The following is a 141,754-nucleotide window of genomic DNA, read 5'->3' as shown; positions in this document are numbered from 1 at the left end:
GAAGTGGTGGCAAGGCTGGAAAGGTGAATTCGGTATTTACATATCACAGTAGCCCAGAGTTGACTGTCTCCCAGCCCTTCCTCCGGGAGACCCTTCAGAGACATCAGTGAAACCCAAAAGCACCTCAAGGATGCCAGGCACACACAGTAGGTGTGCAACAAAGTTTGTTGATGAAACAAACAAGTGAATTGGTTCCTTGATTGGTGTCTCCGTTTTCTCCTCTATGAGAAGAGGAACACTGACCTCCCCTTAGTGCTTTACCAATGTGGGGGGTGCCAGCTTTCCAGCAAGTGGGAGGGAAACGTTCCAGAACCTCAGGATGTTCCTGTGCACCTCTGAGGGGCGGTGGGCTGTCACTGTCATGCTCCCCAGCCCCAGCAAGAGCATGGAGCTTATGGGGGGGAGCTGTGTGGGCAGACACACCTGCTCTAGCTCTCCTGAGCCACGACTTGCTCCCCAGGGAGAAGCCTCAGAAGGGAAGTGTTTCTGGCCTTAGAGACAAGGAGACAGGAAAGGAGGGAGGAAGTTGCTTCTTCCAGACCCACCAGCCTCTGCAGGCCTCAGGACAGAGCCGGCTCTGAAACCACCACCCCCTCCACAACTGCCCTCTCCCCGCCCCCGCCCCCACCCTGCACTCCGAGGAGTGGGGCCTCTCGCTAGGTGTTCTGGAGCACTTGAAGGTTGAGAAGCTCTTTCCCCCTGGGAAAAGCTTTTCACCCCAAAAGGAGCCTGGTGTCTCTAACAGGTTGAGAAACCCTACCCCAGGTCAGCCTGATGTGCTCAGGATAGGGGGTCCTGCCCTCCTCTCTGGTCAGGCGGGGTGGGGGGCGCTCTCGGGGAGCCATCCCGTCTGCCCCTGCAGTGTCCCAGCTCCCACCCCAGATCAGGCCGCTCCCTAAATGCCCAGATCCAAACCTCCTCCTCAGGCTTCTCCAGATCAGCCATATCCTGCAGCTGGCGGCCCCTAGGGCCCACCCCACCGCCCCCGGTCCGTCCCGTCCGTCCCCCAGGCCCCCCGAGTCCCTCGTCCGGCCGCCCCCGCCGGCGCCCGCACCCAGCTGCCAGCGCCGCACGGGAACTCGCGCAGACACAAGCGCCTCAGGTGCTCCCGGACCGCGGCGCTCAGGGTCCCGCCCGGCTTCTGCATGGCCGCGCGGCGCCTCCCTCCCAGCCGGTTGCTGAGCAACCGCCGGGACACAAACGCGCGCGCGCGCGCCCCATTCGGGCCCGTGCTCGTCCCAACGGGGCCGCGCGGCGCCTCCCTCCCAGCCGGTTGCTGAGCAACCGCCAGGACACAAACGCGCGCGCGCGCGCGCCCCAGTCGGGCGCGTGCTCGTCCCAACGGGGCCGCGCGGCCCACAGACGCTCCCGAAACCCACGACTGGCGACTGCCCGTGTCTGCGGGCTTTTCCGAGACCCTGACTCAGGCGGGGACGACCTGGGTTTTCTCTTCTGACTCGTCCGTGCTCGCAGCTGTACAATGGGAAAAGAGTCCACTTCGCACCGCAACCAGGGGACTGTAACCTGTAACGGCTGTAGCTCCTAGCAGGTGCCGAGCGCTTCCCATATGAGAAAAGTGCTGTCGTTCTCATTTGACAGATCTAGAAAAGAGAAATGAGCCGAAGGTCAAACAATCTCAAGATTCTAACCAGTGGATTGCAATGTGGATCCCTTTAACCCCCGAGTCACGGGTTTTAATCACTGCCTGCATATATAACCATTCTAGTACCAAGATCCCCTTTTAGACTGAGGAGTCTCATTCATCTCTCCATTTTCAGAGCATCTAGCATCTAGCCTACTGCTGGCCACACAGTAAGGGCTCCCGGGCACAGCTTTGACAAATAAATGGGATAAGATGATTATGGTTCCTATAATTTGGAAATGCAATATCTTTATTGAGATACAATTTACAAACCCCCAAATTCACCCGTTTAAAACGGGCAATTTTGTGATTTTTAGCATATTCACAATGCAACTATATTCATAGTGCAACTAGCACTGTTATCTGATTTTTAACTTTTTCCTCACCCCAAAGGAAACCCCATTCCCACGAGGCAGTCAATCCCCATTCCCCCATCGGCCCATCCCCTAGGCTTCCTGTCTCTATGGATCTGCTTCGTCTAAGTGTTTCATAATAATGGAATCATACAATAGTTGTCCTTTTGCGTCTGGCATCACGTTTTCATCCATGTTATACCGTGTATCAGTACTTCATTCCTCCTCTGGCTGAGACCATAGTATAGTACAGTATGGGCAGACCACGTTTTGTTTACCCATTCACCTGCTGGCTGAAGGACATTGGGACTGTTTTTACTTTTTGGCTCTTATGAATAATGCTGCATTCAATCTTCCTGTGTATATCATTATGTCAACAGATGTTTTCATTCCTCTTTAATAGATACCTAGGAATTATATTGCTGGGTCACGTGGTCACTCTGTATTTAACACTTTGAGGAACTCCCAAACCCTTTGACACAGAAGCTGTGCCATCTTGCATTCCCATCAGTTCTATATGAAGATTCCAACTTTTTGTATCTTCACCAACACCTATTATTTTACTGTTCATTTTTTAAATGATAGCCATCTTAGTTGGTGTGATGTATCTTATTGTGGTTTCTATTTGCTTTTCCCTAATGCCTGACTCGTAATAATATGGAGCATCTTTTCATGTGCTTTTTGGCCATTTGTATATCTTTGGAGAAATGTCTATTCAAATCTTTTGGTCATATAAACATTTTTTTTGTCTTTCAATTGTTGAGTTGTAAAGGTCTTTTTAATATATATATCCTGGATATTAGGCCCCAATTGTACATATAATTTCCAAATATTTTCTCCTGTTCTGTGGTTGCCTTTTCAATTTCTTTTTTTTTTTTTAAGATTTTATTTATTTATTCAACAGACAGAGATCACAAGCAGGCAGAGAGGCAGGCAGAGAGAGGAGGAAGCAGGCTCCCTGCTGAGCAGAGAGCCCTCTGTGGGGCTCAAACCCAAGACCCTGAGATCATGACCTGAGCCGAAGGCAGAGGCTTTAACCCACTGAGCCACCCAGGCGCCCTGTCTGTTCAATTACTTGATAGTGTCCTTTTACCCACAAAAGTTTTTAATCTCAATGAAGTGTAATCTATCTATTTTTTCTTATATTGCTTGTGCTTTTGGTGTCATTTTAAAGAAACAATTGCCTAACTCTAATAAAACTGAGCTTGAGCGTCTTTCTATATTTCATCAAATATATTTCTTTCAGTCTACTCTTGTCTTTTCATCCTCTAAACAGTGTCTTTTAGAAGACCAAACATTTTTAACTTTGAGGAAGTCCAATTTATTGATGTGATCCTTCTGAAAACACCCACTAGGGTGGACATCTATCATCCTTTCTGTCTTCTGTCAGAACACCTTTACTATTACTACAAAAATTCTCCAAAACTGGACTATAAGACAAAAAAAAAAAGAGTCACATGTCCTTAAAGAATAAGATAAATATCCATGAGTAATATAAACAAATCAAAGAAATGAATCTGGGATGACTCCTAGGATTTTGATGAAACAACGGGTGGCTGCTGTGCGGTGAGGGAAAATAAGTCTGGGGAGGGGAAATCAAGAATCCTGTCTGGACTGAGTTAAGTTCAAGATGCCCACTGGCATCTCCATGTCAAGTCAACAGTTGGATAGGAGTCAGGAGCCCAGGGAAGAGGTCTGCCCTGAGTGGTCTGCAGATCCTAATGCCCAACAGAAAGAATAGCTGGGAACCCCCCTCCACCACAAGGGCCCCTCCAACCACTGCTCTTTCCTCTTCTTCCTTTTTTTAAATTTTTTTATTTATTTGACAGACAGAGATCACAAATAGGCAGAGAGGCAGGCAGAGATAGAGGCGGAAGCAGGCCCCCTGCTGAGCAGAGATTTTTTTTTTTTTCCCCCATGTGGAGCTCAATCCGAGGACCCTGGGATCATGACCTGAGCCGAAGGCAGAGGCTCAACCCACTGGGCCACCCAGATGCCCCTCTTTCCTCCTCTTATTCAAGGATTCTTGACAGAGCAGTCTGAGTGCACTTTTTCCCTTCCCAAACGGCCGCAATATAGCTCCTACTCCCAACTACTTACTCAAACTCCTCCAGCAAAGTTCCCAGTGACCTCATGTTGCCAAACCTAGTGCCTCTCTTCAGCCTTTATCTTACTTGACCTCTCCATGGCTCGTGATGGTGCTGATCGCATTCGCCTTCTTGAAAACCACTTTTCATCTTGCTCCATGACAGGTTTTTCTAGTACATTTCTCTCCCTCTCAAGAGTGCCTTCTCAGCATTTTAGACTGTCATCTTCCTCTCCCTATTCTGTGGCCAGAGGTGTACCACTGGCCTCCACACTTACCTCACATGTCTCTCACTGCTTATCTCTGGTAGGCTTACAGTTTTCTTAACCACAATGTGCAGATGGCACCCGAAGATGGCACAGTACGCAGATAGGACAGCCATGTCTACAGTTCCTTCAAGCTGCAGATCCAAATGCCTAGTGGCTCACTGTACATCTTCCCCTGAGAGTTCCCTGACGTTTCTAACTCACTATGTCAAAACTGAATTCCTCATTCACCTGAGCCCTGTGGTCCTCTCTGTAGCACCTCCGGTCAGTCTAGTTGCCCAAACCACAAACCCAGAAGCAGTCCTCATCTCTTCCCTCTCCACCAGCCCCATATATGGTCAACTACCATCTCCTGTGAATTTTGCCTCCTACAGATTTCCCCAGTCCCTTCACATCCATTCATCTCCAGCATCATTATTACCCTGGTTCAGATGCTTGGGTTTTGGACATGTCAAGGGTGGGGCATTCCGGTGGAGGTGTTCAGAGCTGTTGACCTTGTCCCTGTGCCCTTGATTCCTAGCCAATGGCTGACCTGACATTTAGATCTGGAGTTTGAGAGAGACATTAAAGTGTGAGGACCATGGATCAAGGGTGGGGCCCTTGGAGACACACCTACTAAAGGACCAGGCAGGAAGATGATTTGGCCCGAGGAGGCACCGTCAGAGGGCCACAACGTGTCAGGATAATATTGTCATGGAATAAGAGGAAAAAGAGGTTTTTAAGGAGGAAATGGCTGGCATTACTGAGAGTCATGGAGGGGTCAAGTAAAAGGAAGGCTGAGGAGAACCCAGTAATGCTGGCAACATGAGGCCACTGGAGATTATATCGGTTCTCAGTTGCTGCCGTAACAAATACCATAGACTCAGCAGTTTAAACCTACAAAGCTACCGTCCCATAGCTTCTGTGTGTTAGAGAGAAATTTTTTTTTTTAAGATTTTATTTATTTGACAGAGAGAGAGAGATCACAAGTAGGCAGAGAGGCAGGCAGAGAAAGAGGGGAGGAAGCAGGCTCCCTGCAGAGCAGAGAGCCCGAAGCAGGTCTCCATCCCAGGACCCTGGGATCATGACCTGAGCCGAAGGCAGAGGCTTTAACCCACTGAGTCACCCAGGCGCCCCCCGTGTGTTAGAAGTCCAGTGTGGAGTAACTGGATTCTCCGCGCAGGGTGTTACCAGCCTAAAGTCAGAGCCGTAGCTGGGGCTGTGGGTCTCAGCTGGGGCCCATTGTCCTCCTCCAACTCATGGTTCTTTACCAAATTCATCTTCTTCTCATGCTTTCCACCTGGCGCCTCCCTCTGTAGGCCAGCAATGCCAACTGAGTCTTTCTCCTGCTTCAAGTCTCTCTGCTTTCCTCTTTGTATCTAAGGGTTTGTGTAACTACACTGGATCCACCTGGCAAACAACCCATCTTCAGGTCAGCTGATTAATAACCTTAACTACATCTGCAAAATCCCTATAATGTCAGAAAATTAGGGGAGTTAACATCAGAGGGTGAAAGTCACGTGGGCAAAATTCTGCCTACGGTGGACTTGGCTAGAGGATTTTGAATAAGTTGTTAGGGTAGAGCCATATTGTGGTGGTTTGGGAAGTGAAGTAAAGTGTGTGTAGACCCTTCTGTCAAGAAGCTTAGAGAAGAAGATGAAAGAGACAGCAGGGGCTGGAAGGGGGTTTGGGTTTAAGGGTGGGAGGGGGGTTCCCAGCTCTCTCTTCCATTGTGAATCTTGAATTCTGTGGATGGTCCCGGCCTGACCTTGTCCCTGGGCTCTTGATTCCTAGTCAGCGGCTAACTTGACGTTGAGTAGATGCCCAGAGGGCATCCTGACCTTAACTCATTCCAGACAGGACTCTCAGCTTCCCTTCTCTAGACTTCTTTTCCCTCTCTGTGTATCAACCACCCAGCGGCTTCATCAAAACCCCAGGAGTCATCCCTGATTCCTCCCTTGGATTTACCTCCACGTAAGTCCATCAGCCAGTTCTGTGGACTCCACCCCCATCCACTCTACCCTGGTCCAAGCCACCATCATCTCTACTTGGACAGCCACACAGCCTCCCAATGGCTCCTCTGCTTCCATCCTGGGTTCACACAATCCATTCTCCACTTAGCAGCCGCTCTAATTCTCACTTCTGAAAGCACACCAGATTCTACATTCCCCTCCCTAGAGCCATTCGGCGGTGCCTTGTCACACTTGGGGTAAAACCCAAGTTCTTTAACACAGCCTCAGAAGGTCCTCTGTGACCTGGCCTCTGCCCACCTCCCTACCGCCCTCCCCAGCCCTCACTTTGCCCCAGTGGCCATTCTTGGCCACACCAATCTCACTTTTGCACTAGAGTCCCCCACTCTAGGAGCACGCTTTCCCCAGAGCTTCCCACAGCACACACCTCTCCAGAGACACTATTCCTTATCACCTGACTTAAAGTATCTCACCCACCGGTCTCGATCCCATCACCTTGCTTTATTTTCATAGTTCTTATCACTACCTTACACCTTCTTGTTATTCCTGTAGCTTACTGTCTGCCCGCTGTCTGCTAGAACGCCAGCTTTACCAGGGCATGGACCTTGTCTAACTTCTTTGCCACCTTCCCCAAGACCCTAGAGGAGTTCCTGGTCAACGCTGACATTCAAAATAGGAATAAGTGCCTTCAGCAAGTCACCCTGGAGCACGGATTCTGGTTCTAGACCTTGCTGCTTCCAAGGCACAGCTGAGAATCCAACGATGTTCAAGGCCAAAACAGTGGAGGCAAGGCCTTGACTCACCTCATTCATAGTGGTCATGGGGCCATCCCCACGCACTGGCAGGGGCATGCTTCAGAAATTTACAAAAGTAATACATTTTTGAAAACCTCACGCCAGCCTGACACCTACACACCCTCACTGTGACCTCCCCAGAAATTCCCTATGGGGCACTCGCCCTCAACTCCTGTAAATCACCTGTTCCTGGGCAGTTACGTCTATCAAATCTGGGCTTCAGAATTTCTTCTAGTCAAATCAATAAGCTTTTTCCCAGAAGAAATGGCAAAGATGCGTGTGCCTTCCTGTGTGTGTGTGTACTGAGTCAGGCATCTGCCCACCTTGAGGGTAACCTCAGCGCTTCCTTCCAGCCCTGATTTCGCCCAACCTTGGGCCGCAGAATTTTGAGTGTTTTCTGGAGAAAAACTGAGCAATGATTTTGCCATGGGCGGGACGTTGATTGTGCTTTTCCGCGCTGCGAGCGGCCCTTTATATATCTCCAGGGGACCATGGCGAGCACTTCTGACTGGAGGCTGCTGCAGAGGCAGGCTGCGCGCGCTCTCTCGCCATGCTCTCCCATGCAGGTATTGCCGGGTCCTGCTGCCCCATCTGTGGGCACGGCTTTGTCTCCTCAGAAAGAGGGGAAGACTCTGGAGGGGCTCAGCCAGCGGTGGTGGCAGCTGGGGCGGGCAGGCGGTGTCAGATCCTGCGTCTCACGGCATCGTTCTCTTTCTCCAGCACCCGCCAGGTTTGCCCTGTTCCTGCTCTGCTGCATGGAAACTTCGATGACCTCCCATGCAGCGCCCGCCCAAGGGCTACAACCACGCGATGTTCGGAAAATCATCTTGGAATTACAGCACTTGTCGAAGGGACTTTTGGAAGACTACGTGAGTGTCCTACAGAATTCTTCTCTGGGCCATTTCTTTAAAATGCCTTCTGTTGCCCCCAGAAGAAGCCTCCTCTTTTCAGACCCAAAGCTAGGGCTGTGGATACACCAGAAAGGGACGGGAACAACGAGCCAGGCTATGATGGACTTTCTATGAGGGTGGGAGGCAGAGATTAGCCCAGACAGCCTGAAATTCAAACACTTCTCATCTACTGTAGGTTCTGTTCATCCCCAGCATGTTTGGTTCACGGCAGGATGACTTGGATTTTCCTGCCTGAAGCCTGTCTTTAAAGATGGGCCATCTTGCTTGATCATTTAGGAACCCGCTAGGGAGGCTCGAACATCAACGGAAGCTATAAATATGAACTCAGTGAATTCAGGACGTTAAGCTCCTCACCTGGGTCGCAGAGAATCTCTCTTACCGCAGAGAAGGGCAGTTAACAAATTAGCATCTGCTTGTGTACTACTTTGTTGTTTAATTAAGACCCAGCCTGCTTTTGCCGGAGGCTCTTCTGAGCCCAACCCCACTGGCGGGAAAGTCTGAGGCTGAATCAATGTGAAAGCTCTCGTTTTCTCCTAGCCGTGATCAAGATAGAACCTCGCGGGCAGCTTTGATTAAACAAACAAATAAAAACCAAAACCTGGAAACGACTCATCAAATTGGCCTGGCTCTTCCCTTCCACCCTGACCTGTAAACCTTAGCCTTGGTTGTTACAGACGCCCAGCTACCCGCCAAGGTGACTAGGCAGTTCAGGTTGGGGAGGTGTTCTCAGCATTTCAGGTGAATCCAAAAGCTCTTAGTCCTTAGGAAGAGAGACAGGAGAGAGCCTGGTCTGGAGTCCATGGTATGTTTGGAAAAACCCTCCCTGGCATCTTGGAGGCCTTTCCAGACATGCATATCCCCCCCTCAGTGAGCTGGGGATACAAGGGCTCTAACACAGAGTCACTAAGAGCAAGAAGCAGGAAGGAAACCCAGATGCTCTCCTCTTCCCCAGCTCTCTGAGCCCCTGAGCAGCTCAGAGAAGATTCTAGGGGTCTGTGAAGGCCTTGGGCAGAGGGGCAGGGGAGGCAGGATGGAGCGGCGGTTATGGGCATCGTCTTTGGGATTGCTGCTGACATGGGTTAGAATTCCAGGCCTGCCACTTGACTGGGCCAGCTCTGCTAATGAATGGAGCTTCTGGGAAGGGAAATAGTGATGATCACAGCCTCACAGGTTCGTGGAACCTATTAGGAGAGATGGCAGGGGGACGCACTCCCCCATCCCAGCCCATCACAGAGGGAGCATTCAGCCGTTAGCATTGGGGCTTCTAGCTATTACTGCAAACCTAATGCTCACCCAGTTCTCCGCCTCATTCCACAGCTGAAGAGAGAGACAGGGGTGCCGGAATCCAACCATTTCCTGCTGCCGTGTCTCACCTCTGATTCCCAGCCACTATGGATCAACAGCTCAGCCATCCTGCCTTATTTCAGGGCGATCAAACCATTATCAGACAAGAACATGATCGATAAAATCACAGAACAGCTCGACAAACTCAAATTTCAACACGAGCCAGAAACAGAAGTTCCTGTGCCTGCAGATACCTTTGAAAGTAAAAGCTTCATCTTGACGATTTTACAACAGTTCTCGGCGTGCCTGAAACGTGTGTTTAAATCACTGAACCCCGGACCCCAGTAGGTCATGCAAGGCCATTGGGTTGAACCTCTTCCTTTTGGAACAGCGGACATGTATGAAGCCTTGAGACAATACGACTGAAGCCAAGTGCGACAGCTCTGCTTTGAGTTGTCAAGTAAATTATTCTAATAAATAATCTCAGCGAATCCCCAGATGAGCTAGTCTTGGGAGGACTGAGGTATAAATGTGTGAATTAACTTGAAAAGATTTCAGGTTAGGTCACTGTTATCGCTCTTGTATTTACAGAATGCCTTTCTTCTGCAGACTTAAATCTTATCCTCATTATGCTTCTGTGAAGGCAGGAGGGGGCACCTATGTTAATTTATTGGTTTTATTGTATTCAGAGTTGTTAATGTTCCTTGAAGGAACCCTCGGGAATTATTTAATAAATAATATTGAATTTTTCTCATAACCTGTTTTGGATTTTGTGAGGGGGTTAACATGAGCAGCTGGGAATCCAAGCTGGGTGGTGTTAGGGCTGAGGGAGCATGGGACACGCTGTGGAAGTAGAGACCACTGTTCTCACTGGTACTTCTCCCCACCGAAAAGGCTCAGTAGTAAAAAATAGTAATTCCAGCAGCGACGACCATTTTCTTTATGCTAGGTCACGTAAGTACCATTACTGTCCTATTTTTATAGGTGAGGACAACTGAGGCAAGGAGTCCTTTAGCCACTTGCCCAAGGCCACACAGGTGTTCAGGGCTGGGACCCGGACTCAAGCTTGCCCTTCACCACTCTGCCCGACATTTGTCCCTCTCTAGACTGGGTCTTAGAAGCACGTCATGGCATGACTAGTACCCAACAATCCCTCAAGGGTCCTCTGCATGTTTCCATGCTGGATTTCCAGTGCCTCTGCCCCTGCAAAGTGCTGTTCCACAATTGCATCCATAACTTTTTCAGAACCAAGCCCAAAGATTTTACCATTTGAAAAAATGTTGAGTCCAAAGTTGTGAATGGGTCTTTGAGAGCCTCTGGATTAATGGTTCTCAAAGCGTGGTCTCCGGACCAGTGGCATCAGCATCATCTGGCAACGTGTTACAAGGGCACAGCCACGAGTCCCACCCTCACACCTGCTGGATCAGACACTTTGGAGGTGCAGCCAGTGATCTGGGTTTTAACCAAACCTCCAGGTGATTGCTAAGCATGCTCAAGCCTGAGAAACCCTGATCCTGAGTTGACCAATACCTTCATCTTCATCTTATTTGGGGGGAGACTGAGGTCCAAAGAGACAGTATGATTTTCCCAAGTTCTTGTATCAGAGGGGATGAGGTTAGGACTCTGAGACATGCAACTCAGCCCTGGAATTCTCATTCTCAGTCTTATGGGGTTTTCTCTCCTTCAGTCCCACACAGGGCTCCTAAGCGTCCATACATTGTAGCCTTCGATAACAGTGTTTTGGTCAATCTTTCCAAAAACATCCACCGTGGTGGTCATTTATCATTCTTTTTGACTGTCCTATATCAGAACACATTTACTGTTATTAGAAAAATTATCCCAAAACTGGGAAACAAGGCAAAAAGATGACCATGTGTCCTTCTAAAGAGTAAAACTAATATCCACTATTCTGTAGTGATATAAATAAAGGGAGGAAAAAGGACATGTTGGGGTTGTAAGTTTGAGCCCCATGCTGGGTGTAAAGATTACTTAAAAGTAAAATCTAGAAGGAAGGAAGGAAGGAAGGAAGGAAGGAGACAACACCTCAGTCCTAATTGCTGCAGGCAGTTTCCACAGATGAAGGCTAATTTTTTTTTTAAGATTTTATTTATTTATTTGACAGAGAGAGATCACAAGTAGGCAGAGAGGCAGGCAGAATGAGAGAGGGGAAAGTAGGCTCCCCGCCGAGCAGAGAGCCTGATGCAGGACTCAATCCCAGGACCCTGAGATCATGACCTGAGCCGAAGGCAGCGGCTTAATCCACTGAGCCACCCAGGCGCCCCATGAAGGCTAAATTTAATGAGTGAGGGATACCTGGGTGGCTCAGTCGGTTAAGCGGCTGTCTTTGACTCTCTTTGACTCCCAGTGTCTTGCGATTGAGCCTGGCGGCAGGCTCCCTGCTCAGCGGAGGGTCTGCTTCTCCCTCTCCCTCTGTAATTGTGCTCACTCTCTCTCTCTTCCCCTCCAATAAATAAATAAAATCTTTAAAAAATAAAATAAAATAAATGAGTGAACTGAAAAGAAACAGGAAATTTGCATAACATCAAAGGATCTTCCCACAAATATTTACTAGTCATTTGGCAGGTTTTTTTTTTTTTTAAAGATTTTATTTATTTATTTGACAGAGATCACAAGTAGGCAGAGAGGCAGGCAGAGAGAGAGAGGAGGAAGCAGGCTCCCTGCTGAGCAGAGAGCCTGATGCGATGTGGGGCTTCATCCCAGGACCCTGAGATCATGACCTGAGCTGAAGGCAGAGGCTTTAACCCACTGAGCCACCCAGGCGCCCTCATTTGACAGTTTTAACTTATGTCTACAAATTCCTTGATATTCCCTCTCCAAGAGATGGACGGGAACTCCCTTCCCCGTGACAGCAGACTGGATCTGTGACTTGCTTCCAAAACACGGAGCACAGGAGAGCAGACAGCGGCGCATAGAGGTGACAGCAGCCCCGATGGGGAGGGTGGCTTCTCACCTCTGTGGGGCTCTTCCCCCAAATCCACGACTGGCCCCTTTGTGAGAAAGCACCAGGCAAATCCAAATCAAGGGATATTCTACCAAATTCCTGACCACAACTCTTCAAAAGTGTCACAGTCAGGAAAACCAAGGGAGGACACAAGGGTCTCCACCTGGGGACCAGGGAGACACAGGGGTCGAGTGTAATCTTGGACGGGATCCTAATAAAGGACATTAGTGGAAAAAAATGGGTGAAAATCCAAATTAAGCCTGTACTTGTGTTAATTTCATAGTTTTGATAAATGTACCACGGTTGTGTAAGATATTCCCACTTAGGAGAAGCTGGGAGAAGGGTATATGAGAGCTCTGTATTATCTATAACTTTTCTGCATAACTAAATCTATTCTAAAATAAAAGATTTTTAAAAATCCAGGGGCGCCTGGGTGGCTCAGGGGGTTAAGCCTCTGCCTTTGGCTTGGCTCATGATCTCAGGGCTCTCTGCTCAGCGGGGAGCCTGCTTCCCCCTCTCTCTCTGCCTGCCTCTCTGCCTGCTTGTGATCTCTGTCAAATAAATAAATAAAATCTTTAAAAACAAATCCAGTTCCTTGGTCCCACTAGCCACATTTTAAGTGCACAAGAGCCCCATGTGGTTAGTGGCTCCTATTTTGGGCCACACAGACCTAGAACACCTCCAGCGTCACAGAATGTTCCATTGGACAGCAGTGCTCTCAGGGGATGGGACTTTGGCATGATTTCTTTAGGAATGAGGTCTCAGAGTCTATGAGTTTGTAGGAATTGTAGAAAATCTGTAGGATATATAGAAATCTGTAGAAAATTGGTAAGGTGTAAATCATTCCTAGCTAGTAGAGAAGTAAGCCCAGGGGTGATGGTTTTACTGACCGTGAGGCCAGTTGAACATCTACCTTATCTTTTTGCTCCAGCGCTGATTTCCCTCACTGAGGATGGAGGGACAGATGAGAGAGAGATACGACCTTCTTGAATTGTCCTTTGAGCCAGTTGTGCTGGGCTGACTTATTCCTTCCCTGATGAGGTAAATAAAGCTTTGGCACCTAAGTTACCTGGATTTCAGCTAGCAAGAATTTCTTTCAGTGATAATCTGCCAAAACCTAGAAAGAGGCAAAAAGACAAGCAGATCTTGGCATTTTGTCACAAGTTTAATATCTCCTCCACCAAATCATTTCCTCAATATGTTTTATGATCAAAACACTCCAAAATAATGTCTTAAAAAATATCCCGGGGCACCTGGGTGGCTCAGTTGATGAAAGTCTGCCTTTGGCTCAGGTCATGATCGCTGAGTCCTGGGATCCAGTCCCACGTCAGGCTCCCTGCTCAGCGGGGAGTCTGCTTCTCCCTCTGCCACTACCCGCCCCCCGCGCTTGTGCTCGCTCTCTCTCTAATAAATAAAATCTTAAAAAAAAAAAAAAAAATCCAGTGCCATTGACTCACAGAGGAAAGGAAAGCAAATGGTCAAGAGTCACAGAGAAACAAAAACTAACATGATATGATTAACATGACTTCCTTGTTTCGGGGGAACTCTCTGTGGCTGCGCAAAGGCTTAAACGTGAGCAATTTATAAAGGAAGAACAGGCAATATAAAGCTCTAAGAAAAGCAGTTTTACGCAATGTCATCTTCTTGTTCTGGAGAATTAAGAGGTGAGAGGAAAAATAAAAAGGAAATAGAAGGGGCGATCAGATAGCGAGCGAGAGGAGGAGGAGAGAGAAGACAGCGCAGTGGTTAAATGTACAATAGGAAATCAAGTCACTGCTAGATGTGAAACTAGGCTGAACCTCACTAGTAACCAAGAAAGGCAAATAAACAGCAGGTCAAATCAGCAGAGGTTTTACACATGATAAGGCTTGCCTGCGAGGCGGCGAGGAGGAAGGCGTCCTCAGCCTTTCAGAAGTGGGTACCGCTCTCCTGAGAGGATTCCCTCCCTCACCGGGGAGCCTCTCCTGCTGTCCTATCCCGCGGTACTTCCCTAAGGAGCTGACCACAGACCGGGGTGGGACAAACACGCGTGCGCACGCGCACACACGCACGCGCGTGCGCACACACGCAGGTGCACACACGCGCACACGCATGCGCGCGGGGTCCAATAGCATCAGTGATCTTATCAGAAACGGGCTGGGAAATCTGGGTCAGTGCGGGTCCCCCGAGGAGCAGACGTGGTGCTGGGACTCCCCACACAAAGGCTCCACAGCAGCCAAGCCAGTGGGGGCCGGAGAGAGGGAGGAAGAGGGGCTGGCGGCAGCCTCTCAGAATCAAGTGCTTCTCTAAGAGACATGGGCGAGGCTGTCGGGAAATCTGCAGGGTCACTTGCCAGAGGAGCCTCGTGGCCCTTGGGAAGGAGCCCACCTCAGCATCGCTGCCATGGTCACTGGCTGGGAGAGGCAGGCGTGAGGCAGGCCCCCTGCCTGATGGGCGGATGGATTTCGGGGTCTATTACTGGGCAAGTCTCATAGATCGCCTATATGGACAGGGATCAGGCCTGGGAAAAGGTATCCTTAGGGACCGGGGTCATTTTCTTTCTATTTTTATGTACTTTACCAACTATTCTGAAACTGGTATGTATTATTTTAGGAACCAGTAAGATAAACACAATTTCAAATGTTGAAATAAAAGTGTGAGAAAAACGGGATGAAAACGGAACGTTTGAAGGCCACCCCAAGGCTGTTCACTGTGACAGTGGGTTGACTTCTGACCCCTGATCTCTGAAATTAGCCTAGCATCCACTGCTGACAGCTCTCCGTCTGCTCCTCAGACTCCCAGCTGAAAGGCACGGCCAGAGCAGCCCAACCAGGCACGGTTATTCCTTGTCCTGTACAACCGACTTCAGTGTAAACCCATGCGGTACTCCTACCTCCAGCCCTTCTGTGAACTATCCCAAACTATAGTACTTCGCAATGAGAAGGACTCTTCAGAATGACAATCCTGAGGCTCTTTCAGATCTTGGCTTTCTTAATTTGCTTACTCAAGGACCCCAGAAACCTTCTGCCTCCAACAGACACTGGTGCCATGAGCAGATGGTCTTGGGCTTCAGGTTCTGGTCCTCTACTTACTGTATGTGATGGGACCTTAGACGGATTATGTCATCTCTAAAGTATGCAGTTTGGTAGTGCGTGTGTATATACATCTTCACAGAGTTGTGCAACTATCCCTGTAACCTAATTCTAGAACATTCTCATCACCCCTGAAAGAAGCTCTGTACCCATTAGCAGTCATTCCCCATTCTTCCAGCCCCTGGAAACCACTAAGCTACTTTTCTTTTTTACAGTTTATCTATTCATTATTTTTAGTAATATTCACACCCAGCGTGGGGCTCTAACTCACAACCCTGAGATCAAGAGTCACATGCTCCACCGACTGAGCCAGCCAGGGGCCCCTCTACTAACCTACTTTCGGTCTCTAAGGATTTGCCTATTCTGGGCACTTCATATAAATGGAATTGTATAATATGTGGCCTTTTTTATTTGGCTTCTTCTACTTAGCATAACGTTTTCAATTCACCCATGTAGCAGGTGAGAGTACTTCATTCTTCTTTATGGTGGAGTAACATTCCATCGTATGGGTATGCCACATTTTATTTGTTCATCCGTTCAAGAACATTTGGGTTGTTTCGATATTTGGCTATTATGAATAATGCTGCTATGAATATTTAAATCAGCTTGTTCATTTCTGCAGAAGGGGTAATTATAATCTTGACCAGGATTGCCTTGGGTCTATAGATCACTTTGGGGAGTGCTGCCATCTGACAATGTTGTCTTCCAGTCCGTGAACACAGAATGACTTTCCATTTATTTAGGTCGTCTTTAATTTCCTTCAATATTTTTATTTATTTTTATTTTTTTATTATTTTTTTAAAGATTTTATTTATTTATTTGGCAGAGAGAGAGAGATCACAAGTAGGCAGAGGCAGGCAGAGAGAGAGGGGAAGCAGGCTCCCCACTGAGCAGAGAGCCCGATGCGGGGCTCGATCCCAGGACCCTGGGATCATGACCTGAGCTGAAGGCAGAAGCTTAACCCACCGAGCCACCCAGGTGCCCCTCCTTCAACATTTTTAAATTGAGGTGAAAATCGTGCAACATAAAATGAACCATCTTGAAGTGTAGGATTTCACTGGCATTTAGTACGTTCAGTGTCATGTAACCACCACCCATATTAAGTTCCAAAACATCATCACCACCCCAAAAAGGAAGCGCCATACCGGTGAAGCTTGAAGCCGTCACTGCTGCTCTCCTCCCCCTACCCTCACTGGCCCTGGCAACACCAGTCTGCTTTCTGTCCCCATGGATTTACGTATTCTGGGTATTCCATATATGGAATCATACCTCCTTCCACGTAGCATGGCATTTTTGAGGTCCGTCCACGTCGTAGCATGGGTCAGTGCCTCCCTCCTTTTTATGGCTAACACGCCTCAACTCTGTCCTGTAGTTTTCAGTGTAACAGTCTTGCACTTCCTTGGTTAAATTTATTCCTAAGTATTTTATTCTTTTTGATGCTACTGTACATGGAGTTGTTTTCTTAATTTCACTTTTGGGGTGTTTATTGCTCATGTCCAGAAATGCAGCTCATTTTTGTGTACTGATCTTTCCTCCTGCCTGGGACCTTGCTGAACTCATTTACTGGCTCTCCCAAGGTTCCCGTGGGCCCGTGTGTCCTTCGGGGTGTTCTACATATAGGATGGCATCTGCACATGGAGATAGTTTTACTCCTTTTTTTTTTTTTTCCCCAGTTGGAATGTGTTGTATTTCTATGCATTGCCTAACTGCTGACAAGGCCCTCCAGGACCGTGTTGAGTCTTGTGCCCATCTCAGATGGAAAGCTTTCAGCCTTCCACCACTCAGTGTGTTAGCTGTGGGGTCTTCACAGATGCCTTTATCAGGTTGAGGCTGTTCCCTTCTACTCCCGTTTATAGAGTGTTCTTATCATGAAAGGGAAGCCTTGGTTTTCTCCTGTGGAAAAGGAGGAGAGCAGTCTAGGGATCACATAGGGCCTCTTGAGGATACAAATAGGGATAATGTGAAACTCTCTGGCTGGGGGTGGGCGCCTGCTGCTGCTGTCAGACACACCCAGGCCTAGAGCACCAATCTGCACTTGGTGAGAAGCCGCTGGGCAAGTTGTGTGCTTCTCTACACCTCAACTTCCTTATCTCTAAAGTGGGGATGATAACAGTACCCATTTCATACAGTGTTGCATCGCCCCGGCAGGCAGTGGTAGATATGACTTAAACCATGAGCTGACTCGGTGCCCAGGACACAGAAACTGTGTGTGATGGTAGATGGCTGATAAATTGAGTTGTGGTCCCTGTCCTTAGGCGGGGTGTGTGTGTGTGTGTGTGTAATACTGACAGTTACATTACCAAGAGAAGGTGGCGTGTGGCAGAGGTGACACGTGGAACACTGGTGGTAGTTCAAAGACCAAAGTGGGGTGGGCCAGGGCAGGCCATAGAGAGGGACAGAGCACAAGGGGTTCCAGGGGCAGGGACTGTTGGCCAGGCACAGAGGGAGGCGGCTCAGGGCATAGCTAAATAACCATAGGGCAGGCATCTAGCCTGGGACCTGGTCTGTGAAATGGACGGGGATGTGACGTGGAGTGAGTGGGCCACTGAAGGCCACACTAAGGACTGGGGACTTGATTCTAGAACAGGAAGTTCTGAAGTGCTGGGAGGAGGGCAGGTTTTTGAAAAAGGGATGAGTGTTAGGAAACTGAATGCTATTTCCTGACTGTAGACCGGAGTGAGCTAGGAAGGTTCTATTGGGATATTTCTCAGCTCTGACCCATACCGCCTGTTCCGCGGCCAGGAATGGGACCCCAGTCGGTGACTGACGTTTCGCAGAAAGAATTCACAACATGAGATTCAGTGAATGAAAGGGAGCAGGCAGGATGCGGTGCGGCAGGGAGAATCAGAATGACCCCAGAGTACTAAAAAGGAGGATGGGCTTCATGGTAGCACAATTAAAATCCAGGAGAGTTGGGAGAGGGTGCAGTGTTGGGAATGGGGGAAGAATGTGGGGAAGAGAGACGAAGATTGGCAAAAGTAGCTCACGTTACAGGGGCTTACTGTACACCCGGGCTCGGGTGGGTGAGATTTTTATCCACGTTTTCTAGATGAGGACTTTCAGGCCCAGAACGGCTGTCATTCGCCCAAGGCAGTTAGGGGCCGGATGGTGAGGAGTTCAGACTTTATTCAAAATGCAACAGGAAACCACTGGAAGTCTGAGCAGGGGAAGGACACAGTGTGTCCTAAGTGTCTTTAATAAGGTCACTCTAAATCTGTGAAGGATTGGCGATGAGCAGCAGGAAGTGGCACGAGCAGGTTATGGTGGTCCCTCCAGGTAGTGGCAGTGGCAGCGGGGAGACGAGTGGACCTGTGATTATCCTGGAGGGGTCACTGACAGGACTCAGCCACAGATTAGAGGTCGGATGTGACAGGATGGAAGAACCCGGGCGGGGAAGAGAGATGAGGGAGGGATATCAGAAGTCTCGGCTGGCCCCTGGGGGCTGGCAACAGCACGTAGCCAGATGCAGAATATTGGGAGATGAACAGGCCACAGGCAGGGGAAATTGAAAGTTAAAGAAATGGTGGTTAAAAGCAGAGAGACCTGAGGACGAGCAACCGGTGCCTAGAGAGTGAGTCAATTGGAAAAGAAGAAAACGGCGGCGGCGGCGGCGGCGGCAAGGCAGGAGAGATAAGGAGAAAAAGCCCCAGCGGGGAAGGTGGGGGGGAGGCTCCCTCAATGGAGGTGTCAGCCTGGGCGGAGCTTGCCTCCAGTGGAGCCTGTTCTCTTTCCGAGGGCTCTGCCCCTTTGCCCAGTGACCTCTGCTTGTCCCGGCTCCTGGCTCAGGCACCACCTACCTCTGGGACATTTTCTAGCCCCTCCCAGGATGGGTTCCTGGCGTGCCTTCATGACCTCATGGCACCCCGTGCCTACCCCCATCACTCAGTATCAAGACAGTGATACTGTCTCCAATAAAGTCATTGCAGTGTTCCCCGAGCTGAGTTCGAATTGAGCCTTCCACACATACGTGTTGATCAAAGACTGGGGCAAAGAAGGCACAGCTGGGCAACCCCCCGGCGGGTGCTGGCTAAGAGGCACGGAACCGGAGCTGCTTGAACGTATCCCCGTGGAGGTCATTCAGTGACACCGATGGGTGGGCTGGGGACGCAGGAGACACCCAGGCTGGGATCTGGGCTGCCAGACAGGTGAGGGGGCAGGTGGGAAGGACTCTACCTCCTGCTCACGCAGGCCCCACTCTCACCACTAGTCTGTAATGGAACCCAGCCGGCACAGCTTGGTCTCGTCCCCCAGGAAAGTAAATCAGTCAGACTAGATCAAGAGATTAGATTGTTTGCTGCACCATACCCATTAAGGCAGGAAAGTAGACTCTTATCTTAGAAAGCTTTTGCCTCTTTAAACAATAAGCATTTTCTAGCTAATGATTCAGTGAAACAGAAAATCTGATCAATAAGAACTCCCCAGTCCTCAGATTTCTTATTAACTGTGACTTTGTAGCTTTTGACAAAGCCTTCAGGAACCTTTAAATGACCACAACGCAGGCATATATGCGCTTCTGTAAATGGTACTAAGAAGTGCATTTACTATTAACAAATGAAACCCACATGGTGTCTGGGACTTGCTTCCAAACAATGGGGGCGGGGGTGAGGTACGTAGGAAACAAAACTGGCCCCGAGTTGGCAGTTGTTAACGTGGACGATGAGTAAGTGGGGGCTCCTTGTACTAGCCCCTCTACTCCCCTATGCGGGAGATTTTCTGAAATAAAAACGTAAAAGGCATGCTTACTGAAATTTAGGACATGCGCACTCACATCGTCTTACACGAGGCTAAATTCAGGTCTTGACATATGAAAAGAAAGTAAACGGGTCCTGGAGAATAATCATGTCCACATGCAAGATGAAAGGCTTTTAAATGCCAGTTAGAAGTTGTTCTTATACCTACTACCTCAATTGCCGGAGTTCATGTTTTATGTTAAAAATGGACTCTCAGGGGCGCGGGGGTGGCTCAGTGGATTAAGCCACTGCCTTTGGCTCAGGTCATGATCTCAGGGTCCTGGGATGAAGCCCCACATCGGGCTCTCTGCTCAGCAGGGAGCCTGCTTCCTCCTCTTTCTCTGCCTGCCTCTCTGCCTGCTTGTGATCTCTGTCAAATAAATAAATAAAATCTTTAAAAAAAAAAATGGACTCTCAGGGGTCAACCTCTTAACCTGGTCAACATCTACACCAGCTTGACCTCTGCACCTGCTAGTTGCCCCTTCCCTTCTTCCGAATTCTCACAGGTTCTGGGCTGGGCGTGGCAGTGAACATGGGCACCACATCCTTGTCCTGACGGGCCTCGGTACCTGGTGGGGAAGACAAATGACAATGATAAACACGACAGGCGTCCTGAGCAACACGGGGGTGCTCTGAGGCCTGACTCCACGTGCGTGTGGGCATCTGTACATCGGGGAAGGGGGCCGTGAGGGCTGGTTTCTGAAGAACCGAGGTCCACAGATTGGGACTAGAAGAAAGAATGGGAGTGAGCCGGGAGATGGCGAGAGGCTTGGGCAGAGGAGAGAGGCCTTGGAAAAGCCTAAGACTGGAACGGCACACAAAACATGGTAGTTCAGAGAACAGAAAAGAGCAAAAATGATGTTGGGAAGGCAAGTAAGGGGCCAGGTGGGCAAAGAGATGGCGGGGGGTGGGAAGGGTGGGAGAAAGCCACTAGGGCTTGGCCCTCATCTGGAAGGCCGTGGATGGACTGAGCACGGGGGTGACACCACTGGACCTGGGCTTTTCCAAGCTCCCAGTGACTGTGACAGACACTGCAAGACAGAGTGAGGGGGACACTGTTACGTGAACTGGTTGAGAAGTAATGGAGACTCGGCTTTGATGACAGCAGTGGTGATGGAGAGAAGTGGATCACATATCCACATCTGGAAGAGAGCTAGAAGACAAACGAGCAGACTTGCTATGGGGAGTGGTGGTGGCAGGGGAGGAGGACAGGTCAAGGATAATCCTCCCATTATGGTGGGTGGAGACACCATTTACAAGGTTAAAAAACAAAAACAAAAACCCCAATCCTTTAGCCTTTTCTGAGGCGTGTGGCCTTGACACTTCGGAACTACTTTGACTTCTTCCTCTATGAAAAGGGAAGAGCCACCCTGCCAGGTTGAGAACTACCCAGGGGATCCCTGAGGAGCCCGGAGCCTGACGCCTGGGGACAGTCTCCAGCACATTTGTCTTGCTCCCTCTGCTCTGTCTCCCCATTCCCGGCCTATCCAAACTCAACCCTCTTCTCCGAATTATGAATTATGCCCCGAGCATCTTTGAAGATTCCATACATAACATGGAGCTGGGTTCGAAAACTTAAAAAGAGCAAAGCCGACATCTGTTGCTCGATGGAAATCAAGTCTCTCCCAGGGGAGTCCGTGAATCACTCACTTCTTTGTAGGGCCTCCTGTTCTTAGGGCCCAAAATCTTGCTTTGTGTCATGGAGACGTTTTTCTTTGGGGGAGGCATCGGGTTTGATCAGACAAGAGCCTGTGTACCAACCCACGGCATTTCAGTCAGATCTGGATCTGCCAGGCCGCCTGCAGGAGGTAGTGTGACTCAGCTCACTGGGTCACCTCCCAAGCACCAGGAGCTGCGGTGGGGGAGACGGGGGATAGTGGGTGCAGGAAGATGGTCTGGAAAAGAGAGAAGCTTCTAAATTAAACAGAGATCATCAGAATCTTCTCAACACAACAAAGGGCATCTTTGTTGGTCAACTTCCCTTCCTTTTCCTACAGCTCTGGGTCCACAGTTAGCAGGGAGACCACTGCCTCCAGGGGCTATCACCTTGACTTAGTCCTGGGGCCGGTGTTAGCCAGGCTGACGAGAACCTACGCTTTCTAAGCACAGTGCTGCATGGGTTACTGAGCACTCTGACAGGATTTTATGGGAACCTCATAGCCACCCTGTTCACGTGTGCAGGGCAGGTGCTGGCTGCCCGGGTTCCAATGGGGTCATGGGCAGTTTGTACAAGCACCACTGAACTCCATCCACCCAGGAAAGGCCCGGAGCACCAGGCCCTGGTGAATTCACAGGGAGCATCGGTGATGTGGGGCTTTTGTCATGGGTTCTTCCAGCAGCCTCTCTTCAGGAACCCCTGCTCACTGGGGCCTCTCTCCTCACCAACCCCCCACCCCCGGCCTTCAAGGTTGGACTGAGTAAGCCAGTCTGTCCCGGTATCCTCATTTCCACAGCCCAACAGGAAGCATTTAAGAAAAACCATCACAGGCTTTTCAAAAAAATACAGCTTTTTATTGTTTTGGATGCAAATATAGTTTTAAAACTGCATTGTAGTGTTGAATACAGCTGGTGGAAACGTGCTTCTCGACTGTGGAGCATGAAGGGTCGTGTCTGGATGGCGCAGCCTGAGGGAGCCTCCGAGGGACTAGGCGCCTCGGCTTGCGCTGTTGGGGCCACGAGGGGAGACCGTCTCCGAGGGGAGACCGTCTCCTAGCGGAGCCCCGGCACAATCACCGAAGCGCACAGCAGAAAATAGGAACCATTTACACAATGAACCGGAAGCGGGAAAACGAGGAGAACGTGGTGGCTCGGCCGTGATGTTACAACGTAAGTAGATGAACAAAGTCTCCTTTCCTGGGCCTCCTGAGAAGACTGGGAGAGAACCAGCGGGGCGCTGTGGCGTTGTCGGGGGGAGGCTGCCTTCGAGCCGCCTGTGAGAAACACCATCTGGGGCTGTGTCTCCCGGGCCGAGCCCTTCGGATTCTTCGACTGCGGGACAAACTCTGCGGCAAGGGGTCTGCTCCCCCAACCCTCCACAGTCTCAAGCCTCGGGAGGGCACCCCTCTGTCCAGAAACCCAGAAGAGAGTTCTTCAAATCAGCGGCGCCCACGGTTGACTGTGAAACCAAAAGTTTGACTGGGAAACGGAGGGGAATTCTGCTACATAACTGGGAAGGAATTTCGCAAAAATAAAATTCCATTAAGTGCACACACACAGGTGGGCTTGCGCAAGCACGTGCACGTGCGTACACACACACACACACACACCCAACATGAAAATTCCCTTTTCTTTCTCAAAGGCTGATTTTCACAAACTCCAACAAGGAAACAGCCCCGTGCCTCATTAGCCAAGCAAAGCCAACTCCTCGGAAGGGAATGAAAATGGTGCAGTTGTCGGAGGTACACAGTAGGCCCGAAGTCTTCTCCCTGCTCCTGCAGCTCCTCAGATCCAGGAGGGTCAAGGCCACGGAGACGACCGAATGTTACAAACAGGTGTTGAGCTTCCAAGCTCTTCCACCGTCTAACCCTCTTCTCCCCTCGTCCATGTTCAGACGTGGTGAAGACCCATTCGCAGTATCGGGGCACTGAGGCATCGACCCTGGCCTATGGCTGCCATGTTGCTCCTGCCAGGGTATCCCAGCTCTCTCCCCCAATGAGACCACAACCGAGGGAACACTTGGCAAGGCTGAGTTCCCATGAGCGGTGGGTGGGTTATCATCACTGCCAAAGTGCATAATCGGAGGCAGGAGGTCTCCAGGGAAAGGCAACCTTACACCAGAGAGAGGAGAGAGAGCAGGCCAGCCTGTCCACGGCATGAGGGGTCCTGGGCATGGGGCAGAGGGCACTGAGGACAGCCCAGCACCCCACCGACCGACCGGCGCTTCAGCTAGACGGACAGCTTGTAATCCTAGAAACAACGAACCTGATCCTCCTCCCTCTCTGGTCACTTGCCACCACACCCCTTCACCTGGGGTCACACAAAGAGGGTTGGCACCACCATGGGGGTCCATGCTTGCTCAGAGTCTAAGTTTCCATTTCTATCGCCAGAGCAGGAAAACCTTCAGGCCCAACCGTCAGGTCACAAGGGCAGGAAGCAGATGAAGCTGGGAGCCCAAGGACACATGGACAACCACGGGCCACCCCTCCTCCTGCAGAGGCTCCAGGAACAGGGCGGTGCTGGGGGTTCCCTGCCCTCCAGCCCTTCCTCCTGACAAGAGCCAGTGATGCCTGTTAGCACCTCATTAACTCTAACTTCCGATGCTGGGACTGCTGCTCTCATGTGAGAAAATCTGGCTGGACAGCAGCCAGGATGCATGGGCTGGGGCCCTCCTGGGGGTGGGGGGGGGTGACTGCTGCTGTGCAACCCGCCTGAGATGGGAGGGACGGGCCCACCAACTTTCAGAAAGCCCCATGGTGGCACCTGCCCTGTCCCTCTGTTTCCCACTCATCGTGAAAGAGCAGGCAGCAGTGTGACGGGAGCTGATGGCACAGAAAGATTTCACAGAAATGCTTTTCAAAGATTTATGTGCCAGGCAAGCTTTTTTTTTTTTTCCTTTTCAAATTGATTCTTTTTATTCTCCAAAGTGTCAGCATTTAAAAATTTCTCTTATGGGAGCAGAGGCAGGGGCAGGGGCGAAAACGAGTGTAAACAAAGCACAGCCCTGTGGTCAGCAGGCCCTGGAGGCCTCTGGCAGGGTGGTCTCGCTGTCCCTGTGCCCCCGCTGGGCCCCTCTGTCTGGCCAGATTCATCAGGCAAGATTCCAAAATAAATGATTCTGGGACATGAAACGATCACGTCTGTGGGAAGAGATACAGCTTTGCAGCCCTATAGCCAGGGTAACCGTGAGCACCAAGAGAAATGGATTTAAGTAAATGTCTCAAAACAAAAATATGCATCTAGTTAACAATCTGCCAGGACACACACACGAACACACACACACCCTTCAAAGTCTCACGTGAACTAACAGCCTTAAATATTTAACAAAACAGAATCATGAACATTAATTCAGCAAAAGGAAGAGGAGAGGTAGGCCGAAGAAGCCAAGAGGCCAATTTTATACCCCATAGAGTTAAAACAACAACAACAACAACAACAACAAACAACAACTCCCAGCACAGGGTGGGGAGAAGGCTACTAATTTAGGAGAGGTCTTGGTGGGCCAAGCATTACGGCCATCCGCGTGGTTTACAAAGGCACAGGAACTGGGGAAGGGATGGCGCTCATGACCCCCCACAAGCCCTCACAGCTAGGGAGATCTTGTGTTTTTCCTTCTGACCCTAGTGAGTTCTTACCACGGTGGTCTTCCCCTTTTGAAGGGCGACTTCATGTTTATCCTGGGGTAAAGGAGGAGTTCTCTTACCACTTCCCAGTGGACAGTAAGGATCAGCCCAGACTCGTCTTGTGCTCGCCCCTCAGGGGAGTGAACTGGGAGGCTTGTAAACACGTCTTCTGGAGAGGCTGAGGGGTGCCACCAAGCTGCTCTTGTACGGAGCTGAAGCACAGATGGGAGTGGGTGACGGATTGGTGACGTACAGAGAGACGGTGGCACAGCTGGCAGGTGGTAGGGGGAAGACACCCCTTCCATCCTCCATCAACTGAGGCTGAGGCATGGATGGCTGCCCCCCGAGCACCTTCAGCAGGCCTCCAGGAACCCGCGGGAGCCTCCGAGTAGGTCTAAGTTGCAGGAGGTGGCCCTTGGTAGCCCCCACGGAGCCTACCCCAGAATTTCTGGCCTGCCTGGCACTGCCCAGGCTCCATCTCTGGCAGGGGGGACAGAGGTTGAATGGAAAGACCGCAGACCCTCTGAATTTCACAGCAGGACGTTTAAAAGCACATTCTTTCGACGAGGAGGTACCCCTGGCTGGGCTTCCTGAGTGTTAGAGAGAGCGCCCGCCCTTCCATCTGCACCCCCTCTTGCAGACACGGCAAGAGGTTGGGCCTGGCCACTCCAAGTGCAAGTCCCACGTTCAGAAGCAGCCTGCTGCCCTCAGCTATCCTTCTGCCTTGATCAAAAAGGAGTGTAATTCTTCACCGTCTGATATGGGAGATGCTAGACAGCCCTGAGGCCGGCTGCCTCAGAGCGCTGCCCAGCAACATTCCATTTCTTCCTCCAAACACAACATGGGACAGACTTTGGGTGTGGTGACATCTTTGGTCCGAGAACTGTTATGGTTTGGGACTCCTGGCTCAACAATCCAGACAAAATGACAGCCCACTGACGGCACCAGGGAGTCTGGCCTCTCGGATGCTACACCCTGAGGGCTGTAAGCGTCCCCCAAACGCCGCTGGCTCGTCCGAGGCTGCAGCTTGAAGGAAGGTGGAGAACAAGGGCCACGTGGTGAGGTGGTGCCCAGTGAGTCCCCGCCTGAGTCCCTGCCACGGTTCTCAAGACACTGACGTGTGGCTGCCGCCCGCAGCGCAGCCCGAGGGGTTCCAGGTCGGAGCCACGGCTTTGCACTGCTTGTGCTCTCCTCGCCACGTGTGCACCCACGTCCACTGCTTCCGCCGACGGGGCCTGGGGTTCCCTGGCGGCCCACACAGTGGGAGCAGCCTCCCATGCACGAGCCTGAGCTGCTGTCCAAACCTACTTACAAGGCCAGAGTCTGAGGGAAGAAGGAAGGGGCCTTCCACCTGCCCCCCCAGGAGAGTCAGAGCAGCTCAGGGAATCGCTCAGAGTCATCCGAGGGCCCAGGGCTGACAGGAGCCAGCATCCTACGTCTGAGGACAGAACCAAAGAGGAACCCTTATGCTTCCTAGCTCCCGGGAGCAGGCCGTGACTGTCTGTCCCATCTACTCCCTGCTTAGGCCACCAGTAGGACAGGACACTGTCTGGGTTGCCTGAGGGCAGGGGAGGTCACGACTGAGGTCGCTGAGTAAGAGTTCACAGCAAGGGGTTCCCAAAGACGAGCTATTGCTGTCGGTAGGACCCGAACCTGCTTCAGACCTGAGCGCAGTGTTCTGAGGGGCCCGGTGGGCCGGTAGAGCTGGAGCGGGGCCCTGAGCTCGGCGTCAGGAGAGGCCTGGGGTGCAGCGTCCTCTCTGTGGGCAGGGAAGAGCCTCCATGGCATCTTGTGCAGCCGCGTGCCCGCGAGGCACTGCTAAGACTCCCCCGGTGTCTTGCCGATTCTGGTGACAGCCTGTGCCGCCTGCTCCGGCAGCTGGGATGGGTCCGTCAGTACGGAGGTGGTGGTGCTCAGGTGCCGGAGGGTGCCCAGCACCGCTGCAAGGAAGGGGCAGGTTAGGCCAGGGCCACCGGCACCCACAGCCGCTTTAAGTCCCGCAGTGGACAGCATGCGCGGTCTCCCGCACAAACCCGTGTGGTCATTCTCATGCCACCGGAGGAGATGCACTGAGCACCGCTGAGAGACCAACGCCAGCAAAGCCTCTCGGCTCCAGGATAACTGTGAACCCTGTCTCCTCTCCCAGAGACAAGCAGGGAATCCCAAGCTCCTCCTGTCTGTCCACCTCCATCTCCTCAATATACGCACGCAGCCTTGTCCGTTGTAAGAATTAAATCAGAAAACATACGTGAAAACACCGGAGACGGGGCCTGGTGAACAGCCAGTGCTCAGTCAGCACAAGGGGCCCTGAGCACCTGGATGCACAGGGACGACAGGAAGCAAAGGAGCGGCGTGGGGGGCCAGGCCCCTGTCCTGCAGCTGGCATCTCTGGCTCGGGCCTCCCACACAGCGTCACCTTGTGCCGACGCGGCTGCCCGCGGGGCGCCTGGATCTGCACTATCCACACAGGCCCTCCTCCCCCCGGGACTATCCTCGAGGGTCCCGGCGAGCCCCGGACTCACTCGGCCTTAGGACGGGCAGGGAGCAGTGCTGGTCCAGCCAGGACAGCGCCGTCCGGTGCAGCTCCTCCAGGCTGCTGGTGGACACCATCCCCTTGAAGGACTCAAACAGCGGCTTGATGATGATACTGAACTGCACGGCATGTGGGTTAAAGAAAAGGTAAGCGAGGAGGAGCCGGCGAACACGTAACTGGGGGTGGGAGAATCAAGTCCGGCTACTGGCCGGCCCGTGACCAGCTTCCCCTGGGAGCGGCAAGTAACTGCAGACACTTGGCGAGGGAGTGTGATCCGGGGGAGATGCACCCTCACGTTCCCCTGAGATCTTTCCATCTAACTCTGAGCATCAGCTTAATGACCACAAGAGGCAGGGACAGAGAAGTTTCCTCGGTGTGGGACACGTCCTAGCACTCCGGCATGAAAGCCAGCAGTCTGTGGATGGTGGCAAGAATAGCAGAGGCGGGGGCACCTGGGTGGCTCAGTGGGTTAAAGCCTCTGCCTTTCGGCTCGGATCATGATCTCAGGGTCCTGGGATCGAGCCCTGCATCCGGCTCTCTGCTCCGCAGGGAGTCTGCTTCCCCACCTCTCTCTGCCTGCCTCTCTGCCTGCTTGTGATCTCTGTCAAATAAATAAATAAATAAATTAAAAAAAAAAAAAAAAAGAATAGCAGAGGCGTGGGGTGCCTGAGTGGCTCCGTGGGTTAAGCCTCTGCCTTCAGCTCAAGTCATGATCTCAGGGTCCTGGGATTGAGTCCCGCATCGGGCTCTCTGCTCAGCGGGGAGCCTGCTTCCCCCTCTCTCTCTGCCTGCCGCTCTGTCTACTTGTGATCTCTCTCTGTCAAATAAATGAATAAAATCTTAAAAAAAAAAAAAAAAAAAAGAATAGCAGAGGAGCATCGTAGACCGCAGGGTGGACCGTCTGTTTCTCGTGATGAACACACGTGCTGGCTCTCAGTCACGTTCTGTGTGGGTCTCCCAAACCATCCTGGGCAATCAACTCTGCAAAGGCATGAGGCCCACTGTCCCCCTGATCTGAACCAGTGGACCAGTGGTTGCCCTGGTCCCCCAAGCTGAGGCTGACGATGAGGAACATGCCATTTTACCAAAGAGGCCCTGTCTCACCCCAGCTGCCACCTCGCTCCATCAACGATAAGGGCCAGAGCCAGGCTGAGTGAGCCGGGCAGAGCAGAGGAAACAGAGCTCGAGCGTGCTGTCGGCTCTGCTCCCAAACGGCCGTCTCCTCAGTCTGTCAGCAACAAGGTGAAGACACACAGCCAACCTACCATGCGTGCACATGAGGCACAGAGGTGACTGGAAGGGCACTGACAGGGCAGGAGCTGTCCCCCAGAAGGGCCCTGCTGACATCCGGAAGGCTGAGGGCACACAGGCCTTGGCCCCAGGGACAGACCCCAGCACGCTGGTGAACGTACCTCACGAAAGCATCTAAGACCATGTGGCCCAAGCGAGACAACAGCCTGCAGGGAGCTGGTTTCAAATCCTGACTCTGCCATTCGGTCATTTACGAGCCCCGGTTTCCCGTCTATCCCCCTGGCAGTACTCGAGCCCCTGTTGTTCCAAGGACCGAGATGGCTGCCAGGATGTGCGATCAGATCCTACCTCTTTCCTACGGGATGGCCTCAGCTGGTGGCTCTGGCACCTTGCAATAAAGCATCTTTATTTTCCAAGCAGGCAGAGAGCAGAGCTGGGCTGCTCAACCTCCCCAGCAAGCCCCAAGCCTGGACAGTCACCAATGACAGCCTCACTTCATAGCGTGGGCCAGGCCAGGCCCCTGTACAGTGCCTGTTGGGTGAACTCCACGAAGACCATCTATATGGAATTTCTCGAAAGGAACTGTGGGTAGGGGCTGCTGTTTCAGTGCACAGGGTGGGGGTGGGAGAAGCAAAGAAAACGCAAAGATACAATCCAGAACTTCCAATTCTGCAGGGTCCGGCTCTTCACATACTCATCAAACATGTCCCTCATGTGATCGAACTGGTGCCGGGGGACGGGGACTCCGGTGGCAGGGAGCAGCTGCTGGCAGGAGCTGCAACAACGGAGGGAGCAGAGGATGCTCAGAGCGGCCGGCAGTGAAGCTGGACCCCGGCGCTCCACGTGGGCAGGGCCAGCCGCTGCTGGCCACTGTGGGCCCAGGAGAAAGGCCTCAGGAGGAGGAGGTCAAGAGCCCAAAGCACGACAACAGAGAGACAGCTATGGGTGACAAGGCCACAAACGACCCTCCTGTCTCTGTGACATGCACGCGAGAGGATGAGGTACCAACCCCGGGCCCCACGCCCCCAGGCTCACATGATGGTGGCGTTGAGCTCCTCGATCTCCTCCCGCAGCCGCCGGGCTTCCTCCTGCATCTGGCTCCGCTCCTGCTGCAGCTTGGTGATGTACTCCACGGTCTTCTGCAGCGTGATGGCGTGGCTGGTCTGGGAGAGGGGCGGCAGGGTCACAGCACAGCAGCCACCCTGCCTGTCCAGCTGGCGCCGAGGCCAATACAGGGGCTCCCCGCCCACCTGACACCACTCACCAGCTTGGAATTATTAGAGATCAAACTGTTGAGTGTGTCAAAGCCCATCTTGATGTTGAAGCGTCTTTTCTGCTCAGCTGAAATATGCTTCATCTGCCGGTTCTGTTGGAGAATCAGGCCATCGCTGTGGCACATGGTGCCCCGCAGGGCCGCTGCCCCTCCCTCCCACCTGCGACTCAGGGAGGCAACAGTGAGCAGGACAGGGTGCTAGAAAACCCCACCTGCAGAATGGAGGCCCTCGGCAAGGGCCATGACTGCTGCTGATGAGCACTCCCCAGCCACCCTCGGCCCACTCCTCGCTGACCCAGTTCTTAGAGCCGCCACCTCCCGCATGCTACAGGGTTCGGGGCTGGTTCCAGGGCTCAGGGCCACCTAGCAGGTGGGGCAACGGGAGGAGCCGCCAACCTATCTCCAGATTAAGTAGCAAACATCCAGGTTCCTGATGCTACCTTAGCCTGCTGGAACATCGGCGAGGTCTGTGCTGCTCCTTTCCTGTGTGTCCCTAGTAAGGGACACAGCAGCCCCAGTGGTCCCTTGATATTCTCCTTGCCCCTACCCCCATCCCTCCAAGGAAATCAAGCCCCAAGAGAGACCTGTGATACCTTTAAAGCAGCCACATTTTTGGGGTCTGCAGATTTCCCTGAGCAGTTGTTCTGGGGAGACTGGGGACTGGGGCTCTGCTCTGAAGCACATGGAGAGGCCTGCCCTGAGTTTGGGCCATCTCGACCTGAGAAGAACAGAGACTCCTCTTAGGACACGGCTGGCCACAGCAGTTGAAGCAGTGCCCACCAAGGAAGGGAATCCCAAGTCCCAAACCTGGAAACCCATCTGAAACCTCCCCCAGTGACCCCAGAGCAAAAACTGGAGAAATCCTTGCCAACCTCCCAAGGAATGTTCTGTTAGGTGTGGACAAGGCCTGATGAAGGCTGGCTGGACGTGGGGTGGCAATACGGCCTGAGCTTGGCCAGCCATAGCTCTTGGGGCATGGAGAGTTCCGAGAGGAGGCCTGACTGCTAATGCAACCTGTTAACAGGCCACCTGGAGGCCTCTGTGAGCCTCTTACCCTGTGTGTCCAGTACACAAAGCTGTTCATTCTTGCTCTTTCAACTCTACATTTTCAATCTTGGTCCACTCCCATGCCAGCCGTGCCCTGGTCACTGGCAACTCGCAGGAGGCCCCTGGAGTCGCCTAGGGCTGCCCCGCCCGCCTGCCCAGAGAGCCTCCGTGCACTCCTTTCTGCGGCGCTGACCACCTCCCTGCCTTGCTGCTCAGTTTCCCATCATGGCTCCAGTGCCCCGTGTTCTGCGTCCCGGCAGTCAGGGTACTGCTACGCTTCCTGAGCCCTGACGCCACCGTACGGGCCTGACCTGTAACCAACCAGTCTTCGTCTTTAGCTTTCCAGGCTGGAGGCCCTTATTCATCCAGCCTCCCTGGACAAGTCCCTCCACGGTCTCATCTGTGTAGACAGAGACCAGCCCTGCTCGTCTCCTGGACTGTTCAGCGTGGAGCTCCAGCAGTGGCCATGCCCAGCTTTTACTTGAGACAAGGCACCTTTGGTCTCCCTCCCCAGTGGGCATCTGAGAGGAGGAGGCCTAGGTTCTGGTTCTACCCCACCACCAGGGGCACAGCCTCGGGCAACTCCTTTATCCCGGGCTCCACGGCTCTTCACTGGGCACAATCAGTTCTCCCCCGACCCTCCTGCCGATGGAAGATCCACGGTGTGGAAATGGGCTCAACAGATGTGAGGGGCTTGAAAACTAAGGGATGACCACATTGATGTGGAGACAAGCCTAGGTGGTTCCCGTTTTCTGGAAAGCGTTGACAGCCTCAATCCCTTTTCTCAATCAGAACCGGCAGCTCAGAGCCAGGCCTTTCTGAGGGGGGTCAGAGTGGTGTTCCCCAAGTGCATCGGTCGCCTGCCCTGCACACGCTTGCCCCTTTCCTGCTCCTGGGGTGAGCTGCCACTGGCTGAGCACTCCCCAGCGTGGGCCACGGGCAGGCTTCTAAGACCTCACTGCACAGTCCAGCCCTAATCCTGGGGAACCCCATGGGCGGTCTCCCTGACCACGCGGGCGTGCTCATTTCACTCACGAAGTCCCAACCGTTCCGACTGCAGCGCACACTCACTGGAACCCGTGGCCGGGACCTGCTCGCCCTTCACCAGGGCGTCTTGCACTGTGCTTGGAGAGAAGAGCCGAGAGACAGGGGCCGGCTGGCTGCTCGTGGTGTGGCCAAGGTCTGTCACCAGGATGCCACTGTGGAACTCCGTGACTCCAGGAGCCTGAGGTGACACAGGAGAGGGAGGTCACCCCCAACCACAGTCGTGTCAGATGAGAACCACCCAAAAGCAGGGCCATGTTGGGGTGATAAGGATACGGAGGGTCTGCCTAGGGCCTCCTCACCCGGGCAATAGCAGCGGGCGTGAGGACCACATTGGACTGGGACACGGTAGAAGCCAACATCCCTTCTCTCTTCAGAGGGCCTGATGTCATAATCACTGCTTGTGGTTGTCCTGAAAAGGCAGCTGCCAGAACAAGAAGTGACAGTGAGGCCTGGAGTTGCGGGGCTCTGCTTCCAACACGACTGCTGCAGAGCCCAGGCCTGTGGGGCCCCCAGGAGCAGCACAGACCCCTCCCCTGCTGCTCAGACGTCACCTCTCTCACCATAGGCCACAGAGAGACAAAACCACTCGTTTTGTATCTGACATCTGTTTTGCAGCTTCTCCTCAAAGAGGACAAATTACAGGCCCAGGAAAGAGATCACCTGGACCGCGCTTTTTCAAATTGGGTTGAGACTAACTTGAAAAGACCACCACAGAGTAGACAACAGACTAGATCACACACATGTGGTAGATTGGAACACTTTCGTTTCACAAGTGTGTGTGTGTGTGTGTCACAAGTTTGTAAGCCTTGGAGACAGGGACATATCCTCCGGGAAGGGGAGATCAGACGTTGGCTTCCTTCCACCTGACTCACCTGGGGCGATGCAAGCATTCTTCAATACCACGGACACAGACTCTGGTTTGGGAGCAGGCACTATTTTGGGGGGCTGCTTGGGCCTTCCCCCAGTCAGAGAGACAGGTTTGGGGTGCACAAATGTTAAACAGGGTTGGGGAGGCCCAGCGGTTGGCGGCCGGGTGACCGGAGGAAGCGCCAGGCCACAGGGGGACACCGAGGGCGTGGGATGGTGGGTTGTGATGACAAGGCCCTGGCTCTGGCTGAAGGTGGTGGCGGATGCATCATGGGTGAGGGTGGCAGAGGCCGTGTGTGTGATGACGGAGGGCGACTTGCTGGCTCCAGCAAACTTCGGCTGCAGGAAGGTAGGTGGAGCTGAGGGGCTCAAGGCAGGGGCAGGGGGCGGGGCTAAAGGGAGGGCAGGAGAAGCAGGTGCTGGGGCAGGGCTGGGAGATAGCAAGGGCATGGTGAACACGGGCAGGAAAGGCTGAGGGACATTCAGTGGTGGTGCAGGGGGACCGAAGTCTGTGGGCTGGATAAAGGGGTCTCCAGGCCGGGGAGCTCGTTCGCAGCCCTCCCCATCCGTGGCATCCAGGGCAGTGGCTGCAGGAGGTGCTATGAGGCCATCAGGGAGGCTCACGGTGGGGAGCGCTGTGGTTGACAGGACGTTCTCCTAGGAAAGGAGGACAAATGCTGGATCACACAAGTCGCTGCTCACTTCCTGGTACAACACACCCACAAAGTCCAACAACGGATGTTGGGCACCTGAGCAGAACCTTCCAACAGAGGGACAGGGCGATGGCTCCTGTCCCCATTCCTGCCAATCTGGGGGGAACGGAGCTCTGTCTCTCCAGGCGTCCATAGGGGTCTTGTTTCCATTAAGGACTAAATGATAACACGGAGCTCAGACAAAGTGTCTGTCTGCACACAGTTGGCTCTGGGCCTGGGAATATCCTATTTCTAGAGTACAGCAGGGGTCCCCCCAAAGTCCCGGCCATCTTCTGTTACAGAGCACAGGCAGCCTGGAGCACAGCTGCTCATGGGGTTCCCTCAGGACAGTTTCATGTATCAACTTCTAGAGGTCACCTCTTCCTAAAAGGGAAATGCTATAAGGAATCAATTGTCAAGATCTCAGTCTCTATAGAAGAAATTCTTCCCAGAGCCAGATGGAAGAAGATGGGGCCAGGTTTCTGTGTCTAACCGGATACGGGTACCAGCCTCAGAGCCCCTGCAGGCAAAGAGCCGTGCCTCACTCGGCTCTGCAGCCCCAGCGGCTGATAACCAGCCTGTGTTCATTGTTAAGTAGAAAGTAAAAGAGGAACTTCTTTTTACAGAACTTCTGTTTATTAGCGATCCATGTTTTCCTTTGCTAATTCTTTCTTAACTGGTTAAACAGAGCTCACTGCACACCGGTTATGGGGAGCTTCAGGCAGGAGCCAATGTTTATAGATAGCTCCTACCTTGTGGAGATCTATGGCTGCTTTCAAGGAGGGCTAGAATAACTTTTTTACACTTCGTGTGTGTTTGTTCAGCACTAGAGCTAGCAAGCTGTAGCACTCTGCTTATGACTTTCTCACAGTTACTCATTAGTCTAGCCCTGGCCACCTCTCCCCAGTTCCCTCTACCTGAGCAGGTGGACTGTTGGGATCTGGTGCAGGTGCTGAGACAGGAGCAGGCAGCATGGAACCAAAAATGGAGCGGCTGGAAGAGAAGAGGTCTGAAAGACAACATTGGGTGCTTTTAAGCTCTATGTGCCCATCATATCCTTGAATTAAGATCCAAATAAATCGAGCACTGAACCCCATCTTACCCAGAGGAATGCCATGGCCAGAGAGCATCCCCCGCCTGAGGTAACTCTGCAGAAAGAGGCCCTCTAATTGGAACCGCTCATGCTGGCAACTAGTGTGGGGTCTGAAATACTCCCAGGCCGGGCGTTTGGCAGCTCTTATGAACCCAGTTCTAACCGCAGGACCCTGCTGGGAGGCGGCTGTGTTGCCAGCGCCCTCTGCTGCCTATAGGGAGAACTGCTTACGGTCCTGGGCAAACCTGAGGATCTGAGTCCACAGGAGAATGGTGATTCTCTTTAAGAGAGAACCCTGCTGCAGAAAAGCTTCCCAGACCTCGCAACTACTACCAATATACATATACATATACATATACATATACACATACATATACATATACTTCTGAAAAATTCTAAGTACTCCCTCTTGCCCATTCTAACAGTTCCCTCTATGAAAAGGAAACACCAGTGTGCTTTATCCTGGGCAAAGGGAGATCAGGTGGCCATGCTCTCTTCCTGCCCCATGTCCTCACCCTGGAAGGGTTCGAAAGTGTCCATGAAGTCCAGGTTGGGCTGCAGGGGAATCAGCCCCGGCTGGATCATGTCTGCATTTCCCAGATGTGCTGTAAGAATCAGAAAGGAGACAAAGGAATCATTCTGCCTTCTCAGACAATGTTGCGGAAACACATACAAGGCCTGACTGGATCCTCCTGGCCCTGTTCGGATTCTTCCAAGGAGATGTGCAGGCGGCTGGCAGGAATTTCTACCTTCTTGTGGGTTTGAGGCTATTCTCCACCCACAGAAGGCAGGAAAGAAAGAGAATTTTTTAAGAAAGATAAAGTGTCAGGGAACAGATACTGCCGGGATGCAGAGATCCCCAGTTCTAACTGGTAGTCTGTGGGCTCTTCCCTGAGGGGTTAACTGGATGCCTGACTTCAGCCAGGCAAAAGGTCGTGCCCAGGAATGCTTCTGATTTTCTTCCCTGTCAGTCAAGGGCCCTGTCAGTTGGCCTAAGCACAAAACCTCTGCTAAGGGGACAGTGTCAGAAATGTGAAATTGATTCAGACCAAATCCCAGTCTTCTTGCAGGGGTACCATGGACCTGACAGCTGCCCAGGAAGGCCCATTTGCAGTCTCCACCCACTCAGTGCATGTGGCCCTCAGATGCCAGCAAGGTTGGCCAATCCTGCCCTGGGGGGCCAGGTTACGGGGGCGATGCCAGAGAAGGAAGCCTGCTGTGTGTTCAGGGTCAAGGATTTAGAGATGGCTTACCTATTTCCCGGGGGTTGGGCCACGCCACCGGCTGGTGTGAGGAAAGTGTTGAGAAGAGGGTGTCACTGAATTCCGACATGAGCATGTCTGTGTCCAGCAGTGGGTCTTCCTCCATGGGGACTGGGGTCTTCCATCCATCCCCACGTTTGTGCCAATAAAGCATGTCATCATCCTACCACCAACAGGGACAGGGGGAGGGACAAAAAATCAGAGGGGCACTAGTGAACTCAGAATTCCTGATCACATCATGTTACCCTATCGGAGAGAGCTGCAAGGGCTGCTGTAAAACATGAGGGGAGCATGTGGAGCAGGGAGAACTGGCCTGTTTCCTTAGCCTGCATGTCCTCCGTGTGAGAAGGGAGGTGGCCCCTCCTGGAGCTGCAGGGACAGTCTTTGTCCCCACAACCTCCTACTGCAGGCTTCACTGTCGGGCCACCCACATCATTCCTGTTTCTTGTCAAAGGAGGGCTCTCGTGAGGGTCCTCATGGCCCCTAAGCTCACTCACCTGGGCCAGGCTGGAAAGGTCCTCATCCTTGTGCTGCTGTAGCTGTGGAGAAAAGGGGAGACAAGGTGGTCACCCAGGGTCCTGGGAGAGGATGAGGCCCTCAGCCTCTCCTCCAGGAAGCATCTAGGGCTCATCTCCCTGAGAGGCACATGAGAGATCCTGCTCTCTGCCGTTCCCAGGCCCATGCTGGGCACAGAAGAGATTCTCAACCAGTGTTTGTGAGGTAACTAACAGCCGGAGAAACTGAGACCACAGATAACTTAGCCAAAGCAGGCCCATCACTTGGGCTGGGTTCCCCGGGGCCAGCGACGGAGCCACAGCCTTGGGGAACAGTGTTAGAACATAGACTTAGATCCTCCCTCCCCTATGGTGCTTCCTGAACATGCTGTTCTTGGAGTCCAAGCCAGATACCCTTTTCTTGAAGTAGGTTCTCCACTTGTGATACTCCCGGATCACTATCTCGATGCGGCTTTTCCAGTACTTCCCTTCCGTGGTGATGGCCTGTGAAGAGATATGGGTCGGAATCAAAAGAGGGCAATCTAGGTTGATTGGCAGAACTTGACCTGAAAATAAAGGCTAGCAGTCAGCCCTGGGCAATCCAATTCAGAGAACCCTACCACATGCACATAACTTCATTCACAAAGTGTGTCCCACCCCAAAGACGGGCTTTTATTTCATGACCTCAGATAATGAAGTGCGTCTTCGGGAGTACGGCTCCTAAGGGTCTAGACTGGACCATGGGTCAGAGAGTGCTTGGGCGGGAAGAGGGAAAGGGCGCTCCACCCAGGCACTGAAAAAGCCCTACAAAGAGCCAGGGGTAGCACTAAATGCCCTTATCCAGGAGACTCTGCCACATTTTCAAAGGGTGAAAACAAATGGCCAATCACAGAAGTTTTAGATGGAAAGTGACTTCCAAGAGCAGCTACTTCAAACTTTCCATCACGCAGGGGAGCCCCTTCCACGATATGCCTGAAGAGCTCTGGTGTCAAAGAAGCTACAACCTCCTCAGAGAGCCCACCTCACTTTCAGGCTCCTTTTTGTTTATGGCTGGAGTATATATATATATATATATTTTTTTTTTTTTTTAAGATTTTATTTATTCATTTGACAGACAGAGATCACAAGTAGGCAGAGAGAGGCAGGCAGAGAGAGAGAGGAGGAAGCAAAGCAGGCTCCCCACCGAGCAGAGAGCCCGATGCGGGGCTCGATCCCAGGACACTGGGATCATGACCTGAGCCGAAGGCAGAGGCTTTAACCCACTGAGCCACCCAGGCATGGCTGGAGTATATTAAAGCAAGTCCCACACATCATAAGGCCCATATAATTTCACCTAACAATACTTCATTATGTGTCCGACAGTAAAGAATCTTCACAGTGAACAATACAATATTATCACCAGAACCAACAAAATGATATTCCTTAATATTGTCCAATACCAGATCATATCCCACCACCAAAAGGGTCTTTCACTGAGTCTTTTACTTTCTAATTGTTCCCCCTTTTATCCTAACAGTAAGACAGGCTAGGATAACATTAAAACAACACAGGAGGGTATAAAGGGTATCCGCTTCACTCTAATCACCCTCCCCAGAAGCAGCACCCAATAAAGGATTTCAGTGTATCCTTCTAGACTTTTCCTACACACACATAATCACGCAGATACACGCTTTAAAAAAATTAACATAAAGTTACTAAAATACTGTTGTACAACTTTTTTTTTTTCATTTACTATTTCTTCAGCATCTTTCCATCTCCACATAGAAAGATCTTGAGGTCATTCTTTAACTATTAAAGATAACTGCCTTGTAAGGAGCCCAGATCTCTCCCTTGACTTCCAGAGAAAGGCCAGTGTTAAGGGACAGTGGAGAGTAAGTCCCAGCGGGAGAACCCCTGAGTGCTGTGGGTCAGCCCAGCCTAAGAAGAGGGGAGCCTCTGTGGGCTGTCACAACATCAACATGGTTGCGGGGCGGCGCAGCCAGACCTTCTCCCCACACCACCCCGACTGCTGCAGAATCCAACCCCTGCTCCGAGCCCTGGGAGAGTGGCTTCCTCCTGATGAGGACAGATCCTTTCCAGCTACTGATGGCCACAAGCCAAGTACCTCCGGCCTGCGATGCTCATCTACTTCAACAGAGCCATCTAGTGGAGTGACAAAGTGGCACACAGGATTCTTGCGCTTCTCCAAATCTAGGCAGAGAAAGGATGAGACATCATCACTATGACCAAGACCCCTGAAGGAGCCCTTGCCTCCTCTGTCCACATCCCCCTTAGAGCGGGACCCTCCTAAGTGTTCTTTCCTTCTCCTTCTCTTGAAAATGAGATTTCAGAGTATAAAGGAAAAGAATCTGTCAGTAACTCATGGGTAAGAACCCAAGGGTTCAGTACTCATGGGTCAGTAACCCAAGCATGCCCCAACCCAAAGATCATTGGATCTTCTGGCATGAAGCCAGGTGGAGAATGAACATGGCCTGGGTCTGTATCTTCTTCGACCTGCTGAAACAGGAACTGTTCCCTGACTCTTCAAATGTCCCCTCTGCTACAACATCCTTAATTCCCCTGGAGAGAACTAAGCCCTCCCACCTCTGCCTTTACAACCTGGACCCAAGCGTCTAACCTAATAGTGAGCACGTTATGCTGTGAGCACTGGGCTAACACATCTGTCTCCTGCAGATTATGGGCAACTACACGACACAGACCACGTGACGGGCCCCTGGGGCCTGACACCTGAGAAGTACCTAGTTCATTAGGATTTGGCTTGGTTTTCCAATTGCTGCAGACTCCCCAAGAGAGGCTTCCCTTTGAGGCATCGTGTTTGAAAAGTGGGCTCTGGGCCCCAACGTGAACCTGGAAGTCCCACCCACCACAAGGCCTCTGGCCCCAGCAGGCCCCTCCTGCCAGAAGCCTGCGTAGCACTCACACTGCATGTACCACGCCCGCCAGATGGCATTATTGAGCCGGATCTTGTCTCTCCACTGGAGCTTCAGGCCCTTGAAATTCTTCCACTTGGGGGATACCAGCTTCCCACTGAAAGATAAGACAAAGAAGGGAAACTTAGTGGTTCCTCTGAAAATGAAATGAAATCGAGAAGTGCCACCCACTCACTCCAGGCTTCAACATTCTGGATTAAGCCATCATAAGAGACAGGCTAGGCTTCACAGAAGATACCAGTCACTTTGGGATTTCTTCAAAGTGATCAGCAGTAGGGAAAGGGGAGGTGGGAGTGGGGGTGGTGACAGTGTCAGTGCACAGAGGGGAAAGGACTGGCCACGCATTGGTAGGTGCTGGAATGGGACGATGGCACATGGGTTCACGGTCTTAGTCTGCCGATGTTCACCTGTCTTTTAAATTTTCCTAATTAAAAGTTAAAAAAATCTTTTGATTTTTCAATATATCAGATCTCCATGTTGTACACCTTACCTCAGCTTATGCAATGTTGTAGGTCAATTACAACCCAATAAAGCAGGGGGTGGGAGGAAGAAAGAAAGAAATCTGCCAGCAAATAAGTAAAAGCCAAGCTCCTTTACCCTGGTCCACCTCCTTTGTCACCAGTCCCCAAAAGGCATTTACAATGCAGGCACACAAACCATCCCATTGGCCTTTGAGCCTGTGGGACTCTCTCCTGCCTCCAGTCCTGTGCACCCATGGTCCTAACTCCTCACGGACCTCCTTCTGCCCCCTCCTCCAACACCATCTCCTCCGTGCTGGCAATGGCCTCCCCCCTAGGCTGCTGATGACTCCTTCGGGGTTCCCTGAGCACCGCTCAAACTCAAAGGCGGCACTCAGCCACCCTCCACAGGGCAGTATCCACACCCACAGCTGCATGTAGTACCTGCAGCTCACCGAGGAGAGGACCTGTTAGGTGTCACCCCCCTAAGCACCTAGCAGAGACCATGGCACACAGCAGGATCTGGAAATAATTCTTCTCTGGATGAGCTAAGGAGCCCTTGAACCCAGCCACCCACAGGCGAGTCACTCCCCAGTGGCATGGGCTTCTCAGTCTAGTTTGCCAAGCGCTGTGTCAGAAGCCACCTTCGGGCAGGGCAGCTGACACAGGGCTCCTTTTTTCAGAAGGCTTGAGAGGGACAAGGCAAGATCTTCAGTCCGTGCCCTAGTGGGTTCTGGTGGTTCTACCCGGCTGTGAGCCACAGCCCTGCCTCTTCTGCAAACCCACTCAGAAAGACCTCGTGAGGAACAGCAACTGGTCTCCAAAGACAGCACCCAAGCCGTAAGCCCTGTGTGAACCTGCGAACCTGGCTTAAAAGCAAAGCCCCTGGCTGGGCACCTGGCAAAGACCTCGTGCCTCTCCCACCTATCCCAGTGAGCCGGGGTTTGGATCACACGGAGCAGAAGGCTGGGAGTCCCAGAGAGAAAAACGCCTCAGGATGCCCTCACAGAGTCTGAGGGACAGACAGAGCAACAGTCTCAGCTCAAAGGGTTGGATATTTCCAACCCGTCAGACACCTCCTTTGCCACTTCTGCTCCGTCTGAAGGTACTCCTAAGCCACCTCCAAGCAGTCTGCTCGCCCTCAGCCTCAGCAGCCAGTGGCTAGGCCTCAAGCCTCTGCAGCATCGCATGTGCACGAGGCAGCTTTGCAGTCAGGTAACTTGTCTGACACCCAGTTACCTGGGTAAACTCAGGATAATGCCATTTCCTCCTGAGCGTTTTGATAAGGATCGTGTACATATACATATACACTTAGACACATATAACTGGCAAACCCTACCGCAAAATACGTTCTACGTAACCATCTCAACTATCTGGACTTAAGTTACTACTGAAAGGCCTGAGTTTTAACATCATCTGACTTGAAAAGTTCTTTGTGTTTGCCTCCACTGACATGTGGCTCTTCCTCCCCCAGGGGAGGAGAAAGGTGACATCCGCAGGCCCACCCTCGATACCAGTGAACAAAGACCAGGACAGAGGGCAGCCTTGTCTCAGAGCTTGGAAGGCAGAGACCCTCACTCATGCATTCGACAAGGGACAAGCGCTACAAATGGAGGAAAGGAACAGATGGGGCACATGAGGCCCCGCCCCTGTGCTGAGGGTCAACAAAGAGCAGAGGGCTGTGGGAGCACAGAGTTGCATAACCAACCCAGCCTGAATAGTCAGGGGAGGCTTTCTGGAGGATGTGACATCTCAGCTACCACCTAGAAGATAAGGAAAAGGGCTTAACCTTAGCCAGGGAGTGACCCCTGCTGCTCTTCTGCAAGCCGGTGGTGGCCCTGAGGTGAGCAACCACACACCCGGTCTAGAGCTCCTGCGGCGGCGGGGGGGGGGGGGGGGGGGGGTGCGGCACTGGACCCCAGGGGGGAGAGCAGAGCGCACGGCAGAGTAGATTAGGTCCCACAGCTTGGCAAAACCAACCCTCTCTCCCCTCTTCTGTAAGACCTTCCAGCAATTTGGTATCTAGCTAGGCAGGTGGTTCCCAGAAACAAAACAAAACGGAAAACTGTCCCTGTTTTTTAATTTCCTTAAAGGGAGAAAAGACACTTTTTCCGTAATTGACAGCTTTCTCATGCTGAAGCCAGCATTCAAAGGTCACTCTCTCTGTGGAATCCTTCAGGGTGTTTGCTGCTACACAGATGACCGCGGAGGACAGAAGCAGAAGGGACGCCATGCGAATGAGGACTCCAGGGAAGAGAAAAACCTTTGGTGTCCTGCAGTGCTCTGTAAGAACCAACCATTGTGCTTAACTACAGACCAACTCTCACCCCTGCTTTGTTAAGAAAAAGTGGCTGATGTGGATGTAAGACCATCTCCTCAAAGATGTCAGATCATGCCAGCAGCTTCGATTTTATAAAATGAAGAAGGGAAGATACAAAGGGAGCTAAACTCTGCGAGCTAGAAACCAAACTGGACAGGGGGCAGTTTGGGGTTCTCCTCTTCTTCCTCCTTGCCTGCTCAAATGGTTTACTTTTCCTTGATGTTTACATCAAATTTGGTCAAACCTCAGCACAAATATGTAGGAATCCAGAACGTACAACTGCTGTCCCATTGTTGTCCCAGGTTTCTGTAATATCTGAACAGTCAACAGGTGGTGCTCAACCAGCACGAAGAAGTGAGTCCAAAACCCAAACCCAACCTGCCCACAGAACTAGAGACAGTGAAAGAGCACTGTCTAGGATGTTTTTTATGGTGACTGACCACTCCTGGTCCATAGAAATTTCAAGACAAGGTCTGAAAAAGCAGCACAAAGAGTTCTATATATCAAAGTACTACAGAGAAAAAAAGGGTTCCATAGACACATTTTTAGGAAAACGGGGGGATAAATTTCTTTAAGTCTCCTCACTGATGGGCCTCTCAGAGCCTTTGGTCCGCTGATGTCACCATAATCTTCAAGGAGGGAAGAGGGGACATTCCTTACGCAGACATCCACAGACCAAACCTGGACTGGGACCCTTATCATGGGGGGCACCCAAAGTCTAGTTTCCCAGGGAACACACTGGGGATGGGTTGCTCTACACACTTGTAAAAGGGACTCGCAGCTCCCTTGGCAGAGCTCTCCAGAGCAGGGGCCCCAGAAAGCGTTTGTAGTCAGGCTTCTGCTCCCCCAACCCTGCCCCAGCTTCACTCATCCTCCAGAAATGGCTGGTGGGGTCCTTCTTGGTCTAACTCAAGAGTATGCTACTTTCCTTCCTTTTGGAGGGGAGGGGGCAGATGGGGACGGGGAGAGAGAGAATCTTAAGCAGGTGCCCAGCACGGAGCCCAACACCAGGGCTTGATCTCATAACCCTGAGAGCACGACATGAGCCAAAATCGAGCCAGATGCTCAACTGACTGAGCGACCCAGATGCCCCACCACATTCCTTCTTTAAAGAGTAACCAGAGGGGCGCCTGGGTGGCTCAGGGGTTTAAGCCTCTGCCTTCGGCTTGGGTTGTGATTTCAGGGTCCTGGGATCGAGCCCCGCATCGGGCTCTCTGCTCAGCGGGAAGCCTGCTTCCCCCTCTCTCTCTGCCTGCCTGTCTGCCTACTTGTGATCTCTTGTCTGTCAAATAAATAAATAAAATCTTAAAAAAAAAAAAAAGAGTAACCAGAAACACATGACAAAAATTTTTAAGACCACTGGCTTCGCCTCAATAAACAAAGCCCTCTTCCGGCCTCACCTCCCCAAACTGCCCTCCTACATACCCCATGGGCTTCCCTGTCAGAATAATGATCCCGGATTCTCCCCAAACTTCGGGAAGGCCAAGGTCTAGGGCTGACTCATCCCAGCACAGTGCCTGGCACATGGGAGGCGCTTTTAAATACGGAGCTACTAAGTGACTGTTAGCCTTCTCCATAATGACAGATCTTCACACTGCCCTGTCACGGACACTCTCCCAGAAGACAGGCTCACCGCCTGACACAGGTAATTCAGAGTACAACAAGGGTCTCTCAGAACTGTTGGGGAGGGGGGCGCCTGGGGGGGCCCAGTTGATTGAGGAGCTGACTCTTGGTTTCGGCTCAGGGTCATGGATGGAGCCCGGCATGGGGCTGGCTCCATGCTCAGCAGGGAGTTTGCTTGAGATCCTCTCTCTCCCCCTCTGCCCCTCCCCACCTCAAATACATAAATATATCTTAAAAAAAAAAAAAGACTGTTGTTGGATGGACTAGCAAACTGAACTCTTCAGAGGTCTGGCAAGAGACTGCTTTGGAATGGAAATTAAAGTGCAAGCTTTACACAGACAGGAGCTGAAATTAAGAAGAACTGGGGGTAGGTGGGTCCAAGAGGGGACTTTTGTATTCTGTCCGTACCAGGTAGGATTAGCTCCTAACTCCCAGTTGGATCATTCTCTCCAAAAGAAAGCAGGCAGAGGGCTCTAGGATCTGTCGCTACAGGTCCCAGAAGAGTTGGGGGGGGGCCCCATTCATTTGTTCACTGAACTATCCTTGCTTGTTATGGGGCCATATTTCTTCCCCATTCCTCAAAATGCTTCCTGGACACCCAATAGCAAGTTATCCCTAGCCCTGCCTCTCCTTTATTCCCACCCAGCTAAGCAGCGTGGGTTATGTCAGCTGTGAGTGTAGGAGGAGGAACCAGAGTGGGTGGTCCAGGCCCTTCCCCGCCTCTCCTCTTGGGAGCAAGCTGCCATTTGTCCTGCTCTGCTCCTGCAGAGCCTGGGGCGGGGGATGGGGCCTGTCCTAGTCCAGGACTGCCTGAGACGCCTGGAAAGGCAGTCTGGGTTCACCTATAAGCCATACCCTCAGCCTGATTGACAATAAAGATAAGATTCTGGCTACCATTTATTGACTCTTTTTTATTGTGATCAAGTATATATAACATAAAACTTACCATCTGAACCATTTTAAAGCATACGATTCAGTGGCTTTAAGCGATCTGCAATGCTATGTGCCCATCGGGGCTACCTAGGTTCACAACAGTTTTCATCATCCCAAAAGGAAGCCTGTACCCATGGAGCAGTCACTCCCCATCTCCTCCTCCCCATGCCCTGGCAGCCACTAATCTACTTTGTCTCTCTGGTTTGTTTCTTCTGGACACTTCATATAAACAGAATGATTAAATACGTGGTTTGCATGTGGCTTTTTTCACGAGGCACACTAGTTTCAAGGGCCATCCACGTTGTAACAAGGGCTAGTCCTTCGTTGCTTTCCACGGCGGAATTCCATCCCGCTGGAGGGACAGACCACGTGCTTATCCTTGCACTCGTGAGTGGACATTTGTCGTTTCACCTTTTGGCTGTTACCAATAGTGCTGCTGCCCTGGGGATACAATGATGGGCAAAAACAACTTTGTTGGGGGGGCAAGCAGACAACTGTTTGTCAACATCTTCAATGCACCTCCCTTTGACTCACAATCCCACTGTTAGGAACTGATTCACGTGCACATGTGCACAAGGACACACGTGGAGGGGCGCCTGGGTGGCTCAGTGGGTTAAGCCTCTGCCTTCAGCTCTGGTCATGGTCTTAGGGTCCAGGGATCGAGCCCCGAGTCGGGCTCTCTGCTAGGCAGGAAGCCTGCTTCCCCCCCACCTCTGCCTGCCTCTCTGCCTACTTGTGATCTCTGTCAAATAAACAAACAAACAAACAAACAAGGACACATGTGGAAAGATATCAAACAGCAGCACTGAAGTGGCAGCCAAAGGCTGGAAACGACTCACACACTCATCAAAGGGAACTGGTTTGAAAACTGTGTTGTACCCACAGAGAGGGACACCATGGGGCAACTGCACAACAGCACACATTTTATGCGCTGAGACGCAGGCAGAGCCACAAGCTATATAGCGAGGAGGACACTGAGGGGCAAGAAGGACGGTGTGGCCGCCGTGTGTATTTGTAACAGGGAGCTACACACACAAGACACACGGGCTGGGCCGAGAGGGAGAAGAGACAACCTGTAGGCAATCTCAGATGCAGGAGAAACGGGAACAGGAAAACAGTGATTTCCCTTTAGAGAGCTGAATTGGAGAATGAAGGGGTTCAGTTGGAGACTTAGTTTTCGCTGTTAACTGTTTCATACTGCTGAAATATAATACAAGAATAGGTTTTTTGGTTTGTTTTTCTTTTTTCCAAAATAAATAAGGCAAAAAGACCAGGTACAGTTCAAGACCTTATAAGAGAGCTTCGGGTTAACTGGGGAAGGCAATTAATCACATGAACAGATATAAAGTTCATGTGCAAGTCAATTTTGTGAATTAGACCCAAATATGAGGATAATGCTTATTAAGTGGTTTCTTTAATGAGTGAGTAGATTAATAATGCTCAGACTGGTCTCTCTTCCAGGATTCTCTTTTTCTCCAAAAGAGCGGTCTCTATTGGCTTTCCTGGGATCTGGGCCTGGTTCCACACGCAGCTAGGAGCCAAAACTAACAGGCTCCAGACGGACAAAGGTTCATTGAGGAGCCAAGATGTGGGGAGCAGGCACAGCGAGAGGCATGGCAGGAGGAGGGCAGTGTGTTTAACGGAATCGCCTGAGCTGTGGGCCTCCGCCTTGGGCCTCCTGCCCGAGCAGAGCCTCCTCCCAGAGGAAACTCCCGAGGTTGTCAGGCCCTGCTCCCACGCCTAAACATGGGTCCTCCCTCCTGCACCCGCAACTCATCCTCCTCAGGGGGTGCTTGGTGTCTATTTTACTTTCTTATATTCAAAGAAAGTCCTGTTGGAGAAGCAGATTCTGAGGGCAATGACAGCAAGGCAAGAACATACCCTCCTGAGGTCCTTGTCCCTGGGTCTGTCCTACTGACAAGATGAGCGAGTATGTGTTGTGTTCATGTGCGTACGTGTGCTGATGTATGTGGTGTGTGGGTGTGTGATGTATATGGGTGTGTATGTGTACAGGTGTGTGGTCTGCATGTGTGACTATGTGTGTGAGAGAGCACACTTGTGTACATGTGTGTGCTAGTGTCTAGGTGTGCATCTGCCCTCATGTGTGAGCATATTTGTGAGGGCCTGTCTGTTTTGTGTAAAAAACAGGGAGTAATCATTTCTTTTTTTTAAAGATTTTATTTATTTATTTGACAAAGAGTACAAGCAGGGGGAGCAGCAGGCAGAGGGAGAAGCAGACTCCCCGCTGAACAGGGAGCCCGATGTGGGGCTCAATCCCAAGACCCTGGGATCATGACCTGAGCCCAAGGCAGACGCTTAACCGACTGAGCCACCCAGGCACCCAAGGAGGAATCATTTCTATAACTTTCAAAAATTAAAGCAACTTGAAGGAGTTGACACCAGGCAAAATCAGAGAAACTGCAGTGGTGACCTCTCATTCACCCTGTGAATGCTGGTGACCTGTATCCTTGCTGAGAGCAATCCCTCCTGTGTCCTGGCCTTCCATAAGGGGACAGACACCGCCAAGCTTGTACCACTTCTAAGACAACAGGAAAAGGAGAATGGTTTCCATTTCCGAACAAGGGACATGAGCTGTCCAAGCCCCACCTTCTATATAAAATGGTGTCGATGTCCACCGCCCTGGGAGAATTACAGGTGACGTATAAAAGGACAGAGGGAGCACCAGCCAATGCTGGGGCACGCAGCTGAACAGCAGTCAGTTCTGGGGCACGTTGCTGAGTTTGAAAGCCTAGAGTTTCCAAATTCTAGCCATAACTGGACTTTCAGGCAGGAGCAGGGATGCTGGGCAGGGAACCATTTAAAGCCAGATTCATCTGTTTATTTGTCAAGGTGTTCAGACTCCTCTGGACCGGGAATGGGACCAGACTTAAAACAGGAAAAAGTGCCATGACACTTCAGTTTGCATCATTTGTTAATAAATTTTAATACTTAAAAAAAAATCTGTGCATTGGCCATATGTATCTCTTACTGTATTGAGCTGTCTGTGCCCTTTGCCTTTTAAAAAACTTTTTTTTTTTTTAAAGATTTTACTTATTTATTTGACAGACAGAGATCACAAGCAGGCAGAGAGGCAGGCGGCAGTCGAGGGGGAAGCAGGCTCCCTGCCGATCAGAGAGCCTGATGTGGGGCTCAATCCCAGGACCCTGAGATCATGACTTGAGCCAAAGGCAGAGGCTTAACCCATTGAGCCAGCCAGGTGCCCCCTAAAAAACTTTTTGTTTTGAAGTAATTATAGACACACGGGAAGTTACAAAAATAGCACAAGGAGTCCCCAGTCCTTTTCCAGGGCGGCATTCTCTGCAGCTGTAAGCACAATCTTGCCACTGGAACAACAACCCTGCATATGATCGTTAACTAGAATACAAATCTTCAGTTTTCACTATCCATTAAAACGTTGACTGTTTTTCTCTTGCGATTTTATGTTAGTAATGCCATAATATTAATTTGTGATGTTTCTACAAATGTTTCCCTTAAGTTTTGGAGTTTTACTTCTTGATATAGCATATCTTCGAATAAGTAGATTATACATGTGTGTAGTCATGTCTACTGGTCTTCCTTTATCATTTCTTTTATTGCTTCACCGCCCGCCCATCTACCCCATGAGATTGTTTCCATTAATCTCCTTTTTAGCTTTTTAGTCTTATTGATTTTAAATTATACACCCGCACTGAAAGAAAATTCAAACGACACAACATAGTACAAACAAAAGCAAAGCCCCCTGTAATTCCACTACCTAGAAATAACCATTATCTGAATTTTGGTGACAATATTGTGAGTGAAGAAATGAAATAACCTTATCCAGAGTCTGGCCTTTGCCCTTGGCTCCTGGGAGGTGACCTCTTTGCCCCTGGAATGTTCTGCCTGACCGGAGTATCTTTGTTTGCCTGGGGGCTTTGGTCTCAGGAGACTCTAACAATCTGATTCACTATAGGGGTTTTGGACCACACGGTATCAGTTCCAATCTCCAGAGGAACTGATAACTAAAGGTATTAGCCAGATCTCCAGGAGGCGCTGGGGACCAGAAGGTGGCCACACAGGCAGTATGTGATCAAGTCCCATAAAAACTGCGAACACCAAAGACTCAGGTGAGCTTCCCTGGCTGACAAGGCTCCATGTGCGCTGTCACACACTGTGGTGGGAAGGAGGTAATGCCAGCAGAAGGACGGCACTGAATGCGTCTTCAACTCTGCCCTATGCACCCCTTCCCTTGCTGATTCAATTAGAAGCTTTTTCCTGTAATAAACCCATCATGAAGACTTTAAGTTTTCAGTGAGTTCCCTGAGTCCTAGAGAATTGTTCAACATGAGGATGGTTTTGGGAATTCCTCTAATTTACAAGCTGGTGTGAGAAGTGAGGACAGTCTTGTGGACTATTATCCCTAAATTTGTAGTTGGTCTTTAAATCCTTGTAATATACATATATTCGTACATATATATATATATACTTACACATATGAACAAACAAAATATTTAAATATGTTGGATCATTAATTCTACTTTATAATCCATTTTCATTTATGTTACAGGTATCTTATTATGCCAATAAATATAGTTTCATATAATTTTTATTGGCTGTATATATTTATCACAATCTAAACTTTTTCTTCATAAATAAACACTCATTTATACTAACGGACACATGTTGTTTCTGTTTTTTACTATTATAAACAATGCTGTGATGAAGATCCTGATACTTATATTTTTGTGCAATTACATGACTGTTTCTGTGAGATAAATACCTAGAAACTCAAAAGCTAAGTTGGAGGGTATACATATATTTATAATTTTATTACAAAGAATCAAAGCTTATACTAATTTACAGTTCCAACAGCAGTGATTAGTGCCTATTTCCCCAAACCAGTACTTAAATTAGTTATTATTAATGTTTGTGAAGCCAACAAGCAAAAAAATCATTTGATTTTTTGGTTCCCACTTACTACTATCTTTTTATGCTTATTAGCCGTTGGAACTTGTATATTAGTTATCCACCTATCTTCTCTTTGTTCTGTGTTGCGAGAGAGCTCTTAATGTGCTAGGAATGTCTGCAACACATACGACAGAGTTACTGGCCGTATCTTTGATGGTCTAACTCGGCCTTGACCATTTATGACGTGCCTTGCTTTGGTTTTTGCTCTACTCTATTTTTTGTATGTATCGTGAGCTTTTGTTGTTATTTTTAGCAGGAACTTTTCATTAATGTAGTCAAAAATTTTAACGTCTTTTCTTTAATGTTTTTATTTTTTTGTCCATACTTTAAAAAGGCTTTTCCTATGCCCAAACTGTGAAAATTGTTCCAGTTTTCACAGCTCCAGTGCTCTCACAGCTCCACATTTTACAGTCAAGTCTTAGGTCCACTGGAATTTATTTTGCTGTAATATGTGTTAAGGGGATCCTGCTTTAGTCAATGGTTCCTATTTATTAAATAACCCAACGAAAATTTCCCCTGCTGGGATTAAAATACCATCTTTATCCTACACTACGTTCTCATATATCTATTTGGGACTATTCCTGAACATCCTATTTCTTTTGGTATTTTGTGCATGTGGTTTGTTGTTTTTTTTTTTAAAGATTTTATTTATTTATTTGACAGAGAGAGATCACAAGTAGACAGAGAGGCAGGCAGAGAGAGAGAGAGAGAGAGGGAAGCAGGCTCCCTGCTGAGCAGAGAGCCCGATGCGGGACTCGATCCCAGGACCCTAAGACCATGACCTGAGCCGAAGGCAGTGGCTTAACCGACTGAACCACCCAGGCGCCCTGTGTATGTGTTTTTAATGGTTTCACTTTTTACATTTAACTCTAATTCATCTAGGGGGAAAAAATCAATGTACTTCTTTACACAGCTCACCCCAATTAGCTATCTGATTGTCTCACCTTGCTCAACTATTTTATGAAACTTCCATTAACATATATTAAATTATAATATACACTAGGGTCTGTTCTGGGGCCTCGTGACACTGATTCATGTCTAATCCTATGCTAGCATAACACTGATTTAATAATTATACATTTGTAATATACTTTACGATCTAGTTTAGGTTGGTCCCCATCATTTTTTAAAAATGTTAGAATCCTTGCCTTTTTTTTTTTTTTAAGATTTTATTTATTTGTCAGAGCGAGCGAGCACAGGCAGACAGAGAGGCAGGCAGAGGCAGAGGGAGAAGCAAGCTCCCTGCTGAGCAAGGAGCCCAATGCGGGACTCGATCCCAAGACACTGGGATCCTGACCTGAGTCAAAGGCAGCCGCTTACCGACTGAGCCACCCAGGCGTTCCAGAATCCTCGCCTATTTACTCTTCCGTGTTCCAACTTTACAATCACTTTGTCAAATCTCAAAAGACAACTATTCTGGTATCTGATTAGAGTGGTACTTAATAAATAAATTAACGTGGGCAGGGCTGACCATTCCATCTGGGTCATCTCCATCCTAGATCAGTGTACGTTTGCTTCTTATTCAAGCCACTTACCCTACTTAAAATATCAGAGGAATCTGAAGCTGTCTAGTATTCTATAATTTACTTCATCTACGTCTTTCACATTTCTAATCATATACTTCTTTTAAAAAAGGATTTTATTTATTTTTGGGGAGAGAGAGCACAAGCAGGGTGGGAAGGGCAGAGGGAAAGGGAGAAGCAGGCTCCCCACTGAGCAGGGAGCCCTGGGATCATGACCCGAGCCAAAGGCAGTTTACCTGACTGAGCCACCCGGCACCCCTAATCATATATTTCTATGAATGGTTTAAAATAATGTAAGAAGAAAATTTAGAAAGCTAAACCAGCAAAATTAGTTACACACCCGAACACAAACTCTGTCTACATTTTACTGTATTTAACTTAGCATACTCGGGCCCTGCAAGTAGCTAGTATGGTAACCGACACCCTCACCCTGATCAAAGCTGCCAAGCCACAGACACTCTGACACAAGTCAGAAGCTTCTACCGTATCAGTATTAGGAGTAACTACCCTCAAAGAATTCAGCCATTCCCTAGCAGTTTTTTTAAAAAGATTGATTGATTAATTGACTGATTTGACACACACAGAGAGAGAGAGAGAGAGAGAGAGAGAGAGAGAACGCACACAGGCAAGGGGAGAAGCAGCGGGAGAGGGAGAAGCAGACTTCCCACTGAGCAGGGAGCCTCACGGGGCTCGATCAGAGGACCCTGAGATCATGACCTGAGCTCAAGGCAGATGCTTCATTGACTGAGCCACCCAGGCGGCCCTTCCTTAGCACTTTTATCCACCTACGCAAAAAGGTAATTACTAGGTTCAAATATTCACCACGGTTAAGATTTTTATGTAAAAGATGAAGACTCCACCCTGTTACAGATATCTGGCCTAAAGGGAAAGTAAATTAACAAAGGCCTCCAGCCAGAGGACACACCTGGAGTCAGGACTCTAAAAACTATCCACCAGAGAGGTAATAGAAATAGATCAGCAGGGGCGCCTGGGTGGCTCAGTGGGTTAAGGCCTCTGCCATTGGCTCTGGTCGTGGTCCTGGGATCCTGGGATTGAGCCAGGCGTTGGGCTCTCTGCTTGATGGGGGGCCTGCTTCCTCTTCTCTCTCTCTCTGGCTGCCTCTCTGCCTGCTTGTGATCTCTGTCAAGTAAACAAATAAAATCTTAAAAAAAAAAAAAAGAAAAAAAAGAAATAGATCACAGATGTTTCTGAGTTCCTATGAAGTGTTCCTACGAAGACTGGCAAGAAACAAATTTGTTATTATTATCATTACCAGTTGTTTTCAAGGCACTGCCAGCTACCTAACCCACTTAAAAGGCAGAGATATCTGAAGCTGTCTGATGCATTTCAAAGGATAAGGTAACACTCTTCAGGTAGCCAAGACCTATAAATAGGCTTTAAAAACACTGGCTCCTTTTCTAAAAGTCAGCTTTGACAATTAAAGAAAACCACTGCAATCTGCTCTCCACTGAATTTGAAACCCAAACCTTGACTTTTGACAGGACAAGGGTCACAGTGACGGTATAGGTACCTCTATCAAATCCCCACTTCTCTGGGGGCAGGAGCGAGCTAGCAGGTTAATTCTATGTAGCACCTACTCTAATGCCCGTGTAAAATGGTGCTTAACAAAAGAAAAGAGTTGATGATGAGAAGGAGAATGTTTTCAGGTTGCATGTGGGCTATACCAGATTAATTTGGCGGAGACACCACTTTCTTCCTGACACTATCCTGATTTACTTACTTAACACTGTTCTAGCTGCTAATGATACAGCAGCAAACAATACAACATTCCTCGTCCACAGAGCTTATATTCACGGGGAAAGACAGACAACCAAGTATGTGCTATGTCGGGAGCCCTTGTGGTGTGGAACAAAAGCACGGTGGAGGGAGCGGAGGTGCTGTTTCTACAGGGTGAGGTGTGAAAGCAGAAGGTGGATCCTGTGGACACTGATGGATCCCGGCTTCTGCCTCAATAAGCCAACAAAACCGCTTTTGCCAAGGACGCCGACGGCCTCTACACTATCAAATCAGTCACTGTCAGAACTCACCTGACAGAGTTTCCTCCAACATTTGCCCCTACCCCATCCCCAAGGCCTCACCCACTGCCCAGCCTACTCCTATGCCGGGCTGCTCTCCCCTTCACTAGCTTTTCCTCCCCCTTCCCACAGTCCAGGGGCTTGACCTGAACCCTCCACACCCCACACTCTCTCCCTCGCCTCCCCTCAACCCGCATGCCAGGATGACCTCAACAACTCTCTCACACCTCTCCCCTGCTGAAACTCCTGCAGGAGTTCTCACAGCTTAAAAGGTAGAACAGAGGAGCGCCTGGGTGGCTCAGTGGGTTAAGCCTCAGGTCATGATCTCAGGTCCTGGGATCGAGCCTTGCATCGGGCTTCCTGCATTAGCAGAGCCTGCTTCCCCCTCTCTCTTGCCTGCTTCTCTGCCTACTTGTGATCTCTCTCCGTGTCAGATAAATAAATTTTTCAAAATTTTGTTTTTTTTAAGGTAGAACAGAGTCCCTAAATACTCAGGAAGGTAGAGCCCCCCCAGCTGCACACACCTGGCAAATAAGCACTTCACTCACGCGGCTAACTCCATCATTTTGCAGATCTTAGCCTCCCGAAGGATCCCTCTTGGACCACTCTCGGTGTAAATTACTAGCTAAGCCCTCTCCCAACACGCTGTACCCGCCGCAATCTGCCATTACCTACTTGTGTGTATGCTGAGTGTCTGTACAACAGACTGAGATTTCCATGAGGAAGGAGCTGTGTCTATCCCATTCACCGACACCTGACTTGTCCCAGCACAGTGCCACCACATAACAGGCTCTTGAGTATATGCTGAGTGACCTCCAGAGTGAAAACACCAGTGTGCTCCTACTGCCCACAGAACCCCCCTGCAGACTAGGGCAGCTGCTGGCCTTGCCCCATTGGTCCTGCACTCTGTACTCCGCTGGGCTCTGTACGGGACCCCAACTGCAACGAGTCTTCTGTTTCAGTCTCATTCTCTCTCCTTGCTGGGAACTCCAGGTATTCACACAGATGTGTTATTATCCATTTGTTCTTGGTTTGTGGGTCCCCCCCATCCTACCTCCCTTCTCCCCCGCCCATTTACAGTTGTATAAATGAACAATTATAGCCTTTTCTAGATCTGCTTCATTTTAAAGACCTCACCTAGGGCACCTGGGTGGCTCAGTGGGTTAAAGCCTCTGCCTTCAGCTCTGGCCATGATCCCAGAGTCCTGGGATCAAGGCCCGCATCGGGCTCTCTGCTTAGCAAGGAGCCTGCTTCCCTTCCTCTCTCTCTGCCTGCCTCTCTGCCTACTTGTGATCTCTGTCAAATAAATAAATGAAATCTTAAAAAAAAAAAAAAAGACCTCACCTAGATGAAAAGGAACAGTATGTCACCAACTGAACAAAACTAAATCAGGAGTGGGACCCAGCAAGGCTGTCAGTTCTGTTGCTAAACAGCATGTGATTTTCACTGGGATATCATCTCCATCCAATTCAGTTCTCCTGGCCTCGGTTTCCCTTTCTGTAATGAGAGAGAACTTAATCAGCTTATCCCAATTTCCTGTCAGTTCTCCAATCTGGAACTGTACCCCTCCTCAGAAAGGGAGATGCTGCCCCTGGGGCGCATAAATGAGAGGTACCCAGAGTAGGGGTGTACCGGGGAAACAGTGGCTACTCTTAAGCAAAAGAAAGAACAGAAGGATCTGTAACACCCCACCACAACCACACCACTCTGCCGTAACTCAGAGGAGGAGGCTTTTACAAAGCACGGACGTGGGGGTGGGGGGACGGGTGGCTAGGCGACGGGGATTAAAGATTGTGCTTGTGATGAGCCCTGGGTGCCGTACGAAGTGCGGCATCACCGTCCTGTACACCTGAAACTAGTACCACACTGAATGTTAAATGGAATTTAAACAAAAACTTAAACAAACAAAAAACCCTAAAAACAAAATAAAAAGCAGAAACACCACAAGAAACCATAGGTGTTGGCGAGCATGTGGAGTAAAAGGAACCCCGGTGCGTGGCTGGCGCCAATGCACACTGGTACAGCCACAGTGCACTACAGTGTGGACGCGCTTCAGAAAGCTGAAAACAGAACCAGCCTCCGATCCAGCAGTTACACCGCTGGGTACTTACCCGAAGATAATACAAGAACACTAATTCAAAAAGGTACATTCCCCTGTATGTTTACAGCAGCAATATTTACAGCAGCCAAGACACAGAAGCAGCCCAGGTGTCCCCGGCTAGATGACTGCAGAAAGACGTGGAATACATACACAATGGACTACTATTCAGCCCCGAGAAAGAATGAAATCTTGTCATGTGCAACGACAGGATTGGAGCTGGAGAGGAGAATGCTAAGTGAAGTAAGTCGGTCAGAAGGACAATATGTACAATTTCACTATGTGGAATTTAAGAAACAAAACAAACAAGCAAAGGGAAATGAGAGAGAGAGATAAAACCAAGAAACAGACTCTTAACCGTAGAGAACAAACTGACCGTCACGAGGGGGGAGGGCATGGGCAAATAGGGGACCAAGGTGACAGGGAATGAGGGAGGGCACCTGTCCCGATGAGCACCAGGCAATGCACGGAGGTGCTGAATCACTGTGTCATACACCTGAAAGTAACACAACACTCTGTTAACTATACCAGAATTAAAATAAAAACTTAATTAAAAAAATAAAAACCAAACAAAAGAACTTTGTATGGCCCTCCTCACATAACAGAAATTCCCAAAATGAAAGGTTTTACCTTTGCCTGCTAAAGACAATCTCCCTTCCATCTGCTACTGAGAATCAGCTGTCACCCTAAATCTCTCTCTAATTCCCCTCCCATGCATGCATTTTAATCAACTTGTCAGGCACCCAAGTAAGAAGTTTGGGGTGGGCTTCAGAGCTGGGGCTCACTCACTGAAGGCAAACGAGATAATCTCAGGCTGGTGTCTATTTCAGAAACACTGTAAATCTGCACCACCCCAAAGGCGCCACCCAGCCCTCCTGCTGACCGTCCCCTGAGATGTGTGTAAATATTTCGTCTTTACTGGCACTCAAAATACCTACATTTTTATCTTCACGATATTTTCACTCTGATCTTTCTGTCAAAAGCAACAATTTGCTATTCATGAAATCAAACTGGAAAGCAGTGGTAGAAGATGAGGTTTTGGTTCATTAGCAAATCCCAGTTTTAACCTCAGACCTTTATACATATGAACCCTGCTGCACCAGTATTTCCCATCTTAACTGCCGCTGCAAATGCTTAAGAAGGAAAGTGTGTCTTTATAGCTCCACGGGAGAAGAAACACACCTTAGTTACTACAGTGCTATAAAAATCAAGGTCAGGGTAATTTATCTCTCTTTCATTTACTCCTGCTTTGAGCCTCCTGGGAAAACACACAAAAACAAAAGGCACATATCCAAGGAACAAATTATTTAACAAACTACCCAGCAGGAAAAAAAGTCAAAAGAAAAAGTGATGGACATGTGTTTTCTCAAAACCAAAGTCCTTAAAATGCTGATATTTTTCACCCCCCATATTCACAAACGAAACCGACAAATGAGGTGGGCAGGAGGAGCTTGTGATATGCAAGACTGAACCAAATGGCAAGGAGACGCCATTTTTTCTTCCTGCAGGTCTCTAGGAACTGGTGTGCATTTGGGAGGAGGAGAAGGAAAAGAGTAGAGAGAGAAGCTCCTGTGAACGAAACGTGAAGCCAACCATTTAAACTGATTTTTTATCTGTAAAATTTCAGAATCTTCGTATCATTGTAAGAGCCCAATCCACTTCCCTGATATAAGGAAGAGAGTACCACCTGATTCTTAAGTCAAAATCCCAGATTGTCCACTGGGCCGCAGTGATGGATCATAAAAATCCATCTACCAAGAGACTCTGAGGCCAGGCCACCCTCTTCGGGGGGAGACACACTGTGGCTCCCACTACGGGCTGACTCTCAGAACAAGAGCAGCCCTTCTTTCATTACCACCTGTTACCTGCCGGCCACGGGAGTGGAGAGACACTGTGTCCCCACCTTCCTGCCCACTGTGTAGCCTTGGGTGAACATCTGGTCTTCCTGAACTTCACTATCTTGGCGGTGGGGCGGGGGGGCAACCTACTTTACAGAACTCTGGTAAGAATTAAATGAAGTAAGGTGTTTAGATGGACCTACAGCATCTGGAACACAACAGGCTGCCACTACAATGGGTTTCTGAGTTCAGCTGACACTCCCCATGACGTTCAGAGCTGCTCTGCCTCTGTGCTGTGATAAAGCAGTTGAAGGCTTCCCGGCCACCGCAGCCAAGCCTCCCAGCAGACGGATTCAGGGGACAAAGAGAGAGCGAGACTGTTAGGGTGGGTGTTGAGCAAAGGTCTTGAGAGCAGGAGGGAGCTGCCATTTAGAGATTAGATACGCGGCTCTTCAATGAAACACCATCAAATCCCACCAGTGCCCGCACGCAGACACAGCTGTCTTCTTTATTAGCACTGGTTCACTCTCCAACACAAACGAGTCTACATAGTAGCAAGATCTAATAGCCCTTCAACAAGAACTGCAGTTGGGGCCCTCCACAGCCTCCCGTTACTGGCACACCACCCCCCCAGGAGCTCCCTCAGCAAGGAAGTACCCCCTGGGGGCTGATGCCCCGCCTTGAACATCCGCTCTGGGGCATAGTTCACAGCAGTATCCCCTACCGGACCACACTCAGGCTAGAGAGCGGAATGCTGTTCTGAGCACTGCAGGAGAAATGAAAGCAGGCAGCCTGTGGTCTGTCTACTTGGTGGTGTAGCTTAATGCTAAGCCTGTTTCAGCTCCAAGTCCACAATTCTATAGGCCTACAAGAATAAAGAATAAGAAACGTACTGAGTGGGGGCGCCTGGGTGGCTCAGTGGGTCAAGCCTCTGCCTTCGGCTCAGGTCATGATCTCAGGATCCTGGGATCAAGCCCCGCATCAGGCTCCCCTCTCAGCGGGGAGCCTGCTTCCCCCTCTATCTCTGTCTGCTGCTCTGCCTACTTGTGACTTCTCTCTCTGTGTCAAATAAATTAAATAAAATCTTAAAAAAAAAAAAAAAGAAAGAAAAAGAAACGTACTGAGTGAGAAACAACTACCCTAGAATGCAGAGAAGCCAGCTTTAAGGCTATTGGCACAATTAAAGAGGGGATGGCCAAGGAGTGTTAATTCCTCAATTATTTATAAGGTACAGATAAATGTGTCTTTTGATCAAAAAGAGCCTGCGAGGGACGCCTGGGTGGCTCAGTCAGTTAAGCCACTGCCTTGGGCTCAGGTCATGATCCTAGGGTCCTAGGATCAAATCCCGCATTGGGCTCCTTGCTTGGCAGGGAGCCTGCTTCTCTCTCCACCTCTGCCTGCCACTCTGCCTGCTTGTGCACACTCTCTCTCTCTCTCTCTGACAAATAAATAAATAAATAAAATCTTAAAGGAAAAAAAAAAAAAAAAAAGCCTGCAATTCCATCTTGCTTTCATGTCCAGGAAGCAGACACATCCAGCCCGTGCAGCAGAGGTCATCTGCAGGCCAGGAAAGGAAACATCCCAGCGACATGTACCAAGAACCTGTGATGTGACAGGCTCTGCACTGAGAACTGGGTGACAGTAACATCAGGACGTCACAAGCTAATGGGAAAGACAGCTCTGAGGGGCTTAAGGCACATGTGCAGTGTATGGAAACACAAACACAAGAGCATTCAATGTCGTCGGCGGGTCCAGAAAGCCTTTCTCAGGTAGGATGCCAGAGCTGAGGCCCCCAAGGATGGGCAGGAATGAACCAGGGAAAGAGGATGTAGAGAAAAGGGTTGCAAGCAGAAGGAATAAAGAGCTCTTTCTCAAAGTATTAGCAGTCTGGCTTCTGGTCCCCTCTCTCTTCCATCCTTCGCTTTGATGAACAAAGAAGTGAAGGTAAGAACATATTATCTGGAGCCCTCAGGATCCAAGTCTCCCCCTTGCCAGTGAGATGGGGTTGGGCACAGCAGTGACATCCTGGGATAAAGGAGAAAGAGGTATGGAAAATTTAGTCTGTATCTACATTGAGGACCAGTGCAATTTCCTGAATCTGTCATTCAAAAAAGATGACAGAATGGGAGGAAGAGCTAGTTTGTCACACGCATTTCTGAACTAGAGCAGAAGAGAAAGAGGGGAGAAAAAGAGAGGAAGAGGAAGGGGAGAGCATGATTGAGAAAAGGAAAGTTTGGTAAAGATATGTCTTCTATTATTGGTTTGACTTTAAAAAAGGGATAAGTCTCTCTTAAATCAAAAAATCAATAAGCAAGTTAGAAGATAAGTGCCAAATGGAGGGACAGGTTATGGAAGAACATTACTAAGTAGTTCTACAAGATTGGTTAAGCTCCCCAACTACTTACTAACTGCAGAGAGAAAAACATATCTTTACAGTGAAAAGACCTGGCTGTTATCCTAACCAAACGATCAAATCTAGCATCATTAATGTGGGACATTATGTTCCTTTGATGTGAGTGTCTGTGAAGCACATCCACCAAAAATCCTGAACTGAAATGTAATCAAGTCTTTTGGGCTCAACATGGTTTACAGAGTGTCCAGGGGACGGAGGAACATGTTAATTAACCACCGCAACAAGAAAACAAATACAGAACGTGGGATGTTCTTCCGTACAACTAGACCCATTACTTAAAAAGTCAATGCCAAGGGGAAAAGGTAGGATTATTCTCTTTGGCATGAAAATGACATAATGATCATGAAAGGGAATGTCTTTATTTGTAGGAATACAAGGTCATGATGTCTCCAACTTTTTCTCTGAACCGTATGAAAGTAAGAGAGGCAGGAATGTAAAACAAGTATGGCCAAAGTTAAACAAACATCTACTGCAGGTAGTGGCTATGGAGGGGACGGCTGCACCATTTTTCAAATTTTCTCTGTTAATGATTTTTATAATAAAAATGTTGGGGGAAAAAAAAAAGCCTGGAAAAAGAAAGACCTGGAGCACCTGGGTGCCTGATCAGTTAAGCATCTGCTTTTGGCTCAGGTCAGGATCCCGGACTCCCTGGATTGAGCCCCACATCAGGCACTCTGCTCAGTGGGAAGTCTGCTTCTTCCTCTGCCCACCTCCTCCCACTCCTGTTCTCTCTAATAAATAAAATCTTAAAAAAAAAAAAAAAAGCAAAAGAGAAGATCTAAAAGGAAATTCACAAATATAAAACAAATGGTCAAATTCAGGGAACAATACAACCACTAGAGATCAAAGAAATGAAAATTAAAACACCGGAGATACTGTTTTTTGCCTATCGGATTAATGAAGATTTTTAAAAGCACAGTAATAATGGTACATGATTTTTTTAAGACGTACAGCCATTATGGAAAACAATTTGGCAGTTTCTTATGACATGAAACATCTTACCTACGACCCAGCATTTAACACAAGAAAAATGAAAACATGTCCACATCAAGACTTGTATACGAACAGTCATAGCAGCTTCATTCATAATGGAGCTGAAAACAATAGAAAGACATGCCAAATGTCCATCAACAGGGGAGCGGATAGAGCCAACTGTGGTATATCTGAGCAGTCGCATATTAACTACTGAGATATGTAGCAACACAGGTAAGTCTTAAAAACACGCTGAGCAAAAAGCAAAAGAGTACGTACTGTATGATTCCATTTATACACAACACAAGGAATGATCAGTCTAATCTACAGAGAGAGAGCAGATGGGGGACGGGAAGAATGCCTGGAAAGAGTACAAAGGAACCTTCTGAGATGCTGGAAATGTTCTATATCTTGGCTATAGTGGTTACACATGTGTATATATTTGTCAAAACTTGAAATGTACATTTAAAAGGGTGAATTTTATTGTCTCCATATTAAACCCCAATAGAGCTGAATTAAATTTTCAAATTATAGAAATGACACCCAGAGTTGGAGAGAATGTGGGATAATGGGGTCTTTTATATACTGACTGGTGCAATTTTTTTTTTTTTTTTACTAACAGCTTTATTGGAATGCAATTCACATACGACATAACTCATGCACTTAAAGTGTACAATTCAATAGTTTTTAGCCTAATAACAAAGTTGCACAGCTATCACCACAATTATTTTACAACATTTCCATTCCTATTACCTCAAAAAGACATGCCATACCCCTCAGTCTTCACCTCCCAACCCTAAGTAACTACTAATCTACTTTCTATCTCCATATGTGTGTCCACTTCAGACATTTCATATAAGTGGAATCACGTAGTCTGCGGTTTTGTGACTGGTTTCAACTTAGCATAATGTTCTCGAGGTTCATCCGTGTGACACCAAATATTTAGTTCCTTTTCATGGCTGAACAATATTCTATTATATGGATGCAACACATTTTGTCTATTTGTTTATTCGTTGATGGCCATTTGGGTTGTTTCTACCTTTGGGCTATTCTAAATAATGCTGCTATGAACGTTTGTGAACAAATTTTGTCCACACATATGCTTTCATTTCTCTTGTGTAGATACCTAGGAATGCCAACTTCTGAGGCAAGTGGTACATCTATGTTTAACTTTTTAAGGCACTACTAGAGCAGTTTCCACAGTGGCGGCACCATTTTCCATTCCCACCTGCAGTGCAGAGGCTTCTAGTCCCCTTCACATCCTCACCAGCACTTGTCACATCCTAGTGGGTGTAAAGCAGCATCTCTGTGGTTTCGATTTTCATTTCCCTCATGATTAATGGTATTGAATATTTTTTCATGTGTTAATTGGTCATCCACGTATCTTTGAAGAAATATCTATTCAAGTCCTTTGCCCACAATTTAATTAGGTTGTCTTTTTCTTTCTGAGTTGTAGTTTTTTATATATTCTATATAATACATCCATTATTAAATACATGATTTGCAGGGTGCCTGGGTGGCTCCGTGGGTTAAGCCTCTGCCTTCAGCTCAGGTCGTGATCCCAGGGGCCTGGGATCGAGCCCCACATCGGGCTCTCTGCTCAGCAGGGAGCCTACTTCCCCCTCTCTCTGCCTGCCTCTCTGCCTACTTGTGATCTCTCTCTCTCTCTCTGTCAAATAAATAAATAAAATCTTTAAAAAATAAATAAGTAAATAAATACATGATTTGCAAATATTTTCTCCCATTGTAGGAGCTGTCTTTTCTAAGTGGTACAACTTTTAAAATGAAGTCTGACAACATATATCAAAGATTTCAGTGTGAATACCCTTTTATCTTTTAGTTTTACTTCTAATAATTTATCCTGAAAAATAATTAAAGAAGTGGAAATGAGAAGAGCGAATAATAAGAACATTCATTACAATACTATTTAAACTGGATCTCAATCCTTTCCTCATACATAGATAAAAATTAACTCCAAATGGATCACTGCCCTACATTTAAGAACCAAAACTATAAAACTTCATGAAGAAGAAAATATAGGAAAACTTTAGAGACCTTGGGTCTGGGATTTCTTTCTTACTTTTTCTTTTCTTTCTTTCTTTCTTTTGTGGTAGATAATTTCTATCATACACACAAGTTAATATATCAACAAATTTCAGTGATAATATGGATAATAATGGCTTAAGATTATTCTGTAAAAGAAGTTTGTATGTACAGCATTATCTCACAACTCTCTGCAGCTTAGTTACACAGAAGTAAAAATAATTCAAGATAGATAATGTCTGTGCACTTGACTCAGAGGAGACTCTCTAAGCCCTCACTAAGTGAACTGCTCTAATTTTACACTCAATTTAACAAGCTATGCAAACCAACAGAAAACGGGAGGCACTAGACCAACAGGGAGGGTAAGTGGCAAACTCACACACAACAAGTGGCAGCCAAGAGCCCGGAGGAGACAATCACTAGAGATAGGAAAACCCACACACAAGAGAGCCTGTGAAGGCTGAGCAGAGAAGCAGATATACACACATACTTGATGGTGCAAGAACATCAAGAAGGGGCTATAAGGATATAATAAATAATATTCAGAAATGAGTGGCTAGACAAGTTATACTCAATACATTCAAGAAAGCAGTGAAGACGACTATGTATTTGAGAGAGATTTCCACTTTTCATTAAAAATGGCTAATTTGGGGGCGCCTGGGTGGCTCAGTGGATTAAAGCCTCTGCCTTTGGCTCAGGTCATGATCCCAGGATCCTGGGATTGAGCCCCACATCGGGCTCTATGCTCAACAGGGAGCCTGCTTCCCTCTCTCTCTCTGCCTGCCTCTCTGCCTACTTGTGATCTCTCTCTCTCTCTCTCTCTCTGTCAAATAAATAAATAAATAAATTTTTTAAATGGCTAATTTTATTAAAGAGATGATTAACAAAATAAGCCATGGAGATCTGGAAAACCAGCTTATTCCAAAGAAAGCTCTCTATTCTTTAAGAGAGGCAAACAATCGGGGCGCCTGGGTGGCTCAGTGGGTTGGGGCCTCTGCCTTCAGTTCAGGTCATGATTCCAGGGTCCTGGGATCAAGCCCCGCATCTGGCTCTCTGCTCAACAGGGAGCCTGCTTCCTCCCCTCTCTCTTCCTGTCTCTCTGCCTACTTATGATCTCTGTCTGTCAAATAAATAAATAAATAAATCTTAAAAAAAAAAAAAGGCAAATAATGAAGGTATTTTTGTCAGCATATTTCAATAGCTACCCAACATTAATGCCACTCAAAGGACTTAAGAAATAATTAAGATCCACTGACAGATTCTTCTATGCTCCTCAGATCTCACCATGTAGGTAGGTGGTTCCCAAGACCAGTACTGAGTAAGAACTAACCCTGTGGACCAGATCACTTTATTTTTTTGTGGGCAGCAAAGCAAGGCTTATCGAGTGACGGCAAAGTGATAGTACAAAGCTCCAGAGGAGCAGGGACCCAAGAGTGTTGCCGCACGATCACTTTTGAATGCTCCTCCATCTGGCTCTGTCCACCACATCTAATCCCCTGCCTTTGCACCTCTGCAAAAAAGCACTTCAACTTGGCTGTGTGGGGCCCAGGTCTGCATTTTTCCCAAGCTCTTCCAATGCCACTCTGCAACCGCACCGATTTGGATAGCTACCAGTTCATATGCAGAGAAACTAAGCTCCTGACACGTAAGGAAATGGAGTCCCATCTTCTCGCTGCTTACGTGAGCTACCTCCACCCCGACCTGAGTTCCTGCTGTCCGCACCCATGAGGCTGGCATTTCCACAAAGACAGCTGGATGTGACTAATCTGACCACACAGATACGAAATTAAACGAGGGGTGGAAGCCAGTGCCACTTAAGTAAGCAGCAGAAAGAACCCAAACACCGAGTTCCTGCTCCCAGGCTGGAGGGACTGTGTTTGGGACGTCAGCCAGAGGAATCATTCACTCTTCAGATTAACTTGGTAGCTTGATAGGGGCAGCGTGATAGAGGCAGATGCCAGGCCAAAAGGTCGGCATGAAGGTCAGCTGGGCTGCAGCCACACCAGGTGGGGAACCTGGCCAGAGAAGGTGGTCTCCTGTATGAGGCAGGGGAGTGCCAAGTGAGGCTGAGGCCACGGGCAAGCAGCGTGATTCCTGGAGGCTCCACGCCAGGAGGCCATGATGTCTGTGACCCAGCTGAGGTCCAGGAGTGGCCTGGGATGGCCAGGGACCAGGTGGCAGCTGTACTATTCTGGAATGGTTAACTAATCGCCTAAGATGCTACTGAGCCAAGAGGGCAAAGGAAAGCAGGTTCTTTCCTCTGGACTGGCCAGTTCTCCTCCTACCTCCCCCCGGGGAGTGTGGCTGAGGTGGAAGGAAAGCAGCCAGTTTCAGAGCACTGAACTGATTCAAACTGAACCAACTGGTGCTTTATTCAAAACAATGACAGCTTTGTCAGGAGACTGCAGCAGGCCAACAAGGACCAGTTGAAAAACCTGCCCTCCCCTCCTAACTTCTGCCCCCGAGTCCCCATGACTTTAAGACATCACACAAAAAAGAAGGGGGAAAAAGTACACATTTAAACCAACATCAGCCAACCCATGTGACGCGAGAGAGGCAGGCCAGTTGCCATGCAGCGATGACACATCACTGGAGCTGGCTGTTTCGCTGCCATGGGATCTCCCACCCAGGAGCTGGAACTCCCAGGACATATTTGAGTCTCACTTACTGATATATTTCCAGTGATCCCAGCCAACAGAGAACAAAGGGCTGAAACGTCAGGTTTTTCTGTAGTGCTGCTGGGTCAATGTTCCAATCAGTTTGGGAGGGCAGCACACCCAAGACCTCAATTAGAGCTACCAAGCGGGGGTGGCTGCCCCTAGCTTTACAAGAGCCTGAAAGCGGCTACCCGAGGACCCTCTAGTTGGAAACAGAAAGAAATTCTCTCTGCTGGAAAGAACCTGGAGGGAGCTAGGGTGGGGGAACCAGCAGATTACAGTATTTCTCATACCACACCCATGCCTGCTCCCTTCATCCATGTTTACCAATCAGCAGCAATCATCTCAAGCACTGTTCAAACACACCCATAACTCCAAGGAGCCAGCAACAAGCACAAAACCAGAGATAAGTAAACAAAGTTATGGGGCAAAAAGCAGCTGGCTACCTACTGGCCAGTCCAGCTCAACTATAATCAAAAGGTCTCTGGTAGGCTGCTTGGAGAAGCAACGGTGGGAGACCATGTTGTGCCTCGTGCCACAGGTGAGTTTCCCCAGCACCTGCCTGCTGGCTCTCGGGAACAGCACAGGGACAATGCCAAGGACAAGCCAGAAGCTGATGACTGGGTTCTTTGCTTTTGTCAGAGGCTTTTATTCCATGGGAAAAAGCCTTCTGACAAGGTCTCTCATGTTGGGGCGGGGATGGGGACGCATCATGAATTCCAAAGCTAAAGAGAAACAGAAATAGGGACTTGTCTAATGAATAGAAGACCAGCCTGAGAAAGAGCTAGGAGGCTGGGGGGCCAGTCTGGACCCCTGAGCCGTAGTGTGGTGGGTGGCTGTAGATTCTGCTGTAGATGCCGCAAGGGGCAGCCCAGCCTCTCCACTGAGCCAAGGAGTCCTACGACCAATGCCGTTCTTCAAACATAACCAAGGTCCTCATGTCTCCAACCAGCCCCTCCACTACACACCACACATTCTGCCAGCAGTGCAGGGGTGTGCTAGATGGAACCACAGAAACCCCACAACTGATCAGACTGACAAGCAAGGCTGCCAAAGCCAGAGGTCAGCATCTCCGGACTTGATGTGACAGATCAATTAAATTGTTTTCCAGCAAACTGAATTAGCTCTTCCTTCCACAAACCAAGTCATACCAGCATTTTGTTTTATAATTCAAAGGAAATGCATCCACACAGCTCGCCATCACATGTGGTGTGGATTTACGCAACTGGAATTACCACCTTTCATGACACTCAATGCTCTCCTGCCTCTGGAACAACAAGAATCCAAGGGACCTCATTCACCCGTTCACATCATTACAAAACCCTTGGCCTGAGGGGTCTGTCCACCAGCAGGACACAGCAGAGACATCCAAGCTCAGGCCTCAGTTCAGGCGTGCAAGCTGTGACCCGTGTGTCAAACACCACCCATCGTGTTCCCTGCCCTTCTGCAGCCTGTAGGGACGCACATAAAAATGCGGGGAGCTTTCCTATCAGCAGCAGAGGACAGAGAACAAAGGGTGTTTTTCTGCTGTGTACCTGCTCACCTCCTCCCTCCACACACAACCTTATCGATGAGGGTTGGGAGGGTGTGACAAGGCAGGTGGGTGCCTTATGTGGCAATCCTGATTGCCGCCTGTTTCCAAGAGTCTGCAGAAAGATTCTCAGGGTCGAGGGTTATTTCTGTTATGGAGAAGGAGGCAGCAGAGGGACATTTCCAGAGTAAGTAGCCACCTTACAGTATGGTAAGAGAGATGAACAGAACAAGGGCCCAGAAACACCTTAAAGTTATACAAAAATAACATGAAATATTCTCAATAACCAAGAGATTAAATAAATAATACATCCACACAGCGAAATACCATGCAGTCAATAAAAAATATTGCAGATGAGTATTTTAGGGCTTAGAAAGGCATTCGTAATCTATTCAATGGAAAAAAAAATACACCCATCATGACCAAAACAAAAACAAAAACAAAAACAAAAACAAAAAAAGAAAGAAAAACAAACAAAATCCCCACAAGGCCTGGAAGGATAAACACTAGGGAACTGACAGTAGTTATCTCTGGGTGTGGGATTTTTTTTCCTGGAAGGAGGCCTGGAAATACAGTCAAATTTCAAAAACTACGGTGTTTAGCCTAAAAGAATAACTCCCCAACTTTTCAGAGACCATATGTCAGCAGAGGCACTGCACCTCTAGAAATACAAATTCTATTTCACTCTGGCTTAGAAGCAGAAGTTACTGGCATTTAAGACCCATAAAGCTAATTTGCCCACACCCTTACAGATCAGATCAAATACAGATAGAAATCGGAGAGCAGGAACATGCCCATGGTGGCTGCACAGGCCGTACTTTTATGTGAGAATATGTGTGTTAGGTAAAGCCTTCTAAAGTGGCACATCTATTCTTTTCTTAACTGCCTCAAACACATACACACACACACAACACACATACACTAAAATTGAGGCGGAAAACACAGAGGCATGTAATATGTTAAATGTGTAGGTTAGAAACCTTAAAACAAGAGCCCAGAGACAGGCCTCCTCAGTCTAACTTAGAGTTATAATTTTGTTTCAACTATAACCAAATCAACTGTTTGTGGAGTTCAATCAAATTATTATCCCTTTCCTCAGAATCCCCCTATGAAAACAGCCCCACCCCAGTCAAGTATGGTGAAGTTAAGGGGTGTAGTCTGAGACAGACTATATAGCTAAGAGTAACTTCTAGTCCAAGAAATTCATAAAATGGAAGTTCGACCCTCCATCTCCCAAGATAAGATCATTTAAAATAATTGCCCAAGCCCCTCCTAACTCAGAGTTAACTGTCTACTAGGTGCATATATATCTCTGGGATTTACCAGGCAATCTTAGATTTTATATTCAGAAGATTACGGTCCTGTGACTTTAAACACAGCACAAGGTAGAAGGTACACATTAAGAGTTCGTACACCTAAAAATACTTTCCTTGTGCCAGAAGCTGACCTGTGGCAAACAGCACAACACATTCCTTAATCTCTTTGGCCAAGACTCATTTCTAAACTAGATTTAACCTAGCCCAAACTCATTTCCCCAGAATAACTAATACTTGGACTCAGATATTAAAATGTAAATTGAAGCAAAATATAAAAGTACAGTTCACATATTAATTCAGATTTCTCCCAACTTTTCAAATATGCCAAATCTTCTAATAGTGGGATCACATTCCCAAATAGCAAGAATCACCTGAAGCTGAGTGATGGCTGCCCCCTTTAGACCAGACAAACATCCTTTAATTCGCCACACACCCCACCACTCCCTATTGCCTTTCCATCTGTCACTGAGGCCAAGTTCAACTACAGTTTATGCTTACAAGGGTTTTCACAATAACAATTTTCTCTGTAACCATGACTATATCATAAGAAGATAAACACACAGTAGAAAAGGTCCTCTTTGCCTCACAGACGGCTCATGTCACTTCCTGGCCCTTGTGGGCATTTATATTTGTAACCCCTGACTCATACATTAAGAGGAAAAAAGAGCTTAATAGGATAACCTCAGAGAGGGTGATTTGGCAAGCTATCAGGCAAGTTGGAGAGACAGGTCAATTTCCCAACCAGTCTCTCATTTATGATACACAGAAGAGATGGGGAGATACCAAATTATGAAATTTCTAGACACTGACATATTTAAGATCTTCAAGATCATGTAGTCCAGAGTTTCCCAAGTCAAGACTTCCTAAAGATAATGTTGAAAACCTGAAGTGTTTTAAGTATTTTTTAAGTAACAGTTCTATTGGAACATAATTTCCATGCCACAAAATTTTCCCTTTAAAAGTGTTCATTGGGGGCGCCTGGGTGGCTCAGTGGGTTAAGCCGCTGCCTTCGGCTCAGGTCATGATCTCAGGGTTCTGGGATCGAGTCCCGCATCGGGCTCTCTGCTCAGCAGGGAGCCTGCTTCCCTCTCTCTCTCTCTCTCTGCTTGCCTCTCTGTCTACTTGTGATCTCTCTCTGTCAAATAAATAAATAAAATATTTTTTAAAAAATTAAAAATAAATAATAAAAAAAAGTGTTCATTGGTGGGGCACCTGGGTGGCTCAACTGGTTAAGCAACTGCCTTTGGCCCAGGTCATGACCCCAGAGTCCCAGGATCCAGTCCTTCGTCAGGCTCCCAGCTCCATGGAGAGTCTGCTTTTCCCTCTGACCTTCCCCCCTCTCATGCTTTCTCACTCTCTCTCTCCCAAATAAAGAAAATCTTTTTTTTTTTTTAAGATTTTATTTATTTACTTGACAGAGAGAGAGATCACAAGTAGGTAGAGAGGAAGGCAGAGAGAAAGGGGGGAAGCAGGCTCCCCACCAAGCAGAGAGCCCAATGTGGGGCTCGATCCCAGGACCCTGAGATCATGACTTAAGCCGAAGGCAGAGGCTTAACCCACTGAGCCACCCAGGCGCCCCTGAAATAAAGAAAATCTTAAAAAAAAAAAAAAAAAAGTGTTCGTTGGTATTTAGTACATTTCACAGGGTTGCATAATCTTTACCATTCTCTGATTTTAGAACATGTTCATCACTCCTTTAGAAACCTCACACCCGTTAGCTGGGCCCATCCATTCTTCTATCCCAATGGCAACCGCTACTCCACTTTCTGTTTTATGAGTTGCCTAATCTGGACATTTCATATAAATTAGATCACGACAGGTGGGCCTTTGTGTCTGGCTTCTTAGCATAATGTTTCAAGGCTCCTCCTGGTTGTAGCATAGATTAGTACTTCATTCCAAAGGTTGTCTTCAATATTGTTCAAAATACCTATTTTTCCGTGATAAAGCCATGGGGGTCATTCTTTAAATAAATGCATTTTTCTCATTTTGCTAACAATGTGAAGATTTTCAAATATACAGAAAAACTGAAAAAAAAATATGCTGCACACCTGTGTACCCACAACTTGGATGCTACAATTAACACTTGGATATATTTACTTTATCACGAGTTAATCTATCCAACTATCCATCTTATTTATTTTTGAGCAGTGGTTCTCAAAGTGATCTGGAGACCCCTGGGAGTCTGTGAGGCCCTTCTGGGGGTCCATGATATCAAAACTATTTTCAAAATAATACTAAGAGGTTCTTTCCTTTTTCACTCTCATTCTCTCAAGAGGATACAGTGAAGTTTTCCAGGCATGTAATACTGCAACAGATGAATATAGATATGAGCATCCAACTGTCTTCCAACTAAACATTAGCTAAACATTAAAGAGAAGGGCTCGTTTTTTTCAGAGAACAGTTCTTTTCTTTTCTTTTTTTTTTTTTAAAGACCTTATTTATTTATTTGACAGACAGAGATCGCAAGTTGGCAGAAAGGCAGAGGGCGGGGCAGGCTCCCTGCTGAGCATAGAGCCCGATGTGGGGCTCGATCCCAGGACCCTGGGGCCATGACCTGAGCCAAAAGCAGAGGCTTTAACCCACTGAGCCACCCAGGCACCCCTTGAGAACTGTTATTTTCTATAAAACCATTAACCGTTAGGTTGACCCAAATGTGTTTATTATTTTTTTTAATGCTTACCAAATATTTTTACATGTTCTCAGTTTTCATTTCTAATATGGTAAACATTAACAGATATAATCCACACAAACAAAAGCTCTTTGGGGTTTTCAATATTTAAGAGCATGAAGGGGTCCTGAGGCCAGAAGGCTCGAGCACCACTATCTTAAAGCACTTTGGAGTAAGACACAGACATCTGTACACTTTGTTCTTAGCAGACCAGCATGCATAACATCAACCAGGGTTCCATATTTGTCAATGATTCCTGTTGTTTTTGGTTAGATTTACAGGAAAAAAAAATGTACAAATTCTAAGCGTACTGTTCTTATTCAAAGAGTTCTGACAAATATATACACGATCCCCTACCAAGATTACCACCATCCTAGGAAGTTCTCTTGTGCCTCTTTGCAGTCAGTCCCCTCTCCAACCTCCCTCAGAGGCAAGTACTGGTGTGATTTTTCTTCACCTTAGTTTCACCTATTCTAGAACCTCATATAAATGAAATCGTATATACTCTTCAGAGTAAGGCTTATTTCACTCAGCACAGTGTTTCTGAGGTTCATCATGTTGCACATACCGGCTCTTCCCCAACCCTGGCCTTTTTTTCCCCCAGTTAGAGACACAGTGACTTAGAGGGGCTGTGGTATGTTACCAACCAGTGACACCACTGTCCACTAGCATCCAAACCAAGTATCTTCCCACCACATGCACTGCCAGTTCCTATTCTCACCTTAGAAGAAAGTTCCCATCTCTATCTGCATGAGAATTTTATTATAGGGAATGGAAAATCAAGACCCAAATGATGGAGGTACTAGGCTTCCTTCAAAAACATGTCTGTCATGAATGGATAAATAAATGTGGTATGTTAAAACCAAGAATACTATTCAGCAATCACAAAGAATAAAATATATTGTAAGTAAAATACACACCATGGATGAACCTTGAAAACAGGATGCTAAGTGACAAAAGTCAGATGTAAATGTTTCCATTTATATGAAACTGTCCAGAAAACGCAAATCTAGAGACACAGAAAGCAGATCAGAGTGCATCTGGGGCTAACGTGGGAACTGGGATTAAACATCAAGGGGCAGGATTTCAGTGGGGTGATGGAATCCAGTTCTAGAACTGGACTGGGATAATGACAACACAACAACAAATCAATGAATGGTATACTTAAGATGAGTGTGTTTTGGGGCACCTGGGTGGCTCAGCCAGCTAGGCGTTGGGACTCTTGATATCAGCTCAGGCCAAGATCTCAACCTTATGATTCCTGCCTAGCAGAGAGCCTGCCTGTCCCTCTCCCTTTGTTCCTCCCCCCACCTCGAACTCTCTCTCTCCTCTTTTTCTAATAAATAAACAAAAATAAAAATCTTAAAAAAAAAAAAGATGAGTGAATTTTATTGTACATAAATTATACTTCAGTAACGTTGCTAAAAAACAACAAAAACTTGTCTGTGCAAGTGGCTAAAAGAGACCTGCTTCAAGGCAGAGAAAGACCTGTTTGATAATTTAAAGAGCAAAGAAGGCATTTTAAAAGACCCTGCTTGCAGGGCGCCTGGGTGGCTCAGTGGGTTAAAGCCGCTGCCTTCGGCTCAGGTCATGATCTCAGGGTTCTGGGATCGAGCCCCGCATCGGGCTCTCTGCTCAGCGGGGAGCCTGCTTCCTCCTCTCTCTCTGCCTGCCTCTCTGCCTACTTGTGATCTCTGTCTGTCAAATAAATAAATAAAATATTTAAAAAAAAATAAGTAAATAAATAAATAAAAGACCCTGCTTGCTACTCAACTAGAAAAGAGTTGTTCACAATAGCAAACCAATACAATCATATGTTGTTTGAAGCTTTCAAAGTGTTTCAGTTTATTTTTTTTTCAAAGTGTTTCATTTTAATAAATAAAAGGGATTTATAAATTACCTTCCTCTAAAAAGCTCAGTATCAAGCTATCAGGGCAGGTCCCCGCTGCCCATCAGGAGACGAGGTAGCCACTGGCACACGGGCCGGTTGCCATGTGAGCACAGGACGAAGTTCCTCAGGGTGTTCTTTCAGAAACTCGGTCACTGGGTAAATATCTAGAAACTAAGTTAATCCCCCTACTTTTTATATAAGAAGCTTTTTTTGTTTTGATGCCCGAGTTTATCTCATGGTGACAAACCAAAAGAGGCCACCTTCCTTCCTAGGCCCACAAGCCACGGAGGGAAGGAACTGTAACTAGCGTTCCAAACAGATCCTCCTACCCCCAGACTATTCCTCAACAGCAAAGCTACGCTACCTAAATGCTCACGGTTTCTCGCTCACTGCGCCCAAAACCCGAACCTGTTTCCAGTTCTCATTGCCGTCTCCTTATGAGCTCTTACTGCTTAGCTTTATTCCTCGCTGTTAGATTCTTTTTCTTCACTCCTGAGACTCAAAAGCGAAGGGCAAGAAATCCTGTTTCTGGAATTGTTTTTCCAGATCTTGGACGCCTTCCTAGAACTCCCCTTTTACACTGCCTCCTTCCAGACGATTTTTCTGAAATGCTAGATTCAGAGAAGTTTCGTTAGAGCATTTAAGATCGGGCAGTGTTCCTCTACCACAACCAGACCCAGCTGAGCAAAAATATCTTGGGATATACGATAACATATACTTCGCAGGAAAAAAACATTACCTTCCGAATGCCAGCTCTAACATCCAAAACCTCCCATCTGCAGCTGCCCCCTCGAGAGGCAGTGGAGGTCTGGGAGACAAGATGGAACAGCACGGACTGGAGGCTGGCCAAGGCTCTGCGAGGACTTCTTCAGCAGTAGTGAGCACCTTGCCGAACCCAAGGGCCACCCACATTGACAGCCCCTCAAAGCCTCCTCTTCGGGAAGCTGCCCCTCCCACAGCTCTGGCCACAGGGCACCCACGGCAGACAAGTTCAGTGCACAGCACACCAGTGTCCTGCCACCGCAGGCGACTGGGCCTTCCTCAGCCAAAACCTCCCAGTCATGCCGATGCTGGCCTTTCTTTAATCCTCCATGTCCAATCCCTTGGCAAGTTCAAAACCCTCCTTGAATCCATCCAGTTCTCCTCACCTCCAAGGCTACCATGCCAGTCTGAGAGCGGCTCCACAGCCTCCCAAGTGGTACTCTTGCCTATCAACCTTTCTCCACAGAGCAGACTCAACAAATCGTATCCCCCAGGACAGCGAGCACAAGACCCTAATGTCCCCCCATGGCCATCAAGGCCCCTTGCCTCTTGAGTCTTATCTCCTACCACTCTTCCTGCCCTCAACATTCTAGCCACGCTGGCCTCCCTTCTAGCCCCGCAGTGTGCCAAGTTCATCCCACCTTGGGCCTTCGCCTCCGGCTCTTCTACTGCGTGGGAGGCCTATCCATGGCTGGTGCCTACTCACAACTCAGGTTTCAGCTCAACCTAAAATGTCACCTCCTCAGAAGACTCCTCTGACCAGGGAGACAGAGTGTCTGCCCACCCTCCCCCAGCCCCGCAGCACTCTCCTTCCTTCATCTTGTTTTATGTTTTCCACGGCACTAACAACATACATCACTTTGCTTACCGATCTGCCTTACTAGAATACAAACTTCATGAGGGAGGATGACTGATTTTCCTCATCTACTACTGGATCACCAAGGCTAGAGCTGTGCCTAGCACCCAAAAGAGGCATGATTAATAACTTCTAGAAGGAAGGAGGAGCCAGCCCAAAGACCACAGCCAGACTCGTGCTCTGGGGCCGGTGAGGTTCTGCTCAGAGAGGGAGGGGACAGCTAATCTCCCCCTCAAACAGTTTAATTAGAGGCCATGGGGCTTAGTTAGGCGACTGGCAAGGGGCAGTGGTGGTAACAGGAAGCTCTAAGCAAGGGCTCTATCTGAAACACAGGCCACGGGCAAGCGCCAATCAGGCAGATGCCAAAGCTCCGCTAAGCAGAAGCTTAGACGCGGAGAAGAAACAGGCTGCAGGTGAGCCAGCCAGCTGGCAGGGGGCTACGCAAGACTGCAAAGGAAAGCAGAGCCTGAGAAGAGCCGAGTCACTCCAGCGGGTGAAACAGGAAAGGACAAGCTCCCTGTGCCGAGGACCCAGAGCCGCCTGGAACTTGGCTCCAGCCTGCACTGAAGTCAGGCGGTCCTAAGAATCCTGGAATCATCACAAGATTCCCAGCACCTTTCCTGATCCTTATGGGGTAATCAGCCCCCATTACCCAGGTGAGCACAAAAAGGTCCCTGATCCATGATCCTGATCCCAAGAGATCTGTCTAAATAAAATGCAAGTCCTGTGGCCTGGATTTCTAACTATAAACAGAATTTCAACAAAAGATGGAAAACATCACCCAAGATATTTGCTGTCTGAACTGCACATATTGTATCCAAGAGAATGGGAGCTCACGCTGAATTTTTCATCATCGTATGAATTCTTAAAAATAAGTAAAGTTACTCTCTATAATACCCTGTTCTCGGATTGTACTGGGGACTAAGGGTAAGACCCATTTTACAGGCTTTTCCTGATATTACTGGGCCCTCCTATCACTGGATCCCCTGCACTGGTGCCTACTATAGCCTGTATAACTCGATAGAATTCCAGGGTGGACTGCTATGCTCTCCTGCAGTTGAAGAGCTGAAAATGCCTTTATAGAAGCTGGGTTACTTAAAAACATGACCTCAAGGAACATTTCAAACCAGGCTGTATTAGTTTCCTAAGGCTGCTATAATAAATGACCCCAAAATGAGCGCTAGAACACCACCTATTTCTTATCTTATAGTTCGGGGGATCAGAAGTCTGACATGGGTCTCACTGGGCTAAAAATCAAGGTATCGGCAGGGCTGGGTTCCCTCTAAAGTACTAGGGGAGAATATGTTTTCCTGCCTTTTATAGCATTTGGAGGCACCAACATTCCTTAGTACACAGCCCCGCCTCTGTCTTCAGGGCCAGCAAGTAATCAGGCCAGGGCTTCTGCTGCTCTCTCTGCTTCTCTCTGATTTCCTCTCTTATTTTTTTTTTTTTAAGATTATTTATTTATTTATTTGACAGAGAGAGATCACAAGTAGGCAGAGAGGCAGGCACAGAGAGAGAGAGGGAGAAGCAGGCTCCCCACTGAGCAGAGAGCCCAATGTGAGGCTTGATCCCAGGACCCCGAGATCACGACCTGAGCCGAAGGCAGAGGTTTAACCCACTGAGCCACCTAGGCGCCCCTCCTCTCCTATTTTTAAGGACCTTTGTGATTACAGTGGGCCCACCCAGTTAATCCAAAATAACCTCTTCATTTTGTTTTTTTAAAGACTTTATTTATTTATTTGTCAGAGAGAGAACAAAAGCAGAGAGGGAAAAGCAGGCAGAGGGAGAAGCAGACTCCCTGCTGAGCAAGAAGCCTCATGCAGAACTTGATCCCAGGACCCTGAGATCATGACCTGAGTCGAAGGCAGACATTTAACGTACAGAGCCACCCAGGCAACCCTAATCTCTCCATTTTAAAGGTACCTGATTAGCAACCTTGATTCATAGTCACAGGTTCTGGGGATTACCACATGATTATTGGGGGAGAGGGGGTGTCATTAATCTGCTCCAACAGTCCATGTGGGCCACGATACAAATACCAGCCAACAGAAGCACTCAGCCTGTTGTCCCACTGCACGCCAATGTCCTCTGAAGCACCACCCCGCAGAGTTTGTGTTTATCTTTGCACAGGTGAAGATAAACCAGACTGCCAAGAGCAAGTTTATGATGTTGGCTTCCAGGTCCCTGAGCTTCCCTTTTCAATGCCACAAGTATTTCTTAATCACCTAGTATGTGCCAGACACTGTCAGGCCCTGTGGGAAAGTCAAAGGTGAAGACAGCATGAATGGTGCCAAGTCAGGTCTATAGAACAAGAGCGGGCAGAATCCACGGGGTCACGAATTTACGGAGCAATGTGGCACACGCGCCCTTTGCAAAGTCTTAGTAGGACAAGAGTGCTTGAGCTGAGTCTGGAAGGATGGGTGGGAGTCCATCAGTGGGGAAGGGGAGCACCTGGAAGGGCTCCGAGCAGCCTAAAACCATCTCGGTTTCCCCGTGCCTTGCTTTAGAGGGACTGGCACTCTCGCCTCCTAACAGGGCCGCAGGCTTTTGTGGAACAGATGAGAGAGGCAACTTTTCAGCTCCACAGACATTGCCTTGGACAAGCTGTTTCACCTCAGCAACAGGGCAAATTACCTTCTAAATTTGGGGAGGGGGATATTTGTTTAATATGAAAAATGAGGACTCAACCACCACCCACCTGAGAAGGCTATTGTGAGAGTTGCTTAGGATCACATAAAGAGAGGGGCGCCCGGGGGGCTTAGCTCAGTGTCTGCCTTCGGCTCAGGTCATGATCCCAGGACCCTGGGCTGGAGCCTCATGCCGTTGTCCTGAGGCTCACTGCTCAGAGGGGAATGGGCTTCTGCCTCTGCCCCTCCCCACCACTTGAGCACACTCTCTCTCTCAAAAAAAAAAAAAAAAAATCTTAAAAAAAAACAAAGACCACGTCAAGAAAATCCAGGACACAGGAGAGCTCAGTTAGTGTGAGTCCCTTCTTCCACCCTTGCAAATAAACTCCCTCCACCTTCTCCTCTAACCTCTTTTCCCAGGCTCTTCCCAATATGATCAACTTTTTCTGCCCTTCCATCAGGATGGCAATTAGCAAATCAGCCTCTCTGTGAAAAGGAAATCTGCTTCCAGTCTACTCAAGGGAAGAAGACAGAGAAAAGGAACACTGGGGCTTCCTGCTGGGGAATATGGTCCATAATTGTGGACAGTTAACATGGGGAAGGGGAGGTAAGTATTAAACCCTGATGTCAGGGCAAACTGTCCACACTGATAGCAATTACGTAAACACACACTCACTCACACACACACACACACACACTCAATCTCAGTATGGCCCTAAGAGCTGGCTCACATTTTTTATCACAGCCCTTGCTAATTATTCTACCACCGTCTGTTTATCTGTCCCCTACTCCCTAGTTCGAGAGCTCCTCAAGGACAGAGACGGTCTTTCTCATCTCTGTAGCCCTCATTCCCACCTCAGTGCATGCCCCTCAGTGCATACTATATAATGATCAAATACTGAAAAGAGTGAAAGAAAACCTGCTTATCCTTGGCATGCCGCAGAAGAGTAAATTTAGTCATTTGTGTGCACGGTTCCCATTTACAAACAGTTACCATGCCTAACATTAGAAAGTACCTCTACTGGTAACCTAAAATTTGGAGGATACCGTGTTCCAAACCTTTAATCCTGGCAATTCCTTGAGTGTGGCAAGAGACTCCCACCATGGGACAGGAGCACAGGTTACTATACAGAGCATACGTGTATAGGAGTAGATTTTGCAAATCCGTATCCCAACGCTATCTTACAGGTACGAATTAAAAGGTCTCCTCAGATATCCATTTCAGCCGAAACCCACTGTCCAGAAAGAACTGCTTATCCCTAAATACATAGAAAGACCATCTCTTGCCCTCCAGAGACATTCATACCTAGGATTCTTATTAGGTTCTTATTAGGAACTACATAAAAAGATGGAGAAATGAAACCAAAACCAACCACAAAAAAACTATCTATTAGATGCGATCAGAATCTGTGTGGGTGAGTTACCTGTGTGACATTTCTTAAAATGCTAAGAGGGCAAGAACCATGAGCTGTGTTCTAGAGTACACAGCTCCATTGTGGAGCTTGGGAAGCATGGGCAAAGCAAGAATGCATCTATTTAGTATTTGTCAAGCAGGCATTTGAAAGCCACACTAAAGGACCCCAGTCAGACCCGTTACTTCCTTCAGCTTATACATGAGGACTCTTGGTCCTCCTAAACATCAGCGGGGTCAGGACAGAAAACTGGACTCTGCCTGTGAGTCCCTCCTGCCTGCCAGGTATTAGGCTCATTCACGACATTCTATCAGTTAATCCTCACATCCACCCTGCCGGGCAGGGCAGTTTTATTCTCCCCGTTTTACAGGGGCAGACAGGAAGGCTTTGAAAAGGTAAACCCTGGGCTCTTCCCCCATCCTCTATCACCTAACGTCGCCTTGGAGAAAGGCAACTTTTTCCCCTCCAGAACGTCCCAGTAACTGAGCACACATTGTAGGTCCAAATCAAGAAGTTCTGTTGTGGGGCTACTTAGCGTCCCAGAGCAGGAAGGACGTGGATGCTGATATGGAGCTGGAATCCCCCTGGCACTGTCACCCAGGCGGGCCACTGGGTGCGCTCACACACATAGTCTCCATTTCTCAAACACCCTATTCCCTCATCCAAAGTCTGTCTTGCCAAAGACCCTTTAGGAGTTCAAGACTTTGCTGTTCAAGAACAGATCATACTCAGAATCCCTGGACCACTTCACAGGACTAGGGAAAAAATAGCCACAACTTCCCTTGCACTTAGTTCCTCTCCCAAAGAGCTGTTGAACCTCATCTGGAAACAGCTGGGAGACAGCAGTTCAACAGGAAACCAAACCAAAAAAAAAAAAAAAAAAAAAAAAGGCACAGAGTGTACCAGGGAGAGTTAGGCAGCTAGAACCAAGAGACAGGAAGCTGAGGTTAGAAAGAGCCTAGGCCAGAAACAGTCACGCAGAAGAGGAGGCCCTGATGGCCTTCCTCTAGGCCCAAGGAGAAAGAGAAAACCTGGAAAACAGCAGTGAAGGCTCAAACCCCACAGAAAAGGAAGTCAGACCACCAAGATCAAATCTGCTTCCCTCCCTGCCCCCACCTCAACCCTCCTTCTCAGGGAGAGCCAGCTAGTGGTCATGATAGGACAGCTGAGGTCAGAAACTCACTTCTGTTCTCCTGCTGCTTTCCGTGCCAGAGGCGACAGCCCAGACAACTGGTTTTGAGTCATTCCTCTGTCAATCTGTACCACAGCTCCACACTGCCAACTAAATTCAGGGACATTCAGATCAGCCTCACACAGAGAGACAAAGAGCGTCTTCATGAGCAATTACTAGGCAGATACCCACTGGAGACCTGCAGAGTGGCAGGACTTGTGCACAAGGAACTACAGCAAAGCAAAAGAGCCAGTGGGGCTGGAGGTCTTGAAGAGCAAGGTAAGGGTGCGTTTTGCAACCAAGAAACTTAATTGAGCAATGGCCAGTTGCCAAGATATTTTTGAAAGAAGTGGGGGAAAAAATGCCATTACTAAAATTCTTTGGTGTTATTTAATAATAAGCCTTTAGGTTATCCAAACCTAAAAGGGCAAAGGGAAGACTGGCTTATTTTTCCTTTAGCAGAGCTCAGGTAAGAGCTTTCTACTCATGCCTCCTGCGCCTTAATCATCTTTCTCTCCCAGTACATGAAGAAGTTTATATTAAAAGAAAGAAAAGGATTCAGTCCTCTTAATAAAACACATTCCTGTCTTTCACCTATAGTTTTGTTGGAAAAAGCTCTTGCGGCATATGCTACAATCTAGGTGGGTTTGATTCCAATGAAGCGCTCAAAATTCAAGACTGAGTAAGCAGAGCTAAAACAGGGCAAAAGGCTGCAATCTCAATACCATTAAAAGAGAGAGAGAACATCTTCACAGGCTCAGTGCCAGCTCAAACTGGCAAGACCAGAGAAACAGAGCAGAGCCTAACCAATGTGCCACGCAAGGGGGATGGGAAGAGAGCTCTGGGTAATCCACTGCAGCCATGTGGCAAACAAACCACCAGGGAAACCTTCAAGGGAGGAAATGGGGTGGGGGTGGGAGGGTTGTTTCAGGAACATAACAAAGGAACAAGTTGACTAATCATTTATTCCAGAGAGGGAGAATGCTATCCTGAGCCATGTTTTAACTTCAGGTGAATGTGTAATGTTTTTAACTTGGGACGTATCAGGGTTTAAAGGCTCTCCAAAAAAAAAAAAAAAAAAAAAAGAGGGCGGGGAATGGGGGGAACGTACCTACTTTTCTTTATGCTGTTTCTGGAGTCTCCTAGGAAACGTTCCCTGTGCCGCCTGCAGACCTGAGACAGCCAGAGCCAGTCCAGTTACCAATGCAATAACCCCCACTCAGCAGAGATCCTATCGAGAGCTTCATGCAGGACTGGACTGCTCTGCACTGCAGCTAGCCCAGAGAAGTTCTGTTGCTGAGGCAGAAGTCACCTGGCACAAATACCTAACATGCACACGGAAGGAGGAGAGGGCGGAAAGACACTTAACTCATGAGGGCCAGGCATATCTGTGACTTACAGGGGGAAAAAAAAAAAAGGATTTCTGCCCAGAGCTGGATCCACGTGTCAGAGTGGTGTCTGGGGAGCCTGCCCTCAACAATGCCATCTCCATATAGTGTTTCACGGCTGACCAGAGAATCTTCCAACTTGTCAGCGGGGGCAGACTGCACCTCCAACAGCTGTGGCTCTGAAAGTCTACCTAGGAGGCACCCAGGGTGGCCACGAAGGTGGGAGAGGGTCTCCCAATAACGTTGATGTGAGAAGACCCAGCCTCCCTCTGCTGGGACAATCAGAAAAGTAGCCAACATTTAAGGAGCATCTAACCATGTGTCAGGCACCGAAATAAGCACTACCTCTCTCGTTCCATTCCCCAAAATAGCCAATGGAGGCTGATACTACTGTCATCCCCCCCTTCATAAAGGAGGAAACAGGCTCTGAGATTGGACACAGCCATTAACTACTGGAACCAGCACTGAAGCCTGCCCTGGACAGGTGCTCTTACCTACTATCCGATATTGCTGGAAACACACAAAGCGTTTGGGGGAAGGGGTGGAGAGTCGAGTAACACAAGGGGCTGCCTGTATTTACACCCTTTTCGTGCCCCAAATCGGCGGCCTCGGGACCTTGGAAGGGAGGGCCTGGATGGAGAACGAGAACCGGAAGAACCCAAGCACTGCTAGCACGGGAAGAGGCCAGGACAAGGACCCCTCTGGCTTCCACGTAGGATCCCAGACCCAAAGGGGCAAGAACCAATGGGAACACGTGCAGCCCCGGGGTCCTCAGGCGCTCGAGCCCTCGGCGCCGGTTTTGTCAAAGTAGAAAGCTCCTCTCGAGAGGTGGGGCCGGCCCGGGGTCGCCAGGTCCCTACCTGTAGGCCAGGGTCATGCACTCGAAGAGTTTGGTGAGCGAAGCGTCGATGGACAGGTGGCAGGAGCTGGTCTTGCCGAAGCTATAGGTCTGGCACGTCTGCTTGTTGACCGTGTCGAAATCGTAGCCCTTCTTGGGCGGGTGCTCGCGGTGTGGCGACGACACCATGAAGTGGCCGCTGTGGATGATCTGCTGGCGGCGCGGAGGCTCCTCGCGGCCCGGCCCAGCCCTCGGAGGCGGCGGCGCGGCGCTCGCGTGGGCCCGGGCCGGGGTGGCCGAAGCGCAGGCGGGCGGCGGGGACGGTTCATCGGTGTCCGAGTCGTCGTCGTCCTCAGGCACCTGAGGCTTGAGCAGCACCGGGCGGCCCCGACTGCGGGGCCGCCGCGGGGAGCACATGAAGACGTCGGCGGCCATAGGGGGTGCCGTCTGGGGGCATCCCCCGGGGCTCCGGGCGACGCTGGCGAGCGAAGCTGACTGGGCGCCGGCCCGACACGGCCCGCGCGCGGACTGTCCGCGAGCGCGCCGCGGGGCGGGAGGGGGAGGGCGCGCGCCGACGGGGCCGCCTCGGCGCCGGCCCCGGTGTGACGTCACCGGCGCGTTTCGGCCAATCGGCTGCCCGCGTCGGCCTCTTAAAGGTGCAGGGGAGGCTTTCCGTATCTAGGCGGACAAAAAAAGCGCGGGGGTGGGGCGGGGAGGAAGGTCGCCGGAGGCCACGCCTGGAGGCCCCGCCCCTCGCTGCCCCTCGCCGCCCCCTCCGCTCGCGGGTGCGGGGGATGCTACGGGCCGCGGTGGCCAGGTGGTGCGGCTCGCAAGTGTCGCGGCCTTGGAGAGGCGTTGGCCAAGCGGTGCCGGGCCCGCCCCTCCCCGCTCTCCCCGGAATCGCGCTGCGGGCGGGGCGGGCGCTCCACGTGGTGGGTGGAGGTGGGGCTCCTTCCCCCTCTCAGACTCCGCTTTCTCTGGCTGGGCCTGGAACTGTGTCCTCGCAGCTGGTCCCCGGTGTTTCTGAGCACAGTGGTTATGATCTCCATCTTATTGATGAGAAGACTGAGTCTCTGAATATCAAAGGGATTTTTCTAACGCGGAAACAGGATCAAGAACGCTTCTCACTGAGACGTCATATCCACAGGGGTGGAAACTGGCTCTGCCGAGTTAAGGCACTCTGCGAGGGGCATCGCAATTAGTACGCGGTAGAGCCTCCAGCTCCTTTAACCCCAGCTACTGTCTTTTCAGACTGTTCAAATCTTAAATTTGGTGGGTGAACCAGCCCCCAGGCAATTCTGAAAGGGGAAATTCTGAGCCATAGTTTACTTCCCTTCCTAACGGAGCAATTCTATGTCTCAGAAAGTTGCGACAGTTAAAAATGATGATAAAGTGCCTCGCTTGGAATGAATGCTAAAGAATTGTTACACAGGGCGCCTGGGTGGTTCAGTGGGTTAAAGCCTCTGCCTTCGACTGGAGTCATGATTCCAGGGTCAAGGGATCGAGCCCCATATCAGGCTCTCTGCTCAGCAGGGAGCCTGCTTCCTCCTCTCTCTCTCTGTCTGCCTGCCTCTCTGCCTACTTGTGATCTCTATCTGTCAAATAAATAAATAAAATCTTAAAAAAAAAAAAAAAAGTTGTTCTACAGACCGAAGCAATGGAACCAACCAGACCAGAGGTACCTAGAAATTGCCAATACTCAACCATTTTGGACCTACAGAAACAGCAATTTCATATGGTTCAACCTAATAGTCAACACTTCGAGAAAGCTGTCAAGGTTTCGGGGACTCGAAGCCAGCCTGGGGTTGGGGGCTGTGTTGGGAAGATAGGGGATGACAGGGCATCAATAGGCCGAAAGAGGCACTTGGCCAAGAGGCCCCACTAATCCGTTTAAAGTCCTCCTCAGCTTCTGTGCTCTGCTTTGAAACCAGTTTCACTTCCAGATTTGGGTGGACGCTGAGCACCCTGCCCCGGCCTCCTCCTGACAAGGGCCTCCAGAAGGGCAGAGTGCTCAGAGTGAAAGTGAAAAAAGGGCTCTTAGTGGCCACACACCCTCCTTCCCCAGATGTCTCCAAGAAGGGATAGGCCAAAGGGACTGGCTGCTTCAAGTGGAAGTTTGAGGTCTTACCCCTTGCCCAAAGCAGCGCCCCCAACGCTGGTTGCAGATGTCTAAAAGGCCACCATTTGACTTGCCATCCTTCATCTGAAGGCTTTTCTCCTTGAGAAACTCTTTTTTTAAAGATTTATTTATTTATTTGTTTATTTATTTATTTGACAGAGAGCACAAGTAGGCAGAGTGGCAGGCAGAGGGAGAGGGAGAAGCAGGCTCTCTGCTGAGCAGGGAGCGAGATGCAGGGCTCCATCCCAGGAGCCTGAGATCGTGACCTGAGCCAAAGACATCCACTTAATCAACTGAGCCACCCACGTGCCCCAACTCCTTGGGAAACTCTTAAATGCCCAGCTGCATTTGATGACAATCCCACTTTAGAATTTGATCCTAAGATTGTAGCATCACTTATCAAGAGTGGAAATTAGAAACAATATAATGGGGGCACCTGGGTGGCTCAGTGGGTTAAGCCTCTGCCTTTGGCTCGGGTCATGATCTCAGGGTCCTGGGATCGAGCCCACATCGGGCTCTCTGCTCAGCGGGGAGCCTTCTTCCGCGCCCCCCACCCCCCGCCGCCTGCCTGGCTCTCTGCCTACTTGTGATCTCTGTCAAACAAATAAATAAAATCTTAAAAAAAAAAAAAGTACATAATGTCTGACAAGAGGGAATTCATTGAATATACTGTGGCCCCAAATGGAATAAAATGCTACATTTGGGGGGCGGGGCGCAGAGAGAGAAGGAGAGAGAGAATCTCAAGCAGACACCCTGCTAAGCACAGAGCTCCGAAAGAAGACTTGATCTCACAACCCTGACATCACGACCTGAGCTGAAATCAAGAATGGCAACTGGCTGAGCCACCCAGGCGCCCCGGAAACACGACATATTAAATGAAGCAAATACTACTGACATGGAAAAATGCCCATGATATGATGTTGGGTGGAAAACCAACTTTTAAAAAGTTATCAGTAGTTTGATATCAATTTCAAACAAATACTAACAAAGCATATATTTCTGTGTGTGTGTCAGAAAATGCACCATAATGTTCACACCGGTTATCTCTGGGTAGAGTGATTCTTATTTTCTTCTTTATGCTTATCTGTATTTTCTAATTTCCAAAAGAAATCTTTCTTACTTGTATACCTTTTTTTTTTTCAGTATAGTCTTTATTTCTCTTTGGTCTCTTAGCACAAAAGACATCCTTGTGGGAGGATGTATACTTTATTATTTTTTTTAATTTAAAAAAGCAAACATCAATTCCCTAGGAGGACAGAGCTTCTCTAAAGGCTGATGTTGCAAACTGGCAACCCATGGGCCATATGTGGTGCACAGACCTGCTTTGTTTAATCCACACCATCACTTAAAGACTATATTAGAGAGGAAAAAAAAAAAAGACTGGAGGAAAACACAGTTTAAAAGGCAGGAAGCAGTGAATTACAAGAGTGAGATCTGGAGGGCATAACAAGCAATCAATGGCTAGAGGGAGAAGGCCTTGGGGGCAGTTAACCAGGATATGGGGAAATGATTGCAGAGAATCTAGCCTGAGAGGCCCCCACCTTCCTTCCTGCAGAGTAATGAGCAGCAACAGCCACGTGCACAGAGGGACAGGCAGGGCAGTTCTCCAGGGGAGCTGACAACTCCCATGAAGGACAAGGGAGCTCCTAGACCCAGCAAACCACAAGAATACAGAACCTCATAAGGACAGCCATCTCTTCTCGAAAAATCAGAAGCATGCCGTTATAATCAAATCAACAATCATGCAAATAGGAATTCCCCAATACAGAGTATTACAGACCAGCAAAAGTCAGTCAGCAAGCACTTAAGGAAAGCCAGCACTCTGGAAGAAAGCTAGCTGAGAACTGACAAGTAAGGGGGAAGTCAACAGGACAAACAGAAGACTTTAGAAATAATTAATAGCCCTAGAAAAAAATGTGGAAGATTCTGTGCCCATCAAGCAAAAAACTCATTTTAGCTCATTTGTTAAAAAAAGCAAATAGAGGGTCCCTGGGTGGATCGGCGGGCTAAGCCTCTGCCTTCAGCTCAGGTCATGATCTCAGGATCCTGGGACTGAGTACCGCATTGGGCTCTCTGCTCAGCAGGGAGCCTGCTTCCCCCTCTCTCTCTACCTGCCTCTCCACCTACTTGTGATCTCTCTGTCAAATAAATAAATAAAATCTTAAAAAAAAAAAGGAAGCAAATAGAGATCTTGGAAAATAAATAAATATATGATTTTGAAGAGCTGAGTTGATAGCAAAATGAATATGGCTGGACAGCACAGTAGTAAACTAAAAAATTAAAACAGAATTTCTCCTAGAAATTCTAAAAGGACAAAGAGAAGGTACATGACATGGAGGATATATTCAAAAGCTCCAGCACCTGCCTAATAGTTCCAGAAAGAAAGAAGAGAGTGAGAGAGAGAGAGGGAAGAATAGAGGAAATGATTACAGCCCCAATAAAAGAAAAAGTTCCAGTGCTTAATGCACAGGCCTTCTCTATGGATCAGTATGGGCTGATTGTGGTGTGATAACAAACCACACCCAAATCTCAATGACTGAAAACCACCACGGTGTGTTTTTTGGCTCTAGCTACCTATCTATTGGCTACGCGTCCATCACACATCTCTCTGCTGGTTGCAGTCACTCAAAGGCTCGGACTATCAGAGCAGCCACCGTCCAAAATGTTGCCCATCGCTGCCGTGGCAGAAAGGAAGAGAAAACTAGGTGGGTCTCACATGAACAGTTCAATGGTCCAACCTGGGAGTGATACGTACATAATCACACGACTCATTGCCTGGAATGAATCACATGGCCTCACCCAAACACGAAGGAGCCAGGAGGCACAATCCCAGCGTATGACTGGAACTATGTAGTGCATGGCACTGATGAGTAATGATCAATTATATTTTTGGTTTCCATTAACGCGACACCATGGGTGGCTCTCAGAAGCATTATGCTAGGTGAAAGAATTCAGACTTAGAAGGCCAAATACTGTTTGATTCCGTTTATTTATATGACATCTGTAAAAGGCAAAATGATAGGGACAGAAAAACCAGATCAGTGGTTGCCAGGAGCTTGTGGGGAGGAAACTAACTGCAAAAAGGAACAAGAAAACTATTTTTGGTGTTGAAATACTCTCTCTTGTTTATGGTGGTGCTTATGTGACTGTGTAAGTTTCTCAAAAGTCATAGAAATGTATGCCTGACAAGAGTGAATTTTACTGTATGCAGTTTTACTTTAGTAAGTCTTGGAGTATAAGAGGTTAAATGAATGGTTTTTCGTCCACAGGATATTTGAAAGAATTACTGGAGGCTGTTCTTCAGCAACAGAAATTAAATTCAAGTAAATAGAGTATGCAAGAAACAGAGTAGAGCAAAAAATAGAACTTAAACTTAGAATTTTAAAATTATGACTTTAAAAGACTTTTATAAAAATAAGGTGTAAAAAAAAATAGAACTTTTAAGAACAAATCATGTTAGAAGGCTTATAATTAAAATAGCAGTCCCCTATCTGACCCCCACACCCATGACATGCCCCTTATTAACTGACAGTGCTACCCACCTCCTCCCAGAGGTAATCCTTTTCAATTCTTTATCTCAAGTATTTATCTTCAAGTATTTATCTTCAAGTATTTATCTCCAAATTTTTTTAATTTTTTTTCATTTTTAAAAAAATATTTAATTTATTTATTTGACAGAGAGAGAGATCACAAGTAGGCAGAGAGGCAGACAGAGAGAGGGGGAAGCAGGCTTCCCTCTGAGCAGAGAGCCTGATGCGGGGGTGGGGGGGTTGGGGGGGTGTGAAGGGTGTGGGGGGTGGGGGGTGGGGGAGGGTTCGATCCCAGTACCCTGAGATCATGACCTGAGTGGAAGGCAGAGGCTTTAACCCACTGAGCCACCCAGTCGCCCCCTAATTTTTTTTAAAAGCCTCTCTTGCTATATATATATACACACACACATATATATATTCTAAAATCACCAACTTCAGACTTCATCTATTGACTTATTATGTTAGAATGATTTGACTTTGAAACACCTGGGTGGCTCAGTCAGTTAAGCAACTGCCTTCAGCTCAGGTTGTGACCCCAGGGTCCTGGGATTGAGCCTTGGAGTTGGGCTGCCCGTTCAGAGGAGAATCTGTTTCTCCCTGTCTCTCCTCTTCCCTCTCACTCATGGTTGCACACATGCTCTCAATCTGTCTCAATTAATTAATTAACTAATTTAACTAATTTAATTAACTAATGTAATTAAAGTATTAAAAAAAGAATGATTTTACTTTATTTTGTTATACACCTCTTTCCTCCCCCTTTTTACTAATATAGTTAAATTGTTATTTTGTTAAATTCATATTCAATGTTTTTATAATTTTGGCCACAAAATCATTTTATTTATTTTATTCTATTTTATTTTGTTATTTTATTTTATTTTTAAGAGGGAGGGAGAGGGCAAATGTGCACATGTACGTGCAAGTAGGGGGAGAGGGGCAAAGGGAGATGGAGACAGAGAATCTTTTTTTTTTTTAAGATTTTATTTATTTATTTGACAAACAGAGATTACAAGTAGGCAAGAGAGGCAGGCAGAGAGAGAGAGAGGAGGAAGCAGGCTCTCCAGAGAGCCCGATTCGGGGCTAGAGCCCGATTCGGGGCTTGATCCCAGGACCCTGGGATCGTGACCTGAGCCAAAAGCAGAGGCTTTAACCCACTGAGCCACCCAGGCGCCCCGAGACAGAGAATCTTAAGCAGGCTCTACACCCAGTGCAGAGCCCTACTTGGGGCTTGATCTTGTGACCCTGGGATCATGATCTGAGCCAAAACGAAGAGTTAAACGCTTAACCGACTGAGCCACCCATGCGCCCCGGCCACAAAATTATTATGCACTATAATTTCTTTTCCTTATTTCTTTGAATAAAAAATTGTTCAAATTTTTGTTTTTCCTGGAGTTAACAATTGCCTTACTTTTCCCCCATTTGTTTAGCTTTCTTAGAACCAATGGTTTAAGTCTCCCCATACCATCCAATAGTTTTGTTAAATATATCTCAATACAATTTTGACAGAGTCAACCCTGTCAGATCTTATCAGCCTCAATTTTTCCCACTAAAGTCCTTTGTACTAACAATATGGATCAATTTTGTCTAGGCTTACTGCATAGTTATTGTCCTGGGACCTCAAAAGCTTTATCATCCTGGAAATTTCCTTCATTGATCCTGTGTCAAATATACTATTTCCTAAGCTCTGTCTGATGTTTTGGATCCCCTTTCACTGGTTTTTACAATTGTTTGTCAGACCCCAACCACCAAAATGATGAAGCAGATTGAGAGCAAGTATGCTTTTCAGGACGCCTTGAACAGTGCAAGAGATAAACTTGTTGCTGTTGACTTCTCATTCACATGTAGTGGACCTGGCAAAATGATCAAGCCTTTCTTCATTCCTTCTCTCAAAAATATTCCAACATGATGTTCCTTGAAGCAGATAGGAATGACTGTCAGGATGTTGCTTTAGAATGTGGAGTCAAATGCATGCCAACTTTCCAGTTTTGTTTTTTTCGAAAGGACAAAAGATGGTTGGATTTTCTGGAGTTAATAAAGAAACTCTTAAAGAATGAATTAATCTAACCAGGTTTGCTGAAGCATAACCAGCCATTGCCTGTTTAAAACTTATAATTTTGGTGCGGGGAGAGCCTGGGTGGCTCAGTCAGTTAAGTGTTTGCCTTTGGCGTGGGTCATGATCCCAGAGTCCTGAGATCGAGCCCCATATTGGTCTCTCTGCTCAGTGGGGTATCTGCTTCTCTCTCTGCCCCTCCCCTCCACTCATGCTCTCTCTGACTCTCTTGCTCCCTCAAAGAAATAAAATCTTTTTTTAAAAAACCTTATAATTGTTTTATGAAAAGGAAAGATCAAGCATTAAGACTATATACCCAACTACCCTCTGATTATAAGTAACAATAAAATATTAATTCTACCTTTATTTATTTATTTATTTTTAAAAATATTTTATTTATTTATTTGACAGAGATAGATCACAAGTAGGCAGAGAGGCAGGCAGAGAGAGAGAGGGAGAAGCAGGCTCCCTGCTGAGCAGAGAGCCTGATGCGGGGCTCGATCCCAGGACCCTGAGATCATGACCCGAGCCGAAGGCAGAGGCTTAACCCTCTGAGCCACCCAGGTGCCCCTAATTCTACCTTTTAAAAAAGAAACACACAAATGTAGTATTTCCTGGACTCCTTGTCTTTATCTTTCCTGGTGTACCTTCTTGTTTCACAGGAGTATATCCTCTAGTAGCCTCTGCAGAAAGGTCATAAGAAGCAGAATTTGGTGGGTTTTGCACATCTAAACGTGATTTTATTTTACCTAATAATAGTTTGTCTGGGTAGAAAAATGTAGATTGAAAATCATTTGTCCTCTGAATTTGAAAGATATTGCTCCACTATCTTATAGCTTCTGATATTGGTTTTGAGACATCCAATGTCATTCTTTTTTGTTTGATTAAGATTTATCTATTTACTTGAAAGAGAGAAAAAGATGAAAGGAGTTGGGGGAGGCAGAGGGGGAAGGAGAGAGAAAATCTCAAGCAGACTCCCCACTGAGCATGGAGCTCAACACAGGACTCAATCTCACAACACTGAGATCATGGCCTGAGCTGAAATCAAGAGTGGGACGCTTAACTGACTGAGCCACAGGCACCCCTCCAATGCCATTCCCATACTGTGTTTTGTTTTTGTTTTTTTTTCCCATGACCTGTTTTTCTCTTTGGGAGCCCTTCTGTTTTTAGTGTTCTGAATTTTATGATCAGGGTCCATTTAAAGTTAATGAGGTTGGGCACTCTGTGGGCTCTTTTATTTATTTTATTTATTTAAAAAAATTTTTTTTCAGTCCAAAACTCATTGTTTATGCACCACACTCAGTTCTTTTATTTTTGTAAGATTTTACTTATTCATTTTAGAGAGAGAGAGACAGAGCATGAGAGCAGGGGAGGAGCAGAGGGAGAGGGGAAAAGAATCTGACACAGGTTCTGCACTAAGTGTGGACCCTGACTCTGTTCATTCTCACACCCATGAGGTCATGACCTGAGCTGAAACCAAGAGCTGGATGCTCAACCAGTGGAGCCACCCAGGTGCCCCTCTGTGGGCACATTTAACCTGAGGTTCATGTCCTCATATGAGGAATATTGTTTTATATTATGTAATTGATTATTTTCTCCATTTCATTTTGTCCTGTTCTCTCTTTCTGGAACTTCTATTAGATATTGGACCCATTGGATCCATTCTCTAATTTTATTATATTTTCTGACTTCTGTCTCTCTGACCTACTTTTTGGGGAATTTTACCAAAATTTTAACTTATGCCACATTAAAACTTTTTTCTTAGGGGTCTTTCTTAATTTTGGCGTGTTCTTTCTTGATAGAGAGAGCATTGGTTCCTGTTTCATAGATGCAATCCCATCTCATCTCTCCAAGAATAGTACTTCGAGTTTATTTGAAATTATCTTTTGCTCACCGAATTATTTATGTTTCTTTTTCTTCTTCTTCTTCTTTTTTTTTTTTCCCCATTAGTTTGTTTTGAACTCTCTTTTCATGCGGGAAGCTTTCCACAAAGGTCTGGGCTCCCATTAGAATGTCCGCCAGGATCTGTGCATGTGGCTGGAACTTTGCTCATAAGCGGCGAGTCCGTGGGTGGCCAGGGAGCTTTTAGGTTAGAGACTCCAGAATGTCACAATCTGGTGGTCTTTGCTCTGAGCTCTAGTAGCTTTCTGGGAAAGGATAAGCCTGTCTACTAACTCTCTGGGACAAGGCCAGGGGAGGGGGAAGGGGTCTTGCTGTTCATCTGTCCACTACCGCCGAACTCTCTGCCTGCAGCTTCTGGCTTCTTCCCTGCCCTCCTCCATGCTACTGTCCAGGAGCCTGGAGCCTCTCTGATGTAATTTCTCCAGATGTTAAACCCCCTGTCTCCAGAGGAAGGGAGAGAGGGCGGACAGCTGAGACTGAGCAGGATGCAGGAGGCAACCTAGAGGTCTGTTTCATATACAGAATTTTTTTTTAGATTTTATTTATTTATTTGACAGACAGAGATCACAAGTAGGCAGAGAGGCAGGCAGAGAGAGAGAGAGGAGGAAGCAGACCCCCTGCTGAGCAGAGAGCCCGATTCGGGGCTCGATCCCAGGACCCTGGGATCATGACCTGAGCCAAAGGCAGAGGCTTTAACCCACTGAGCCACCCAGGCACCCCTCATACTCAAACGTTCAACATGCCCCGTTTTAGTCCCCTGCTTTCTGCAGTAGCTAGAGACATCCAATTCCTGAGACTTTCCGGGGTTGCGGAGAGGAATGGCTTGCCTCTCACTAGATTCTACCTCTCCAGCACTGGGGTCTGATCTTTCCCACCTTGCAGAGCCCACTCACGTCCCTCCTCCTCCTTTCCACTTTGTATATTGCAGCCTGGGGCTCCCGATGTCGCCTTCTTTCCCTAAACTTGGATTTGCCGCTCCCGCTTCTTGTTTTCTTGTACTGTGGGGGCGATTTTGGCAGAAAACAGGGGGTGAATGTGCCATTAATATACAATAATAAAAACATTATCTAAACAGTTTTTTGTTCTTAATTTGGCTGATTTGCTGACATTTAAAAAATCATGATATTTCATATAAGCGTGAGAATGTTAGAATTTTCTTGAACTATCAGAAGGTCTGACAACATGGGGCCCTTATCATTTCCACCTGGTAGCAGCTGGAGCTCCGGAGCAACTGTCCCCTTTAGATGCAGCATGGGCGCTCCCATTTCCTGCAGTCCCCACCACTCCCTATTGTCCCGGTGGGTTTTTGCTTCTTTCCATTACCTGCCTGGCTCCTGTAGGCATTTGAGTTTGCATTTCCTGCCATGCCTCTTCATCAGCTGTATGCCTCTCACGGGAGCAAGTTAGTGGGATCTCTTCCTACTACAGCTGTGGGAAGAAAACAGCCCCGGGAGAGGTGAGGTTTGCAGAAGGAAGTACGTGCTCGGGGTCAGACCAAGGTGGGGAGGAAATTGAAGGTGAGAGAGCTCTGGGCACAAAGCTTTCACAATTTAGGATAATTAATGCCCACTCCCTGGGGTTGTTGTGAGGATGGAGTAAGTCAGTGTGTGTGAGGTACTTCCAACAGTGCCTGGAACCTAGTATGTGGTGCCATGTTGGTTTATTATGATTATTTGTTTGGTTTGGGTGGGGTATAATTTATATGCAGGAAACCTCTCTCTTTACAGTACAGTTCCATGAATTTTGACAAAAATATGCTATCACATAATCACCACCGTAGTCGATATGTGGCAGATTTCTGGTACCCTCCTCCCCGCCCCCAACACACAGAGGCTTCCCTCAGACCCCTTTCTTCTTCCCCAGTCCCTGGCAACCACAGACATGCTTCTTGTCCCCGCTGTTTTGCTCTTTCCAGAATGCCATAGAAATGGAATCTTTCAGTACATAGCCTTGAGTCTGGTTTCTTTCATTCAGCATAATGTATCTGAGATTCTTCCCTATTCTTTAGTGTCTCTAGTCATGCCTCTTTATTTCTTTTATTTTTGAAAAAAAAAAAGATTTTATATATTTATTTGAGAGAGAGTACAAGAGTGAGGAAGGTCAGAGGGAGAAGCAGACTCCCCGCTGAGTGGGGATTCTGATGCAGGGCTCCATCCTGGGACTCCAGGATCATGACCCCAGCCGAAGGCAGATGCTGAATGACTGAACCACCCAGGCACCCCTGTTTAAAAGAAAAAAAAAAAAAAAAGATTTATTTAGGGGCACCTGGGTGGCTCAGTTTGTTAAGCATCTGCCTTCAACTGGGATCATGGCACAATTATGGTCCTGGGATCGAGCCCCACTTTGGGCTCCCTTCTCAGTGGGGAGTCTGCTTCTCTCTCTACCTCTGCCCCTTCTCATGTGCTCTCTCTCTTGCTCACTCTCTCTCTCAAACTAAACCATTTTTTAAAGATTTATTTATTTATTTCAGAGACAGAGAGTTTGAGTGGGGGGAGGGGCAGAGGAAGAGAGAGAATCCTCAAGAGCTTTCCCACCCGGGGCAGAACCCAACACGGGGATCAGTCCGAGAGTCCTGAGATCATGACCTGAGCCAAAATCAAGCGTCTGCCACTTAACTGACTGAGCCACTCAGGCGCCCCTTTTCCTGTTTATTTGTGAGCAGGATTTCACTTTATGAGCGTACCACGGTTTGTTCATTCACTCAGCAATCGAAGGCCATGTTAGTCGTTTCCAGCTTGGGGGGATTATGTAAAGAAGGCTACTATAAACATTTATGCACAGGCTTATGGACATCTTAATTTCTCTTAGATTAATACATATAGGAGTGGGATTTCTGGGTTGCATGGTACGTTGATGTTTAAACTTTAGAGGAATCTGCCAACTATTTCCCAAGTGGCTGTACTGTTTTAGCTCCCCACCCGCCATGTGGGAGGTGGGAGGGATTGGAGGGGTCTGGCGGAGCCGCGCCCTCGCTGACACTTGGTGTGGTCTATCTTTTCAGCATTCCACTGGGAGTAGACTGGCATCTCACTGTGCTTTGAACTTGCATTTCCTAATAACTCATGCTGCTCAGCATTTTTCCTGTGCTCATTTGCTTCCCATATATTTTCTTTGATGAAATGTCTATGCCAATATTTTGCTAGGTTTTCTTTTTCGTCTTCTTGGCGGGGGTGTTTGCTTTCTTATTATTGACTCTTGAGAGTTCTTTATATAGAACTAGGTACAAGTCCTTTATCAGATATATGTTTGGCCAAGGCTGTCTGCTGGGCTGTGGTGTGTCTTTCTGGCTCATAACAGCGTAACTTTAGCAGAGCAGAAGTTTTGAATTTTGACGAAGTCCAGTTTTATCAACTTTTTCTTTCGTAGTTAGCACTTTGAGGTCATGTTTACAACAGCTCTGCCTAACCCCAGTCACGGAGATTTTCTCCTATATTTTCTTCTAGAATGTTTAGAGTTACATTTTTGGTCTATGGTCCGTTTTGAGTGAATCCGGCTGGAAGGCGCAGGGGTGGACTGAGGTTTGTTCCGTTTCCAGGTGGCTGTCCAGTTGTTCCAGCATCAACTGTTAAGTATCTGCAATGAGCATTCACACTATTAGGAGTCCCAGCGTTCTGGGGGCTGGCAGGCAGCGAGAGGGCATCCTGGCCCCACGTGTCCCTCCAATCTAACAGCTGGGGCCTGCCGCTGTTCTTTGCTGGCGGAGGACTTGGTTTCAGGTCACTTTACCTCCTCTCTCTCTTCCTGAAATCTCTAGCATAAAACAAACCATGAAAGGGCAGGGGTGGCTTAGTGGTCTGGCAGCGTCCCTTTGAAAATAAACAAGTGCAGAAGCTGAAAGCCAAGGGCCATCTCTGGGGACTACTTGGAGAAACAGTTTGGGGCCGGTGCTTCCGCCGCGCGTGGCTCTCCTGCCCCCGCCGGCTGCAGGTCGGATGCAGCAAAGCCAAACAGGATTCTGATCGCTTCAGATGTCACCTCTGCAGGGAGACAACCCCCCCACCCCCACCCCGACCCAGGCCTTTGCAGAGAGAGGCCACACTGGTGGGGGGTGTATAATCAGGGAAGCCAAAGAGGCCCAGGCTAAAGGGCCCGCGACTGTTTGCACAATCGGCCTCACGCATCTACTGAGCAGCGACCTCTCTCTTATAGATAAGGAAACTGAGGCCGGGGGGCCGGGGGGCGGCTGTGTGTGTGTGTGTGCGTGCGTGTGCATGCACAAAGAAACAGATGAGTGTGAATTTGGAATTTTGGGGAGACAGCCTTATTGAGGTATAACTTACATCCCATAGGATTTCACCCACTAGAAGCACAGAGCTAGATCAGCTTTAAAGAAACACAGCTGTGTGATCCTGCCGGCCATCCACCGTTAGAATATTTCCATCACCGCCTGCCCTTTTGCAGTCCATCCTTGCTGCTCCCAGTCTCTGACAACCCAGGCTTTACCTTCAGTCAACAGAGTTTTGCTTTTTCTAGAAAGTTCGTGCAAATGGAATTCTGCAGTGTGTAGTCACAGTGGGATTTCAAAGCAGAATCTAATAACGAAGCCAGAGAGCCAGGACCACAAGTACCACGTTACCAAAGCTTTCCACACCGGCCGTGTCTCCAGACTTGCACATCTTCCAAATGAGGCTACGCAGGGGTCCCCCTGTCAGGGTTGAGGCCAGGCTGAGACGAGGTAATGTGGGTCCACTATCTTGCATAGTCCTCTCACTCCTCGGAAACTGGAAACAGACCAAGTGGCCAACAGCAGGAGAATGGGTAAGTACTTTATTGTGTCTTCACCCCAGGGCATCTTCTCTAGCAAGAATGGACTCCAGTGATGGGCAACCGTATTGTTAAAGCTCACAAACATGGCGTAGAGTGGATACAAAGGAGCACATCCTATGACTCCACGAATGGAAATGTCAAAACCAGGCGAAACACACCTGTGCAAAGAGAAGTAGGGAGAGTGGTTGCCCTTTGGGGGGTAGTGACTGGGAGAGTCAGAGGGGGGCGGTTAGGCAGGCATATTCAGTGTGCACAAGTTCAAGGAGCTACACCTTTACGTGGTGATTAACACATCAGGAAAGACTTGTTAGTGCCGGGCACATAGTAGGGCATGATTATTCTTGTTCTTTTATCTACACCTTGTTTCCGTGGGAAAGTGTGATCGACTGCCGGGGTTGGCAGACTTTTCCCATAAAGGGCTAGATACTAAGTATTTTTTACTCTGCCAACCATACAGCCTCTGTAGATACGATTCACCTTTGCTGTTGTCTTGTGAAGGCATCCCGGGATGATGTGTAAATGAACGCGCGTGGCTGTGCTCCAGTAATAACTTTATTTACAAAAACAGGCGGTGGGCTGGATTTGCTGAGCCCTCGCCTAGTGAAAGGTTGAATTCCAAAGCCTCCTTCACTGAGTCTGTGTTCAGGTCCTTCCCTGGCCCCAGTTTTCCTATCTGCATAATGGGGAGGCCGGTCTCTGCTCTAAACTACCATCCCAGGGGGCACAGAGGTCAAATGAGCTCATTACCAAGGGAGCCTTGAGGCAGAAAAGAGCAGGAATTAGAAGAGTCTCTTGAGATCCTTTGGTGCAAAGCAAACGGTTCTTCCTGCCAATATTCCTGTCTGAGGAGAGAAAGCCACTGGCCTCGAGTCACCCAGTGCCTCCATGGGCACCAGCATCCCAGGGGTATCCTGGAAGGGGAGTCAGGAGCCACAGGCCCGACGCCACATCCTGGTTCTTGCTCCCCAGAGGCTCTTTTCTCAAGAGACTGTGGAGGAAGAACAGGGGTGAAGAAGGAAGCCTGGAGAACTGAGTTCCCAGTGGGCTGCTCTTCTGAGACCCCGGGCCCCTGAAGCTCCCCACTTGGGTCTGCTTTACTGAGCAGCCAGCAAGTGCAACAGGAATGTGTCCTTATCTCCTTAGAAGGAGTGTCTTCCCTTCTTCCTGTTTCCTGGCACCCTTCTACTCATCCTTCAAGGCACGATTCAGGCCATTGATGACTCTGGGTGGATGACCCCAGGGTCAGTCATTTGGGGGAAAAGGCTGGTTTTCAGAGAGTCAAGCATAACTCAGAAGGCAAGCCCAAAGCAGCTGGAGGTGCGCAATTCTTGCCTTTCCCTGTGCCTCGTTCTCTAGGAGTGGAACTCCTGCAGTCTAGACGTGATCGAAGATAGTAACTATAATAGCAATAATAGTAGCAGCTACCATTTGTTGAGATTTCCTATGTGCAAGGACCTGTCCCAAGCCCTTCACCTGTATTAATTCATTTACTCCTTGCAACAACCCCAGTAGGCACTATTATTCTTCCCATGTTACAGATGAGGAAATGAGGGCCCAGAGAGGTTAAAACACTTACCTGGGGTGACACAGCTCTGAAGTGCTGGAGCTCTGAGGGTGACAGCAGTGGCTGTTTCAGAAGTCCAAAACGGGTCTGTGTTATCCTGTTTATATCCTTTTCCTCAACTCAGTGAATCATCTAAGTCCTTGTCACATGGGAGCATTAAAAGGGGAAGTTGTGAGGGGGAAAAGAGAGTGTCTCGGGAGTCAGAGCTACTGTAGGGCTAACCACCCCTCCTTCTGGATTCATCCAGGTGATGCTCCAAGCCCTGGGACAGACGACGGGGTCGGGGGTGCTCATGTGGGAAAAGACCCAGGGAAAATGGACCTAAACCAGCAAGGGCATTCATTGACTCACAGGATTGAGAAGTTCAGGAGGCGGCCGGCTTCAGGGCCGGCTGGGGCCAAGTGGTTAAATGCAGCTCTCCAGAAGCTCGAACTCCTCATCTTTCTTTTCTTTTCTTTTTTCCTTTCTTCCTTCTTTCCTTGCTCTCTTTCTCTCTTTCCTTCTTTCTTTCTTTTCTATCTTTCTTTCTTTCTTCCTTTTTAAGATTTTATTTATTTATTTGACACACACAAAGAGAGACACAGCAAGAGAGGGAACACAAGCAGGCTTTCTGCTGCTCAGGGAGCCCAATGTGGGGCTCAATCCCAGGACCCTAGGATCACCACCTGAGCTGAAGGCAGACGCTTAATGACTGAGCCACCCAGGCGCCCCTTGAACTCCCCCTTTCAACTTGTACTAGTGCTCCCTTCATTCTCAAGCAGGACTCTCCCAACGTTGCAGCAGAGGTGGCCCTTTAGGGAATTCCCTAGTGAATACTTTGGGAGGACCCGTCCCCAGCAGTTCCCACAGAAATCCCAGAGCTGACTCTCACTGGGCAACCTTGGCCCATGTGATCATCCCTGAACCAACCCTGGTGGGGGGAGGGACCATGCTGCTGGTACCTGCCTGCAACACCTGGCTGGCCCAGGGACTGAGAGGGCAGGAGTGACCCCTACTGGCAGAAGAGGAGAATGCAACCAGCAAAGAGCAAGGTGTCTTCTATGAGCCTCTAGAGAGAAATAAAGCATTCCTCACCTGGAGAAGGGGGATGGTTAGACTTGGCCCTGAAGGTCGCAATCCCTCCTTGGTCTTGACTGTGGACCTCCAGGACCGCGTTGCTTTAGTCTCGGCTAAGACCTGGACGTGAGTTTCCCTACCTGCCCCTTCCAGCCCACCTGACTCCACCCCACCAGGCTGCAGTGCTGATTGCCTGGGAATACTTGGCCTTTTGTCAACTCCCGGCCTCCTGCATGGCCTATCGCTCCAGTTTTTGCCTCACCTCTAGTCTGGCTTTTTCCAATCCATGCCATTCCCTGGAAATACCATCCCTGTTCCAGCAGGGCCCTGGTGCAGAAGCCTCCCACCTACTCCATAGCATCAAGGAAAAACGACCTTCTTAGCCCCATGCATGGACTCTCTCTGCCCAGAAGCCTCCCTGATGCCGACCCCTCATCGAAATGCACGTCCCCTAATTCCAAACTGTGCTGGCCATCCTGGCACCGACTCATTTTTTTTTTTTTTTTGCCTAGAAGGAAAGGCTCAAGCTTGAGTCACTGCTGTCCAGGGCCCAGCACACACAGGACGCTCACAGGAACACCTGCAAAGCCTACATTTCCAGCTCTTGGGCACGACTGCTCATGCACAAGATTAATGGCACATGAGAGCAAGTCAGAGTTCCACACACGGACAGGAAGCCGGAAGCGATAGGGAAGCCAAGACAGAAAGAGAATGACTGAGAAACATAATAGCGGGGGGTGGGGGGGTTGTTGGAGACAAGGGTGGTAGAGCCAGAGAGACAAGTCTGGAAGGACCTTCTTCCAGGACAGAGATGCAGACACACAGAGAAGACATCAAAGGAGGGAGCCAAAGGGCGTGAGCTGAAGTTTTGCTTGAGCAAACAAGGCTCCTGTGATTTCTGTTTTGTCAAGTTGAACTTTCTCTATCGGAGTTCAGGAGTTTATTTTGCTGCGTAATCACTCCTGGGAAAAACACTAGAACATGTTAAAAAGGAGGGGGTGGGGTGGGGAGGAGAGGCAGACAAAACAAAGAAGAGAACATTTGCCTCCAAGTGGGTCAACATGGTGAGTCTTGGCAGGCCTGGCTTAAACCATAATCTTACCCCCCCCACACACATACCCCTTGCAGGCGGCTCAGCCAAGTTCAGGTTTCAGGTGTAAGATGAGGCAGTGAGACAGGCCCAAAAAGGAATAGTCAACTCCGGGGAGGGAGTCCGAGCTGACGGAGAGAAGTGCCCCCACTGCTGGGAGAGGGACGGGCCTTGGGAAGGCTCTGGCTCTGGCTTGGCCACAAGTCACTTAGTTAAGACAAGTCAAGAAAAAGTTACAATCAACCCCTAAGCTGACCCCTCAGAGCCCCTGCCATGAGTCACAGCCTCCCAAAGTCAGGGACATAGCAAGCTGGTGCCCTTGACCAGGCAGCAGGTGTCGCTTTTCCAGAAGGGCTCTGCCTGGCTATGCGACGGGCTGTGTTCTCACCTCAACAGGGTGGTCTCCAACACCTGCCCAGAGTACCCAGCCCGTGCTTCGTGATGGTAGCTAACACGACCATGGGAGTTGACAGTCCCTGCCTGCAAGGAGCTCAGTGTCCCACACAAGGTCAGGGCTATACAGGTGGTCAGGAGAGACCAGCACCAGTGCGGGACCTTCTCACCATCCATCACATTTACTATTATAATGCTACAGAATCACGTGGTGGTCATGATTTGAATTTTTTTTATTTTCTGAAATGGAACCATTGTACATTGTACAAACCATATCTACTTGATGGAATAAATAAGTGAAAAATTATACTGCTGTACAACACACCAAAAAAAAAAAAAAAGAAAACAAAAAACAAAACCAAAACAAAAACCAACAACAAAAAACAAAACAAAAAACCCAAAACGTAATAGGGAAAAAAAAAATTAGGTAACAGTGAAAAAAAGGTCTTTATACCTCTAACCGGGTCCTTGGCGATAATGAACATTCCAAACCATGACATCGCTCGTAATGGGAGGTCACCACCCTATACACGGGTCCACAGCCTTCCGGGTTCTGGGTGTAAGTGCCAGCACTTTGTGGAATGTAGCTCCCTCGACGTCACGGGTGGCGGGGAGTAAGGTTGCCCTGGGAGCCCTTTAGGCCATGGGGCCTGGTGGCCGCGGAAGGCTTCTGCTGGGGACCCCCGTCCCTGGCTCGGCCAGCTGAAAGGTCTTAGATTCTATGGTGGGAGGGGGCGAGGGGCGCAGGGCAGGCGGGGCCAGTGGCTCCGGGGAGCGGACTGCGTTGGGGAAGGAAGCACGTCTGGATTTTTGCAGTCTCACCGTCCCGCGTGGAAGGCCTTCCCGGCCAGTGATGAGTGCAGGGCCGCGGCGGCGGGGGCATGGGGGCCCAGTGGGTCCCAGCCACGGGCCCCTTCCTACCTTCAGGCACTTCAGAGAAAAACAAATGACAGCCTCAGTGTCGCAGATGTTGTCTTCATCCTCAACGGCGTTGACTCCCCTTGCCTGTCCAGAGAGGCCACCACAACCGGAAGGGGACCCCCATGCGGGGGCAGGGGAGGGACGGGGGGGCGGTGGGCCTGGCCGCCGTGTGGTGTCTGTGGATGCGTGTGATTCTCCTTCAGCTGTTTTGCTTCTAACCTCTCATTTCCCCAAAAGAAAGGAAATAAATATCCAAATTCATCTTTCGTCAAAATGGAGTTTTGCTGCAAAGAAAAAAAAAGTTACTCTAGCTTTAGAGGCTCTGGAGGTAAAGCCGCCTGGAGATATGTGAGAGGTAACGCAGAACGGGGTTCTGCACGGAGCTGACTGCCTGAGGGGCAAAACTGATAAGGATTTTTCTCTCTTTTTTTTAAGACAGAAACCTTTCGGCATTGCGAACTTCAACATTAAGATTTTCAAAGTTTGTGTTTTGTTTTTTGTTTTTTTGTTTTTTTTTTCCCTTATTTCAGGAGACCATTTTGCATGAGGTATTTGAAATTCAGGAACATTTTGATTCTTCTTGAAGTGCAGGAAACAGATTGGCTCCCTTAGAAACAAGGGAGAGCCCACCCTTAGGAACTGGCAGACACTTTCCATCGTGGTCAGGAGAGAGAGCCCCACGTCAAAGGTCTTGAAGGTAGTACCTGGATATGCACCAATCAGCAAAACGAAAACGAAAACAAAACAACAACAAAAAAAACAAACCACAAAACAAAAGCAAACCCCCTCCCCCCGACCCACCCACCCCCTCACTCAACTCAAAGGGAGTTGGAACTCCAGTGCAGTAAAGAAAGCTCAGGAAAAGGGTTAAGGTCCGAGGAGTCCATCTAGGAATTAAGAGCAAACCAGGCCTCAGAACCTAACAATCAGGCAGTTTGTCCAAGGGGCCAACTCCATTTTAGTGAGAGGAAGGTGTCCCAGCACAGGCAGAGGACGGAGGCGAGGAGGGGGCCTCGGTCGCCCCCTTCTGGAGGCGTGCAGAGCATTCCACTCCCTGGTGCCTCGTTCTGGCCTTTGAGGCCCAATTGTCAGGGTCAGCTCCCCCGTGGGGGCCGTCCGTGCATCCTGGGAGCAGGAGGCCATCTGACTGCCGGCTCTGAGCCTCAGAACACTTCGCAGTCTTGCCTCCCCTGGGGCGGGGGGAGCGTTGCCAAGTGAAGCTGGGGAGGCAGAGGGTAGCAGGTTCCTGCGGATTTGAAATCCAGGCAACATCCTATGAGAAAGTTCAGCACCAGCTCTTCCTGCCCTTGGCTCCCAGCCCCCTCGGCCCTTTTAGCGTCCTAAGGAGACAGTCCTGCAGTCAGCCACAGAAGCCATTTCATCTTCGGAGGTGTGGGAGAAAGCGGTGTGGTCGGGGTAGAGGGCGCACGTGTCAGAGCGGTCGAAGGGTTCTGTGTGTCCGTCTGGGCCACGGTGGGCTTGGAAACGCCGGCCTCAGATGCCCCGAGGAAGTGAGAGAGAACGTCCCGAAGCCAGCCCTTGGGGACAGCGCTCCGACATCCGAGACTCCTCGGACCTTGGACCCAGGACCCGGGGCCCAGGGCACGCCCAACACCCCCACACCGGCAAACCGGGCGGCCAAGGAGGTCCTGCTCGTGCGGGCCTCCAGCCCCCTCCCCCCTGCCTGCTCCGCTCCAGCTGAAGTCCCAGGTCAGGGAGGAGAGAGGTGTGAGGACGGTGGCATGGGCTGCCCGGACAAAACCGAGGGCACTTTGCAAAGGGAGATGCAAAACAACCAGGAAAACATGCCAGAGGTCACCTCAAGGGCACAAGGCACAAAAAAAGAAAGCGGAAGGAATCGGGCGAACAGTGAAAAGCCCGGACGAGAACCGATTCCCTGATCGGTACGACCCTCGAGTAGCTTATATCGTTAAATAGAGAGGTTGGGGCGGGGAGGGACACAAAACAATACAGCAGCAACACGAATGTAATCTTGGCTTCAGAGACAGTGTGCAGACACTCCTGAGCGGTCGACCCCGCCTTCCCAAGGACAGTCCCTCCAACACCCGAGTGTTTTGCTTCACAGCAGAAAAGTTCTTCAGTGTCTGAGAAGTTACGCTGTTCTGGGTTTTCTTGGATTTGCACTTGGTAAACTCGGAAAGTCTGTAGTTCTGTCCACGCCCGAGAGGAACCACGCAGGTGAAGCCGTCTGGGATTCAGCCTGCAGGTGTCTCCCCCGTGGCGCGTGGACAAGCAGGACTGAGCGCAGGGTCTACATCTCTTCAGAGTTCTGTTGCGAGGTCTCCAGTTTCATCTTCTTCGAGGGGGGCACTCCTTCCAAATCCTTAGGGGAGAAGAAGACAGGATGCGGGTTACCACGCCAGGAAGGCAGGCGAGGCCGGCCGGGAGGAAACGGAGCACCAGCCTCTGTGGTTCGGACTCACAGTTCTGACCCTGCGTCCCCCGTTCACCAAGCCCTGTGTCCCCCGGGCCTGCCTGTCCCCGCCACGGCGGCTTCCCTCTTCCAAGCATGTGCCTCTAAGCGCCCCCGGCCCCTTCCCCACACCAGCCCCGGGCAGGTCTCCCCATTATCAGCCTTCCGGTCTGTCATGAATTGCCAGAGTAATTATCTGTGCATGAGTTCCGAGGGGACCTCTCCAAGTTCGAAGGCCTCGTCCAACCTTGCCCCGTGGTCAGTGGCTCCCCCAATACTCAGCGTTTGGTGAACGCACACACGTGTTACTCTGCGGAAAAGCCCATTAGCTGTGACCACATTCCGAAGCCCCGTGGCCCAGAAAGGTAGGGCACTCAGTCCGGCACCCCGACTTTCCCACACAGGCATCTCTGCCTGACCCATCATCCGAGACCAGCTGATGACTACCCACCCCGACCGGCCCCTCACCAAGTCTGTCTTGACCCCACATGCGCCCAGGATCAAGCTGACAGCACCCCCGTGGCCTCGTTTCCTCCTCCCGCTCCCACACCCCACCTATCAGCAAGTCCCACCAACTCCATCCCCAAATACCCTTGGGCCTGCCCCCCTCCCCTCTGCTCGCAGCCGCGCCCACCCCATCTGCACCTGTACCGCCACCTGCCCAGACAAAGCCACACCCTGCTCCGCGGTCTCCTGACCCAGCTTTCCACACGGTTCAAGAAATACCTAAACAGCAATCATACACAGAACATAAAACCCGAGGATCCTTTCCCACTGCCTCTAGAGCAAAATCCCAACTCCTCAACAGGTTGAGAAGGCCCAGCACCCAGCCCGCGCTTACCTCAGTGCCTTGCCTGCCTGTTCTCTTCCTTGTCTGCTAGGCCCCAGCTACCCTGAACTCCCTTTTGTTCCTCAGGCTTGCTCCTGTCTCCAGGCCCAGCCCAGAAAGCCTGCCCTCATGGCCCTCTTTTTCTCCACCTTCAAATTCCTACTCCTAGCCTGTCTTTCTGCCTACACCAACCCGAAGAATGCTCTACCGTCAGGCCTCCCTCCAGCCTCATGTGGGTTCTTCCGCAGCACGTGTGATGACCTTGTAACCTGCCTATGGCTGCCAAACCCGGCTGTGTCTCTTCCTGCCCCATCCCACGGTGAACCCCATGAAGGCGGGGAGGGACCCCGTCTCCGGCTTACCCTGGGTCCCTAGATTCTGACACAGCGCCCGGCCCCCCCAGTGGGCGCGCAACATATGTTTAAGGGAGCCCCCAGGGCCTGATGTGGGCTGTGTGGGAGTTTCTAGTAACAGACCCCGAGAGCCGGCATCACAAGGAGGCCGAAAGAACTGCTTCTGTGTTCTCCCTGGTTCTCATTCCGAAAGCAACAGAAGCCCGACACAGACGCAACGGGAGAAAGCGGGTACTGCGCCTTCAGAGGACGCTGGGTCCTGTTGGCGAGAAGGTTCTCTGGTGCTGCAGAGTACTGGGATGGGCGAGCGTGGGAGTCGACGAGAAAGGGAAAAGGGAGCGAGAGGGGCGTACGAGCTCAGGACAGTGCAACAGGGGAGAAGAGCCGGAGTTCTGCTCCTCTCAGGAGGCTGGGGTACCTTTTTTTTTTTTTTTAAACACAGAAACGGCCAAATGTCAGTGTCAAGTTGCTTGCGCAGCTGTACGGTATCTTCCACCGTGCTCACGAGCGTAGGCGCTCTGTGGATGAGTATCTGTGTCCGTGTGCCCTGAGAACAGTGGAAGAGGCTCCGTTCCAGGTCTGGGTCCCACGGAAATGGGAGTGGAGGAGGGGGCTTGTGAGAATGAGAGGTCCCTGTACCTTTCAGATATCTGGGGTGGGGCGGGGGGTACTAGATGCCCCCAGGGCACGGATCAAAGGTTCAAGCTAACATTTCTTCCATCGAGTTCAGGAGGCCAGGAGACCCCAGCAGACATCCTGGTTTTATACACTGTACAGGAGGCTCTGATTTTTAATCTAATGGGCTCCAACTGTGCCTGAGGTTCTAGGTCTTGCTTTTCTCATTTCACATCAGGAGGTTATTTCTTTCTGGTCAGTCTGTACCTGGGTCAGCCACACTCTGTATAACAGCTGCATACGGGCCTGTTTGATCCATGACCCCCGGTTAATTCAACCAGTCCCCTTTGAACAGACGTAGGTTGAGGCCTGCTTCCTACCACTGCAAACACACCTTCCATCAACACTCCTTCCGTGTCTTTGGGCCTCTGGAGGCGGGCTCTGCAGAGCCAAGGGGGAGTTAGACCTTAGAGTCCCGGAGGCACGGCCCCCTGCGGGAGGCCTGACTCAAGGCTCTGCACAGCGCAGACCAACTCCTGCCGCAGCCTGGCCCCTTCCAGTCTTTCTGCGGCCACCTCCTGTCACTTTCTCCGGAGGGACCGGACTATACTCTTATTAGTTCAAGTTTCAATGCCTCGGAGTCCCCACTCATCTTAGGTGAGCACAGAAGGTAGACGGTGAAAAACCACAGACACGGCACCTGAGGCATTCCGTGTCCAGCTCCACACCGAATGTGTTCGCCACATTCTCTCATCCCATGTGCCCTGGCCCCAAGACAGTTCTGGGGTCCCAGTCTGGCAGCTGCAGACAGGGAGGCTCGGTTATGCCAAGTGAAGGAGCTGGGATTCGAACTCAGGATGTTTGTTCCTAGCTACTGGCCACCTGCTCCTGCACTGATTCAGACCAGATGCTGACGAAGGGGGTGACCCAGAATGGGGTCCAAGCAAGGGGGTGGTGCGGTCATTTGCAAAATTCCAAAGGACGAGTTATCTGGTGTTCAGGATTCTGAAGACGTATTGTCCCTGCACTGAAGGGAGTTGACTCTGGGGCACTGGAGCAGGCAAGACATTTGTGACAAAGTGACAAAGCCGAGGCTGGGATAAAGGCCGCCTCCTCTTCCTACACCCTGCTCCCTGAGGGTTGATGCCCGGGATCTCACGGCTCCCGCTCATCGAATGCAGGCGAACGCCAGTCTTCCAAGAGGAAAACAACGGAACAAAATAACAAAATACCTTTCAACGTACCCCCGACACCCCAACAGGCTCCCGGCTGATCTGGCTGCCCCTCTGAGACCTTGATCGAGGTACCTGAGAGGCTGCCGACATCTCCGCAGCCAGGCCCGCGTCTCCAGATGGCTGCCGCTCCACTTTCTCTGAACTGTTCACCGAGTTTTCCACTGAAGACTGCGAATTCTGCTCGTCAGAAGCATCTGAGGGGAAGAGAGATGACAGAAGCTGTTTGCAGACACGTGAGATGTGGAGCCAGATGGACCCATTACTAAAAATACCTGGAACTGGGGAGTTTTGTGGCCAGGCGGTCTGCCAGGCCTGCAGCGAGCCGGGGCGCTTGGGAAGCCTCTCTCGGGGCGTTGTCTTAAGCAGCCCTGGGACCCCCAACCCTTGCCTGCACACCCACCACCTGCCATGTGCCCTGAGAGGAAGGACAGCTTAGGGGACGCTCCACGCTTTGTGCCGCGTGCAGCTGGCGCCCTCTGGTGGACACAACGCACCCCGACCATCATGGCTGCTGACTCCTCCCTTTTCCATCCCAGAGCCCCGCGTCCTCCTCCTGGGGAGCCCGGAGAGGTAAACTGCCCCTTTGTAGACATTTCTCTTAATAACATGGGTATTTTCCTGATCGTCAGAGCCATGACTGACGATTGCACGGAAACAGAAAACACAGGAACAAATAAAGTTAAAATCACTGATTATCTTACCCCACCCACAACTACCATCCCACTAACATTTCGGAGGATTTATTTCCTAACATCTCAGAGGATTTATTTTCATCTCTCCAGATGTTTCCTCCCCTCTACGTGCATATAATTCTCTGCTCTCCCCAAATAGAGATCACACAGAATTTTGGAAAGCATTTTCACGTCTTTTAAAATTCTCTAAACACAAGAGTGGACAAGATGGCTGCACGGCTTCCAACAAGCAATCACTTATTTATGAATCCTGTTTTGCCAGTCAGTTGGGCCATTTCTTATGCATCGGTCTCCCTGCTCTCCTCCCCAGCACAGTCCTCTAGCAGAAGGAGGCCACGGGCCACAGCTGTCCGTATGAGGCCGTGCGGCTGTGGGCGAGGAGGCAGCCGTGTTTGTACCTGACGCTTATTTTGGGCACTAAGCGCAGAGCTCACAGTGGGAGCAGTGACATCTTGCCCAGGGCCCCACTCTGTTTGCACTTGAGGCCCCAACAACACCCGTCACCCTGATTTTTTCAAAGGGCACTAGAAGACTCAGGAATGCCTCACTTTCTGGGGTTCCTGAGGCAGAAAAGAAAAAAAAAATCTATCTATCTATCTATCTATCTATCTATCTCCAGGCTTAAGTTTTAAAGCGAGCAAGCAATACAGAGAGATGGGAACCAAGTCAGCAGCACCCCATGGCCTGAAGCCAGTGGGGAGCAGAGGGCTGGGGAGCAGGGCAGGAAGGAGGTGTATGAGCTCCCTCTCCCAAGGAGGCTGACCTCCCAGCATGTCCATCCCAGGTGAGCTGCTCTTAACACATATTCTGACTCCCCAAACCACAGCAGCCCTGATATCCTGAGGGCAGCACTCAGAAACCCACCACCCTGCCAGGGCCTGAGCTGGGTGTTCCTGCTGCCACAGGGAGGCTCAGGGGTCCGCCCTCTCCAGGGCTAGGCTCTGCCTACAACATGCTACCTGGGAGGACCTAGGGTTTAGAGATAGACCTGAGTTCCCTTCATGTGACTCCTCTGCAGCTTGTTTCCTCTGGGAGGCCTACAAGTCATCACGGTTGACAATAGCCACCCTGTGGAGTTTCGGTGAGGACTTAAAAGGAATGACAGGGGAAGTACTCAAGGAACAAAATAACCCCAGGGGGGACTACCTGTACCTAGGACATAGGACCACACTCCCTATAAACCCAGAAGTTCTTTAATATTTTGTTTTACCTTTTTAAAAATTTATGTACTTAAGGAATTTCTATACCCCGTGTGTGGGGTTCCAACTCACGACCCCGAGATCCGGAGTCACACAGTCTACTGACCAGTCCAGCCAGGTGCCTCTATTAGGTTAAGTTAAACACAGAATCCCTGTATAAGCCAGCTCCTCCACCATCAGGGAGAGACCCAAAAGAACAGGAAATATGTTCTCACACTAATATTTGTACACCAGTGTTCACGGCAGTGCTATTCCTAAGAGCCAAAAGATGGAAACAGCCCAAATGTAAATTAACAAATGCTCAAACAACAAAACGTGGTACGGGCACAGTCCACACAGTGCAGTATTACAGAGTCACAGATAGGAAGGAGGGAGCAGCACCTGCTATCATGCGGAGGAACCCCGAAAACATGATCCCGAGCGAAAGAAGCCAGACACAAAAGGCCACATACTATACACCCACTTCTATGAAACACCCAGAACAGGCAAAGCCATACAGATAGAAAACAGACAGGCAGATGCCGGGGTTTGGGGGAAGGGGAAAGGGGGAAGTGACAGTTTATGGGCACAGAGTTTCCTTTGGGGGTGATGGAAATGTTTTGGAACCAGACAGAGGTGAATTCCATCTCAATTTTTTAAAAAAGGAAGAAATCCACGTTAATGTTACATTCTAGCTCATAATGGATGTCTGCTTTAGCAAACTTTGAATTGTTTTTGCCCTCCTTTGGCTACCCTTCTCTGCCCTACAGTGAGCTCTGCAGGCTGGACACGGAGGCTTGGAAATCATGGCCAACCACCCAGAGAGTCATGCTGACCCCCGGCCCGGCCGAGAGCTCAGCGGGAACTGGCCTTAAAGCTCACGGAGCACGCAAGGGCTCGGTGCAGGGGCCGGATTCTCCTAGCGCTGGTGCTGGAACTCACCCAGGGGAAATTATTTTCCTAGGGCCTAAATTTAGTCCAGCAAGTTAGGACATTATGTCATTCCCTGAACTCACTCAGCAGTAAACAAGTTCAAAGCAAGGTCAACAGCTGGTGACTAACCCACCCTGTCCCGCAAGCCGCACTGCCCCACCTGGGAGGCCTTCACGCCTTTCCCGTGGGGCCTCCCCAACGGCGGCGGGCACCCCCTCCCTCAAGCAATGCTGCGCAACTGTGCGGACCCAGTGACCTGGTCGCCAAAAGAGGACCCTGGTGTGGTTCCTGCATGGACCGGTAAAGCTTTTGGTGGTGGAGGGGGGCAGGGAGGAGAGCGGGGGCGGGGGGGGTCATATTTACCAAAATGGTTCTGGAAACAGCGACCCCCAAGAAGCAATTTCTGCAGTTGCGCTTTAACTGGCTGTTAGGGCGAAGGAGATGCAGCCCGAGGGAGAAGGCACGCAGGACGGGGAAGGAGCCGGGATGTGTACACACCTGGCTCGGCAGGTGTGGTGACCTCCCCTAGCTCACATCGGACTCAGGCCTGGATGAACACTTCTGCTTCCTTCCTGCCCCGCTCCCGTCTGGGACTGATGCAGGAGGCAACTTTCGTTTGCCTCATTTTATAAATAAGGAAACAGGAAAGCTCGCAGGAGGTGACGCCACCAGCCCAAGGCCACACGGCCAGCAAGCGTCAGCCCAGATGTGACAGCTTGTTCTGTCCCTGGTCCTAGCCCCCTGGTTCCACCACCCACTGCCTGCAGAGCCCCAAGAGCAGGACGGCACTGGGGGCCCTTGTGGGGACAGGAGAGGACGCTCACCCAGAAGGCCCTCATCCAACCTTCTCCTACAGCGGCTCCCCATGGACGACAATTCTGCACCTCGGGGGGCACATTTGGTAGCGTCCAAAAATATTTCTGTGTCACACCGGGGCGGGGGTGGGGCTCGCTCCCAGCTGCTGGTGGGGAGAACCCAGGGAGGCCTCTCTACGCCCCGCCACACACAGTACGGCCCCACAGGCGAGACCCTCCGGCCCCGAAGGCCCAGCCGCACCGAGGCCAAGAAGCTCTGCCGGCCACGTCTCTGGAGGAAAACGGTGGGGTACACCCCACCTGCAACCGCCTCACCTCTGACTAAGCACACAGTCCCTCCACCTGCAGCGCCAGCGCACCTGAGTGCAGATAAAAAGAGGCGTGGACGAGACTCACTGCAGGGTCACGTGTGTGGAGAAAAGATGGAAAAAGCCGAAATGATCGTCAGGGTGGGGACTGTTTAAATAAATGACGACCCGTTCCTGCCCCTGAAGAGTACGAACCTGGTAAAGAGAGTGAGACAAACCTTACGTCCCAACACGAAGCAATCTCCATGGTGACTGTTAAGGGAAGTATTCTAAAAAAAGGAGGTTATACTCTCATCTAGATCCTTCTAGGTGCGCAGACTACCTCTAGGACCGCCGCACTAGGCTTGACAGCGGTTCCCTGGGGGTGGGGACGGGGGACACTCGAGGCTCTGGCTTGGGGGCCGTCCGGTCTATGTCCTAGCACCTGAGCTGTTCCCCATGTGTGGGGTCACCCGCACCCTAGCCTGCCCCTCCCCCAGGCCTACCTGGCACACAAGCCGCTTTCCGCATCCGGCTCAGCAAGGGGGTGCTGCACTGAGCACCTGAGACGCTCACACCTGGCTGGCTCGCCCCCTTCCCCACACGTCCCCAGGCACTGCCCCTGGTCCCTTGTGCCTGCACTGTTCATTCCCCGCCCATCCCTGCTCAGCCTTGAAGCCCAGATCAGCCAGCACCTCCCCCTTCTCCTACAGTCTCTCATGGCACTGCCCACAAACACAAAAGCCCCCTTTGGGGCCAGGCAGTACCATGAAGGTGTCACCAGGGCTGCTCAAGCCTCAGACCCAGGTAAGGGGAAAAAAAAAACCCTGAAGGAATAGTCTGTTCCTCAGAGAAATACAGTTTCCCCCAACCTCTCAGGCTTTTGCTTGTCCACTTTTGATAGAGAAACATGTTTAAAAAACAAAGCAATTTTTCCTTTAAATAAGTAATAAGGGAGCGCCTGAGGGGCTTGGTCGGTTAAGAGACTGCCTTCTGCTCGGGTCCTGGGATCGAGAGAGCCTAGACAACCTCCAACCTGCTCAGGGGGGACCCTGCTGCTCCCTCTGCCTCTCCCCTTGCCTGCCGCTCCCCCTGCTTGTGCTTTCTCTCACTAATAAATAAAATCTTTAAAAAAATAAATATGGGGTTATGGACGTTGGGGAGGGTATGTGCTACGGTGAGGGCTGTGAAGTGTGTAAGCCTGGCGATTCACAGACCTGTACCCCTGGGGATAAAAATATATGTTTATAAAAAATTTAAAAAAATAAAAATAAAAATAAAAATAAAAATAAATAAATAAATAAATAAATAAATGAGTAATAAGGGAAGCAACAGTGATCGCGGAGTGACACAGGGCCAGGACTCTCGGGCCTTGGTGTCAGATGGACAACAGGGAGCGGCAGGGAGTGCGGCAGTCAGCAGATGTCCGGCCGCTCACCCTCCCCAGAAGCCACATCTCTGCTTCAACCAGTTGCCGCTCCCTGGAAAAGCAGAGCCGGTATTGCCCGATCTTCTGATTTTCTCAAGACAAGGTGGAAATCAATCTTATTTTAAGTGCAATTGTTTAAAGTTTTGACATCCAATTCAAATTAAAAATAAAAACTGCACCAGGCCCGTGGCCACAGCCACACGCCCTGTGCTGGATCTGGTCTGTGACCCCTGGGGTTCCAGCTGATGCCACAGCACAGAGAGGCCTTCCTCCCATGAAGACCCGTCCCAGTCCCTCCCCAAGCACAGGGAAGCCTGGACTCCAGGCCAGCCGTCATCCCCGCCGGGTAAGTGGCCCAGCAGCCCGACCTCATGCTCAGCCTGGCTGTGTGCAGGCATCCCCCACACCACTGGCTTCTTCCTCCTCCTCCCTTCACAGATGCTGGCAAGGCCATCCCCCCAGATGCTAGGGGTCACCCTCTAGTCCCCGCTCAGGCCAGGTGCCACCTGCCAACACATCCTCTGCCTCGGAACCTTCAAAATACACCTCGATATCAGCAAGAACTAGGGGCCCGTCTTCTCAGGTCTAATGACGGTACTTGTGATGATGTAAGAAGACATTCTTATTTCTAAGAGACGTGTGCTGATGTGTTCAGGGACAAAATGTTGTAAGATCTATAGTCACCCTCAAATGCCCCCCCTCTACAAATATTTACAGACAAAGCAAAACAAACAAATGCCAAATTCAGCTGACATACGTGGGAGAGTACCCTATTCATTTTTCTGTACGTTTCAAAATTTTCTTTTTCAAGAATCCAGAGATCTCAAAATAGACAAAAATAAACCAACACAATACAGATCCGGTGCATATATGTCTTCCACAACCAGACTGCTTCTTACCACCTCGTCTGCTCCCACCCCGGACACACCAGCCTTAGCCCTACTATGCGTTCTCAATCAGAGCATCCAAAGCAGTCCTCCAGACCATGGCAGTCAATCCCAATGGTTCCTGCCTCCCTTGACACAGAATTAAGGGTCTGTTTAGTGACGTAAGAGCCACCCACACTCAAGGTCTGGCCTCTTCTGACCTCATCTCACTTTGTGAACCCCTCATCCGCCCTTCCCTAGCCACTGAGAGCACTCCCGCCTCAGGGCCTTTGTACTGCCCATTCCCTCCCCCCACAGTGTTTTTCTCCCCCTTTTCCATAGGGTTTGCTCCCTTACCTAATTTTAGCCTAATCTGTTTTAATGTCACCTTCTCAGTGAGGCCTTCCCTGGCCGCCCTATTTAAAATGGAAACACTCCCCATAATTCACCAAGACTCTCCATTCCTCTTTCTTATTACAGTTTACCATGGAACTTATCTTCCCAACACTAGATTGTAGGATTTTTAAATTGCTCCATAAGAAGATGAGCTAGTCTAGGCATTATCCTTCTTCTACTGTGACCTTTTAGGGTGTCAGCATGTGGCAGGACCTCACAGACACCTGTCAACCAATTGCACGGAGGCCCAGCCCCTGCAGGCATGTACCTTCGGTCCCAGGAAGCTCCTTCCCATCGGCCTGGGCCTCGTCTGCCTTGGCGTCAGTGCCTTCGCTGGGCACGGCTGAGTTGGGCTCTGGAGCAGGGCTTGAGTTACTGCTGTTCTCCTGTTTGATCGGGGAGGCGTCTGCTATGGAGCTCTGGTTGCTGTTATCATCTGCACGGGGAGGGGGGGTGGGGGTGGGGAGAGAACCAGAGGCTGAAATCCCACAGCTACTGAGGAAGGGGGGTTGGGGGCCCAGCCTCCCCAAACCTCTCTGCCAGCAGCCCCACGGGACCCTCTCCCAGGGAAGGAGACACATCCCCGCCCTCCAGACCTTGGAGATGAGCCACCAGGGGCCATTCCACAGGTCCTGCAAGGAGAAAGCTTCTGGGAGTCTGCCTGAATGCCCCCCACTGGCTCAGCCCTGGGTGGGGGGGCAGCAGCGACACACAGTGGCCTCCCACATTTCAAGTCTTCAGGGGACATCTGAGGCCTCATTCTGGGTGAAGAAGCCAGATTTGTCCATGAGACAGCATTGCCAAGAACACCGCACTGCTCTGATCGAGCATCTAGACCACCTTCCACTTGATACAAAATAAAAGGGGGAGAGAACATGTGAACGGAAAGTAGGATACTATTCCACAGGACAGTCGGCCCAGGCTCTTTAAGTCAGAACCATTAAAGGAAAGGGGGGGGAGGGCAGAAGGAAGAGAGAAGCAGGGAATATTATTATGAAGAAATTTAAGAGAATTAACAGCTAAATTAAGGACATGTGAAAATTATTTCTGTTCTATTTTGAAAGTGCCAGCTTATAAGGGACATTTTGGAACAACCAGGGAATCTGAATATAGTCTAGGATTTAGAAGATACAAGGGAATAACAGTTACTTTTAGTAGGAGTGAAAACAGCACGGTGGGTGTATAGAAATGTCATTTATTAGTGACGCGTGCCGAAGGGTTTAGCTGTGGACTTAAAACACAACGCAGGGAAACTTACTTTAAAACCGTTCCACCCAGGCTGCCTACAACTGTCAGAATTCCCTGAACCGAACACTCGAGAGCTGTACTGTTTTTTTACATAAATTGCATTTCAATTAAAAAACTTAACCCATTAAAAAAAAAAGATGAGGCAAACATGGCGTGTGAGTGAAAACCCAGGGCGTATGAAGTTCATCCCACTAGTCTTCCCACTGCTCTCAATTACGAGATTTTTCACAACACAGAGAGAAAAAGAGAAGTAATTGGAGCCACGCCTTCGTGGTTGAGCTGGTGGCAGGGCTGGGGGTCCAGGGGGCACATAGTGCCCAGCGCTGGACCCCGTCTTCAGCACAGAGAGTCATGTGAGGTTGTATACACCCAAGTGGTGATTTCAGAAGTATCACCACCCTGCTTTTCTGGGCCACACTGCACACCTGGGACCAAGGCCACTTTTGTGAAACAGAGAACGAGGAGGAGACACGGAACAGCAGGCCCACATGTCCTGGGCTCTACTGCCTGCTGGCACCTGGGCAAAAACAGCCACAGTCACCTGCTTCATCCTCCCGACAGCCTGCTGGGTGGGTGTGGTCACCTCCCTCGTTTCCAGAGGGGGACACTGAGGCTCTGAGCAGCAGAACCCCTTGCTCAAGCAGCTCTGCTCAAATCCAGATTCAATCTGCCAAGGAGGCGTCAGGCAGTCGCATGGCCCCGGCCAGGGAACCGCACCTTATTCTAAGTGTACTAGTTACACGGAAGATCCTCTTGTGAATCCTGGGACTTAAGAAAAAAAAAAGTGGGGCACCGGGATGGCTCAGTGGGTTAAGCCTCTGCCTTCGGCTCACGTCATGATCTCAGGGTCCTGGGATCCAGCCTCGTGTTGGGCTCTCTGCTTAGCGGGGAGCCTGCTTCCCTCTCTGCCTGTGTCTGCCTACTTGTGATCTGTCAAATAAATAAAATTTAAAAAAAAAAAAAAAAAAGTGCACTCTCCTGATTTGCCTTTTAAGAAAATCTAAACTTCCTTCCTACACCAAACTATGTGTGCATGTGTGTAAAAGGCAGAGGCCTGACCCACAGGTCCCAGCACCGAGTTATGTTAATTAATGACAACAAGTACTAATGTTTAACGAGTAAGTTGCTGGAGCCTAACCTGGTCACCTGGTAACCACATGACCCTGGTATTTCAGTCAACGTCAGTAGAATCTCAAGACTCGAAAAAGGTGGCTACAGACGCCCTCTGCCCCACTGGGAGCCTTCCCGATAATCCTGTCCAGGCCCTCATCTTTCCTTGCCTCTCCTGGCCATCCATGCCCGGCGGCTGGATGAGGGTCTTGGCCGCACACATGTGCTAAAATGTAAGGATACTGAGAAGAGGAGCGAGGGTCCTGGGCTAGCGGCCACACACTTGGATTCAGCCTCCAAAGGACCTCAGGGCCAGCGCTGGCATCCGCGAGCTTCCTAACCTGGGGCGGCCACCTCCCCGAGCCCTCATTTCCTCATCTGCACAATGGGGCTTGTTTTTAGGATGAAATGAGGTAAGGCATGAAATGCGCTTAGCAAGATGCTTGGTGCATTGTGACAGCTCCTAAATGTCAGCTACTAACATGCCAAGGGCTTCGAGGGGGTTTTCTTACGGAATACGCACAGGGACCTTATGAAGTGGGCACTGCCATTCCGGCTGGGCAGAGTGAAACCAGAGCTGACGGTTACATGTTAAGGAACTACCCAGGATCACACAGCCGGAGTGGGGGGTGGCCTAGGGAGCCAGATGTGAACCCAGGTGGGATTTCATCCTCTGCTCTAAAAGGCCCTCCCCTGTGAGCCAGGCAGGGATCTTCTCAATCCCAAAGAGTGGGGATCTAAGCACTGCAGGGGCGGGGGGTGGGGGCAGATTACATCCCAGCTCCAACACCTGGTTCAATTGTGTTCCATGTTTCAAATGTGACTGTATGGTCAGTGAGGGGCTTTCTTGACACGTGAGCTATCAGCAAGACCCCTCCGTGCTTTCTGAGGCCGGCCCAGCAATAGGCAAGACTGTGACTATTTTCCAGACGGCTCCGTCTGGGCAAATGGGAAAGTTCCCTGGCACTCCCTCCCCAGAGCAAGACAGCCCTGGAACCAGAGGGGCAGAAACACGATCAAACCAAGATTCCTTTTTGATGTACTTATTTATCTAATACCACCGTGCTGTACAGAAGGCCTGGGTGGTCAAAAGGAAAAAGACGTTGAAACTGGGATCAAGAAATGGGAAGGGGGTGCCTACGTGGCTCAGTCGGTTGGGTGTCTGCCTTCAGCTCAGGTCATGGTCCTGGGGTCCTGGGATCGAGCCCCGTGTTGGGCTCCCAGCTCAGCCTGGAGTGATCACAGCTTCCTGTAGGAACAGCTAAAGCTGCCTGGAGGGGAACACACTCCCCGAGTTTCTAGGTCTGATTTCTCAAGGCATGGCAGAAATGCAGATATCCTCATTTATAAATATCGGAAACTCAATGTTACAGAAATTTCTTGTTTGACTCTCTCATGTCAGAAGTCGGGGAGCAGTCTTCCTTGTGGGGCGGTGGGGCGATAACCGGGGGATGCCCAGGCCCATTTCCATTTTGACCTGGGCCGGTTACATGGGTGTATGGAGTTTGTATACCTATCATGAAGCCAGTGCCCTTACGATGTGTGCCTGTCCTCTCCGTTAGCAAGGTAAAACGGGAACTCAGTGTGAGCCATGTCAAAACCACAGACTGGCTATGGCAGGCCTCCAGCCTGGATTCCATCAGCGGGACACTGGTTAGGACTTTTGAAATAAAACAGCAAAGGAAGGTAGGATGTCATTGTGGAAGTCAGATCCCTGGGTTCCACAGTGATTAACGGGATGTGGAAATTCAGTCTGGAGTTTCCCAGCAGCCAAAGTGAAATAGGAAATGGAAAACAGCATCATTTTTACAGCAGGTCAGGCCTAGGAGGGAAAAACATCGTAGACCCACAAAATGTTCCTGAGCGCACAAAGGGCTGATAGGTCACCCCCGTGAGGGTTGTGTCACTGGGCTCCTTAAGGTCTGGTTTTATGTCTCTGGCTTGGTTTACGTTTCTTGGCTTGCTGTGCTGGGAACAGCTTCTCCTCCGCTGAGCCTTCCCCTGGGTACCGAGGCCTCCCAGTGCTGCCCAGCCCTCCTACCCTTGCCTGGAATGTGAACAAACCTGCTAGTGAGAACAAAAACCGCGTGCTGTGCCACAGCCCAGGGCCTGGCAGGAGAGCTCACCGTGCATGTCCATCATTCCCGGGGAGGAGCTGTTCTCCGGCGTGGTCACCTCGGAGCCACACTTCTCATCTTTGCCCTTCTTCTTGTTCTTGTTCTTCTGGAGGAGAAAACGGAGCAGAAACCGAGTCACCACCTTGTGTGTGCATGTGTGAGCGAGCCCCCGGGGGGTGACAGGAATATTTTATTTAGCCGGTTCACCTTGGAGCCTGCAAGTCTCCCGAGGGCTCTCCTTGGCCTGCCTTTGAATGTGTCCCATTAGGGGCCTCACCTGCAGAAGGGAGGATTCTGGGGCTGGGCATAAACCTGCCGTGGGTGGGGGAGCGGCACCAGCAGGCTTGCAAACAGGTACAGTGATGCCAGGTGAGGGACAGAGAAGACACGGGTCACACACTCCCACTACCTACAGGCCCTGTGGCTGCTTTCTCAAAGACCAGTCAGCTGACTCCTAGCACCACACTGGAAAGCCAGTCGAGGAGGGAAATCCCAAGGAGGAGGGATGGCGAAGAGGATGCTTTTGTGTATGGTTCAATTTGGTTTTTTGTTTTGTTCTTATAAATGGAACAGAATCGTGTTGGAAATGACCTATGTCCGCTGCTAAGACTCGTTAAATTACAGCACATCCTTGCCATGTAACGTAATGCAGTAATTACTGAGAATAAGACAGCAGTTTGTGTACCAATATGGAATGATCTACAGAAACATCAGCATATTAGAACATCTCAGTTATTTCGAGGATGTACAGAAAGAAGGTGTGGAACACGGGAAGGGAAGGCCACTATTCACGGAAAGGAAAGGACACTTGAGTGTCTGTCCACATGTGTTTGCGGGCACTCTCTGGAAGGATGAACAAATGCTGGTCATCTCCAGGGAAAGGAGCTGGGAGGCGTGGGGGCGCACACAGGACGGGAAGCAGATTTACAAGAAGATGTACATACATAGGTACGTATATTTTTGTATCTGAAAAAAGTAGCATTTGAAGAGGACGTACACCTCTGGAGCTGGAGAGTCAATGGGTAGATTCCAGGAGCGCGGCGTTGGTGGGGCAGTGACTGCTAGCAGGTGTGAGGTTTTCTTTTTGGGGCAGTAAAAATGTTCTGGAATTACAGCAGTGATGGCTAGAGGACAGTGAACATACTGACACCGACGTGTATACCTTAAAAGAGTGAATTTTGTGGCATGTGCGTTGTCTTCAGTGGAAAAAAAATGTTTTTAAAGTAACGTTTGAATTTTGTAAATTGCTTTCCCTACTTAAAAGAAAAAAACTGGGGCGCCTGGGTGGTTCAGTGGTTAAGCATCTGCCTTCAGCTTGGGTCATGGGTCTCAGGGTCCTGGGATGGAGCTCCGCATCCCAGGCTCCCTGCTCAGTGGAGAGCCTGCTTCTCCCTCTGGCTCTGCCCCTCCCACCGGCTTGCGCTCTCTCACTCTCTTTCCCTCTCTCAAATAAATAAATAAATAAATAAAATCTTAAAAAAAAAAAAAAAAAAGGAAAGAAAAGAACTTGCAAGAGTTATGAAGGGGAAAAAAAAATGGTGCAACCATGTTGTAATTGGGTGTTTAGAAAAATGAGAAGCTACCCCCACCCCACAATTCGGATTCCTGGCCACAGCCACCAGATTCCAACTCGGATGTCTGGGGTGGGGTCCAGGGACCTGCATTTTTCCTCTGTTCCCAGGGGGATCAGATGCTCAGCCAGGGGTGGGGCCCATAGCCCTAAAGGGAAAGGGGGTGAGGGAAACACCATATTGTACATCATGGAGGCTCAGAGACAATGGCAAATTAGCATTTTTCCAAGCTCCGTGGGCTCCGCAGCCCTGGGTTAAGTTCTCCACATTTGATGTGCTGCCTTCACACTGCTGCAGAAACCCCAGAAACTGGCTGATGCTGCTCCAAGGTGTAGAAGAGGGAACTAGGGCCCAGCAAGTTGGGGTCACCTGTCTGACGTCACAGGTTAATGGGGGGGGGGGACACCTGTCTTCTACCTCTTTGCCCAGCCTGCAGCTGCCCTGACCTTCCCGGCAGCCCACATATTACACTTTCTCCTTGATCGCAATCCATTTTGGCACTTTCCTGATGTCTGCTTCATGCTATTCTATAATTATCTTTCCAACGAGATTATAAATTCCTTGAGAGCAGGGACCATGTCTTCTCAAACGCAACCATCGTTTATACAACACCTAATGATATGCAAGGCGCAGACAGGGCCAGAGCCGAGAGCTGTCTTCGAGGAGCTGGCTGCACTCTGCTCTCCCCTCCGGGGCGGCCAGCTCCAGCCAGAGCGACAGGCTAGGTCTCGGGGCCTCGAGGAACGCAGCCCTAGTGGCTGCAGGAGCCCAGGCCGGAACCAGAAAGGAGGACAAACACAGACGTCCTCAGCCTAGCATGGAGCTTGTGATCACAGGGTCAAGAACGGAGCCTCGGTCCTGCCTGGAGACCGGAGATGGGTCACGGAAGGTGGCGGTGGGGAAGCTTGGCCTCGCCCTTATGGCTCCCCGGAAACCCCCCGATCATGACCACAACCCCCCAGGAGCAGATGGAACCGGCCGTCCAAGCAGGTCAGCGTGAGCCATCTTCCTGGGGGAGAGGATGGCTTGCACAAACAGGGAAGGCACTCTGGGCAGGACAGCCCCTGCCAAGGTCTGCAGGCGGGCCCACTCTGGATGCTGACTGGAAATAAGAGCTGACCTGGGGTATTTGGGGGTAAAATGGCCCAGAAGCCCTGAAGCTGAAACACTACCCACGATGTGGGGTAGCAGTGGCCGCGTCCCCGCCGGAGAGCAGGCCTGGCTGCTGAAGCTCCCTCCAGTGGTCATGGCCCCCTTTTCCCCCACCCCAGGGTCCCAGCAGGGGCTGTGATCCTGAGCACCAAACCCTCTCACTCTGGGGTCTCCAGCAGCTCCAGCCAACGGAAGGCTCTCCACCAACAAAGGGAGCGCGCACTCTGGAGTCAAACGGAACCGACAATTGCTGTGTGATTCTGGGGAAGTGGCTCATCTCTCTGAGCCTGTGCCCTCACTTGTACAAAGGGGAAAAAGAGTCAACCCGACAGACAGTCGGGGCTCGGGAGCAGGGGCGTAACAGGGATGGGGGAGGGTCTGCTCGTCTGTGTGCCTGCTACACCCAAACCGCAGTATCCAGGGCCCCAGGAAGGGGACGGCTGGGCACTAAGGCATGTCCCCACTGGCAAGCTCTAGGGCTCTCCACCCAGAAGAGACGACTTGCAGGGGACATGTCCCAGCTCCCTGAGGGCCAAACTCTGGGGCTGGACTATGAGTGGGGCGGAGAACCCAGGTCAGCTGGCTCCTTCTGCTTCCCAGGGCGTGTTGGCCCCAGAGCAGCGGTGGACAGCACCTTCCACCTGTGCTACAGGGAGCACGGATGGCTGGCCCCACCCCAGGCGTTTGGCCCACATACTCACATCATCCACCTTTGGCTCTGTCACAGGAACCCACTTGTAGATTCGCAGGGATGTGTCCCCCACAGTCACCCACTTCTTCTCCCTGTAGATGAGGAAGAGCTCGTTACCAGGGTGTTTCTGGGGCAGAATCCTGTGTACCCCTCGCAGGGCACATGGGCCATATTGCCAAGGAACAGCTCTGACACGGGGGCTGCTCAGCTTGGGGTTGAGGGAAGGTGCTCCGGATCACTCCAGATCTAGTAGCGGGGCTGCTGGGATGTCACTCACCAACCCACACCTCAGTCTCCCCATCTGTTAGACCACAGAGGGTCATCAGTCTTTGGGCCACCATGAAGATGATAGGAGACAGCATGTGGGAAAAGCCTCTCCATTCCTTGAAGGATGTGCCTGGCGAGACTGGGGGGGACAGAGGGGCTGCCATCAAAGAGGGTTCTTCTGAATCAAGGGAACTGGGCCCCGGGGCCCTCCGGCTTTGGTGCCTCACACCACTGCCAACTCCATGGCCACCGGGCCACCACAGCCCTTGGGGCAGCAGATAGGGCTTTAGGCCAGCAGGGCATTTCCTTCTCGGGGCTGGGGGGGGAGGGGCCTTCACCAAGGGCACGCAGGGGCTCACCCTGTCCTCCCTGCAAGGCCTCTGAGGTCAGAGGAAGGAAGGCAGGAGAAAACAGCATGAGTAACCACCCTGTGTTCTCCGAGGCAAATGCCACTTGGAGCAGCTGGCAAGAGGGGGTGGGCAAGGGCAAACCTGGATGTCCAGTGGCCTTGGCCCCAAGGGCGGTCCCCAGGCCTCAACAGGGATGCACAGCCCAGACTATGGACAGCAGCCACTCAGAAGGATGCTCTGAGACCCCATATCCCAACTCTAAGACAGGCATGTGTTTCTGGGTCTTCCCTCCTAATACCCATATCTGCACACTGGCCCTGACCCTACCCCTACCCCAGCCTAAGCTCCTGGGGGACCGCATCCAGGGATCCCCGCTACTAGAATAAAGTTTATGGGGAGAAAAATCACAAGCCAGGAGAAGGAAACAGGGTGACTGGTTTTCATTAAGGATAATAATTAACATCCTCTCCTCCTCACTACCGTGCTTCAAGCCACCATCATTCCCTAGATTCCTGCCACAGCCTCCAAACGTTGGTCCTGGACCCCTGCAGTCGACAAGTCAGGTCATATCCCTTCCTGCCCCTAACACTGGGAATGAGAGCCCGAGGCTGTGCACCTGACAATATCGAGGCCCAGAGGAATCACCCAGAAGGAAGGCTGGGCCTTCAAACCAAGCAATTTGGGCTCTAGGGTCCCAGTTCCAGGCACCAGGCTCTGCCATCTCAGAAATGGGAGATCACAAAGAATCTCTTGTGGCTGCTTGATTCAAGGGACCCACAGTGGGATGTCGGGGCCAGATGCACACCTAGGACAGGTGATAGAGCCGCCAGAAGCCCCCAACAAGTTTAGTGACAAGGATTCCTCCAGAACCGAGATTTACATGTCACAAGAGCACCTCTGTGAGCTGCCAGGCACCTGACCACCTTCCCTCCAGGGGTGGATGGCTTTCACGGGTTGGTGGGACACGTTACAGCCACCTGGCACCCCTTTCCAACAGGGGGTTCGGGGCACCCAAGCAAACTCGAAACCAGCTAACCCAACCTACAGAAACCTCCATGCCCCAAACTGTGCTTGTTCAGATCCTACTCCCGACCAGAGGAAGCTACAGTCTGGCTTTTACTTATTTTAGGACTATTTCTCTTGTCTTCTATGTGCTAAGCTCCCATATACACTTGCTCTAATCTTTCCATAACCTTGTGTGGCAGGAACAGTCACCCTCCCCATTTTACAGATAAGGAAACCGAGGCAAAGAAGGTGAAGCCATCCTCCCCAGGGCCCCTATTCAAAGTCTCCACACCACACTGCTCAAGGAGCAGCTTCTCCTACTCCCACCCCTGCCCCCTTTTAGTCCAGAAAGAATTAAGTGAAGGCACGTATCTATCTAAGTCTCCACCCACCCATCTCCCACATCTTGGAGGCAGGATGGACAACCCATACCCGTGTCCTTCCCCACCTTCATTCTGAATAATCAGAAGGCACCTGGAAGGGACAGGAGTGTTCCAAGGAACAACCTTGGTGACAAAGCAACAACCATAATAGCCATTGTGTGCTGAAGGCCAACATCTGCTAAGTGCCTTATTTACAATAAAGCCCTCTTGTCCAAAGACTGCCCAATAAGCCTACTGTCACACCACTTTATGGGTGGGAAACAAGAGGTCCAGAGAGGTTATGTAACTAGTTCATGGTCACACAGCTAGTCCAAGGCAGAATGAGGACTGGACATGGGCCCTGACCTAGAGCCCACTCTCTGCTACTCTGTCCCCTATGAAAAACTAAGAAATCATTCCACAGAGCACATCAGTTACAGAAGCTGGACAAAGATACATAAATTGCTAGCATCCTACGTAAATGGCCAAAGGCACTCACTACTCACAATCCCTCAACGGGCTTCCCCAGGCTAGGGCCCCAGCAGGTCAGCAAATCTGAGGTTTGGTTGTGTTAAAAACAAAAACAAAAACAAAAGTAATTGGCTTGCAAAACACAGGACAAGTCTCAAGGCAGAAAGTGTGCCAGATCTGGGCTCTGCCGCCAGCAGGTGCGCCAAGATGAAGCCTCAAGCTGCACGTGCTTCCCAGAGTGGCTGACGGTCTGCAACCCATGGGCGGACGGCAGCCGGGTTCTCGCACCTCCCTTTGACCCAGTTGGTGACCCTTCAGCCTGAGTCCCCCCGGTTCACCCCAAGGATTAGAAACCTTTCTTCATTTGCATTTCTACCGGACACTGAGGGGCTCTAGGACATAGGGAAAGGCACTTGAGAACCCCACCTCTGCCCAGCAGCCATGCAGGAAGACAAGGCCCTGGGACACGGGCAGTAAGTCAGAGAAAGCACCAGGGAGGACAAGAAGGGATTCATAGACATGACCAGTGGGTTCTGGGTGTCTCCTTAAGCTGGCAGCTCCCTGGCAAACAACACACACAAGGGCTCAGGGAAATGGCAGAGTTCCTGCTAGTTCCCCAAACCCATCATCCCAGAACACACGCTGCCCTGGCTCTCAAAGACGGGATTCAGCGGTACTTACTACTTTACAGCTGGGAGGGCAAACAAGGGGCCCACAGGTATGTCTGGCCTGCATATTAGTTTTTTTTAACATTTGAATCAATTGCCAAACTTTAAGAAGAAAAAACGAAGACCCCACATAAAAACCCAGATTCTTAACGACTCTCACAAAGGCAGTGCCATGGCCACGAGGGGCCCACATGTGTGAGGAGTCAGGGCTCTCTCAGAGCCCCCAGCACTCACCGGGTCATTTGAGGCACCGGGCCCAGATTCACCACAGCCAGCAGGCCACACCCCTCACTGTGCCCCAAAGTGGCCTGAGGGCACACCGTTAGGGCTCCTGCCCTGCCTCTCCACCCCTGCCCCCCCAGTAACCAACCAGGCTCAGGCTCAGGTACCGCTCTCTTCCCCTCCAGACCTGGGCTCCTGGACAAAGGGCAAATGGGGGTCCTAGCTGTAGCAATAAAGCCCCAACAGCCCCCCCCAGCATAGGCTCCCATATAAACCGTAAACACCCATCACAGATTTTCCAGGCCATGGTCAATTTCTAATGTTTCCCTGGTTCCAGGTTCAAGGGCTAGCCAAGGAGACCATCTTAGGGTCACCATCCAAGGGGGCCCACTGACTCCTTCAGAGACACTATGAAACCCTCACTCTGTATTCACTTCCCATGGCTAGACCGTGACACCTGAGGAAGCCTTGTCTATGGCTGGGGTCGTCTTAATTAGGCCCAGGCTCACTTGACCTGCCCTATGTCTGGCGAGAGCATACCCCCAAACGTAAAGGGGTGAGGCCCTAAACACGGTACAACTTCCTCCTCCCTCTAGAACGGGTGGGAAGTCTCCAGGGAGCAGGCCTCTCTCCTTTAGGAAGTCACCGAGGGACCCTTCAGACCGAGGGCCCAGGAGTCCCAGGCCTAAGCCTACTTTGTGGCTCAATCCTTTGTCTCCCACCCAATGACCCTCCTCCCCTGCTCTTCTCCACCCACACTGGGCCCCTAACCCTGGCCCAGTTTCCCAAAAACGGGCCCACCATTTTGTTGTTCTTCCAGCCATCTTGTGGCTGCCTCACAGCCTACCAGCCTGCCTTGCTGGGACAGCAGACAAGGGAGGAAAAACGGCTGGCATTTAGGGATGGGGTGGTCACGGCTGACTGCCGGCTTTTTCTGGGGACAAGGGAAGGGAAGGGTTGCCAGAGGGGAGATTTTTAGGGGTCCCCAGAGCTGAGAAGAAATACTACGCTAGACCCACAGGATAAATGGTATGCCAGACTCCTCTGTCCTCTGGATAAAATACAAGATGCTGAGTTAAATTTGAATTTCAGATCTGTCACAGTTTAGTGTAAGTATGTCCCAAATATTGCATGGGACATACTTATACTAAAATTTATACATATATATCACTTATTTTTTAAAAAGTTATTTCACTGTTTATCTGAAATTCAAATTTAACTGGGTGTCCTGTAATTTTATTAGCTAAATCTGGCAACCTGATGCCCCCGCCACTAGTGAAATGCATGGTTGGTGGCCACACAGTTAATAAACAACCCAAAGCCTCAAGGACTGACTGGAAGGCCTAGTCTAAAAGTACAGTGAAAGTGAGATCTGGCTTCTGGGAGCTGGGGAAACCCTGAAAATGAGGCAAAGTCTTTTTTGCTTAAAAAGGGCAGGAAAATGGGGTGCCTGGGTGGCTCAGAGGGTTAAGCCTCTGCCTTCGGCTCAGGTCATGATCTCAGGGTCCTGGGTTCGAGCCCTGTGTCAGGCTCTCTGCTTAGCGGGGAGCCTGCTTCCCCATCTCTCTGCCTGCCTCTCTGCCTACTTGTGATCTCTGTCAAATATATAAATAAAATCTTTTTTAAAAAGGGGGAGCAGGGAAAAAACCCAGCAAAACACACACTTTATGGCACCCACCTTACAATAAGGACACCCTTAGTGACTGCTCCTGTTTGCAGGAACAGGTGCTTTGGGGGACGTGGTCTTGTTCTAGGAGGGAGAAAGCAGCCCCAGACCCACGGCTGCCATTGTGAACAAAGTTCTGCAGTTTGCCCAAGGTCACAGCAAGGAAGTGAACTGGAAGCCCAGCCCTGAGATCCTGAAGCCTGAGGTCTTTATCATGACCTGTTTCCTAAAACACAGGGAGGGAGGAAAACCCTTCCCCCAAACCTGGGCCAGGCCAGAGGGGGCCTCCAGGCTGCCTGTTCTGCCACCGCCAGGGTAGAGCTCCAAAACTCCATCTGGCCTCCCTGCAAAGCAGCTGGCAGACTGGCCTCAGAGAGGCAGCTGTCAGGGTGCCACAGCCTCCGTCCTGCTGGGAACCTGGAGCAGAAGGCCCCACATGCCTCTCAGAACAGAGAAAGGCAGCTTGCCCCTGGCCGGTTTCTCACCTCCAGGCCTTGACAGAAGGGTCTCGGGCCCAGACACTGGTTCTTTTTTCACCCCCACACTAAGGCAGGGGACGACCCCAGCCTTCCCTCTGGGAATCCCACCGGAGAGAGGACTGCAGGCTTGTTTTCCTGTGTGTGTTTTGGCCCAGCAGCTGTTTCTGCCATTTTTAAATGGCTCCAGTTGGACAGCCCCCCGGAGCTCCCACAGCCCCGAAAACTCGGATAGCAACTTTGGAAGGCCTCTCCTTCTCACGGTTCTGAAAATTCTTTGTCCCACTGGAGCCAAACCCAGCCCTTGGCCGGGCATCCGGCCATCCGCAGACAGCCCTTTCCATAGGAGGCCGGGAAGCACGTGGACTTTATTGATTTTCCTCTTGCCTTTTTTGTTGGGTTTGACTCAGAAAGGACAGCTAACTTGTGACACGGCTAGGCTGCAGGCTTACCCCCAGCGGTTTTTAGAGACCAAGGCGTTACTCAAGAAATAGCTCCCCTAAACACAAACATACCCCACCAGGGGCCTGCCCCGTTTTTTTTAGTCTTTAAATAAAAGGGTCAGGACGAGCCCGCTGGGGCTGACACTCCAGATCGTTGCGGCTGCTCCTCTCCCTCCCTGACCCTGGTGAAGCCGTGGGAAAAAAAATAATAATAATAAAGTTGAAATCAAGGTGCCGGGAGTTTTCAACAAGTCTGCCCCAACCTGGCGATGTGCTCGCGCCTGGGGCCTGGCCCGCGGGCCGATTCGGAGCCAGACCCCGACGAGGCGGCGAACGCATTTAGTCCTATTAATTACAACAAGGCCACGCCGGACAGACTCCAGCGTGAGCTCGAAGAACACGCACCGCCGGCCCCGAATCTCCTCTCCCCAGCGCAGAGAACAAAAACAACGGCTCTCTCGGCAAAACAAACACGAGCTGCTGCTTTGGGAAAGGCAGACTCGGCCGCGGACCGGTTTCTGGCCAAAAAGATTCGCTCGCCGACCCCCGCGCGCGGGCGCCGGCGGGGCAGGACGGGCTGGGCGGGGGTGCCGGGCGCCCCGGGCCCGCGGCCGCCCCGGCGCTTCCTCCTCGCGCTCGCCCCCATCTTTCTTCCTCGCCGAGAGCCCTCGCTCCAGGCAGCCCAAAGCGCTAAATTTAAACGGCTCGCGCTCTGCAAACTCCGCAGACTCGAGGGCGCCGGGCCTGGGAGGCGGGGAGCTAGCTAGCGAGCGAGCGAGCGAGCGAGCCAGCCAGCCAGCCAGCCAGCCGCGGAGGGAGGCGGGAGGGAGGCCCGGCGCGGGCAGGGGCGCGGGGGCCGGCGCAGCGCCGCCCGGGGCGCGCGGGGAGGAGACGGAGACGGCGGCGGCCCGCTCGGTGCCTGCACAATGGAGCTCGCGCTCTCCCCTCCGCCGCCGGCATCGCGGCCCCGGCGCGCGGGAAGCCGCTTTCATGTGACTTGCACAAAACGAAATGGCTTCTGGGGCCGGCCCCGAGCCCCCCTCCCGGGAGCCGAGCGCCGCGGCGGGGCCGGCCCGCCGCTCCGCCGCCCGGCCCCGGGGCGCCCCGCCGCCTCCAGGCTGCCGCCGCCGCCACCGCGCCAGGTGGGCGACAGGCGCGAGCGCACCTGGGCAGCGGCCGCGGCCCCCGCCTCGCGCAGGTGACCCGGCTCGCGCGCCGCCCGCCGCTCCAACTCCCGGGCCCGCGGCCGGCCCGCGGCGCGGCGCCCGCCGGCTTTTTGTATGTGCTCCGGGGGTCTGGGGCGGCCGCGGCGCCAGGCGGGCGGGCGAGCGAGCGAGCAGGCGCCTCCGCTTACCATTTGCGCACTTTCTCGATAGCCGCCATGACCCTCTTGATATCATCTTTGGCGCGGCTCCTGGTCTCGGCTCGAACCGACCTGCCCGACATGGTTCTGGCGGGGAGAGAGAGGCTGGGGGAGCGCGCCCGCCGGGTCCTGCTCGCGCTCCGCGGCGGCCACACTCGCGCCCGCCCGCCCGCTCACTCACTCACACACTCACACACACACTCTCTCACACACTCACACACACTCACACACATACACACAAAGCCGGAGCCGCCGCGCGCCTGGGGCCCAGTGCGCAAGCGCCGGGCGCCAGCTGCACCGAGCAGGGGGAGCAGCGCCGCCGCGGCCGCCAGCAGTGCGGCCTCCGGGCGCCGCCGGCCAGCGCCGCGGGCCTCCCCCGCCCGCCCAGCTAGGCGCCCGCGACCCCCCGCTCCCCGGGGGGTTGGGGGGGCGGCCGGCGACCCCCGGCTCCCGGCGCGCGGGTGGGGGTGGGGGGCGGCGGGGCGCGGGGACACTCACTCGGAGGCCGCAGGTGGCGCGGGGTCCCCCGGGGATGGGGCGCCGGCGGGGCGGCCGTGGAGGGGGCGCATTCCTCGGGAGCCAGCTCGGCTGCTGGTCCGCTGCCCCGGGTGTGTGGCAGCGGGTGCAATAATGCAAGTTTCCTGTGGGGCTCCCTACTTCTCGGAGTTGAAGGCGGCGATTCGGGATGCGAAGTGCTCTTGGAAAGAGTTAGGAAGCACGGATCTCTGCTGGCCCTCTGCCCTGTGCAAACACGCGAGCTAGGACGTCGCTTGTCTTTCCCTCGTCCTTTTGGAAAGCTAGAATCGGAGGAAAGGGGCGAGGGTCGAGACGACCGCGAGACATTCGACCTTGCCTATTAAATAGCTGTCTGCGAAGGAACCTCAAGGATTATCAGCATTTCAACTGGGGCTCTTCGTTTCCCTCTGGGGTTGCTATCAGAAAAGCCCGATTTAAACTGAAGCTACTCCTGCCCGGAAGTCCCAGGTTCAGACCAGGTGCTGCTAACCCCACAGATGACCCTAGCAGGTGAAACGGGCTGGGTGGCCTACAAGGAGAACTTTTGACGTGGTTTCTTCCCCATCGTGCCTCAGGACAGCTCTGTGGAAGACTCTGCAATTATCAGGATAACCCAGGTGGCCACGTCTTTGTGTTCAGCTGCCACTACACCGACTTGACCAGAGCTTCTTCCTGCCCAGATGGTGGCTAGGGGCAAGTGAGAGTGACCCTGTTAGCAAACCTGGTGTCTTGGAGATAAACTAGTCCAACACCACAGTCTTTCTCTGGGGGGAAATTGAATTGCAGGGAAGCTCAAGGTCACAGCCTTAAGCTAGACCCCAGACTCCCACTCATTCTGGAAAAGCAGTTTTCCCTGAAATTTTGGTTTTGGGGAGAAAAGCTACTGGAGAAATGGGATGCCTGATACAAAAAATAAGCTAGTACCTCAGCGAGTCATTCTGAACATCATATAGGAAAATATGTCACAGCAGGTTATAAAACAGAGGTCTCTACTGTTGGTCCTCTAATGGCTTAGGACCACAAAGAACTTCTGAATATATGGGGTGCCTGGGTGGCTCAGTTGGTTGAGCATCTGCCTTCGGCTGGGTCATGATACCAGGGTCCTGGGATCCAGTCCAGCATTGGGCCCCCTGCTCCACGGGGAGCCTGCTTCTCCCTCTGCCTTTGCCTCTCTCAGTGTCTCTCATGAATGAGTAAATAAAATTTTTTTATTTAATTTAATTTATTTAAATTAATTTAATTTTATAGAAAGCTTTATAGTTAAATTTAAATTTAATTTTTAAATTTAATTTATTTAAATCTGAATATATATATATATATCTGAAAAAAAAATAGGAAGATATTTGGGACACCAGATTGGTTCCCTTTGAGGAGCATGCTACTCTTGATCTCCAGGTAGTGAGTTCAAGTCTCTATATTGGGTAGATTACTTAAATAATACAACCATAAAAAAAATAAAATAGGAAGATATAAAAAATTCAAATATCAACTGACGAATGGATACATGTGTATATCCACACAATAGAATGTTATTCAGGTGTTAAGAAGGAATGAAGTACTGTTACATGCCACAACATGGGTGAACTTTGACAACGTGCTAAGTAAAAAAACAAGCCAGTCACAAAAGGATAAATATTGTATGATTCCACCTACGCGAGCTATCTAGACTGGCACATTCATAGAGACAAAGCAGATTGGTGGTTGCCAGGGCCTGGGGGTGGGGGCGGGGAATAGAGAGTGACTTCCAAGGGGTATGGGGTTTCTTTTTGGGGTAGTGAGAAAGTTCTGGAACTATATAATGGTGATTGCCATACAACATTGGGAATGTACATAATGCCACTGAATTGTACACTTTAAAATGGTTACAGTGGTCAGTTTTATGTGTATTTTACCATAAGGAGAAGAAATCCCAATGTCCAGCTTCTCCAGAAAGAGCAGAAGATCTGCAGACTGGCCCCCCAGTGCCACATGGTAACAATCAGCTGGCGGTGAGGAGCCCAGTGCCCGTCACACGAAGCTTTCCAGGTCACCAGTCACTTAACTCATCTGCACTACCAGATGGCCCCAAGGTATTTGTGTTCATGATCTCTGATTAAACTATAAAGCTTTCTACAAATGTTCTAAATCTAGCCGGTCACTTTTTATAGTTCCCTGTCCCCTGCAGATATTTTTAACCTTTCTCTCAACAAAGCAGGGCTGTCTTACAGTCTGTGTCTGATAATTCTAATATTTGAAGTATTGGAGGGTCAGTTTCTCCTAGTTTTTGCTCATGGTGTCCTATTTCCTTGTGATCTGCCTGGTTCTCTTTGGCCAGGCTGGACACTGTATTTTTAAATTGATTTATAGGGATAATTTGAGGCCTAGGATGAAGTTACCTTCCTCCAGAGATGACTTACATTTGCTTCTGACAGGCTTCTGAGGACCCTGCTCTTCCAGGACTACCTATATCCAAGTTCGGGGCTTATGGGTCCCTGGACCACCCAAGTGATGCAAATACAGGCTGCCTTGCTGAGCTAGTCTGGTTTCCTTATTGTAGCCTCCAGAGGCACGGGAGGGGGGTAATCAGTGATGTGAGCAGCTGGCTGACAGGCCTGCACTTCCCAACAGTGACCCCACGTTGATGATTTGAAATCAACTGTAGCAGGAGTGTTTACACTATGGAAATTGGCAAAGGCTATACATCATGATCCTCTTCCCAACCCCACCCAGAGCTGACCGGCAAAACTCCACCAGCACACCAATAGGGTCTCCCAAATTACTGTGGGGCAAGTCTCATCTCCCACCTGGACTTTTATTTCTGGCCTCTTGCCTCAAAAACCATTCACGCTAGAGTTCAAATATTCTAGACTTGACAGCTATCTGCCAGGTTAAGATGGCTTCTTTGCTGGATTATCTTTCAGGGTTCATCTTTTTCTTTTCTTTTTTTTTTTTTTTTTAAGATTTTATTTGTTTATTTGACAGACAGAGATCACAAGTAGGCAGAGAGGCAGGCAGAGAGAGAGGAAGGGAAGCAGGCTCCCTGCTGAGCAGAGAGCCTGATGCGGGACTCGATCCCAGGACCCTGAGATCATGACCTGAGCCAAAGGCAGCGGCTTAACCCACTGAGCCACCCAGGCGCCCCATCTTTTTCTTTTGATTTCAGGTGTTCATTCTTATTTTGTCAGCATGTGGTGGCATGTTTTCAGATACCTTTTCTACCATTTTAAGTTGATTTTAGCTTGAGAGTTCGTCTGGATCCCTGGTTACCAGAAACTGGGAAGTTGGGCTCTCTCTGAATGTTAGTTATTGTTCCAGATGTTAAAAGAGAGATCATAGGGTTACAGAAGTGGGTTATTTAGTTATGGCTTGTGTCTTAAGCTCTCTGTGCCTCATCTGTAAAATGGGAAAATAGAAAGAACACCTGCTTTACGGAGCTATCATGAGAATGAAACACAGTATTTATCAAGGACTGAGAACAGAGCTTGGCACATCCTAAGTGCTAGAGACCCGGAAGTATTTGTTGAATAAAGGACCTGGGGATCCTGTGGTTCATCATTATGAACCACACAGGGTCAACTACCTCTCTTTCCTGGGCTGTTAAATTCAACCCTTAATCCACTGTGAATGGGGAAGGGGTTGGTGAGGAGGTTTCCAACTCTGGAGTGTGATACGTAATTGTGCGGAAGTTCGGGCCCGGCTCCTGCTTCTAGGCAGCCTTGGTCCTCACTTAGCAACTTACAGCGGCAAGTTGTTTTCATAAACAGTGGTGCTTTGGTGTTTGGGGAGCAGGCCATTAGCAGAGGAAGAGTACTGAAGAGAACGTTCCCTCTCCCCTCTTGGAGACAAGAGCCAAAGGGTATGTTGCAGGGTATGAAACTCCACTCTTGTTTCAGAAAAGGACACTAAAACTCAGAAGTCACGCAGCCAGTTAGCAGAGTTCTGGCCAGAAGCCTGCTCTCTCCTGCTGTGGTCTCCAGGATTCCCGGCTCCACATCCATCCCGAGGCTGGAAATCAGCATGGAGGGAATGTCGACGCTATGGAAATTGGCAAGTGCTGTCCACCTGGCCCTCCTCCACCCAGAGCTGGTGGGTAAACACTTACAAGCATACCACTGCTGGAGCTTGACGGGGTCCTAAACAAAAGTGAGGGACATCTCCCCAGCAATGTGGGCCTTACGATAGACTGGGGAGTTCTTGGAAAAAAAAAAAATTTTTTTGACAAGCCAGATACTGTAATCTGCCGTCCGTATCTTTCTTGCCTAAAACTACAACTATAAAAATGGTCACCAGCTCAAATTCCAGTACATGGGCAATTTGCCTATCCATCCATGCAACCATTGGCTTGCCCAGAAATTGGGCCACTGGAGGTTATTTAAAAATAAAGAGATAGTGGACATGAAGTGCTTTGAAATACTGATGCGTTCAAAGGTGAGTCAGTGTAATTCAGATGCTTTTCTAACAATAATGATTAAATACAGGGCGTCTGCTCAGGACCCAATGACTTGGAGCAAAATCAGAGACTTGTCCACAAACAGGCTTGGTGAGTTCTCTGGTCAGGAACCTAGAAGGCTGCCCAAACGCCTTCTACCTCCTTCCTGCACATTACCCAGCATCTGGATATCCGTCCCAGTTCTGGGTGAGCTCTTGGGGGTGAAGGCCACCCCCCCCCACTACAGAAGCTAGCAATGGGTCCTGTCTCCTTCTTCTGCCAGGGCGTTAGGTCCTGGGCATGGGTCCCAACCTTAGCCAGATGGCAGATGGTTTAGCCAGTTGGTTTTTTAAAATAATAGCTTTATTAAAATATAATTAGCATACCATAAAATTCACCCTTCTAAAGTGGTTTTTAGTATGTTTACAGAGTTGTGAAACCATCACCACAATTATTTTTAGAACATTTTTCCATCTGAAAAAGAAACCCTCTACCCAATGATAGTCGCTCCCCACCCCCCAAGCCCCAGGAACCGCAGATCTGCTTCCTGTCTCTATGGATTTGCCTATTCTGGACATTTCACATAAATGGAATCATACAATGTGTGTCCTTTTGTGTCTGGCTTCTTAGCATATTTTCAAGGGTCATCCACGTCGCACTTCGATTCCTTTTTATGGCGGAACGGTATTCCTTTGTGTGGGTTTACCACATTTTGATTGTTCTGTCATTGGTTGATGGGCCCTGGGATGTTTCCCCTGTTTGGCTCTTACGTACAAAGTTACTATGAGCATTACCATACAGGTTTTTGTGCAGATGTGTTTTTTCATCTCTCTTGCCTGTATATATACGGAGGAGTAGAATTTCTGGGCCATATGGTAACTCTCTGTTTAACATTTTGAGGAACTGCCAGACTGTTTTCCACAGCAGCCACACCATTTTCTGTTCCCATCAGCAGTGCACGAGGGTTCCAACTTCTCCGCATCCTCACCGACACTTGTTCTTTTCTGTCTTTTTTTATTTTAGCCATCCTAGTGGGTGTGAAGTGGCATCTCACTGGGGTTTTGATTTTGACTTTGATTTTTCGAGGGAGCGGAGGAGCGGTGGGAAGGTGACTTACAGCGGAAGTGGCCACTGGAGAGCCCAGGAGCGTTGGAGACACTGAGCCCCTGGCGTGGCAGGGCCGTGGCATCTGGCTGCCTTTGGTTCCTGCTCATTTTCAGAACTCGTTTCTCCATCTTTTCATTGCTTCTGTGAGTTACTGGATAGGCTTCAAATAAAGTCCCTTTCCGCCTAAGCTAACCTGATCCACTTTCTTTTGCTGCAAATCAAAGATCATGATTGATACTATATTTAAGCTATCCCTTAGTCTTGACACTTACTTATACTTTCCTGAATTTGTCTTATTGTAATCCTTCCCTTCTTCTCCCCAAACTGCTGTAATAGTCTCCTCGCTGTTGTCCCTTTTCCCAGCCATCCCCTCCTGTCACCCAGTCCTATGCTTCTAAGATGCAAATGCAATCCTCTTCTTTAATCTTCAAGTTTAACCTCCTTGTTTTAGTGCATGGGGCCATCCATAATGTAAACACTGCTTTCTCTGGGTTGCTCTCCTGCCACCACCCCAGGGACCCCTCAGATTGGCTTAGAGTGCCTCATTTATGTAATTCCCTCTCCACCTACCCTGATCTCCTCCTCCTTCCCACCCCATCTGCTCTAGATGCCCCTACATCTTATCACAAGATACTGTAATTATCATTGACATGTGTTTCCCTCATTACAATGTAACCTTCTTAAGGGCAAGAACCAGGCTCTGCGCCACATTGTATCCAGGGCTTACCACGCTGTGTTGACACTGAGGTCACTTCGTAAGAGGATCTGTAGGCCGCCGGTTATTGCCGTTCCATCATTTATTCTAGAGAAGTAAAAAAAGGTAGAGGGGGCCGGCAGGACACTGAGGAAGGGGTGAGTGGCATGCTTCGCTGAAGCTCTTTTGCATAGCAGGCTGCCTTCTGGCAATTACCAGCGGCTAGGGGGAAAGGAAGAGTGAAACAGGATTGTTCGTGAAGGCACAAGATTGTGGAGAGCATTGTGGTTACATTTTTTAAGATACTGAAATCTCTGGGAAACTAAGGAAGATGGAGTGATGTTCACTCAGCACGTAAGGTTTCTGAAGCAGGAGCCAGCTGTAAGCATTTCCACCTTTGGCTGGTGTCACGTGAAAGAACGTGTCAGCTTCAGGGCTGGCTCCCCATGTGACTTAGGGTCTTTCCTGGGATCCTCTATCTCACACCAAGATTCTGGATATAAAAAGACGAGAGCGGCCCCATCTTCCACTTGGGAGACCCAGCTAGCCTCCCTTCCTCCTGCTGATTGTTCACACGAAAACATTCCTGTTCAGACTCGTGAGGAAGAATCATATAGAAGAAACTTCTAGACCACTGAGGATGTTGTCTTGAGCCTACAACCCCCTCTATGGTCACTGAATGCTTCTGGCTTTCATGCACACTGTCCTCTCCATCTGGAATGCTCTCCCCTATCTCTTTCCATGACTGGCTCTCAACATCTATGTCTCATCTTCAGAGAGACCCTTTCCGACCATCTTAAGTAAAGCACATTGCCCCTTGGTATTCCATGTCATAGGGTCTGGGCTTTTTCTTTAAGGCTCCAAGCACAATTTGCAATGACATATTTATGGGTTTGTTTCACATGAGCTCCCTAAAGACAATGGCCATGCCTGTCTTGTTCACCCCCGCATGCCTAGGGCTAGCACTCAGTAACTATTTGCTGGACTCATGAATGGACAAATAGATGGACGAAGCCCGTCTGTGAACTCAGGCTCTCGTAGAGGAGAAACAGGACAGCAGCCAGCCCCTTCGATAGGATGGTGTGCTCTGGATTTGCCACGACCCCCTCTTCCCCTCGTGTTGGAGCCTGAGCTCGATGTGTTCATGGTGCTTCAGACCCCGGGGCCGCGGCTGCCTGCTCCAGGGCAGGCGTGCTGCCGGGCTGGCTGGGGACGCGCCCCTGGCGGCACAAGCTTCCGTCCTGTTACAAGTGCTGGTGAGTCTGTGCTAGCTGTTTACAACTGGACTGCTTCCCCTCCTAAAGAAAGCAACCCCGCTTGCTTTAAAGAGTAAGATATTGGGGCACCTGGGTGGCTCAGTGGGTTAAGTCTCTGCCTTCGGCTCAGGTCATGATCCCAAGGTCCTGGGATCGAGCCCCACATCGGGCTCTCTGCTCAGTGGGGAGTCTGCTTCCCCCTCTCTCTCTGCCTGCCTCTCTGTCTACTTGTGATCTCTGTCTGTTAAATAAATAAAATCTTTAAAAAAAAAATAAAGAGTAAGATATACAGACATAAATACCACGTGTGCACTAAGGTGGTTTGTGACTTCCGATCGACAAAACAAGCAAACATGAAGGACTTGGGAAGGCCATGGTGGTTCCATCCCGTTCTGCGGCCACACCTGATGTAAAACTCCCCCCATCGTACCACTGGTCGTTGCAAACTACCAAGAACGACAGCGGGACCAGCCGTGGCCAGTGATCTTCCTGGGCCTGATGCTTCTCACCTGAGCATTGATAAATACCAATCGTGACCTAGAAAGGCCAGAGGCCTGCCTCACCTATCAGCAGCTCAGGGTAACGAGCTAAAGGGCACAGGGACCCCGCTATTAACTGTCCTGTGAGGTCAGTCGGTCCTTATACTCTGTATCGCACTCTCATTGAAGAATGTCACATCAACCCGGGGTGTCATTTCAGATTTTGGGGCTCGGTCCCAGGGTCCTGGGATCATGACCTGAGCCGAAGGCAGAGGCTTTAACCCACTGAGCCACCCAGGTGCCCTCGGATTTTATTTTTAAGCAATCTCTACCCCCAGTGTGGGGGTTGGACTCAACCCCGAGATCAAGAGTTGCATGCTCTACTGACTGAGCCAGCCAGGCGAGCCTGGATTGTTTTTTGGTTTTTGTTTTTTGTTTTTCCCTTCAAGCTAAGCTTCTGGAGGTAGTTCTATGACATACGAGTAGGGTGGCAAGTTGCTGTTGATTCCCAATGCCCTGGTATCTATTTATTACAGTCAATTTGGAAGCAGTTGCCTGCAGGGGAACTGTTGGCCAAATCCCTAAAGAGTGTGTTGAGGCTGAAAACACCAGTGTTGAGGGAGCCGTGGCTTAAGGACACAGAGATCTTTAGAAAAAAGTCCCTTCTTGTCCGCATCGCCTGCAAGTGCAGCAGAGGGTTGAGCTTGCAGAGGATAGACGGAAAGTGAGGTGAGCCCAAAGCAGTCGGCCCCGACTGGCTTCAGGAGCGTTTGCTTGAGAATGGAGAGACGCAGGGCAGATCACAGAAGCAATCTGGGGGTGACTCAGTCAGAAAGGTGGTGCAGATTTCTTTTTTTTCAAGTCTTAATTTTGAGATAATTTTAGATTTTTAAAAAATATGTTTTTATTTATTATTTTAGAGGAAGAGAGAGAATCTCAAGCAGACGCCCCACTGAGCATGGAGGCTGATGCGGGACTCGATCTCATGACCCCGAGATCATGACCTGAGCCAAAATCAAGAGTTGGATGCTTAACAAACTGAGCCACCCAGGCACCCCAAGATAATTTTAGATTCATAGGAAAGTTGCAAAGGTAAAAGAGAGAGTTCCCAGGGACCGCGCTCCCTGCTTCCCAGGTGTGTATATCCAATGTAACCACTATACTGTGATCAAAACTAAGAAATTAACACTGGTGTGATCGATGCTGGTAACTACGTTACAGACCTTACCTGGATTGCATGCTTTCCCCAACATCCTCCTCCTGTTCCTGAAATCTGTTCTGGTCCCATTTCTCCACTGTGTCTCCCTAGTCTCCTCTGGTCTGTGACAGTCTCTCAGTCTTGTCTTGCTTGTCACGACCTTGATAGGTTTGAAGAGCGCTGGTCAGGTGGGTCGTAAAGACGCAGTATGTTCGTAAAGATCTGTGGGGACGAGTGAGACTGGCCTTGGAAGTTCAGTGGCCTATGGACTGAGGCACAAATGCGGTCTGCAATTGTTCAGAATGGTTTTCACATTTAATGTTTGAAAAAAAATCAAAAGAAGGTAGGGGCGCCTGGGTGGCTCAGTGGGTTAAGCCTCTGCCTTTGGCTCGGGTCATGATCCTGGGGTCCTGGGATGGAGCCCCGCATCAGGCTCTCTGCTCAGCAGGGACCCTGCTTCCCCCACCCCCCGCGCCTGCCTCTCTGCCTACTTTGTGATCTCTCTCTGTCAAATAAATAAATAAAATCTTTTTTTTATTTGATTGTTTTAAAGATTTTTTATTTATTTATTTGAGAGAGAGAGAGAGATCACAAGTAGGCAGAGAGTCAGGCAGAGAGAGGGGGAAGCAGCCTCTCTGCCAACCAGAGAGCCCAATGCAGGGCTCGATCCCGGGACCCTAAGATCATGACCTGAGCTGAAGGCAGAGGCTTAACCCACTGAGCCACCCAGGTGCCCCAATAAATAAATAAAATCTTTTTAAAAAATCAAAAGAAGGTAATTCGTGATATATGGAAATTATCGTGAATTCCCATTTCAGTGTGCGCAAGTAAACAGGATTGGAACGCAGCAACACTCACTCGTTTCTGCATTGTCTGTGGTTGCCTTTCTACTCCAATGGCCACATCAGGGAGTTGTGACCGAGCCCATTTGACCTGCAGAGGCTCGATATCTGCTCTCTGGACCTTTATAGAGAAAGTCTGCTGACCTCAACGTAGAGAGCCTGGCAGGACTTGGCGTTTGCCTTCATTTGAAAGCAAAGCCAGCTATTAAAGAGCTCCAAGTTCATGTGTCCAGTCATTCTACAGATACCACAGAGGACCCACTGTCAGAGCCAGCAGAGACCCCTATTTGAGCAAGCGCTAAGGAAGCCAAAACTTTGGAACTGGAGGAGGTCAGTGTCCATCAGCGACCTCCCCGGGTCTCGGTGCAGCGTGTCCCGTAATAATAGCGGCTGACCTATTTTGAGCTCTGCCTATGCTGGTAACGCTTTACTTGTGCCCTCTCCTTTAATCCTCTCAAAGAGCCAGGAGCTGTTCCGGGAGGAAACCGAGGTTTCAGAGCCACACCCACGGGCACACAGGGAGCCACTGAAGGGCAGGAACAGAGAATGAGCCCAGTTAAGCTCATGGGCTTCCAGAGCAGATGCCGGGCAAAGATGCAGGCCATGCTGGGGAGGAACCCTGGGATCTGGAGCAGAGGGGGCAAGGTGGAGGGGTGGTAGGGAGGCTCCTGGGGTTTCCTGAACTCTAGAAGCAACAAACCAGGATGGTTTGGTTGATCAGCAGCTGGAGGCCCCATCTGAAACAGTATTCTCCTTCCAAAGAAACAGCTCAGTGTTCGGTGTTTGGGCCTTAAGTCTTGATGTATAAGCCCAACAACTAAACTTCTTTGGCTTTTCCTCGCTCCCTTCCTGGTGTCACTGCTCGGCCGTGCATGCTGTCGGAGGGCCTGGGGGCTCTGCTCACTGGGCAGGAAGGCTACCCACCACTTCCTACGCCTCCAGCATCTGTGTGGTCAGTAGGTGGGGCCTGCCAGGGATAGCAGGCAAAGGGCCTCCTGGGGCTGAAAGGTACACAAGGTCTTCTCCATGTTGGTCAAACAAGTTGAGAGATTCCCAAACAAAAGCACTGCAGAAGGGGGCTCCGAAGGTGAGATGGGGAACCCCTGGCCAAGCTGGGCTGGGAGTGGTTGGAACGCTATTGACAGGAATCCTGCTGTCCCATTTTGGCTTCCCCTCCCGGAGGAGACTTGGACACAGGGGAGCTGGTTCAGCACAGTGGGAGCATTGCAGGAACGGGGCCACCATGGTTCCAGCTCACTGGTCCAGCCACAGTGGGTCAGGCCGCTGGACAGTCCCACTTAAGACAGTGATTCCAAAACATGCAGTCACCAAGAACAAAATCAGAGCGTGCCCAATTTAATGAAAGAAGCCTCTGCTTGGTGTCCAGACTGCATCCAATTCTGAGCAATTTTTTGAAGACAACAAGTCATCTGAGAGTTTCCTGTTCCCTAAAATGTCCCTAGGAACTTTTTAACCAGCTTGGTAATATATCTCCTAAGCCCTTAGCAGCTGCAAAATGGATTTGTAAAGCTTGTTGTTGTTGTTTTTTTTCTTCTCTCTCTCTCTCTTTTTTTTGGTTGTTTGGGTTTTTTTTTAAAAAACAAAATGTAAACCTGATTGCCAAGCCTGGCACCACAATTTGATGAGCAGACGCCACGGAAAACCGGCCCACGTCGTTGGTCCCAAGGTCGCCGTGACACAGCCTGTTTTGGGGTAGACAGTTCTGTTCTATGTTCCAGAGATACAAAGACTCACAGAAGCCAAGTCTCCAAGTGGATGCCAGGCAGCGGGGAGCGCTCTGTGCACAGGGGACGGTGCCCCTGTCATTTACTTCTCTCACGCGGACTCTGCTCCTGAGGAGGAAGGGCTCTTGGGGGAGCCGAGATGTCATCTCCCATGCCAGGGCCTCCGGGGACGGACCCGGTGTGGGTGCGAAGGACTGAGCATGTGTAGAGAATCACATTTGGCACACGGGTCAGCGTGAGAACTCATTACTGGGAACAAATCTCTAAAATCAGACCATCATTCCACTTGTTTACACAATGATGGTGCTCTATTCCCAAGGTCAAAACACCGCTGAAAACTCAGTCATGTTCCCCAAACATCCCCCGAGCTGGCAACTGGGCCCTGTTTTTGCCTGCTAATGTGTTTTGAAGCCCAGCGGAAAATGAGGCAGCGAATGTCCCCCCCGCCCCCGCTGGTTTTGGGGGGGGCGGTGTGGGGGAGGGGAAGGCTCACAGACTCTAGTCGGTGAGTTCTACCCTCTGTGGGGCCGGCCAGGTGGTTTCTGGCCCAGGTGCAGCACGCAGGGCCCCGGGGGGCTTTTTTGCATTCTTTCTGGCAGTTGCCACTGGGGCTAAGCATGGCCAGTGATGCTCTTCCGTAACAGCCACACACACCTCTTAAGTGTTTAGCAGATGAGAACCCAGAAGCAGGGACTCTCAGGAACCCAGAGCACCCCCTCATCCCCCCTCCTCCCCT

The 141,754-nt window shown here is 49.9% G+C and overlaps 4 protein-coding genes and 1 pseudogene across 5 annotated transcripts in view; 2 read left to right on the top strand and 3 right to left on the bottom strand.

Annotated features, from left to right (window-relative positions):
• The window catches only part of LRRC43 (leucine rich repeat containing 43), a 16,049-nt gene extending 14,900 nt beyond the window's left edge, over positions 1 to 1,149 (bottom strand). Inside the window, exon 1 of the mRNA XM_032876357.1 lies at positions 1,055 to 1,149. Within this exon, the coding sequence (XP_032732248.1) occupies positions 1,055 to 1,147 (93 nt within the window). The 5' untranslated portion in view covers positions 1,148 to 1,149. The remainder of the gene's footprint in view (positions 1 to 1,054) is intronic.
• Positions 1,150 to 7,640: 6,491 nt separating this feature from the next.
• IL31 (interleukin 31) lies at positions 7,641 to 9,697 on the top strand. The gene is made up of 3 exons (XM_032876104.1): positions 7,641 to 7,656; positions 7,811 to 7,959; positions 9,319 to 9,697. The coding sequence occupies exons 1-3, from the start codon at positions 7,641 to 7,643 to the stop codon at positions 9,631 to 9,633; spliced, it is 480 nt and encodes a 159-aa protein (XP_032731995.1). The 3' UTR covers positions 9,634 to 9,697.
• Positions 9,698 to 25,603: 15,906 nt separating this feature from the next.
• Positions 25,604 to 82,658, bottom strand: MLXIP (MLX interacting protein). Its single transcript, XM_032876356.1, has 17 exons — positions 82,163 to 82,658; positions 39,807 to 39,913; positions 38,991 to 39,076; positions 37,301 to 37,390; positions 36,890 to 36,931; positions 36,384 to 36,555; positions 35,646 to 35,735; positions 34,955 to 35,046; positions 33,351 to 34,002; positions 32,778 to 32,899; positions 32,503 to 32,656; positions 30,978 to 31,102; positions 30,376 to 30,477; positions 30,147 to 30,274; positions 29,763 to 29,886; positions 27,850 to 27,979; positions 25,604 to 27,267 (listed from the first exon to the last, which is right to left on the bottom strand). The coding sequence occupies exons 1-17, from the start codon at positions 82,573 to 82,575 to the stop codon at positions 27,146 to 27,148; spliced, it is 2,751 nt and encodes a 916-aa protein (XP_032732247.1). The 5' UTR covers positions 82,576 to 82,658; the 3' UTR covers positions 25,604 to 27,145.
• On the top strand, positions 79,821 to 89,840 carry LOC116878508 (annotated as a pseudogene).
• Positions 89,841 to 101,953: 12,113 nt separating this feature from the next.
• Positions 101,954 to 128,979, bottom strand: BCL7A (BAF chromatin remodeling complex subunit BCL7A). 2 transcript variants are annotated; one of them, XM_032876354.1, is made up of 6 exons: positions 128,765 to 128,979; positions 121,491 to 121,572; positions 118,076 to 118,172; positions 113,860 to 114,027; positions 107,005 to 107,189; positions 101,954 to 103,873 (listed from the first exon to the last, which is right to left on the bottom strand). In XM_032876354.1, exons 1-6 carry the CDS (start codon positions 128,854 to 128,856, stop codon positions 103,802 to 103,804), a joined length of 696 nt encoding a protein of 231 aa, XP_032732245.1. In that variant the 5' UTR covers positions 128,857 to 128,979; the 3' UTR covers positions 101,954 to 103,801. The 2 variants fall into 2 exon arrangements, with proteins under 2 accessions (XP_032732245.1, XP_032732246.1); XM_032876355.1 differs by having other exon boundaries at positions 107,068 to 107,189; positions 128,765 to 128,975.
• Between the last annotated feature and the right edge of the window lie 12,775 nt (positions 128,980 to 141,754).

The sequence above is a fragment of the Lontra canadensis genome, unplaced genomic scaffold (genome assembly GCF_010015895.1).
Source record: "Lontra canadensis isolate GAN:19392208 unplaced genomic scaffold, GSC_riverotter_1.0 scaffold58, whole genome shotgun sequence".
NCBI lineage: Eukaryota > Metazoa > Chordata > Mammalia > Carnivora > Mustelidae > Lontra > Lontra canadensis.
This window is presented reverse-complemented; position numbering and strand designations above follow the sequence as displayed.

What these genes read in the sequence shown, in the direction of transcription:
- BCL7A (XM_032876354.1), bottom strand. Translation starts at nt 128,856, where the DNA reads ATGTCGGGCAGGTCGGTTCGAGCCGAGACCAGGAGCCGCGCCAAAGAT. An exon ending in GGAGCTTCCTGGGACCGAAG is followed by an intron (nt 107,190 to 113,859) that starts GTACATGCCTGC and finishes TCTTCCCCTCAG; the next exon opens with ATGCTTCTGACGAGCAGAAT. An exon ending in AGCCTGTTGGGGTGTCGGGG is followed by an intron (nt 103,874 to 107,004) that starts GTACGTTGAAAG and finishes TTCTCCCCTAAG; the next exon opens with GATTTGGAAGGAGTGCCCCC.
- MLXIP (XM_032876356.1), bottom strand. Translation starts at nt 82,575, where the DNA reads ATGGCCGCCGACGTCTTCATGTGCTCCCCGCGGCGGCCCCGCAGTCGG. An exon ending in GAATGCTTGCATCGCCCCAG is followed by an intron (nt 32,900 to 33,350) that starts GTGAGTCAGGTG and finishes TTGTTCTGGCAG; the next exon opens with CTGCCTTTTCAGGACAACCA. An exon ending in GAGCTCAACGCCACCATCAT is followed by an intron (nt 29,887 to 30,146) that starts GTGAGCCTGGGG and finishes CCGTTGTTGCAG; the next exon opens with CTCCTGCCAGCAGCTGCTCC.
- IL31 (XM_032876104.1), top strand. An exon ending in AGGGACTTTTGGAAGACTAC is followed by an intron (nt 7,960 to 9,318) that starts GTGAGTGTCCTA and finishes CTCATTCCACAG; the next exon opens with CTGAAGAGAGAGACAGGGGT.